Raw genomic sequence first — 142,235 nt, 5'->3', positions numbered from 1 at the left:
AATTTATTTTTATAACAAAATATGTGAAATCTATATAAAAAAAAATTATTCTATTATTTTAAATTAACAAAGTTCACATGTTAATTTTCACAATAGCACATATGAACATATAAGTACTATATTAAGATGATTATATGTGAATATGATTACTTTAATAATAATAATGTTATTTAATAACAATAATGTTATTGTGATGATCAAACTTTTATATTTATTAAATGTTGGTATATATATAAAGAAACATTGGAAAAAAAATTGAAGTTGCCAATTATAATACGAACTAATTTTGAGATGTGCAAAAAACTTATTTAATCCTTTACAATATCTCCTAAGAAAAATACACTAATACTTCAATTTTCTTTAAACAAATCTAACCAAACCTCACTTTGTTATAAAATTCATTTTTCATGCATTATATATGTCTTTCTTTAAGTTATAAAACATTACACTTGCACCTTAATAATTGTAATAGTAAAAAAGAATAGAAAATGTAAATATAATTTAAGAAATTTTCATAAATCTCATTCAAATTTACTTTATTTTCTTATCAAGTTTGTTGAGTTTGACAACTAAAAATGATTTCAAGGGAAAATAAAATAAATAAATAAATAAAATGCTAGCTTTTTGTATAAACATTGCATATAGCTCACATTTTAACTAGCAAAACATTAATGATAAGACCTTTGTAGAGAGATATTTTGAAAGAAAAAAAAAACATTTATTAAGTAGGTGAAGAGCAACAATGATTGGAAACTTTTCAATGAATTGCATTAATATGTATGTCCAACATGTTGGAAAAAAAGTTGGTTTGGAAATTGAAATTTTGGAAGCAAGTTGTTTTCTCCATCAAAGGGATGTGGATGTAGTTAGCTAGGAACATATATCAAGTTACATATAAATATGTCATTTTATTTTTATAATATCAAAGTTATTCATTAACAAATACAAAAAAATTTATTAAATAATAATTAATTTAAAAGATAAAAAAATAATTGGTTATTGTATTAACTAAGTTATATACTAATTTTATAAACTAAAAAATTATTAATATTTGAAATAGTTTTTATTAGTAATAAAAATTTATAAACTAGTTTTTAAATTGATATTTACTAAAAAAAATCATGAAATAGAAACCAATTTTTAGAGACAAAAAATAATTAGTTAGTAGTGACTAAATTAGAAACTATTTTAGAAACTAAAAATATTTTGATTTTTAAATTAGTTTCTATTATTGTTAAATGGTTTCTAAATTGGTGTCTAATTAACAACAAAAGTTTTTGCTACCAAATTTAGAATCTAAATAATTAGTAGCAAAAACATTGGTTGCTAATTAGACACCAATTTATAAACCATTTAACAATAATAGAAACCAAAATTTAATTTTTTTAGTCTCTAAAATGGTCTCTAATTTAGTCACTATAACAACTATTTATTTTTTGTCTCTAAAAATTCGTTTCCATTTCATGATTTTCTTGTAGTGCTAATATTAATTTCTAAAATTTTAGTTACTAATTATTTTATATTATAAATTACTCACTAATTTAATTAAATATTAATTTAGAATGTAAAGTAATTAGTAACTAATACTTTATAGATAGTATTATATATCAATTTAAAAATTATTTTAGATATCAATATTTTTTAATTTATAAAATAATATTTAAATTAATTTATATAATGACTATTTATTTTATTTTTAAATTAATTTTTATTTAATAATTTTTTATAGTGAAACTAAAAAATATAATACTTAGTTTGAGTGACAAATAATTTTAAAACATATTAAAGTATTTAGAGTAATAATTATTTTTAATAAATTGAATATTAATGCATATTATAATTATATATCTATTAATTTTTTAAAAACTTCAAATTAAATTCAATTAGCTAATTTATTAACTATCAACTATAAACTCACCCTTTAGTCAAAAGTTTCTAAATATAGTTTTTCAACGTATAACTAAACTAAAGTATCCCAAAGGTTTTTCGCAATGCGAAGGCTATGAAAGAGAATTATTACACACAAATTTCTCTCTAAGTATTTGCAGAAAAGAAAGTAAAAAACTAATTTTTTAATATAAATTAAAATACTAATTTTAAAAATCATACAATTTTTTTTTACAAATTAATTTATGTTTAAACTTTTAATTTGTATTTTTTTTTTTTTGTCTTCCAGAAATGGATGTTAAAAAAGTTTAACAAATAAACCCCGCATTCAATTTTAGCGTTGTGTAAAATTCACTAAAATGCAACTTTATGCTTACATATACGATAGAGTATCAAAATCAATAATTTTATAACAATTAATAATGCAAGTTTTTTATACCGTTTTTATTCTGTTAAACATTATCATTTTTATTATTGATTTTCTGACCAATAAGAAAGTAATCATAACGAGTAATCGTTATTTTGATAGAAATTGTGATAGGAAATTAGAAAGTTATGATAGAACATGTTTTAATATCTAGTTAATATGAGATTTTTAAGATAATATTATAAAACTTAATAAAAGAAATTATTTGTGTTTGTTTTCTATATATAATTTTTTATAGCTTTAATATATATTTTAGTTATATTTTTTATTTTAATGATTAATTCTTTATTATTTTTTTATGGAAAAAAGTGAAGTCATAATTCATAAACTAACCCCCATTTATTCTTAAAATAGATCTCTTTTATTAAGACATTCATTGTATAGATTGGAAAAACATTAACTCTTACATCCCCTACATGGGCTCAGTTAAGAACAAAGTGAATTTCACCTACTATAACATTAAAATAAAATTTTAATAAAAATAAATTAATAAACAAAAAGTGAAGTACAATCATTATTTTTAAAATACAATTTATTTTTCCTTCAAACTCCTTTAGTAAATTTATTAAAATATTGTTTCTAAAATACAAAAAAAAATAAAAAATTAACTAAACTATAATTTTCTTATTCATATTCATAAGTTTATATGATCAGGGTTATATAAGATTATATATGGTTTTTATGTAAACTACTGTATAAAATATTGTAAAAACAAAGATATATACGAAGAGATATTTGAATTATGTATTTGAAATTTAAAAAAAAAAATCAGATAATATATGATAATTTCAATTAAATGAAAACTAATTTCATAATCACGTTATCAAAAAGTTTTCTTTGTGAATGTTTAAGTTTGTAGGTACAATGTTCTTCATGCAACACTAAATACATATATTCTTTTTGCAAATTTTTTATACATGACATGACTTATCATGCCTAGGTCAAGTAACTTCTTTCCAAACTTGAGTAAAGTATATGATCTAATAAGATTGATTATTTTTACTAGATTGACATTTTAAATTTTATGAGTTGAGCAACTTTATACATGTTTTTCAAGATATTTTTTACTTAGATACTTCATTGTGATATCTTATTGTAAAATACGAAGAGATCAACATCTTCTACCAGCATATAATAAACATTTATAAACATTGAATGTATTCAAACCAACCATATATATCTATTATTTATTTAAGTAAAAGCATATCAATCATAGTGATAAGAAGATGCTATATTTGATTAGACAAAACACTTGTGGCTATAAATATTCTATTTTAATTAATGTGTTTATTTTTATTTATTTGAATATGTTATAATAAATCTTCTACATATGTGTACTATTGTAATGTAATTCTAATGTTAAATTCTATTTTGGCAAATAAGTCAAAGTTAGAAATGATTAGAAGCAACTATGCACCATTAATGGTTCACAATAGGTTAAGAAACTCTCTATGTTTGGATACATGAAAAAAACGATTATATTTATTTTTACATCCTTAGTGAATTTAATATCACATTATACCAATTCCTAAAATATTAAAATATATTTTTACCATGATAATGCAAATACAATAACAAGTATAAATGCATTTATTAAACTAAATATAAAATGCCATTATTTAACAATAAATGTATTTTAATTTATCATCAATAATAATTTTTCAAAATTATTCTAACTTAACATCATAATTTTATTTAATATTCTTCTTCTTCTTTAATTATTAATCATTACATGAAGAAGATATGAAGATAGTGTTACTCTTTAGGTTTATGGTTTTTTTTTTGTTCTTTATAAAAATATAATATTTTTTCTGGTTTTGAGACTTATAATTAAGTTATGGTAAGCTAGAATGTTAATATTAAAAATTTAGATTAGATTATGTTATAAATGGTTAAAATTTGAAGCAAATTAATTTTGTTTATGTATATAAAGTTTTTCAAAGTAAATATTTTTTGAAATTCCTAGCTTTTTTAAGAAAATTTTGTACTTTAAAATATTTGTTCATAAAGTCACCTAAAGTGTTCATTTTGCCATTCACATAAACGAATATGATAGATCAATTATAACCAAAAGAATGTTAACCTTCATGAATGAGGAAATGGAAAGATTGAGCCACTGTCCCAGTAACAAAGTTCATTACACTACATTGCACCTCATAAAACACAGTCCATTTTGAGACAAACTCTGCACCCAAAAGAGTGACGTGGTTTTTTCAATCTCCTACTCATATACATTCGTTATCATACAAACTCCTCAGAACTTTCCCTGAATGGATTTTTTTCTTATCGCATTTCGATTTCAAATTCTTTGAAAAACAAACAAGGAACCTCTTGAACCCAATCCTAACCGGATTTTGTCATCTACATAAGTGATTTTGAGTTTAACTTCACTCTGGCCACCATACTGGACCTTCCATGATCCTACTTTTATTTCAGGTGCTTCAAATATAACTTGAATCCATTCACTATCCAGCGCCTTGAGTTTTCCTGTTTCACATTAGCATGCATCATATCAGCACAGAAGTTTAACAATAAATAAATACTTGGATTTGGATCACAGACTAGAGATAGAAAAAAGTAAACAAATATATTAATCTAAGTCATTCAGTAAACCTCCACTTTTATCCTTGGAATGCAATTGTTCGCTTTAATTCCTAATTTTACATAACTTAGTGCCGGAAGACTCCTCGCTATACAAAGGTACCAGGGATGATTATTGTACACAGTTTTATTTATGCATATGCAAAGAAGATATTTCTAGATTCTAATCCTTTAACAATCAGTCACCAAGGCACAATTTAAGAACTGCGTCAGTACTAGTCCATATTTAGTTTAGTTTCTAAAGTTGTAAAATGTTGGGAAACATTATTCACTTTAGTCCTTAATATCAGCGAAAAAAAATGTAATGGAAGAGGACTAGAATGAAGGTTTCAAAATTTGAGGGACTAAAGTGACTAACACAATTTCTGATAGAGTTTGCTACAAATAGTCTGTTTTAATTTAAATAACACCCTGGTTTGCCCGGAGAGACCTAGTCTTTAGAGTTATTGATTTGTTTTTGAATCGTTTTTGTTTTCTCTTTTCTGTTACCACTAGCTTTTATTTCTGCTAAGTGGGCTGGTTTATGGTTGTAGTGCAAATGTGTATTGATTGGCTGTTTAAGCCAAAACTACACTTAATCAAATTGAGTCATTTCAGTCCAGTTTTTTGCGTTTCTGTTCTAAGTTTTATTTCAGATAAAAGTTCTCAACAATTTCAAGTACCAAACTGGAGATTAACTGCCAAGTCATTCTATTATTTTCTTTTTTTCTTTATTATTGATAAAAACAACTTAAAATCATCCAGTCATTATTTAATCCTTTGGTTTAGGGTTTGAAATTTACAAACTTACAAATTTCAGTTTTGCTATCAATATCTTTTCTAGTTATGATATCAGCAAGTGAAAATTTCACTAATCCTTTAAACAGTTAAATGACATACCCTTCAGAGACACCTCTGCATCCAAAAAGCCTAAAACAGAAAGCGTGACCTTGTTTCTCACTATATCAGGAGCTTCGACAACCTGAACCATTTCCTTTGTGTTGAAGAAAAGACGCCCAATTGCACTCCTATAGCCACCTCCAGGTGATGTTGGCCGTGAACAGTACACCACATCCCAATCTGAATAGCAAACACAAGCAAGAACTGAAACTGATTTAAATCTTGTTGAAAAAAATGTGCATATAGAATGATTAGAGCTTACAAGTGAAAACGTAGCCAGAAATTATTTAGAAAAGAAAAAGTCAAAGGCACCCACTAAGCTTTCTTTGCAAAGGTTAATAAGATTTAGCAAAACAAATAAAAAAAAGGCTGTTAAGGACTTTTAACAGAAACTTAGGGTGAGAAGCATAATAGGATTCACCTCCAAATATTAAAGGGCATTTCACTGGCTCACTCACGCAGTACTTCTGCAGTTCCTGAGCCACTTCAGCCACCTCTTTATGTTCTTCATTCTTCAGTAAAACTCCTCCATCTGTTTGCACAACCTGATCAAAATCTCATAACTCTAATTTTAGTGCTGGAAACAAATTCAAAAATATAAATGGAATGAAAGGAAAATGAGTATTGTAATTTGTAATCAATAACCATATCATTGCTAAAAAACGAGCATAACAAACAAAAAGCAAGAGCCTTAATATCTATATATAGCATAAAACATAGATGAGTTTTTCAATAACTTTCTAGTGTTTCTCCTATAGAAATTGGAACTTCATCTCAAAATTCAATACCGACTTTAAATGTAAATTTTATTGTGTGAAATGTAAACTTTAATGGGAAACACTAAGAGTACCTAAAGGGTTATTATATTAAGTATTATCCATTGGAGATGTCACATTGATAAGTCATATGCCAAATAGTGTATACAATACAAGTGTCATATCATGAAGTAGCTTCTGAAGTTGAGTTAGGTGTATGCGGACAAACTTCTCCATAAATATTTTTAGAAGAGAAGAATAAGAGGAAAACCAAAATTACCTTATGTACAGGTTAAAAAAATAAAATTCAGAGAAATTATATGAAAGAGTTTCCCCAAATGAACTTATATGGAGAAACTTAATTCATTTTCTTTCTTATTTTTCTCTCTTATAAGTGTCTATGGAGAAGCTTATCCAAAGGAACTCTTAAGAATCAAACTCAACTTCTTTTAAGATATTATCAAAGACTATCCTAATAGATAGTGTTAGGTCTAACTAGCAATTGTTATCAAGCCCCATATACTGAGTTAAGGTAAATCCAAATTCCAAAATTGCGATAAAATAAAATTTATGTTTGTTAAATTTGGAATAAATTCGTCTCAAACTGAACAAAACATTATTAGATTCTCTCAAATTTTAAAAAATACATTCTTAATTCCTGGAATCACACGGTGTCAACAAAAATGGTGACTCGAATGTAAAGACGTGTGTTGAAATTTGAGAGATTAATTTTATTTTTCTTCAATATGAACAACTAAGCAAGGATTTATTCCAAATTTCACAATAAACATACTAAGCCTAAAATTCTGTTCGCAGATTGTTTTCATCCGACGAAATTAAACTGATCCTGGATAAACCATTCACACAAAAAAAAATGACTCTACCTTGGAGAGAATAGATGCAACGAGATCGTCAGGGCCTGTTCGCAAGTTCGGATTGGAAACGGAAACCGAAGCGGCGATTCTGAAACCGTTGAAACGGCGATTGAGGAGAGGAAACCGGAGCGTAACGGAATTGTTCGTTGGAGCATTGAGTTTGAACGAAGAAGGAAGGAAGAGAGACGTAGCAGAAGCTGAAGCCGCAGCCATGGCCATCCACTGAGCAGAAGGTGACAGTGACGGAAAAAACGTTGAAGCTTGTATGGATGCGTCGCAGGTGCCACGTGTGATGAAAATCGAGGTAGGTCCCACTGGAAGAAGATTATTGGGCTTTGTGGTGCCACGTAAGCAACTCTTCCGCACCTTATCTTGAGGTTTTGATATGAATAGGATATTAATGAATAAAATATCTCTTGTATTTTGCATGGGGTGTGTTTTTTTTTCAGTGAAAATAAATTTTAATATATGCAAGAAATAAATAAGTATTGTTAACAGAAAAATAAATAAACTATTATTGTTAGAGTGATGATATCTAAAGAATTATTGAAGTTTTTGTTTTTTTTTTTTTGACAGGTTGTTAAGGTTTTATTCGGATTCTTGCCTTCGAGCTACTCCGGTTCTCGGTTTCAGGTGAATGTCAAATGGGAGAGGTATTTGTAGAAGGCATCCCGACGATCAAGTCAGTAAAGAGGCGTTCGGCACTTGGGTAGGTGTAAGTAATAATGATATACCTTGGAATATGTGTTATTTATATTATCTTAATGAACTGACCTCATTAGGTCTACTTTGTGGAATGAATCACACTTATGATTGCATTATCTAATTCTTAATGACAGTTTAACTTCACTAACCTTGTTTTGAACGTTAATGGTTATTGTACCGGTATGGGCGAGGCCGAGTCTACCTGGCCGAGACCTCATAAGACTTGGTCGAGAGGCCGAGACCTTAGAAGGCTTGGCTGAGACAATCAAGACCACTGGAATATGGCCGATGGCCGATCCATGTCATGATGATTTGGCCAACGGCCGACCCCTATTACAGTTAACGCTCAAAGCAATGTCAGTGAAGTTAATCTATCATTAGGAATTAGGTAATGCGACCCTAAGCAGTATCCACCTCGATAAACGGGCCCAACAAGGTAGGCCCATTATAATAATATAAATAGCACGCATTCCAAGGAGTAAGGTATGTCATTTATTACTGTTCACCTACCTGAGAGCTGACCACCCGTTTTACTGACTTGAGCGTCGGAGTGCCTTCGCAGGTACCCCTCTCATTCGGTGATTTACCCGAAGACCGAGTGCCGAGTACCGAAGGATAAGCAGGAGGACGAGAAGAATTCCAGCTAACCATCCAGTCACCTGACCGGCTGAAGGAAATAGCAGAAGACTTCAACAGTTCTCTAGGTCCCATCTCCCTAGCAGGAACACTTATATATGTCGGTCAATCAAACCGTTTGTGGATTTCTCGATCAGCTCGATCAGAAAGAGCAAACCACGTAAACCGAATCACATCAGCATATCGGTCGGCCATGCATGTTAGGACATAAACCGTAAATACTTGAAACTGAGGAATGAAATGAATAAATTTTAGAAAGCTTTGAAAAAGAGGACGGAAAGTGTAAGTGATATGAGAATTGAAACGAAAAGGGAAATTTTAATATATTAATTAAAATCGGAAATTCAATTTGATTAAATAATAATACATTTATAAACTTAAATTACAAGGAAATTGATGCAAAAGTGAAAAGTCAAAATATTAAAGGAAAAAAGCTTAGAATAAGAAAAAATGTTTAATGTGTATAGAAAATAAATTAAATAACTAAATGTATTTTCAGTCCTTAAAATATGAAGTTTCTTTATTAGGCCCGTAAACAAAGTATTATTTTCCTTAAATGATACGTCATGTGCACAATTCTTTTGCTTATTATATTTTCTTTCTTTCTTATTAGAAAATCATATTTGAATAGTGTTTATTGTAGATTTTGCTTCAACGCCTTTGTTAATTATTGAAGTTGGTCTAAACATATATCACTATAAGTACAAAAAAAATGATAAAAATTAATAATAAGTATAAATTTCGTCTATATATTATTTGTGTCTGTTTTTTTATTTGTCACAAATATTATTTATTATAGTAATAAAATAAAAAATAAAATGTTAAAATAATTACATTAAATAATTGAATACATATATTATAAATAATTACTAAAACATTATATAAAAAAATATTTTTCTTATAATAAAAATATAATTACTATAAAATTTATTAAATATTTATAAAGTAATAGTTATTTATCATCAATGGCACACTACTAATTATTAGCATATTAAAATTTGTCTCGATAATAATGCGTTATAAAATTATTCTTAAATATTTAATAGAAAATTTACAAGTACTTATATTTATATTTGATTTTGAAAATAAAATTTCAATTCACAATTGTTCCTCAAAGTCTCTTTCAATTAAAAATTGTCTGACATGTATCAAACCATTTAGAAAAAATAGAAAATAATGGAAATGGCATAATACAATAATAAAATAAAATATTATATAAAAAATAATAATTATGTAAAAAATATATATATAGGTTTTTATATATAGATATAAATATTATGAGTAATCATTAAAAAATATTAAATTTATTCTTCTTTAAATTTTAACATAACCTCTTAATGCGATAATTTTACTCTCACTACATTAAAATTACCATAATATTTGTATCAATAATAATGTGTCACAAATTCATTCTTATATGTTTAATAAAAAAATTACACAGATATATGTACTTATATAAGTGGTAAAAAATATTAAATTTATTTTGTTTTACCGAAATAGCCATAGAAACATCAATCTTATCTTGAAATCTAGTATAATTCCTCTTACGCCATATCATCTAAATAGAAAAAGTTATTACAACAAGCTTAATCAATTTAACCAAAAGATTATCATCAGTCTTAATAAAAGAAAGAAGATCATCCTTATTAGAGAAATGAGAAGTAAGAAAAGTTTGTGGAACTCAACTCCAAATATGCAAAGCATTAGAACATCCAAAAAATAAATGTTGAATGGACTCCTCATGCTTTTCACAAAGCGTACACATAAAACATATATGCAAACCTTTATTCTGAATATGTTGATATGTAGGAAGCAGCCCAAGAAAAACTTTACATAGTACTAGAGTTTTGGAAGGCGAAATATATAAAGACCAAATGAATCCCAACCATAGGGAACTCCTGGTTCCAAGAAAAAAGTCATAGCCTATTTAAGAGTGAAACGACCAGATTCATCTAAAATCCAATTAGGAATATCTTGTTCCTCCCTAACCATGATATGATTAAAAGACAAAGGAATATCTTTATTCATCTATGCATAGCTTTATTCTTTTTATTATGATATTAGTAAATAACATATTCACTTTAATTTAAATTCATCGTTTAAATTCAACATATAAAATTTTAAATTGCCTAAATTATTCTTTTTCTCTATCCCTCCCTCCCTCTAAATGGATGGAAATAAATAGATAGATATATAACATTAAAAAGAAAAAATTATAATTAATAATCAATTATAGAAAACAATAATCAATTATAATCACTATCATCTTCATCAATAATATTATTTTCTTTTGCATCATCACTTTCTTCTTTGTCATTATCGATAACTTCCATAAGTATCATTGGATTTCCATTAGTTGTGGGCTGGACTAAGTTATTTTTATCTAATGAAAACTCATGTTCATTGTCTAACGCATTAGATGTAAAAGAAATTGAGTTAATGTCTTTGTTTTCTTGACATACCCCATTTATAGCTTCCTCTGACATATCATATCAATCTCGATACTTTGTTTTCACTACTAGCCAATTAGGATCTTTGGTGTCTTTAACACAATACACTTATTCCTCAATTTGTGTTTACTATTAATAAGAATAAATCCATATTTTTTATTTATTTTTGTATCTTCTCCCATTAGAATACACATCCCAGTAGTCACATTCAAATAAAATAACATTATTTCCACCAAAGTAATTGAATTGAATTCAATAATATCAATCAAAACACCAAAGTAATATAAATTCCTGTATTTTCATCACCTATCATTAAAACTCCACTATTTTGTTATTTCAAATACATATCTCAATCATTTACATTAAACGTCCAACCATTTATCAATAACTTGTATATCCGAAAACACGTAAATGTAGTTTACAAGCCAAGTAGAATAATGACTCATTATGCTGCCTTCTCTTTTCAAAAGTCCAACATATTTAAAAAGTAATAAGATAAATGTGCTTAAGTTATATAATAATAGTCAAATATATTTAATTGATTCTTACATATTTTTTGAACCATTTTGATATATTTATTCAATATTTTGTGAATTTGCTTTCTCCAAATCTTGTTTATGCAGCTAATCATAGAATACATATAATAAATTATATATAACCACAATAATATAAAATTTAAGAAAATCGCTAACTTAATAAAAGTTAAGATTTCATCACAATTTTAGAGAATATAATTTCTTGTTTGTGTTTTGTTCTACTACATTTAACTCAACATATTTTTTTTTGCATGCAATAGTTTTTCAACTTCTAGAAAAAATTTAAATTTTGATTTATTTAAATGTTGTAGATCACCTTCATAATTTCTTCCATATCTATTTAATCTTGTCTCAGCTCCATCCAAATATCTGGAATAAAAGTGCACACACTTTTGTGCAATATAAGCTTTAGCAATACATCCTTTTGAACTAGCCTCCTTTCTTACATATGATTTAAGTCTACGAAGGTATTTTCCAATTAGATACATCCAATGATATTGTACTGGATCAACAATTTTTGTTTCATCTACCAAGTGAATGAATAAATGGACCATTATGTTAATAAAGCAAGGAGAGAATATTATATATATATATATATATAAATTTTCTGAACATATATATAATAATTTATGGAATGATTTTTTTCTTAGAACAAGCTTTTTTTTTCTCTCATTTGTCTTTTTTTTGGTGGTGCAGTTAGTAATAGAGGGGATATAGGAAGAAAGAAGCAATAAAAAAAGAGTTGGCCCAACATAAAAAGCTTCAAATGAAAGAATAAAATTACCATTCCATAAATGTAAGGTGATTTTTATGTATTTCCACTTGTGATATAGAAAATTTTGAAAGAGTGTTTTCAAAAAATATTCACTCTTATTAAGTTACATTTATTACACTAATCTTATATATTAAACTTTTAAATTTCAAATTTCATTTGATTTAGTAAATAGTCAATTTATTTCCACCATCTCAAATTATTCTTTTTATCTTTATTTAAATACTTAATTTTCTTTACAGTTTACAGCTTTCAATTTACCTTTTTATCATTATTTTTAAATTAATTTTAATAATTAAAAAAAAATAGTGAAAACATTTATCTATTCCGAATTTGAATCATATCTTGTACAATTTTTAAAAAATTAGTTTTTATTCGAGTTTTATCCAGATTTAAATAATTTAACATACTATTTAATATTTTCCCTCTCCTTTTTCGAAATACTCTTCTTTCCCCATTGATTCTTCTCACACTGCATCTCTCTTAACTTCTCAAGACGCATCCATTTTCATTCCAGTTTCCGCCATTTGTGTTTCTCTTCCTTGTGGCCATGGCACTGCATCTCTGTGTCAGTTTCAATTCAACCACTTCCAGTTTTCCTCAAGGTTTTCTCTAATTCGCACGCATGCTTTTCTGCATCGCATTTTTTCCCACAGTTTTAACTTACGCGCAAAATTTTTAGGTCAAAAATGCAAGTACGAAGGTCAATCAGTGGTATGAACTATCTCTCCCTCACAATTCGCGCTTCAATTTCCTAAACCTAACTCCTTTACTTTCGATACGACCATCGATTCACAGTAATTACCAAACAATTTTGTGCCGTTGAAGAAAAAGTCAAACGGTTAGGGTTTACGTTTTATACAGTGAAATAGGTGATGTTTGTATGTTTGTTATGTTCTCATAACTTTTAGAGTTTTACATTGTTAATCTACTTAATAAAGAAATTCATTAAATATGAATCTATATTAGTGAAGAGACACTCTAAATTTGATTAGAGGATAACAATAATAGTGTCTATAGTTTTGCACTGAAGTTTTTGTCCTTTGGTTTATTAGCCTGTGAAGGGATAATCTATCTATTCAGTTCTTGAAACATAATGCTCTCTCCTGAATAGTCCTTAAAGGCTTCTAACTAATAAAATTATATAAGTATGCTCCCCTGGCATTAGAAATTATGTGTCTCCAAGTATTAAAAAATTCTTCAAATTAATCCCCCAGTGTTTGTAAAATGTGATTTAGACTTGAGTAGTAATTGTCCAGGTGGAGCTATGTCGACAACTTCAGTTTCTCATTGGTGTCTTGTCTAGTAGTACTAGAGTGTCTCTAACTTATACTGATTTAAGGAAAAAAAATTTTGTGTATATATTTACTTATTTATTTTGAATTTATAAATTGAGTTTGTGTAGAGAGCACTTCCTATACGTATACTATCAGTGGGGAAGAAGCGATCACCTGGACTTCAACTCATGGTTGATGAGTATGTTGATAAGCTCAGGTACTATTGCAGTGTTGAGGATATTCAAATACGGTCAAATCCACGAAATGCGCGGTAAGTTCAGTTCACCAGAGTTACTTTTGTTTGAGCACAGTTTCATTTTGTCTTGCTTTGGGTGATGAATGTGAGTTCCGAATTAGTATTGTGAATGTGAGTGTATGTATGTATGCAAGATGTACCTGCTAGTTTTAGCAACAAATAGTTGTACAGAGGAATTTTGTTGTGTTTTTGTTGTCTAATAGAAAGGTTTAATGATCTGTTTGCCTTATAGTGACCAAAGGGCTCAGGTCGATGCTGAAGACGAGGCAGTGATGAACCTTATAAGGTCTGATGATTGGGTATAGTCTCCAACATGCATGAATTTGAATTACAGTAGTGAATAATTTGTCGTCCTCATTTGTACTTTTAAGTATGCTCTGTTTTGTGGAAGAGATGAGAAAGTTAGTGCAATGAAGGATTCGTATTGGGCGTTAGAAATAAATATTGTTGCTTGGTGCATGCTTAGAAAGTTATATAGCTTATATGGGTTAAATATAATTATAGTCTTTAAAATTAAAAAAAAACATCACAATTTTAGGGACTAAAAATATATTTAAACTAAGTTGTACTGGTGCGTCCATTTGTTTTGTTGTTTCTCTTAATTGTTTGAATTTTTCTTCTTCTTACCCCACTTTTGAAAAGGCAAATAGATCTCTATTTGAAGCCTTGTTTTGTCCTCGCCAAAGCTGTGTAACGTGATTTGTGGTCTTTCAATGCTCCCTTAGCTCTCTTTGTCTTGTGGTGATGGCATATTTGTGTCTAATTGGGCTATATAAATAGACATTAGTGCCAATTCTGTATCATGTTTTGGTTGCTGACGGTCTTAATGCACATTGTGTTCCTTTTCTTTCCGGGAATATTTTCTACCGGACAGACTACTACACTCACTTTGAACTTAATCCTCTCAATCATTGTATCCATAAAGATTTATGTCATATGTTTGATTGCCAAGATTGACATGGTTCCAATTTTTGCTTTAAATTCTTGCCTGAAAGTCAAAACCCACTTTACTTGCAACTCATTTTTCATCATATTGGCAATGTTTGATTTAACTTATTTTAAAGAAACAATAGCTTATTTTAACTAGCTTTTCGAGAGAGCTTCTGAAAAGTAAGTGTCATCAGATTTCATTTAAACCAAACATGCCAAAGCGAGCCAGTTACAGAATTTTAGATCTTTGTTTTCTCAGAAAGAATTTGATTTTTCTTCCCTCCTAATTTGGTTTTATCTGTCATCTACCTGCACTTATAGGTTGTGATGTTGGATGAACGTGGGCTAGACATAGGATCTGAGCAAATGGCAGAGTTGGTGGGCGATGCAGGAAATACTGTAAGAACATTTTGTATGCTTGCTGGCACTACGATGAAATAAAGCATTATAAGTTATCAATCATGTAACAGATCCTTGATATCCTGTCTACATCGACATTGAATACCTCAATTCTGTTCGTTGTTATAGTAAACTAATACCGTTCATGACCTTGGTTTATTGTGAATTGACTTATCACTAAAACATTTTAGTAGCCACCAGAATTATCATATCCACTTTTGATATATTTTGTAAAGTTGCAGGTCACCAAAGCTTTATACTTTGACTTTTGTCCTGTTACTTGTAAAAAACCATCATCTCTCACGCAGGCCAAAATGGTTTTGTCAGTTTTGAACTCTTGAAGTGTGATTTCTAGTCCTGTAATGCAACGCAAGTTCATATTTGATCTTATTTAGTATTAGATGCTTCTCAAAAGTAGCATCACTAGTTTTAGTGTTTTTACTTTTCCAGTTTACTGCATTGTTTGAATTTCTTTTTCAAGCCAAAGTTGCTTTATATACATTTGTGTGCATGGCGTCTATGTCCATTCTCTTGTGATTTCCATTCATGTTATAGCTCATTTGTTCTTTTTAATATGAATATACCTTTGAGTAAAATTTCATGTTAAATAAAAATAAATTTCATTGATTTCTGCTTTCTCACAGGGTGCTTCACGGATATCTTTTTGTATTGGTGGTCCCTATGGTCATGGAAGAAAAATGAAGGAACGGGCTAACTTATCAATCAAGTTATCTTCACTGGTCTTAAATCACCAAATAGCATTACTTGTACTCATGGAACAGCTTTACAGGTAGCTATAATTTAATCTCTTAATATTATATTCTAAATTTTTAATCTTATAGACTAAAGTTGTAGCACTAGGTCTTCATAATTATCTAATGAATTGATCATATTCATGAGACTATTAGTTGTAAGTGGCTAACATACTTCAATATTTGATTTGTAGGTCTTGGACAATTTTAAAAGGACAAAAGTACCACCATTAGTAGATATCCTTTCTTATTCTTCTTATCTATATGTCTTTTATGACCAATCGAGCTTTCCTCTGAACCTTTTATCTCTTGTCTTCTATTTAACATAATTTCCTTATTTGAATTTTGGGTGAAAAACCGAGTTGTCTTGTTATGCATAGTTGAATTTGATTATATAAGTGTACATATGAAGTGACGTGAAAAATCGTTAGGTGGTTGTTTTTCTTGTTTAACTTGTTCCATTATTAAAGCGGAAGTGTGTTTCTGTTAGAATTATTCTAAATTTTTTATAACATCAAACTTGTCACTGTAGAAGAAATTAATTCTGTTTAAAGCTATCTCATAATTTATTTAGAGATTAAATTGTTCGAATTTGGTTTGAAAGTTGTTCCAAATAGGATATGACATTACTCTTTTTGCAGATGACCTTATCCTATTTGAAAGAAGAAAAAAACTTCTAGAGTAATTGCCAATAATGAGACTTAAATAAAACATTTCATTAGTTTTTTTTATAATTATGTAAACTCTAAATGTAACAAGTTTTACTTATTCATTTATAAAAGGATTCATATAAATCCTCTTTCTGGATGTAAGTTTGAATGCATCTCTATAAGTCTGACAAACAATTTTTTTATTCCCAGACTTTTTTATGGATTGTGGCTCAAGGAAACCATAAATATCAACATTGTCCATGTTGATAATTATCTGATTTATATACTTACATTGTTAATATAAATATTAGTGACATGATTCATGAAACATTATAAAACAGTATATGTTGTTGATGGTCAATCACTTCCGGACCCAATACCAAAATGTTTAACATATAATAATTATCCAATTTAAAACATAATACAGTATATTCCATATGCAATATAATAAAACTAATTATCTATATAAATAATTGCAAACCAAATAATAATTAAAATTATAATTAAAACCTTCAAAAATAAAAAATTAACCTAAAGTGTGAACGGAGTTGTGGCGACAATAGAGACAATGTGGTGACAACAGTGGCAGCAAGAGTGGCGACAACAATGGTGGAAAACACAATGCGACGACGGTGGCAACGAAGAGGAGGAAAATACTAGAGAAGTGGTGTGATGCTCTTACGACGAAGAGGACAAAATAAGAAGCAGTGGGGGTAGTGATAGAGGTGGGGGCAGCTCAGTGGCAGCGACGATGGAAGTTGAGTGACAGCGAAGGTGGAAGCAGAGTTGACAATAATAGTGGAGACAAAGTGAAGCAAGAAAACGTAAAGTACCGCGAACAGAGAGTGAGGCCGCGAGCTAAGAAAATAGGATAAAAACATATATTGCACCGGTTAGTAGTGTAAGATATTTTTTTATTAGCTTAAACTTTTTTTTTACTCTGAAATAACATATAACATCGGTATGTTATATGTATTTTTTAAAACTTTAAAATCTTTTTTGTTAATATAGAAATTACATATAACATTGGTTTTACTATCCAGATGTTACATATAATTCCAAAGATAAAAATTTTAAAAAACATTTTTTCTTTATCTGAGCAAGATATGTTACACTGGTTCTTCTATCTAATTGATGTAATATGTTCCAAATATTTACAAAAATGTCATCACATTTTTGTTTATATCAATTCTTGTTTAATCGACCTAATATTTCATCGTAAAAAGAATTATTTGCACTAGTGTGCTAATAAAAAAATCATTGTGAACAAGAACCACTATCAAAAATATGAAATTGAAAAGAAACAATTTTAATTCTTACACTGAGATTAAAAATAAAATACAAAACTTAATATTATAGAGAAATAATTGTGAACAAGAAACACTATTAAAAAAATATGAAAATGAATAGAAACAATTTTAATTCTTACACTGAGATTAAAAATAAAATAAAAAAGTTAATATCAAAATTCAACTAAAATTAAATCTTGTGTATTTCTTATCTCCTTCACTTTTTCCTTTCTTGTCATGGTTTCACATACTTTCATACTAGTTTTTTTTGTTGTTGACTAGTGATTTAGGTTTATTCATTCAATTGACCTTTAACAATTGAAAAACTGTCTAATGTTTCTTCGATGGGTGGCAAAACAAAATCAATGATTCAATTTTCTTTCATAATGGCATGTGCATTATTTTCACGTTCTTGCATCATTACATTTTCCTAATTTTTAATAAATTTTCATAAATTCCTTATTTTCTTTTCAATAAGACTCTTATCGTTTGAAGTTTTTTTCTATGCACAAACTTACTTACTAAGAATAGTTTATTTACTCTCTCTAGTAAGTATCAATTTTTTTTCTCAATAAAATAACTTATCTTCTCTTTACAATAAAGTATCATTTATTCTCTCTCCACCAAAGAGCAACACATGACATAGAGTATTTCAATAAATTTTTTTCTCATTTCAATGAAAATAAGTTTTCCTTTATAATTCTTTTTTTACTATTAAGACATTTCAATGAAGATTTTTTGTTTAAGAATTTTAATCTCTTTCTCTTTCTATATATATATATTTATTTAATCTTAACTTCAAAAAAATTATTGCTCCGAAAAAATGACTAAAAAAAAACTTTTATTATCTAATAAAGATTGTAATGCAGAATTCACAAATCCAAAAATTAAAAATGAATCAATTTATGTTTGCAAAAAACTTCACAATTTTATGCTATACTTTGAATACTACTTTAGAAGAAAAAAAAGTTGTTCTTGATCTCAATGTTATTCCATATCCAAAATCATATTCTATATCCAATATCATTTTAAAGTCAACTTTTATTTAATTTAAACAAAGAACCACATTATAATGTTGAAAACATTAAAGAGACCAACAACGATATTTGTATGAGTAAGTTTTATACGTTATATCTATTTTAAAATTGTCAAATTTTAATATTAATATTAAATTATTTTAAACTTTCGATTCATTTTATTTATAGGTTAAAAAAATACTTTTTGTTTTGATTCGGGGTTTTTGCCAAGTAAAAAAAATACTTAAGTTTATAAACAGGTACAAATCTTTATCTATGATAAGGTATATCATAAGATTAATATCAACATCTTGACTAAAAAAAAGTACTTTTTTTGACAGAGTCGATTTATTAATATTCCATTCTTTTCTTTAAAGTCTTACATGCATTTTTTTATGCAGTTAATAAAAAATTATATAAGAAAAAGGAAATATTTATTTTGTCAATTTAACATTAAATAGCACTATAAGATGATCATTAAATAAAAATCAATTTTAGAGAAAAGAAATTAGTTGTTATATTGAATAAATTATATAATATTTTAGAGACTAAAAATAATTATTGATATCTAAATTAGTTTCTATTATTGATAAATAGTTTCTAGATTGATATCTAATTAACTATCAATGTTTTAGCTACTAATTATTTAGATTCTAAAGTTGGTAGCTAAAATCTTAAAAGTCAATTAGGTACCAATTTAGAAATTATTTATCAATAATAGAAATTAATTTAGATACCAATAATTTCTTTAGTCTATAAAATAAAATAGTATCTAATTTGGTTAATATATCAATTAATTATTTTTTTGTCTCTAAAATTGGTTTATATTTAATGATTTTCTTGTAGTGTAGGCATAGACATATAAACAAACTTGGAAGTAATAGAAAATAATTCTCATACATTAAGGTACTAATGTTTTATTAGTTTAAATTTATTTATACTTTAGTATCTCCTTTTTTATTTGTAATGCTAGAAAATTATGAATGTAAGACAAGAGCAAGAAAATACTCTTATTATTGTTTATCATGTTCTACTACAAAAAAATATGGATAGAAAATTACAAAAAAGAGTGTAAAATATAGTGACCTCATTATTTGGAAGAAGAGTAAAGGAAAGTAGGATGCATGATATATATGTCTAAAAGAAAGGCAAAAAGTTGTGAATTTAAAGGAATTTAAAAAAAGGTTTTAATATTTATTCAACAAGATAATAATAATAATATTAATACAAAAGATTGGTTCCACATTCATTTGATATGTCAACTAGCAAAGTTGTTGAATTTAAATGTCTTAAAACTTGGATTTAGAATAATTTAGAATCTAAAATAGTTAATAATTAAAAATTTTGATAATTAATGGTAGATACCAATTTAAAAACTACTTTATAGATTTTTATTAATAATAAAAACTATTTTAAGTATCAATAATTTTTTAATTTATAAAAAATATCAAATTTAGTCAATATAATAACTAATTATTATTTATTTTTTAAATTGATTATTATTTAATAATTTTTTTACAGTATAATCTATCATCATAACTAATAAAAAATATTAATATTTTATTAAAAGAGGAAATAAAAAGTGCACGTGTAATAATTTGCTTAAATTATACATGAAACTTGTCCCCTACCATTTAATATATTAGATAGCAAGCCAATTTTTTTATAAATAAAATTAATTTTATATAAATTTCATTCAAAGTCAATTAAAGAGTTTTTCCTACATCCACCGTTACTACTTTCTATTTCAATTCGCCACATGACATCACCCCCACATATCTCGGAGTCATTTATTACAATAGTTTTTTTTTTTCTTCTCTTAAATACGCAAAACAAAATGAAAATTTCTCTATATAACACATTGCCCCTTTAAATAAATTATTAATACATATTTATCAATTAAATATTAATAATATTAATATTTTTATTAATTTAATACTAACCCTTTAAATACACTAAGTTTATTTTAAATATTTATTTTCTAAGAAAAAAGTTTGTAATACTGTGATATATAAATAAATAATTTTCATTGCCATGTAATAAGGTTTTTTTAACTAATTTAAAAGACATTTACTAAGAGATATTAGTAAATATTATTTAGTGAATATGATTCATGGTTGAATGAAAAAATAATGAACTAAATTGAATTTTAAATTTCGTTGCTAAGATGTATTAGTTTATCGGTATTTTGATAGTTTATTTTTGATAATTTACTCTTTTATTGGTTATATCAATTTAAAAGTAAATTTTTGTTAACAATCAAAACTAATTTACATAGTAATAGTTTTTTAATTTATAAAAATATATAACTTAATTAATATGATAATTAATTATTTTTTAATTCTAAAATTAATTATTATTTAATATTTTTTAATGATATACATAATTAATTAAAAATCTAAAAATTTATAATTAATTAAAAATTTAAGAACTACATAAATTCAGAAACCAAAAGTAGTAACAATTAAAAATGAAAAAAAAAACATAAAAAATTATATATTTTCAATCTATATTATTTAACTTTCCATAATAATAATAATAATATCTAACAAAGTAATTAACGGTTGACTGGTAGTAGTAACAGTGATCGTGAAAAAGTGAAGTTTCAACTACTTCACACCTTTCTCCATCACCATGCATCATATCTCTTCAACCTTTTTTTTTAATTCATTTAAAAAAAAAAGCACTAGCGTGATGCAGTGTCATAAAACCATTAGCGGAGCGTGAACTCCAACGCGCGTGGCATCGCGTGCACCAGCAACATTATCTATAAACCAAAACCCCAAAAATTTGAATAACCCTCTCTGCTCTTACTTCTTCTTCCTCCTCTCCCCCACTTCACAACAACATCCTCACCCTCCTACGCGCGCAAGATCTCAACTGTCGAACCTTCTAGAACCCTTCCAGATCTTCATTTTCTTCTCTTCTTCTTCTGCTACCTCATTCTTCCATCTTCTTCTCTTCCGACGAATCACTGTGAGGGATGGGGGACGAGAAAGGTGAGACCAAAGAAGCTAGTGCTGTGAAGGAGAGTACCGAGGACAATGCGGAGAACACGAAGAAACAGAAGAAGGGCTTTTTTTCACGATTGTGGAATGCCTTATTCAGCTCCAACAAAGACGATTTCGAGAAGAGGCTTCAGTGTATCACCAAAGAAGAAAATACTGTTGTTGCCAGAATGAGCAACAGATCTCGCTCTTGGAGGCGAACCTCTCGCCAGCTTATTTTATTCTCCATTCTGTTCGAGGTAATTTTCGTTTCGCTCTGAACTTGCTTGGCCACTGTGGGGAGAGTACGAATAATAGATAGATGGATGTGAGGTTTGAATTGTGGTTGTGGAGTCTCTGGTGACCTTGACGTTGTGAGAAATTGAGGTCGCAATTGCCGTTGCGATGCGGTTTTGGAGGCTTCGGACATTGGTGTTGTGGAGACAAACCTTGATTCTGCGGGAAATTGCCCTTGTGATGTGGAGACTTCAAAACTTGATGTTGTGGAGACTTCAAAGACCTTGACGTTGTTGAAAATAGAGGCTGCAATTGCGTTTTTTAAAGAGTGGAGAATTTAGACTTTGGATATTTGAAGGAATTAAGCATGGGTTTTTTCTTTTCTTTGAAGAAAAGAACAATTTTTATCATAATTTTTTTTAAAGATTTTTGTCGTGAATTTAGTTGTTTGATGAGTTCAAAGGTTGTTTGTGTTTTAGTTTTAGTTTTTTTGTGGACTATGGGTCTATTGGATGATTTTGACTGAATCGGGATTAAAAAAAGTGATTTGTATTTGGGAATGGTCTTAATTATGGGATGCCTAAGTTTTGCATCCAGTAAGATGAGATTCTCCGTGTGGTATTTCAGTACTTGGTTCTCCTTCCTTAATAGCTAACTTTTCAGAGTGGGTTCTCCAAATTTGTTAGTGTTTATCAGTTGGTATTTGAGCTTGTTGTTGGTGTCTCCAAAAGGACTACTTACAGATAGTAGTAAAGTGTTTGACTCTTCGCCTCTAATAGCTAGCTTTTGAGAGTCAGTTCTCCAAATTCTTGGGTGCTTATCACGTGTTTTAGAAGTTAGTTTAGATTTGGTTTGGATGAGGAAGTAGAACCATTTTTGGACTATAAGTGTAGATGTAGTTTGGATTATGCCATAGATTATTTGAAAGGAAATGAACATGAAATAGATCCGAGGTGTATGATAATGCTTTATCTTCTATACAGAATGACAGTGGGTAATTGCCTCAAATTTTAAATTTCTCCACTGACAGTATTCTTAACTTTCCTAGGGTGTATGATTAAATGGATTTTGCTTAAAATTAAAATGGTTTTCAACTTTCAGGTCATTGCTGTAGGTTATGCTATTATGACAACAAGATCAATGGATATGAATTGGAAAATGCGGGCAATCCGAGTTTTGCCAATGTTTCTTTTACCTGCCTTGTCAACTGCTACATATTCAGCATTCGTCAGTTTCACAAGGATGTGTAAGTGTCCAAACTCATATATATCTCATTCTCTTGCATGTAGTTCTTTTTGTTTTGTTTTGTAGAACCATTTATTTATCTGTTCTACTGAATCTGCTGTTGACTTCTAGAACAGTAGAACTTTAATTTAGCGTTCCCATTTTTTTTTTCAAATTTGTGCTCATCAATTGTTCTAGTCCTCCATATATGGTTTATAGTTGGAAGGGTTTTGACTCCATCACTTTAATTAACAACCTCTAAGAGTGAGTGAAAAAAGTGTTATTTAAGTGTTCTGAGAAATGAATGTTTTTTATAAAAAGCAACTGCTCCAGTGTAGTCTTGCAGCAAATGCTCATAAAAATGCTTGATTTTAACATATCTTTACATAGTAGAAGTAGAAGGTCCTCAAGATCATATGCAATCTTTGTACAAATACCGGAAATGAAATTCTGTGCCGAAAAAGTTGAACATGAAGCAACATTCATTATACATTTGGTACCATCATCCATAAGTTGTAATAGCTACTACTGATAACCCCACTGATTTAATTTGTTACATTAGAATCCATTTTAATAGTGCGCTTTTGACTTGAAGCTAGTTTTTAGAGTTTGATATGCCAAGTGCAAATAATGTTAGTTTAAATTTAAATAGAAAATTGTGATTTTATAGGCGATCGCAAGGACCAGAAAATTCTTGATAGGCTTAGAGCTGAAAGGAAAGCAAAAATTGATGAGCTCAAAGAGAAGACAAATTATTACATTACTCAACAACTCATTCAGGTACTTGTTTAAAGTTATTATTGGTACATTGGTTTCAATATTACCTTTGTTGCTTGTCACTCAAATCAGACAATATACTGGGGTTGTTTTCTTTCATGCTTTATTTGGTGCATAAAAGTAGATCTTTAGTGCGTAAGTAAATACTATTTTTTTACTTGGTGTTCACACATCACACCTAATAATGTAGTAAAATCCAGTCAAACAATTTGAATCTGTTACAAGTTATAACTATTGCCACAACACTTGATATCACCAAATAAGAAAATTTGGCCTCCTTTCTTGCACTACCGTGACCAACTGCTGCTGAAACCAACGTGCCATTACCGCTACACAATATCAGATGAGCCTTCAAGAAATATGGCGCCTGAAATTGAGGCTTTTTATGACCCAAACATAATAAAAGCCTAATTAGACAAAAAAATCCCAAAATAAACTCTTATGAAAGATAAGACAAATCTCTAAATTGCAAAAGTAGGACAATTATTTCTAAAAGTAACACATAATTAATAAATATTTTGCACCCTCTTTCAATAATTGCCCATTTTTCATTCTTTCTGATTATCAGTTGAATCTTTCTTTTTGCGTTGTGTATTTTCTCACCAGCAGAATTTTCTTTCACTTTCATATATTTCTACATTTGTCTTAATAAAAATTTATTCATTCCCTTAGTTTATTTTCATTATACAGTTAGCTAACTAGTATATTTTTGGTGTTAATAATATGACTCATGACTAATGTCTATAACTCTTAGTTAGGATTAAGGCAATTGAATCATATACTCCATCAGTGCAAAGAAGGGTATTTTTTTCCCGGAAGTATTGACAGATTATATTTTGCTTGACAACAAACATCTAATAGGTTAGCATCATGCTATCTTGTTACTCATTCAACCGGGTAACAATGACTGTATAAGAGCTAAGCCTCTTTGTACTATCAAGCCATATCCCATTATCTGTAAAAATAGATAAACTTTTACAGATTAAATGTGATCGCGTTCATTATGTTATTTGTTAACATTAAGAAGTTTTTCCTTCGGGAAGTAAACGAATCATGTTATCCATTATGTTATTTGTTAACATTAAGAAGTTTTTCCTTCGGGAAGTAAACGAATCGCATATGAAATGATCAATTAAACACGACTAGAATCCTAGTTTCTTTAGTATATATTCCTGTGCTTTCAAGTTTATTATTAAAAGTCAACTTGATGTATTTGTTGCAAATAATTTAATATTATTCTGTATTATACTTAGCTCTTGTGATCAACAGAGATATGACACGGATCCAGCAGCAAAAGCAGCCGCTGCAACTGTTTTAGCATCTAAGTTGGGTTCAGATTCTGGTTTGAATGTGTATGTGGAGAATGAATCTTCTGGTGCTCCAACTGGGAAGACCAAGGATGTTGAAGTTGTACAGTCAACCGGACTTCGAAATCGCAAGCAAGTGAACTCTAGATCCACTAGTCCAGGGACAAACACAACAAATTATTCTGATCAACAATTAGTTGGTTCTGGGAAAATTAATCAAACTCAAACTCCTGAGCATAATGAGCTTGTAGTTGTTGAACATCTTCCTCAAAGTTCAGCAATGAATGATGGAGGGTGGATTGCTCGAATTGCAGCATTGCTTGTGGGGGAGGATCCCACGCAGTCTTATGCACTCATATGTGGTAATTGCCATATGCACAATGGTAAGTTGACTGCATTTAATGTTCTAGGATTTTTTCATACACATGCACTGACACGCAATACAAAGTAATAGCTAATTTTCATTTTTAAATTATAAAGTGTGTTTTTATCTGCTGAAGGTCTTTCTCGGAAGGAGGATTTCCCATTCATTACCTATTACTGCCCACACTGTCACGCCTTGAACAAACCAAAGCAATCGGATGAACATATATCTTTCCCAAACACCACTAGTTCTCCAAAAGCACATGATGGCGAAGAAGTCCAAAAAGCTGGTGCTTCTGACAGCTTAATCGTAAGTGACAATCCTGTAAAAGCTACCCCTGAGATTGAGGAAGTATCTGACCGGGCTGCTTCAGGGGAAGAAAGCTAGTTAAATGACAAGCCTCATTTGGGAATGGAGTATTTCAATGGCATGTTCTTGCCCTTTGTTTCAGGTCAAGGTCCAACTGTTAAGGTAAATTTTGCAGTTTGTTTCCTCATTGATGTTGTAACAGGAAGAGTTTTGATATATTACTTTGACACTTGCGATTTATAAATTATAATACATAAAGTACATGTCTTGCTTGTCAATTAAGGCAATTTTAGGATTTTGATATAATTTTTTCTTTTCTTTTCTTAGGATACTCATAATTTAAAAATCGGACTGTATCTAAGAAAATTGAAAACAACTTCGCAGTTGGTTTCATCATTGTTGTTGTAACAAGAAGAGTTTAAAACATATTACTTTGAAAATTGTGATTTATAAATTATAGCTCACAAATTACATGTCTTGCCTGAGTTAAGGCAATTTTGTGATTTCCATATATTTTCCATTTTTCTTGGAATAGTTTTATTGATGAAAACAGAAAACAATAAGCATAGAAAGAAGTGAGATTGGACTATTTTTTATAAGAAAATCGATGAAAGGGACCATGTACAAAGGCTAAAAATTGGTTTAGTTTAAAAAAAACTGGATTCCAATCTAATTCATGGTTTGTAACAGTTGATATTATATAGGATTTTCACACGTTATGTTAAACTTGGTAACCGTTGATCAGAGTTCATAAATATTTTAACTATGATACCTATGTTATGACTCATGAAAAAAATAGTTATCTCTTTATTCTTTTCAATTTTAATTTGTTAAGTTTATCTTTAGTTTTACATTATTATTGTTGTTTAATTATTCAAAAAGCATATCACTTTACTGCATTCTCAAATACTATAAACTCGTTGTGTTCATTCTACATTTCTGTTCCTTTTTTATTCTTCTTGATTTTTCAGTACTATTTATTTTAATCTTTTAGAACCATTTTCAACTATTTTGTTTTTCATGTAACTAATAATTCTGCGAGTTTCTTTTACGTCATTTATAATTTACACAATTTTACTTGCATTTTCTTTTAAATGTTCTTCAAAATAACAAAGGATTGTTAAAAATTTTTTTTCTCTTTGGTCAAATGAAGTTTAAATAATAAATATGAATTTTAGTTCTTATGGTAATGAAAGTCATATTTTGATAATAACAAATATCAATTTTGATTCTTTAATTGTTATCTGTCTCGAGAATAACAAAGATTTGGTCTAAATAAAAGAATTTACAATCATCATTCTTTTGATTAAGATGTTTTTTATAAAATTACATTTTACCAAAAATAAATTAGCAATTGTGGTATCCCTATGTTATTTCAAACACTCATTTGGTTAATTTTAAACATGTGATTTTTTTGTGTGTGAGATTGCGTAGTAGTAGAAATGAATCAAAATAATATACGAATCAAAATAATATAGAACCAAATAATAAAATGTAACTAATGTGTAGGAAATATAAAATGGTAAGGAAAATCTATGCTAAGTGAACTTTGTGGATATCAAAGAAATAAGTTAAATCATTGAGAGAGAGAAAGAAGAGTTGTGTACTGAAATAAAAAATTCTTTAAATGAAACAAAACTAATAAAAAGAAAAAGTTAAATTCAGGATTTACGTGATTGAAAATTCAAAATTGATAGTTAAACATTCACACATGACAAAATAAACAACAAATATAAATATCAAAATGAATAAAATTGATTTAATTTGATAAAATTAAATTTATATTTTCTGAAATGCAATACATCATTTTGAATAAAATTGCACAACAAAAGTAAAATGTGTAATTAATGTTGTGATGAGATGAAAAATAACTTACATATTGGAATGAACTTGATGAATGTCGACTAAGTCTAACAATCTAAGAGAAATAATGAAAAATTGTGTAGAAAAAAAAATGTATAATTACTTTATTTGTCTTTATATTAAGGATCAATATTCAATTTAGTATAGTGATTTTTTTTTTTAAAGAAAACAATTTGGTCCCTGTATTTTTTAAAATGTATACAAATTGATCATTTCTAATTTCTGTTAAGTCCCACCTTACAACCTCAAATGTTGCTTATGTGGCAGAGAGGTGAGATTAAGAAATATGACGTGTAAAGATCAGGTGTTGATGTGGCAGTTGAACCATTGAAATTGGTATTGGAACTGGAGAGGAATCGAACCCCTTCAATATCACCTAAACACCACCCATTCACTCCAACAATGGTGTTGTGGTTCCTCTCCCTCCCCCACCCTCGTTGTTGCCACCACCACTGCCCGCCACCACTCCATCACTTCCCAATTTGGCATTTGAACTCTCACATTCTCCCTTCTTCCTTTCCTCGTTCAACTGCTACTCCACCTTTTGTCCGATTTAGAGTTCCATGCTCCAACAAAATAGCCTTGTCGGATTCTCCGATGCCTCCTCTAGACACCGTGGATTGCGTGGGAACGGGACAAGACGTGGAGTGCCTCGTGAACACGAAAAAGACAAAATTGGAGCCACTTTCATCGTCATCGTCGATTCCATGTCTCGCAGAAGCACTGTGGGAATGGACGGTGTTGGTTTCACCATTCTTCTTTTGAGGCACGACCTTGGTGGTGATGAAGGAAGTGCTTCCGAAATGTGGACCGTTCTTCGTTTTCGCTTTTTGTCTCATTCTGACGGGATTTCTTCTCGTGGGTTTCGCGACTTCGAGAGGAAAGTCTATTCCTTTTGGCTTCAACGCTTGGCTTTCCATCACACTATTTGCTCTCGTTGATGCCACTTGCTTTTAGGTCCTTCTTCGCATTTCACTTGCATGTATGTTTTATCTGAATATCAACTGATTGTGACAGGGTTTTCTCGCATAAGGGTTGCAGAGGACTTCAGTTGATTTAGGAAGCGTATGTTGCCACTTAATTTCTTATACAATTTTAATGGTTCAACTGCCACGCACCAAAATTTGTATACATTTTAAAAACATAGAGACCAAATTGATTTTTTAAAAAATCACTATACTAAATTGAATATTGACCCTAAATTTAAGGACGAATAAGGTAATTATAAAAAAAAGTATTCCAAATGAAACAAAACAAAAGATTAAATAAAAGAATAAAAATAAGTTGTTAAGGTTACTTAATAAACTAGTGATGCTTTAGCAATTTAAAATAAAGACGAGTATACAAACAATAATGAGGACAAGAATAAGACAAATATATATATATACATACATACCCATACCTGTTCCTATACCTGAATTTAAAAAAGGAGTATTACTTATATCTACGCTCGTATCTAGTCAATGTAAATATTTATACCAAAATTGTGACGTTCAGACAATATCCATAAAACATTTGCCACTACATTTGCCTTCTTTAGGTGGTAATGTAATTTAAAATCACAATCTTTAAAAAAAATTGCATTCATCTTCTTTGTCTCATATTTAAATTCTTTTTTATCAAATAAGTATCTTAGATTACTAAAAACCTCAAATATACCACCATACACATAATGTCTCCATATTTTGAGTTCAAAATAATAATAGTTAGTTCTAAATCATGAGTTAGATAATTACTCTCATGTGTTCTTAGTTTTCTCGAAACATATGCTACTACTCTTCTAAATCACAAAGTGCCTAGTAAGATTAGGTAATGCCAATATTGGGGAAACAATTAATCTTTTAATGAGTTCCTGAAAACTATTTTCACATTTTTTTGTCCATTCGAAACTTTGACCTTTCTTGGCGAGTTAAGTTAAAGGAGTAACTATTATAGAAAATCCTTCAATGAACCTTTTATAATATCCTGTTAAACCTACAAAACTACGAATTTCAGTTACTATTTTTGGTGGTTCCCACTATAGAACTGCTTCTACTTTGGTTGGACTTGTTGATACTCCTTCTTTGGAAATCACATGTCCAAGAATTTTAGTTTCTCTAACCAAAATTCTCATTTAGAAAGCTTAGCATACAATTGTATATCTCTCAAAATTTGAACAATAGTTTAAAGGTGTTCCTCGTGCTCCTCAATTATTTTAGAATAAATGAGAATGTCATATATAAAAACAACTATAAAATGATAAAAAATGGACGAAAAATCTTGTTCATATAATCCAAGAACCCAGCATAAGCATTGGTTACACCAAAAGACATCACTTGATATTCATAATGACCATACCTAGTCCTAAATGTTACTTTTTTTTGTATGTCTTTTACCTTTGCTCTAATTTGATGGTATCTTGACCTTACATCTATCTTAGGAAACACAAGGATTCCTCTCAATTGATCCATAAAATCATCTATTCTAGGGAGGATATTTATTCTTAATGGTGAATTTATTTAATTGGTGATAATCTACATAGTCTAAAACTTCCATATTTCTTCTTAATTAACAAAACAAGAGCCCCCAATGTGACACACTATGATGAATGAATTGTTTTCCATGTAACTCTTCTAATTGTTTCTTTAGTTTTGCTAATTCAATTCAAAGGGTGACATTTTATATGGTGATATAGAAATTGGTCCAATTTCGGGCATCATATCTATGAAAAATTCATTTTCTCTATTAGGTGACAAACCAAGAATATCATCAGGAAAAAACTTCAGGACAAAAATTGAACAACTTCTATATTTTTCGAACTGACTACCTCTTTCAATTTCATAGAAGACAACAACAACAACAACAACAAATATAATTTAATTTCATTCTTTAAAGGCTCACTTACAAAATTTGGCAGGTAATTTCAAAAGATCCTCAGTATTGGAAAATATTACTGATTTCTCTACATATTTCAGAAGGACTTGATTGGAAAATAACCAATCCATGCCTAAGATTACATATAATTGTGACAAAGATAGACAAATTAAATCTATAAGAAATTTTCTATTATTAATAAATAAAGAACAATTTAGACAAACTTGATTGGTAATCATGGATTTACTTGTGGGAGTCGAAACAACAAACTAGCATATAGAAAGGAAGTTAACTTTAAAATTGTTTTTATCATATTACTTTATTGAATAAAAAGATGATAAAATTATAATAAAAATATCGATGTTAGTGAAATAACATAAATAATATAATTACAAATAAAATGAATAAGTGTGTAACTAAAAATAAAATAAATAAATAAATTAAATCGATTTGTGCAAAACTAAAGATAAAAAAAATAGATCACTATATAAGTGAAGATTAAATAAATAAAATAAAATGAATGAGGTTAGAGACAATTATTAAGAGAAGAAATTAAACAAATATAATGATAATCGTGTTTTTTCCCTTATCTTTAGTATTGTAGTGGTAAATGGTGGTTAGATGTTATTTCTCCCTCTGACTCTTATTCTTTTCATTCCTTTCTTCTTTCTCACCTTTGAAACTTATTATCACGGTAAACTCTAATCTTTAAACCATAAACCCTAAAGTTTCTTATCCCTTCATTTTATTATTATTATTATTATTATTATTATTATTATAAAATCACTACTTTATTATCATTATTATTAAAATTAACACTTATTATTATTTTAAAATTAATATTTGTTATTATTATTATTTTGAAATTAGTGACTCACCCCGTAAGAGGGTGTTTTGGCGTGTTACTGGATTGACCCATCATTTTTTTAATTTTTTCTTTTTATGTAATTTCTTTGTTTTAGATCTATTTACTTGGTTGTAGTAATTGATATTACATTTTGGACAATAAAAATGCAAGAAACAACAATGAAATTAAATCAAACATTAATTCTTCAACAAAAGAAGGTTTAATACATAACAAAATAAAGTAAATATCAATAATATTTCAATGAATCAAATAATTTGTAAAAAAATTAATATAAATAAAGTTTTATATAATACATTGACATCACCAATTTTAATTTTAAAAGCATGAGATGTCTCTTTAATAGTTTAAAAAATAAAGAAGGGCGGACTAACAGACTAGTCTATCATGCACCGTCTTTGACTCGTCGGATTGACGGATTAGACGGTTAGGCCAATGCAAGTTGGCGGACCCGACTCACTTTGTAATCTCTAATTTGAATGAATTAGTATAATTGTAATCAATATATATATATATATATGTTTTAATTATGATAATAAAAAATATTTTAAGCAAAAGGCAATCAAGATTTTTGAATAATATAATTAATGTAATTAGTAATAATAATATATTTAACTTATTGAACATTTTACAAAATCAAACTTCAATCAGAAAATAATGCTAAAAATATCCATAATCCATAATAATATATTTAACCTTTTCTTTTAAAATGAGTACATATTCCTTTTAAAATTACATAAAATTAATTATAATGTTTAAAAATGCCATTAAAATTTTGCTTACAAATTAGTTTTAAAACCTCATATTGCATAACTGTTGAAATCAGTTTTACAATATCATGAATATATATTTGAAATAGTTAATGCAATTTATTCTGATTAGTTAAAAATCATAATGTTAAGAACAATTTTGATGAATTGAAGGTGTAGAATTAAGAAAATTTGATTAAACTCCTCACAGAATTCAACATTGCATTAATTGATATGAAAGTAACGATCTCAAGTTAATGCCAAACCTCTTCGTATACCCGAGGCATGCATAGGAGGGAAAACGCGTGACTCAAAATTGACCCATAAATAAATTCACTCTTTCATGTTACTTGGCCCAACACAAACCATTTCTCCCTTTCTCTCTTTTTTTCACACTCTCACACTCTTCTTCTTCCACCATTCCTTCTCCCTCTGTCAAAGGTAACAAACATTCTACTGCCACAAGAAAAACAGTTATCAACAATTCTTGTTCAAAAACGATTTAAAGATAAATTCATTTTTGTAACTTCTTTTATTGCTCACTTCCTTTGTTATTTTTTCAGTGACTTTTGATCTTCCAGTTCATAGCAGTTCCTCCTTTTCTCCCAGGTAGCGTCACATCCACGTTTTCTGATTTTCTCTGCCTTAGTATAATAATTTCAGGATAATGTTTTTGCGATTGTTGAATAGTGTTGTTGTTATTTTTTTTTTTTTCATATTTCGTTGTGTCTTCGTTTCTGTGTTGATTTTTATTTGGCTGGTTGAAATTTCTAGGGTTCTTTTAATCTGTTTGTGATGTTTATGTAGTTTGATTTTTCTTCTTCTGGTGTGCAATGAATACTGATGATGAAGTGAAGTTAGGATAATGTGTTTGCTTACATACACAAATACAGCCACTGTTTCGTGTAATTTGTTGTTTGTGAAAGTTTGGGTTTGTTCGCTTGTAAATGATAGTTGTTAGGTAAGATGTATTTAATGCGAGTTCGTTGAAAGTGTATTGTATATGAACATTTTCCTGTGATGTAGTTTGAATTTTGAGCTACATCCCTGGCACACTAAAATTTGGTGTTGGATCATGAAATTTTAATAGCAGGACTACCGACATAGATGGAACAAGTTTAACTATCTGTGGATATCGTTTGGTTCAATGTTGAGAGTTCAAATATGGTTGAGGAAATACTGTCTTGATTCATTTCGTTTTCTTTTGACTCAAGGAAATTAGCTACTGCTGTCCTTTTTTCAGGGTTAGATTTTTTTGTTGTGCAATGACTAGACCAACAACTCGAAATAAAAATAAAAGGCAAAGACAGGGGGATGACGATGACACTTCTGAAATATGGAGGTACTACTATGTGAAGTTTTTTGGTTTTTTAGCTTGTGAAACATAATGAGTAGGAAATGGAATGAATTTTTTGGTTTTTTAGCTTGTTTACTTTCCATGTTTTTTGTGTAGGAAAATTCATAAAACAGGTGCATTGACTGAAGATGATATAAGTCAACTGTATAGGATTTGGAAGCCTGTCTGTTCAGGTTGTCGTGTTAATACTAAAGACAACCCAAATTGCTTCTGTGCATTGGTTCCACCTCCAAATGGTACCCGGAAATCTGGCTTATGGCAGAAGATGTCTGACTTCTTTCTTGAAAGTCTTGGCCCTGATCCAACAACAGATCTTCGTGTTTCTGATTCTTCACCTGCAGGTCTGACAAATCTTGGCGCTACATGCTATGCCAACAGTATACTACAGTGCTTGTACATGAATAAATCTTTCCGGCAAGGCATATTTTCTGTAGAACCGGATGTTCTACAGCAGCAACCAGTGTTAGATCAACTGACTCGGCTTTTTGTAAGATTGCATGCTAGTAAAAAGGCTTTCATAGATTCTTCCCCATTTGTTAAAACACTGGAGTTAGACAATGGAGTTCAACAGGATAGCCACGAGTTTCTAACATTGCTTTTGTCATTACTTGAGCATTGTTTGAGCCATTCCAAAATAGCTATGGCAAGAACAATTGTTCAAGATCTTTTCCGAGGGACAGTGTCTCATGTGACGACGTAAGAATCAGTAGTTGTGGGTAACTTGTTGAATACACAATGCTTTTTTCCTACTAATTTTATTTATGTGGGGATGGCTCTGTTGAAGTACAATAGATTTTTCTAAATTGTTGAAATTTTCTGTTATATTTTTTTATCCATCGCTTTCCCATTCCTTAAACATACAGGAAAATGCCCAAAAAACAATTTAGCTTGGGAATGATGTTAATGTTGCAAAATGTGTATTTGATTTTGTTTCCCCTGATAATGTATTTGATGTTACTAAATCATGCTGTCGATTATATTTTTTTCGTACTAATTTGGCTATTACTTTTTTCTCTAAGTACTGTGTGGTATTGATGATATAATTTGTGGTTCATAATCCTTTTCTTGTTGTTGGCCAAAAGGTAAGATGCATTGATATGGACGGAGGACATGGCACTGACACAGACACAGCAGCACAACAAAATTTGATGTGTCCATTTCTATTTTGTAGTGTCTTATTGTTTTGCGTTGAACACATAGTGTTTGGAATGTTTCCAATACTGCCTTTCTTGAAAGTGTCTGTGCTTTATACATCAGAATTGAATCTGGTATTTTGAGATACACTGATCCCAAAAGAATTTCTTATACTACATTCTTATTATATATGTATGTGACCAGTAGTAGCTGTATTTATGACTATTACACATTTCTTAATTTTATCTTTGCTTTGCAGGTGTTCACAATGTGGAAGAGAATCTGAAGCTTCTTCAAAAGTGGAAGACTTCTATGGGTTAGAATTGAATATCAAGGGACTAAAAGATTTAGATGAGAGCCTAGATGATTACCTTGCAATTGAAGAGCTTCATGGAGATAATCAATATTTTTGTGGGTCATGTAAAACAAGAGTTGATGCTACTCGCAGCATCAAGCTGTGTACATTACCTGATGTACTTAATTTTCAACTTAAACGTTATGTCTTCCTTCCACAGGTATTAGGAAAAACTTGAGTTATTATTGGGAGCACTACACAACAAAATGCTGTTTAATTACTGTGTTTAAATACTATGTTTAATTATAGTTCTTTTGTATTGAGTACAAGAGGTAAATAAGTATTACCGAATTAGATTGAGAATGATAGGGAACTTACTAAAAGAATAAATATCCCATTACAGAATTTATAAAACTTAAATTGAAATTGATTTACTTTCAGAAACTGCAGGATATATTTTGAAATTGTTTCTCTGGGTAGTGCTCATGCAAGAGTTTTCCCAAGATAGAGACTGTGTTAATGATTGCATGGCTTTTCTTTCTTTTGGTGTCTACATGTAACAGTGGTTTTTTATACCATTATTCTACCCTGTGTTATTTTTTATCTTCTTCATGCCTGTGGAGTAAATCTTATCCGCAACACTAAATTTCTTTCTGTTAATTTTGTTCTGTATTCTTCTATTTCATTGCCAGAATACAATGAAGAAGAAAATTACTTCTGCATTTTCATTTCCTGCTGAACTTGATATGTGCTGTAGATTGTCTGAGCCGTCTGAGTTTGAATTGATATATGACTTATCAGCTGTACTGATTCACAAAGGCACTGATGTAAATAGTGGTCATTACATTGCCCATATCAAGGATGAAAACACTGGGCAATGGTGGGAATTTGATGATGAGCAGGTTACTAACTTGGGTTGTTCTCCATTTGGAGAAGGAGCTTCATCTTTTACTTCTAAATCTGTTAAGACGGATGCACTTCATTCTAATTGCTCTGAAGCAATGCTAGCTGACTGTAATGGTTTAGATGCCCCTGATTCACAATCTTCACTTGTGGAGACATTTTCATCTGGTGATGCATACATGTTAATGTATCTTAAGCATAGTAAAAATGTTGGTGAAAAAGGGGGCATGGTTTATGGTGCTAACTTTAAAGAATCAGAGGGCAGTGCAGTTACTGCACAAGAGAGCGCTTGTGTCCCTTCTCATCTTTGTGATGAGATTCAAAATTTTAATGCCTCATATCTTGATTCTTGCAAACAGTACAAACATAGGAAAATGTTAGAACTGAATTGTATCAATGAGAGGAGACAGGAAGTGCGATCTATTTTAGCTGAAGCTCCTACCAAACCACAAGAGCAACAGTATTTTTGGATCTGTAGTGACTGGCTTCGACAGTGGGCTGACACCATTATTCCAACGTTAGTGAATGCTTTCTATTGCATCTTTTTACCTTAAACATTTAAGATTTTATTCTGTTTATTTAATTATTTGTAACAAAGTTTATTTCTTTGTGCCTTTAGATCAAGTGTTCCTTCTGCCAATTATTGTGGGTAGGATTATTTCACTTAATGTATAGGTTACTTACATCTTAACTTTAACAGTGCCCTTGACAATACATCTATCCAATGTTCGCATGGGAAAATTCCAGTGTCTAAGGTTGCCTCAATGAAGCGATTATCTTCCAAAGCGTGGGATAAATTATTGACTAAGGTAACCTGGCATATGTTAAGTATTTGATTTCTTTTTTTTAGTCTCCTTGTGCTATTATATCATACATTGATTCTGTTGCTCCTCTAAAATCAATATGAAAACGAAATGTAATTTAGCATGGGAAAGAATACATTGGAAAGTGTTTTTTTGTTTCTCTTTTACACACTGTGATAGCTAATACTGCTTGGAGAGATATAAATTGATTTACCAGAGGGAGTATTTGCAGAAGAAAACTAGTATCCCATAAGTGAGTTACTTCGTAGCATTTGCAGGCTGTTTTCGTCATGAAGTGCCAAGTTTACCTTGTTCTTATTGGCGATGCCAGCAAGGAAACTGTTGTGATGTGTGTCTGAAGGATGACTGGAGGAGAAACACTTTTAATAAATGATAATTTTTGTGAAGTAGGCATTACATTGTACTAAAAATGACAGGAAGTTTAAGCTTCAATTGAGAGATTTAGTAGCTTTTTATTTTTAGTTATGGACTTATGGTTTATTCATATATATCACCTCATATTTTGCCATTGTTGCAAAATAATTATTTACATATTGGCTTGTAAAATTCAGTATGGTGGGGGACCAACTCTTTCTCATGATGACTGCTGTTGGGATTGTATCATTGAAGGGGCACAGAATGTGGTGGCAGCTGACTCCTATCGGGATCAAAGAGAATCGTTGAAGCAGTTTGCGCGGGTTATTCTTGATGGAAATTATGAAGATGGAATGTACTATGTGTCTAAACCATGGTAAGACTGGAATTATTTTTTCCTTCCAGTTCTGTTTCTTTAGAAAGAGGTAAGATGTGGTGTGAATAAGTGTTCTGTTTCATTATTAAATAGTAAAATTTGTCAAGTTTTAGTCTCAGAGAAATCTATCACCTGTTCTGCTCAGTTTTAATTTCCTTGCATTATCTTCCCTTGTCTGTTAGGATATTTCAAAAGTAACAATACCAAAACTTTCATGCTGATGAGTTTAAATTTTAGGCTGCAGCAATGGTTGAAAAGAAAAGTTGATGCTCCATCTGAAGCTGATGCTGGACCAACAACATCCATTACTTGTCCACATGGACAACTTATGCCTGAGGAAGCTGTTGGTGCCAAGCGGTTGCTTGTTCCTGAGGGTTTCTGGCTTTTCTTGTATAAAGATTCCATTTCTGTAAAACCTGATGATCCTCTAGGTTGCCCTGCTTTTCCTGTAGACTCAAGTGAATGTTCCCAATGCCGTGATGAAATATCTAAAGAGGCTTACTTTGAGGACTCTATGAGGTGGTTGTTTTCTGTACATCTTCTATTAAAGTAGAAGCGGCATAGAAAATTTTTAAATGATATATTTTTTCATTATGTAGATTAGTGAAACAAATGCAACGACAAAATCATGAGAAATTATTTGCTGGTAAAAGTATGCCACTTTCTTTGCATGGCAAGTATTTCTTAGTTCCCTCATTGTGGATTTCAAAATGGAGAAATTACATTAATTTGGCTTTCAAGAATTCAGATAAACCTGAAACGTTAGATGGGGTAATTGATTCACTGATGTGTGAAAAGGTACTGTTACCTAACCTTCTTTTGTCATGCTATGCTATGTGCATCTTGCTTTTATCTCGGTTTAGTATACTACTTGCACTTTGTTAAATTTGAGCTGACTTTTTAGTTGTGCAATTATTATGAGAATAGTTACTTTGAAAAGTTATTCTGTCATACATGTTAGGGATCTGGTTGTGGATTTCTTACTCTTTATATTCTCACTGTGATTGGGTCGTCATGTGTATGCCATCTTTAATCCATAGCAATTTCATGATGAATTTTGTTTCCCTTTTTTGTGTCTTCAGCATTCACGTCTGGTTGAGAGGCCTCCTGAACTGATTTATAGACGTGGTGATATAATCTCAAGAGAATCTTCTGTAAGTTGGAATTATTAAAGGAATTTCTACAATGTAGTCAGTCAAGTGACGTGTACATGCAAACCTTTTGTTTTCTAAAATTAAATTTAGTATTTTTGCTATGTTTAAAATCTTTGTCTAAGATATGTTGTTCCCAAATTCAATTTTCTCTCTTTGTTCTTCCATTTTTGCGTATATATGTGACTTAAGTGTGTTTTTCGTCTCAGTTTTATGATTATTCATTTTGTTGATTCTAGGTAGGTGGTTTAACCATCATATATGAGGATGATTGGAATTGCTTCTGTAAAGAATGGAGTGGTATTGAGACCAAAGGAATATCTGCAAGAATTGAGAATGTTAATGATTTAGAAAATGCTTTGAATGGGTCCTGCAAAGAGAAGCCTATATGTGAGGATCAGCTTGATACTTGGGATAAAGTGAATAATGAAAGTGTAAATGGAGCGAATGGACAACTTGTGATGAAGACTTGTCCTGAGGTAATCCAAAAACTGTCACCATCTGTTGTACTTGGCTTGGCTCTGACCCTACTTTTCTTTCTCCTCCTTGGTTTGTTAGTTGTTCACTTCGTTCATTGTTTGCGGTTTTCTAATTGTAAATTGTAATTACAAAAATTCCTTTGTTAAGAGAAACTGAGAAGGCATATGATGAATTCCACATGTTTAGATTACAATGGAACTATATAATATATAGGGGAGAGAATATAATGACAGAATATTCAATTAGCATATTTTAGACTAATAACTTAAATATAATCAATCTAATTGATCCTAATATTATCAATTGATCCGAATTATCACAAGCTACTATCTCAAGGATTCTAACAACCACATTGTGTTCATTTTGTTTCTTATTTTAAAGAGTAGACTTCCATCTTCTATATCTTTTTCCAGATTGAGCATGATATCTCTCCGTTTGACACATATAGAAAACCCCTTAAGTGTTTAAGACTATTATTATATTATATTGTGCGCAGCAGCGACTCAAATACTGTTCAATTGGTTGACAGAAGCTTCCATGTGATATGAACGTGAATTTTACTGAAATTGTTCCCAAAATGTCCACATCTTTGTCTACAAAGACTCCAGTGTTTTCCTTCTCTTCCGCATTTCCAATTGCCCATTAATAAGGACCGTCTCATCTTTGTTCCTTCTGCTTTCCCTAGGGACCGTTCATCTTTGGCCCATTTTCTGCCTTAGCACTTCTGTTGCCTAAATACTCAGTTACTACTTTGGATCTACTCAAAAGGCTATAGCCGTAGTATGAACAAAAAATAATTGTCAAGGGAGCTGTAAGCCAACTTGCTTTGGTACTGTGTAACCCAACTTCATTATGTTGACCCTTTTATCAATTCTAGGAACCTTATCATTAAATAAACAAACCACTAGATAAGACTTGATAATAAACAAAATAAAACCCAATCAGCCAAAGGATCCATCTAACAAATGGAGCTTGTATTATTATGGAATGCTCTACAAAGAATTGCAATACTCCTTGCCAAACAAATTCCCTTGGCCCAAGCACGAGATGAAGACCGAAGGTTGTGTTAGGACATAAATTTGAGTTTTAAATAAATTTTTCTATAAGAATACTCAACCGAGGATGCTCCATAGGATGACACTGGCAGTAGAGAAGGCCTCAATGGAGGAGCTTGATGGCTGGGCACTGAGGTGACATCGTGCTAGAGGCTATGTAGGGAGTGGAAGCTTCCTGTTGTGCAAACTTACTTTTCAAAGATGTGGGTTTTGGGTTTGCTGTTAAGTGAGAGCAATACTTTTAGTTTTTTCACAAAATAAAGATAACCATATTGTCATTTGACAAAAAATTAAATCATTACTTGATGTTGTTTCGTTAAGAGGGGCCAAAGTGATGCAAAAAAATGGAGGGTTATTAGTTATAATGGTTTAGAAGCGGGTGCAAATGTATTTTACTTTCTTTTAAAAACCTGCGCAGGAAATGGTGGAATAAGTTGAACAGACTTGTCAAATAATCTAATATGGTGTTTTCCTGTTGACATACTCACACATCTGTATATATAATAATGAATATGTTAGCTATTTTCAGCACATCCATAACTCTATAACCCTTTGCTTTTGGTTGTAGTGCATGTTTCTGAATGAAAATAATCGTGTCTTCAATAAGCAACTTCCAGATGGGTTTGTGCTACTTCTGAAAATAAAGTTGTACTTGAGTTAATAATTGTCTACTTCGATTTCATTTGGCATGGTCTATGTCACTCCCATGTGTGCTCCCTCTGAGCAATCTACTTATGTTAGAAAGTAGAAACTTCTCTGTTTTGTTTTCATTTGAACTATAATCCCCCTTCTCTCAATATGCAGGTTTGTGAAAGTTGCATTGGAGAAAAGGAGAGCTTTGAGTTAGTGGAGAAACTAAACTATTGCGATAAGGACATTACTGTAATTCTTGTCCATGGAAAGGAGGTACCCAAATCTGTCTTGGATGCTGCAAAGGGCTTTGTTGAAACAGAGAGGAGGGTTTCTAAACGTTCTCGGAAGACTAAAAATGGGAGTTCAATTAGCCTAAAAGTTTCTGCTGCAACATCAATTTACCAGCTGAAAATGATGATATGGGAATCCTTTGGGGCAAGTCAAATTTGTTTTATATTATACGTTTATCGTTACGCTGAAACACTCATCATTTTGTTATGAGTTTTTTGTTTATCTAAAAGCATTGCATATTAAGGCGAACAGAAACTGACTTGGATGTTTAGATAGAAATCAGGCATGGCCTGCTATTCTGAAAATAAAATGGGATGAGAATAACCACTTTCAAATAGTTTTCATGTATATATTGCTGCAGTGAATTTAGTGCTTCATAATGTATTATATTTTATACTTCTGGCAATTGTCCCTGCAGGTTGTCAAAGAAAACCAGATACTACAAAAAGGCAATAGAAGAATTGATGTTGATAACGAATATACTAAGCTTGTAGATGTTAATATATTAGCTGGAGATCATATTATTGTGAGGGACTCTCAGATCCATGAAAATCGAGATATTGCAGGTATGCTATTTGATACTGGTACTTGATCATCTTTGTCTTATGTATACTCTTATAGTCCAGAATAGGTTGCAGGAATCAGGGAGAAATTTGTGCCAAAGATTAGCTCATGGGCCTTGGTTTTGGAAACTATACAGAAGAAAGAATAGGAAGGGAACAGGGGGAAATGTTGAGGTGGCATAGAGAGAATGAAAAAAAGCGAAAAGTTAGCCAGAAATGGTGTTAAGGGGACCATAGTGGAGAGGAGAGGGGGGGTGAGAGGGAGGGTGAGATGGATAGGAAGAACCAAGTTTGTTACATGAGAGAGAATTTATTTTCTCTACAGGATCCTTGCTCTAGGACAGTGGTGAACTTGCTATTGAATTTTCCTGCATCTTTCAATAGCAATTTCATCTTTTGCTTTTATTTTATCCATGAATTGCTGGAATCTCAGGAACCTGCTGTGGTGTTAGCAACCCGTTTGATACAGCGGCGGGAATTAACTTAGGGTGAGGAATTTATCATTAGGAATCAATTTCCAAAGTTCAGGGGAGAAGGCTGATTTTTTTAACAAGAGAGCAATGTTACAGTCCGGAATAGGCTGGAGGGATCGGGGAGAAATTTGTGCGAACAATTAGGTCATGGCCCTGGGGTTTGGAAAGTATACAGAAGAAAGAGTGGGAAGGGAAGTGGGTCTTTCTCTGGGACAGTAGTGTGCTCGCTCCTGTATTTTCCTGCATCTTTCAATAACAATTTCATCTTTTCCTTTCGTTGTCACTTTATTTTTGTTATTTCATAATGATTTTGGGTTCATAATATATACTCATTGTCATATTGTATTTTGCAGATGAGCTTTGTGATGAGGTAATGGAAACGCAGCATACCGAGGCAGGGTTTCGTGGGACACTCCTGACATCAAATTTTTCATCTCAGGTTGTTTAGGAAACACTCAGTTTCGGTGGTATATCTTTATAACATTTATAGGTGTATATATATATATATATATATGTAAGTTCTAAATTGAAAATTTTGAGTGAGAAAAAGAAGAGTGGAGTATGATACAACCATGTAAATTCATCTGGACCTTACACTGCCTTGAATGCAAATTGTGTGTGCGTGAGAGAGCAAATGCTCAAAGGTTCAAGGCATCGCCACTTACATTGTGCAGAGTACATCAATCCATTCTAGTTAATTCAATATCAAATCTGAGGCTAACATTTTGATACTTATTTGGCATTCCTATTCTATTTTAAAGTTCAAATTTTACAAATAAAATAGTTATTTGACAGTTTTAAGTTTCTAAACTGACACTGACTGACCAATGTTCCATCAGCTTTAAGGTTTTTTGTTAAAATATTGTATGGTTATGATGAATTCCTCAAAATCCTTTCCAATCTTTTTTTATCTGCTAAATTATTTTTAATTTTAACAAAATTAAGAGTTGTCTCCTCTCTACTTTTTTTCCTGAAGCGTATTGTCTTCCAGCGTTGCACTTGAAGGAGAATGTTGTTTATGTTGTACAATCTAAAATATAAAATTTATATTTTAGAACTTGTAATTAATTCTAAAATATAAACTTTATATTTTAGAACTTGTAATTAAGAATGTTTTTTTGAAGTATGAGAATCTAAAAATGACCTTTGAGAGATTTTTGTATGATAATGTGCATTATTGGAGTGATGAACACCTTATATAAAGGCACATAAACCTCCTATAATTTGAAACCATATGAAATTTCAACTTTACCCTTTGAACATTGTATTTTGAATTGTTCAATTCAAAATACATATTTTATATTTCACATTATACAATCTGAAATACATATTTTATATACTAGATTTACAATTTGAAGTACATCATTTATGATTTTTTTAATTTTTTTTTGTTATTCTTTGTAAGTTGTTTTAAACAAATACAAATTCTTTAACATTAAATTTTTAGTACAAGTAATTTTTGAGTAATAATATTTACTCAAAGTACTAGCACATAACTTACTAGACATAAACAATGAGAATATGTCATATTAATGATTAAAAATAGTTGTATAACAGTTTCTAATTTAAAAATACAAAATCTAATTACATTTGAAAAATATCTAAGAACTATATCTGTGTCGCTTGTCATGCATAACTCGTGGATATTTGGTGTAAACGACCCTTTCATTTGTGACGCCATAGGCTAATTACAATGCATTTTGGGTTCCGTCTCATGTTAGAGTGCCTTTTGACACTATGTTTATCAAAATGAAGATCTTGTTGTGAGGTTGGTCTTGTCTTATCATGGTCTGAAGTGTGGACGATGAGGATGACGTGTGTGTCTTAGGAAGTATGTACGAATGTGAAGTCAGTGGCACACTGGTAACAGGGTGATCAAAAAATGCAAAATAATACTAACTATTGAACCACCTTTAAATGGGGCAGATGTCAAGGGCTCATACCCATATTGGCATAACAAATGCTCCAACAAATAGTGTTGTGATCAAGTCTTGAGTCTGATATATCCCAATAATTAGGATATTGCCTCAAATGTCCTACTGGGATTATGGTTGTCATATGGAGTCTAGATCATCCCACATCTGTAACATGACGCCTAGGGAAATCTCTTCATATGTGGGATTAATATCTCCCTTTTCGATCCTTGGGAAATGCTCATATAACCACGTTTATTATGTCATTAACAAATGTTATTGATATCTTCAACCAAAAATAAATGTAACATTTTCAAATTATATATATTATTTACTTGTAAAAGCATGACATAACCTCTCAGCTGCTTTGTTGGGCAAAGGAAACTTTCCCCAGTTAGTCAAACATATGGGTGGGTGCAATCGCTTCCCATACATACCTACCACACATCCTCATATTACTAAAAAAGGCAAATATGACACGTTAACAATTGTCACACTTTTAGCTACAATTATTGTGCACCCAACAAAGTACAACAAATAAGTCCGAGTTGTGTACTCCCATCTCAAATGGATGATGCACTCCTCGTACATCTCGCACAACCAACTCAATCTAGTGTGAGCACCACGACACTACCTTAACTCTATTGTGGCATCACCAAACTCCACATAAGAAAAAAAATTGTCCCATTATGGGGAGATGCAATAAAGAAGACACATCATCTAACATGATGGTCATCTTACCCACAGGAAAGTGTTGGTGTCGCAGTTTCACCTTTTCAAAAAGACTGAAATGAGACCTTTATTAGTAGTCTCGTAAATGTTACAGAGTGACAACAACTTGATGTTAAGCATCACAAGCTCAATTTGGGATAAAGGATCCCAAACTTATCTAACTCATCTTTGTGCAAGACCAACTTCAATTTGTCTCAATTCTCACCCTTCAAGAGTCGTGACATGATCAATGTAACTAACTAGCAAGGACATATTAGAAGGGCTGCTATCAAATCCTTATTGCTCATTGTGTTCTCTTGTAGTTGTTGGCAACACCCCATATCAAATGCAAGAGTAATGTAAACATAAGGAATTACAAGTTAATTTCTATCAATCATAAAATTATAATTTGACCGTGTAGGTGTGTGTTTTCAAGCCTTTATCATTAATTAATATACAAATAAGAAGAAAAGGAAAGAAATAAGCTAAATAATATACTAACGTGAAATTCAAAAAATAACTTAATCTTAATAATTTATGGGTTCATCTCCCAACTAATACTCTTGGAACATGATTGTAATATTATTTTATAGCAATTCCTTGTCTTTAACTTCTAACCTCACATTTAGATAAAGAATTCACAATTTTTAAGACAATTAAATACGACATTTAAATATATTAAATTTAAATAATATAATTTTAAATTGTTTTATTTTAAATATTTTGCTTGGATAAACCAATTTAAATTTATTGATTTTTTTTTTCATTTGGATAAAAGACTTCAATTGTCATCAAATACAAAAAATATTTAAATATCAAACAAGTTTTAATAATTAAAAAATAATTGTGGTGTTTTTTAGTTAGTCTTGCTAGATGTTATTGTTAGTTCAAAATTTGTCAATATTTTCTTAATTGATATAGACAAAAAAAAAGTAATCAATGTTAATGTTAATTGAATGATTTTCCAATTAACAATAGAAAAAAAAATTAACAGTTGTTTTTTACAAAGAATAACATTGATATTGATGACAAAAATTAATCATTGTAGACAAACAAGAGAATAAACTTGGTCATATAATGTGAATAAAAAAACTAGTTCACATTTGTCAAAAAATAGTCTTTCAAACGTTGATAGAGAAATGACATGAATTTGAGAATATGAACAAACTTCAAAATCTTACTTTTTAAGTGAAATTTAAAATTTCTAATTTTAAATAATTCAATTACTTATAAAATTATAAAAATTTAATTTATTTTGAAATTTTTTATTAAAAAAACATGTTTTTGTCATAAAACACTTTAAATTATCTACGTAAATAAATAGCTTCTTAAAACTCTCTATCGAAACACACTATAAAAATATTCATAAAATATTGATTTCTCCTTTATTCTACCAATGTTCAAGCATTAAGCATCACATTATAAAAAATTAATACTTCAAGATGTATTCCAAAATTTGGTTATATTAAGTAAATTTAATCAGACCAATCCTAATAATCACTTTCTAGATCTTTCCTTAGGATTTGAATTTATAAATTGCAAATCCTCTCACTGTTCAAGCATTTAGTAATAGAACAAATCAATATATTAAAATATATTCATATCCAGTTAATAAAAAAAATTATTTTACTCAAATCCAATTCTAAACATCACTTCCAATATCTCTCTTTATAATTTAATATTAAAAAAATCAAGATTCAAGACATAAGTATAAAAATTGAGAACAAATTAAATTACCAATATTAAGATAGAAGATTACAAAATATATTATATTCATTTACAATTAGTTAAAGATGCCACATGGTAACTTATATACAAATAAAAATCACTAAAGTAACAACAAAGTCATTTACCAAGTCCTTGCTTCTTGCTTTCATATCCTTGAAACATAAAATTACCAAAGATACCAATCTAATATTATTTTATAATAGAAGAAAAATAACTTTTTTATATAATGAAGATTGAATTTCAAGCAAAATAATTGATTTTTAAGTGAGGTTTTGCTTTGAAGTATTAGAAAAAATTTAGATCAAGATAATCTTTTGCAACAAATACTAAAAGTCTACACAACAAAAAGGACACAATATGTTTCATCCTAACTCTTGAGTTACATCCAATTATCTTTTAAGTGTTAAAAGGTTCCACTATAAACAAGAATGATTGCAAATGAGTACATAATTGTCATTCCTGATGAACATGACTAGAACAAGTCACTCATAACTATCCATCTTAATACCTTGAAACTAAGAACTCAGAGTATTATTTAATGTCACTTCTAGCTATAGATAAACAAGGATGAAGCCTAGGGAATAACTCTTATAGAAAATGGTACAATTAAAACTTTCGTCCGATACAGAGAGTAAAGGACAAAATATTTTTGTCTCCCACTTATAAGAGTACTAATACATAGAGAATATAGACATGAAGAGCTCATTCATGAAGTAAAACAGTAGTTTTGTATTATGATATCTATACATTTGTCTTCATCTTGTATTTATCGATGTTATAAACTAATTTTCATGTTGATTTCTTCATATGATATTGTCTTTCTATCTTAATATACTATGTTACTAGATTTAACTTGATCCTACATGCGTACATAAAATGTCTTATTTCCTTTTATACACGTGTTCAATATGAAATGGGAAACAAATTTGCAAGGCATAATATAAAAAAAATAAAATATATATATAGCTTTATAACATCACGATAAAAACAATTTTTTATTTAAATATATACTTTCTATAATTTATATAAATAAAGTCATTGTAAATATTCATTCAAATATCATGAGTTTATTTATAAAAGGTTTGTGTTGGGAGGATGCATTTGAATGGTAGATTAATCAAGTAATGTGATTACTTATTATTAATCATTATTTCTTAGCAGAAATAGATTAATCATGTTATAATGAATTTCTTATTAATTAAGATGTGTGTGCATTATACTACTTGGTTGTGTTTATGTATAAAATGTTCAATTATTACATGTAGTTGCATTAACATTTTGATAATATATATATATATATATATATTTTATGTATGTGTAAAAAATATCTTCCTAAAAAACAATTAGTTCAATGCTTAGTTATATTTATTATCATTAAATTTTTTCAAAACAAGAACTATCTATTGCTCCTAGATTGTTAGGCATTATATCATCTAAGTTTCAACAAGGCTCTCCATTCAAAATAAGGTAGTCTCTTAGCATTTGTTGGTCACTCAAATGACCTACTAGCTTTGTTCAAAACACTCTTCATGGCTTGAACACAAGATTAAGCAAGAAAATTTTTTTATCATTTTTTTTAATTTAATTTTGGCTCCTTGCTTGAGTGTTTGCTTGGACACTTTACACTACAAGAAAATCATGAAATAGAAATCAATTTTAGAGACCAAAATAGTTAGTTACAATAGTAACTAAATTAGAGACCATTTTAGAAACTAAAAAAAATTGGTTTCTAAATTAGTTTCTATTATTGTTAAATAGTTTCTAAATTGGTATCTAATTAGCAACCAAGATTTTAACTACCAATTATTTAGTTTCTAAATTTGGTCTCTAAAATCTTAGTTGCTAATTAGATACCAATTTAGAAACTATTTAACAATAATAGAAATTAATTTAGAAACCAATTTTTTTATTTAGTTTCTAATTTAGTTACTATTGCAACTAATTATTTTGGTCTCTAAAAATTGGTTTCTATTTCATGATTTTCTTGTAGTGTTACTTATGAGCTATCTATTGCTTCACAATTGACTTTCTCACTAGAGCAAGGTTTTGACAATTAAGAAGGGATTTTCTCATTTTTTTTTCTTGATTTTCTACAAAATTTTGAAGTAACACGTAATATGGAAAATATATTTATTTTTATGTTTTTCATTAATATTAAATTATTAAATATGATAAGTGACGTAATTTTGATACTTAAATTTACTTAAAGTTAACACTTATCCCTTATCCACTAAATGGTTGGTTAAAATAGGTGGAGTAGTATTAAGAGGCATTAGAAAATATAAGATTTCAGGTATATGTAAAATAGGTATTTATTCCTTTGTTTGAGAATGTTTAAATATTGAAGGATTAAAATATAATTTATTGAGCATAAATCAATTGTGTGAGAATGGTACGTATTCAACAAAATAAAGATATATCTATATATTCTCTGTTGATGATGTACCACATATCATAACGATATATGAAATTTATATAATAAATCTAGACAAGCTAAAGGTAATTTAGGAAATAGGAAAGATGATTTTTGAATAAAAAGTTTGGGACATGTCCATTTAAAACATTTTTTTAATGTGTTAAAAAATAAAGAACAAATCGGAATTATGAAAAAAAAGAAAAAGAAAAAAAAAGATATTCAAACATCTATGAAAACACAAATTTGTATCTATCCATCCCAAATTTATATTCAACCAAAAAAGTCAGATAATACTCATTAAAATAAGAAGGATTCATACTATACCATTGATTAATTTGTCATTTCCTGTTACTCATTTTGACATCCCTAGATGACATTCTCTATTAACAACTGAATAACATATTAACAATTAGATGACATACTTGCAGTAAATCAAAATTACTTAGTTTTATAAAGTTAAACGACCAAATATGCAATGAAATTTTTTATAGATTCATAAATTATATAAGCTCAACAAATAAAAATATGACTTAATTAGAAACAAAACTGTTCCAAAACAAGAACAGAACTAGCATGAAATAAAATATAAAACAACCAAAAAGGAATTTCCATTCTCTTCTTTTTTCTGAAAAAACAAACAAAGCCTTAAAAGCTTAAAGAAGATGTGATTCATTCATGAGTGTAGAACATTACAATTTCCCTCATCAGTGGCAGGAAAATTTTAAATCGTGTTCATACTTTATAAAAAAAAAATATATGTATATATAAATAGAAACCAAATATCTAAATCCAACGTTTGTGATTTCGAAAATGGTGGGTAGATCCGAACCATCGATCCCAAGCAGCATCAACTGAACCTTTAGTGCTGCAAAAATTTTACATGTCATCAATTCATACCCTTTTCTTTCACCTTTTGGTTAAGAATATTACAACACATGCTTCCTTTTTACATTAAAATACACAAACAACGCAACATTGGATCCTTAAAAAGAACAAACATCTTACCATAACCAGTTTTTGTTATTTTTTCATTACAATTCAAATTCTATTTCAAAACATGTACAATTCTACATGAGAACACTATTTCAAATACACTTGTTGTTACTGGTTCAACTTTATGAAAATTCACAAATTTTCGGAAAATTTCATAATGATTCATAAAGGTAGTGTTGTGATGAAGATGAATAATTTCTTACCATGGAAGGAGAGGATCTGCAGTAGATTCAACACTTGAAATTAAACTGCAAGACCACAATGGATGAAAAAAGGGTCAATGATGAAAACAAACACTGTATTGTTTATAATACAACATGGTGTTGCTTACTCCTTGCAAACTGTGGAGGATTCACCAATTGTTTCCACCTTTTCCAACTCTTCCTGCATCATCATAACCATCATAGTTCAGTGTCAAATTCTTGTTCCAAGTTAAGATGAACACAAAAAATTATGCAGAATTGTTGAACAGATGAAAAGGGTTGACCTGCAAAATGGTAATTTGGTTACTGAGGTGGGTTAGGGCTGCTTGCAACCTATGTTTCCCAATGAAGCCAGCAGGGAGAGAGGTGGTTCCTGATTGAGGGTGATGAGAGCCCTTTTGTGTCCCTTCTTCTCTATAGTCCTCTGACAATTCTCTTCCATTTTCTGATGCCAATAACTCTGATGAATGCTGTTCATCCATGGCCATATATCAGAGCACTGAGATGTGAAAGACAGAAAAAGAGGGGTATTGGAAGGAAGAAAAAGAAAGGATTTTTTTGGGTCAAATAAGGAGGGAGGGTTGAAAATGGTGGTTGGAGCAAAGGGATTAAATATCCAAATGAAAGATGCAAAAGGGGGTGAGAGGGGACCAAGTGGGGTGGGTCTGATCACAGGTCATATGTGGATTCTCAGAATTAGGTTTATTTAATTGTTGTGAGAAAAAGTGGTGCCACTATTCATACTACATTGGTGGCTTTGTAAGGAAAATATGTATTCTTTTTAATTCTGAGATTGGGACAGTGGACACCACTACAGGCAAATGCCATGTGTGGAGGAAAGAAAACAATGCCACAACTCTTTCTTTTTTTCATCTCTTTTGTCAACTCAATTGCTTATTCACTTTGGAATTTCTCTATTCACTCAACTTTCTTCTATTACATCTCCCACTCATCCTATGAAAATGTTAACATTACTCAAACTGAAATGAAAATGGGTCAATAGTGCATAAGCATGATGCCTTACATAGGAAATTGAACCACAAAATATAAGCAACTTCTTACTAATTAGCTTAGCAAATACATGATGCCTCGATAGTCCATAAACTTACTACATGTTGTTATTTAAATGATCATGTCCTTGATAATGTTCATCCCATTCCCACTTTTCATTTTCTTCAAATATAACATCTTTTCATTAAGTTATTAACAACATTTACATAAACAATGGAATAAATACCTAAATTAGTCCTAGAGAGATGAATTGGTTTATAGCCTACTTTTAATATAAATTATTATTATATTTTTTAGTTTTCTTTTTAAAAAATTAATTTTTTTGTCCTACTAGTATAAATTAAATTTTATTCTTATAAAGAATATGACAAACAATTATTATAATTGAAATTAAGGATGTTACATAGATATTACTATGATTTATACTTGAATTTTGTAGTTTTATTTTTTTTAAAATATGCTTATGACTTCTCAATTGGTCTACAAGCAATTTTTTTAGGTAAACTGATATTTTTCTTGTAGTTGAGGTTACAAGTGAAATGTAGTGTCCTCCTTTATTTTGGTAAATTATATTTTTTTTTACTTTATATTGATAAATTGGATTTTTTTAATCTCGTGTACAAAGTTCATGTCTTCTTCTACACATAAATTATTATCTTCAAATCGATACAACTCATCACATCATCTGATATTTGAAAAAAACTAATGTTATATATAATAATGATGATGATTTCATAGTAAATATGACTTTTAACAACATTTAAAATAGGTTTTTAACGATAGTATAATTGTTTTTAACACAAAACATTGTAAAAAAATAGGGATTTAATAAAGGTTTAGAATGATTGTTGTACATCCACTTGCAATGAAAGTTCTCATTGTCCATAACTTTATAAATGTGAGGATCAATGATGATTCTTGGTGCAATTCTTATTATATGATTTTCATTTTATTTTTATGTTTTACTCATAAACCACAAGATTAGAGCAAATATTGTTGTTAAAAAAAAATTATATGTAAGTTAATTTTGTATGCTTCTTTAACCTACATTCAATCAAAGCCGTACAAACCATTCACATGTATAATTAATTTATTATTTATCCTACTTCACATCACTAATCTAACACCATTTTAAATCAATATGTAATTTACATAAATGCATAATTAAAGTCCAAAATCATTGTAGATAAATATATCAATTACTAAAATAATAAATAATGTGTTAAAACATAATTATTATAAGAATTAAACTACTTCTTCATCTACCCTAAAGTGTTATAAATATTTACAAATATTTTTTTAATGTGCTTTTAATGTAGTTCAGTGCTTATGAGTCTAATAATTATCGCTCATTGAAATAATTAATGTAATTGTAGATTGATGAATATTAATGTATTACTTAATCTTAACCTCTAATAATGTCAGCTTTGCAAAATGATTGTTATTCATTTCATTATGTGGTAACTACACTCGACTTTCGATTTGTCTATTACACTTCAACTCAAAATAAACATAACTAAATAAACTAATTGACATGAAAAAATTGAATAAACATTGTGATTAAAATACCTTCAATTGCACCCAAAGCTTATGTGATATTACAATTGGTCTATTGCTCTATTTGTTAGACCTGAAGTAGGCATTAAAAACATAAGAACATTGGTTAGAGTACATCATATTGTGTAAGTTTATTGTAATAAACATAAGAAATTGAATTTCTTACCAATATGCTATTTATTTGAAGTAAGTAAGGAGCTTCTTTTGCAAGGAGAAAAACAAAAAACGATATGATCTTACAATGATATAACCAATAGTTGTCAATGATGTCTATATTAAAAAGTAGTTATTGCAAGATTGAAAAAGTCACATAGAAATGTAAAGAACACTAGACACACCACTAAATGTAGTACATAAAGCTAAGGAAAAATTAAAGATATGTGAAAAGATAAGTATGATGTATTTTATAAACCCATTCTTGGTGAACACATACATGAATAAAACACAATGATTACACAAAATTTGCAAATACATACAACTAAGACATAATTTGATAAAATAGTTGCTAAAGAGTAAAAAAGTTTCTATTGATTGTATCACGTCAGAAAAAGATCTAACAGATCCTCTCCGATGAAACCCATATATAAAAACATGATTTGTGAAATATCAAAGGGAATCATACTCAAGCCAATGGAAACCCAACCTTTGTGATTGGAAATCCCATGAATAAGGTTCATATGAGTAAAAACATGTCCCTTGTTAATTCTGCTAGCACTAAAAAAAATTTAAATTAATTTTGTCCCTTCTTATGGTGAGTCAAAGTGTTAGGTATTACATCACTAAAAGGATAGCTTTGTAGTTAAATTCTATGTGGTATAAAAAAAATTTAACTTCTAACAAAGTTTTTAATGATTTTAACATCCCTTATGTGTGGTGTGTGATATATACACTTGATGAAAACACCTATATGAGTGTTCAGTGTGGTAATTTCTATAAGATTTTGGCAAGATCTTTAGAACATTTATAAATATTAGGCATGTGCATGACCTAGTAAGCATAACACAATGATAACAGTAAGGATTGTGGGAGTGATTATTGTGATTGATTAATAGCTAATTTTAATTCATATAATTTGTTACACCTACTACATTGTGTGTTAAATTTTTCAATCTAGGAATAGTTCATATAACTACACCAGCTTTGATACATTACAACTCATATGAGACCCAAGTTTCTTTTTTCTTTCTTCTTTCATCTTGTATCCTTTTGCAATGTATGGGGGAATTGTTTTAATTTTGTGTATTTCAAAAGGCACAAAAATCCAACATTGCCTTGTTCATTCTCTTTCAAAGGGTTTTATAAATAGATTTTATAATAGTAATATATAACCACTAGTAACCTATAATTGAGTTATGGTCTGATTTATGTGTCTTAAATATTATACTAAATGAATAGTTACTAGTCTGAATGTATCTAGTTGTAAGTAATTGAGAATATGTACATGAGTTCCCCCAACTCAAAATCCAAGCTCAAGATCTTAGAAGATTTACAGTGGATCAATTTGAAGGATGAACAACGAGCTCTGTTTGGACCGTTTGAATTTAGCATAGGTCGACCCTTAATTTGATTTCAAGTAATGTTTTTTAATTATATCCAATGATCATTTTTAATTATAGTACTTGACCGTTTAGTCCAAGTTTGATATACCTTTGTCGATGTTTGTGTTTGAACTAGGATTGTTTTGGTTCATGTTTGATATAGCCTTGTCGATGTCATGTTTGAACTCAGATACGTACTTGACCATTTTGGTTTGAGTTTGCAAAAAATTCAATTGAAGACATTACTCAAAATCATAATAAGGATGTCATTTTCATAGTAGTTTTAATTGGAATTTTTTTTATATAACTTACATCCGATAACACAATATCATATCAATGTTAACAACACATAAGACACCATAATTGTTATTTTCATGCGTAAAGATTTTGTCATATTTTAATATGTTCAAATGAGATTGCTTAATAAAATGTTCTAGCACATTTATAGTGTGTGCCATAAACTTATTCAAGTTAAAATAATATTTGAATAAAACCACCCCTGAACATGAAACATAATTAAAAATTGAAATTAACAAAACGAAGTTTGATTGATGATAAATATGTGATGTTGTAAGAGACATTTTAGTTGTTTGGTATTTACATGCACATGCAAAATACTTAAATGTTGACTTTAGAATTTTTTAGCCAATGACACTAGGAAAATAGATCTTACACATTTAACATGCACCAACTACAAACACATAAGTAGATGGAAAAGATATATAGATAGATAGATAATGAGAGAGAAGTAATGGCACATGACCGGTTACGAATAAAACAAAGCAGTCGTTCAGTGGTTTGATGTGATGGATTGTCTTCTCATCAAAACCATAAATCTTGTGGTCCAGGAAAAGTTTTACGTGAGCCCACATAGTGGACGCCAAATATTCTTACCGAAAATGAATTAGGAGAGTTCTGAGGTGGAAAAGAGAAAACTTCTCCGTGGACCGAACTTTTATTTTTGTAAAAGAGATCTGAATGATGTCCAAGGATAGACACCTTTTATTTTTCCCACCAAGATCAAATATTAACCTACAATATACATCAAACAAACATAATATAAGTTTATTTATTAAAAGAAATTTGAAACAAAAGAAAACACAACATAAATAAGGCCTATTATTATATTTGTATGCGATTTTAAAGAAAGAAGTAAAGCCCTTTTTCAAAAAAAAAATTGTTCACTTTGTGTTGTTCATTGCCTAAGTTAGACAACAACATCACAAAATGTTGTTTTTGAGATTTTTGTGAAGAAGAATTGGCATTATATAATTTAAAAAGAAGAGTTCAAAGTATTGCAATCCCCTTTAAGAATTCTTTCTCAGTTGTGTTTGTAGGAGGTATCATAAGAGACTCTTCTTCTTCTTCTTTTTAAATCACACCTTCAATTGCCTTTTCTGGGGAGGAAAAATTTATATTTGGTTTAGCTTTAGACACAAATGTTTCTACAAGCATATTCTCGCATGATTTTCTACGGAAGGTAAAATGTTATCAATGTCTGATTCAACTCCAGACAAATATTTTTCTATAATTTCCTTTGCTATTATTTATCTTCCTTATGTGATATATATCTAGAGAAGTTACCCTCCCCTTAAACTTGCTCCTTTAATAGAATCTTTTAAGATAATATTCTTTAAAGGTAATGCTTCTCTTAAATTGTTATTCTACCCTAACACATAATTAAATCAAGTCATCCAAGTTTTGAAAGTAATTAAAAGAAAAAAAAAATTCAATCTTATGACAAATTTCAAAGTTTAACCTCATAACTTTTCCTTAACATCAACCTCAAGCTAACAAATGCTCAAAAGGTATGAATTTCCATTTTAAACAATGTCATCATTTTGTAATATTTTGTAATATTGATGTTGGTATTACGGTAAATTTGCTTTGCAAAATAAATAGACAATTTTTGTAAGTTCATATTCGGTTCATAATGTTTCTGCATAAACAATTAGGTCTGTGAGTCTGCCAAACTTTTCTAAAATAAAACTATTTTTATAAATTTTATGATTTTTCCATTTCATTTTGTTAAACTAAATCTATCCCACTAAAATATGCCAACATTTTTTATTTGTATTTTTATTTTTAAATCATGTATAATAAATAAATTACGTTAAACGAGTAAGACATTAATTGGTGAGTAAAAATATTTTTACGTGAAATTAACAACATAATGATAATATAAGTTCTAGAAGATTTTAAGAATGTTTGAGAAGTTTTAGGGTATTTATACTTTGGTTAGATTTGAGATGAATTCGAAGGTGAATGAAAATTGTAGTTATTTGGATTAAGGAAGAAATGATGAGAAATAAAAAAAAAATTATCAAGATTTGTAAGTGACGTGATTGATAAAATAAATTTTTTAAATAGATAAAGTATAAAATAAAAAATTTATTCTTATATAATTAAATAAAAGTAAAAGTATGATTAAATAAGTTTATGTATAAATAAATTAAAATTTATGTTTTACTTGACACATATTTTTGTATAAATAAATACTTAAACTCTAAATCATATACCTTATACCCTAAATAAATTCTTAAATTATTTAAAATTTTAAATAAATATAAGTTCAAAATTTATTTAATGTTCTATATAAATAAAAATATAAAATAAAATATTTTTTTAAATAAATACAAAATTAAAATTATTTAATATCTTACGTAAATAAAAATATAAAATAAATAAAATTATTAAATTATTAAAATCCTAAATAAATATAAATCTAAATTATTTAAATAAAACATGAAATAAATAAAGTTTTTAAATTATTTAAAATTCTAAATAAATTTAAATTTAAATTATTTAATATCATGTTTAAAAAATCTAAAATAAATAAAAAATTTAAATTATTCAAAATTCAAAATATATACAAATCTTATTTAATATATTATTTAAATAAAAATAAAAAAAAATAAAAAATTTAAATCATTCAAAATTTTAACTAAATACAATTTTTTTTTTAATTTCGTATTTAAATTTTTTTAAAATAAATAAAATGTCTAAATTATTTATAATTCTAAAAAAAAGTATAAATTCTAAATTATTTAATGATAAAGTCTTTATTATTTTAGTTACAACCTAAGACGATAAGACAGCGTTTGGCACAGCGCGGAGGTTAGGTTTGAAGGAAAAGGAAGTTCCGGAATGAGAGTGAAGAGAAGTAGTGAATAGTGTGTTCTCAAATCACAAAAATGGCGATGCTTTGCAAGGTTTCATCTTCACTCTTTCTTTCAGTCTCCCTCAAACCTAAACTCCTCAACCCCACCAATGCCTTTCTGCTTTCTCGTTCAACCGCCACCACCTCAAAGCAGAAGACACAGAACGCAAAACCAGGGTTGGCCAAGGAGAAGCGCAGAACCCGTTCCGACAAACACTTCAACCCAAACGCTATGATTGACCTTTGTAATGTTAACGACGCCGACACCAAGTTCTCTCACATTCCGGTCATGCTGGGCGAAGTCATGGACGTCTTCTCCGCCGTTTCCTTAACCTCCTTCGTCGATTGCACCCTCGGCGCTGCCGGTCACTCCACCGCCGTTAGTACTTTTTTATTTGTTAACTTATAGAGACTCCCTCCCATCAATCTCGCCAACATCAGATTTTTTAACTTGTAAATAAACTGATTTTAGTTCATGGAGAAACTTATTTCTTCTTTATTCTTTTTCTGATTTTCATATGTTAATGTTAATGTTGTAGATCCTATTAGGACATTTCATATTATATACTAGGACAGTATATAGTTGGGATTCACCTTATAAGCCACCGGCTTTATAACTCAACATAGTCTTGAGTTAGACTTAATTACGCTTTGAGTTAGACTTAATTACGCTTCTTAATATGATATCAGAATTTAGAATCTTAGCAAGAGTTCATTTGAGCTTATCAGTCAATCTGCTTTCGAACCAAACCATGCATAAATATATAGTCTCATGCACGAGTTATCAGTCTATCAGCAATCAACCGTCTCAGCGTCAGGGAAATGTGTTGGAAATCAAGGACATTTCATAGTGATGCAAACCTCACCTTATAAGTTGGTTGAATTAAGCTTAAAGTTCACCACTTAATAGTTAAGTCAACTTCTTAATAGTTAAAGTGTTTGTAGAAAAAGTTATCCAAGGATAGGTAGACCTTCTCAATTTGTTTTTGTTCTTGTACATGTAAAACAATTTTTCGTTTGGTCACTAGTACTAGCAATTTGTTTTCGTTTGTACATGTAGTAGTAATAGTATTCTTAATTTGACCCCTACAAGTGTAGGACATTCTTAGTTTGGTTCCTAAATTAAAGGATCAAATTAAAAAGGTTTCACTGGGATAGAAACCAAGTTAAGTATGCACACTCAAATTCATGTATTAGGGGTGATGATGGCAAGAACCAAGTCCGTAATGATTTTACAAATATAAATGTATTGGGACAACTGTAATAAGTTAGACTTAAAGTACGCTTCTTAATATGATATCAAAATTTAGATTCTTAGCAAGAGTTCATTTGAGTTTATCAGTCAATCCGCTATCGAGCCGGACCACGCATAAATATATAGTCTCACGCAAGAGTTATCAGTCTATCGGCAGTATCAGCGTCAGGGAAATGTGTTAGAGATCTCACATTAAGAACATTTCATAGTATTTAAGTGGATGCAATCATGCAAACCTCACCTTATAAGTTGGTTCCTAAATTAAAGGATCAAATTAAAAAGGTTTCATTGGGATAGAAACCAAGTTAAGTATGTACACTCAAATTCATGTGTATTAGGGGTGATGATGGCAAGAACCAAGTCCGAAATGATTTTACAAATATAAATGTATTGGGACAACTGTAATAAGTTTTTTAAGTGTAAATTGATTGGTTCTAGTGACTGAATAAATAATTCGTTGTAGGGACTAACTTAAATGTTTCACCTTCTTGAAATTTGTGGAATTTTCAATTTTCATTTATGCATGTTGTTGAAGGGCTGAGAAATGGAATAAAATGAAATGAAACAGGTGATCAGGGGTCATCCTGAGATGAAGTTTTTCGTGGGGATGGATGTGGACTCTGTGGCACATGACATTGCCCAGCCACGCCTTGATGCCGTTTTAAGTAGTGATGTCAAAGCTTTTACCGTTTTGAGGAATTTTAGAGATGTCAAGTCTGTGCTTAGAGAATTCACTGACTTGAACATGGGTGTTGATGGCATCTTAATGGACTTGGGAATGTCATCTATGCAGGTTTGTTCTACAACTACATATTTGATGTACTTATTGATAAGCATGTCAAAAAATGAGAAGTTAAAATGAAATAAAATTTCTCCTATAGACTAAAATCAGTTTATGTATAAGTTAATTCATATAAGTTCCCTTATTTAGGATACGTTTCAATAAACTTTTCCAAAAACACTTATAGAAGAAGAAAATGGGAATGAAAGATGAAATAAGTTTTTCTGTAAGCTAAAATTATCTTTAAGAACTTAGTTTTAGATTATGCATAAACTAATTTTAACATGTAAGAAATTTATTTCATTGTATGTGTTTCTGGATAAGTTTCTCCAAAACATACCCTTAGTTTCTCCGAAATTGTTATTTTAACTTACGTATACACTAATTTTTAGTTTATAGAAGAAGATTATTTCATTTATTTTCTAAATGTCTGTTGAGAAGTTTATCCAAAGAGGATCATCATATCCTTCATTAACTTACCTGCACGCTTGTGTTTCATCTATTGTGGTTTCAAATTGCAGTTCACTCATTGTAATTGCCAAGACCTCTGTACTTGGATTTGTGCCTGAGTAATTTTTGGATCTCAGACTTCTTGGTGCATTTGGATAAACAACTTAATTAAGCTTTTATAGAATAAATGTTTAGAATCATTTTAGCATTGTTTTATTTTATTTTTTTAAGCAAAGAAGAAATAAGGTTTAGTTGTTTTAAAGTTAAGTTACGAAAGTATAAACTGTCTTTATAAACTCTCCTAAAGCATTTACCGGAGTGCTTATGTCATCACTCCAAAGAAGATTTAAATAAGCTATTCCAAATGAACTAGTGCTGATTTTTTTTTATGTATTTTTGGTTTTAGGTAGACAATCCTGCGAGAGGATTCAGTGTGCTTGGTGATGGACCCCTTGATATGCGGATGGATCCTCAGGTATAGTTTCTCAGGCATTTTGTATCTCTGAAATTTAAGCTCTTTTGATGAAGAATGGGATCGATAGATATGGTGGCAAGCAGCTGTTTGTTTTTATATTGCATCACATGTAACGTTGCTGACATAATAGTTGCAACATTCAAAGTTGCTGGGATGGCATCAAATATATGTTGTTTAATGTTGTCTGTTTATTTTCTTTGTACTCTCTTCGCTTAGTTAAGATGGTTCAATCCAAGTTTCTATTTCTAAACGGTTTGGCTTCTCTAAAGAAAGGGATGCATATGTTCCAAGTATGGAGTTACAGCCAAGTGATTTTTCAATCAATGGCAGCGGTTGTAACAAAGTACCGCCGCATATGCACCAAGTCATGGAGTTGTTAAAATTCATTATGTTATGTGTTAATCAACGATTGTAAGTCTACACTTCTCCCTCTAAAGTGTCCCTCTTTCTTTAAAGGAGTAAAATTTGTTTCTAAAATACCTTTTGTAGAAGTTTAGATATATGATTTGTACTACCAAACTAAGTCATCTGTCTAAACAATGCTGGAAACTCGTTTGATGGCTTTCTTTAATCCTTCTTGTTGACAAAATGTGCATATTTCCTCTTTTACCACACCGTAATACTTTTTGTTGTTTTTGGTAATCAAGGCAAAAAAGTTTCTCATGTAATTATACCCAGTTGACCGTTTGCTGATGAGTAATACATACTTTTTCTTTGCTATTGAACTGATGCACAGGCCTATGACAGGCAAGTCTTAAAGCAGAGGACGTATTAAATTCCTGGCCAGATTCTGAAGTGGGCCGTATCCTAAGAGAATATGGAGAAGAAAGCAATTGGCGAACCCTGCAAAAGAAAATTGTCAATGCCCGATTAAATGGTGGGTTTCACTCGACCACTGATTTGCTAGATCTTATTAGACGTGTGACTCCTCCAATGAAAGGTAGTTCCTTCTCCAGTGTTTTTTCTTTGACTATAAGCATCACTTCTCGTGCATGCCATTAATTAATTATCACATATCATATGCTATGAAGCTTAAACAAGCCTCTTAAATGGTGTGTTTGTGTTGGATACACATATTGGACACTGACACGCGTACGACATGTATAGGTGAAGTGTATAATTCAAAACATACTTTTTGAGTCTCCGACAATTCTAGCACAATTCTAACACAATTTTAAAAAAGACAAATACAGTAATCTTCTAGAATCTCAAACTTATTGTATAAGTTTCTATTATGATTATAGAAATAAGGAACAAATCCTTCTGAACTAGACATGTGAAACATCTTTCTACCACAGAAAAAATTCAGTCATATTTGTTCACATAAATCTTAATTGTCAATTTATATAATTCATAATGATATAATATATAAATCCGTGACCCGTATCCTATATTTTGGAAATTACGCGTCAAAGTGTCTGTGTCAATGTTTGTGCTTGATAGATCATATGTTCCCGTTATGTTTTCTACAATATCATTCCTGATCTTCATGTTTGCAAGAGAATTATAACATAATTTTTCACTCTTACATTTTTTGTTTCATTAGAAGGTGTGAACTGTAATTAATTATCCATGTTCAAACTTCAATTACACTGTAATAGGTGGAAGACAAGGTTGGATAAAGACAGCAACCCGGGTTTTTCAAGCTCTTAGAATTGCTGTTAATGATGAACTGAAGACACTTGAGGATTCCCTCTATTCTTGTTTTGATTGCCTGGCACCGAGGGGTAGACTTGCTGTAATATCTTTTCATAGTCTAGAAGACAGAATTGTGAAGCAGACATTTCTTAATATAATCAAAGGGGGCGAAGATGGTGAAGAAAGAGAGAGTCTCAACAGTTATTTGAGGGAGACTAGTGATGAAATCAAAGAAAAAGAAGCTTGGATAAAGCAAGTAATACATGGCTCAAATGGAACAATTCTCACAAAAAGACCAATCACACCATCAGGAGAAGAAGAAAAATTGAACCGCCGAAGTAGAAGTGCAAAGCTCAGAGTTATTCAGAAGCACTGAAATATAAAACATTGCAAACTGTGTTCTGGTGTAGAGCCCTTAAAACCATTTGTATTCATAGGGTAGCATATCTTTAACCTGGGTGTTCTGCATATTCATCTTCAGAAAGAAAGAAAAAAAATGGTTCTATATTTACAACTTTTCATTAAGAGAAAAAGTGGTCAAAAGCAACTTGCAAATTACCTGATACCTGTTTTACTTGAGAAATTTCTAGCAAATTGCAATCTGGAGATTTGGATTTTAGTACTTCATCCACTTCTTGCATATTTCATCCACCTCAACTGTTAATTGTAATTGTAGCAGAAAGTGTCATGAGTTTACTTGATGTTCATGAAGTGTTTGGTTTAATAGAAAGAGTTATAGCATGTTTGAGGCCAATATTGGATAAAAAGAATGGAAAAATATTAAAGTAATTTACAAAAAACTTTCAAAGTTGAAGTGGGGTGATTTGTAACTTCAAATCCATTGATAACAAAATTTGGAGAATTATTTTCAACAAATATGTGGGATTAAGGAAAATATTTAGCAAAAAGAAAAACACAATTGATTTTTCCTTCTCATTTTTCATTTGAATAAATCGTTCATTGATTTTTTTTTTAAGAGAAATCAGTCACTGGTTTAAATAAATATTAATTTAATGTTTTGTATATACTAAAATATTTTATCATTCTTATAATATCAATATTTTTTATTACCAACTTCTAAACATCATGGTTAAATTAACAATGTTTTTCGATGTATTAAATTTTACTTCTCGTTTTGTTTGACATCTAGAGTCACATAAAAGTGTAAAAATGATTCATTGTAATATTTAATTGTAGATGTTAACTTCTATGAAGAGTTTTACTCACCAAATAACTTGCTTAAATGTATGGCGAAAATTTTTTAAGGACTTATTTGTATGAAAAAAATTATCCAAAGGCCTATAAGTTACTACTACTTCAATCTTTTATAGAACAAATTGAGTATTTATTCAAAAAAGAGTTATAATTTCATAAAATAAACTCAAATATGCATACGTTTCAAATATTTTAAATAATAACTAAAATCATACGTTTTAGGCATACATTATTAAATATTCTAATTACTACTTTAGACATATTTATTAAATATATCTAATATTTAAGAACATTTTTTCATATAATAGTTAATAGTACAAATTATGTATATATAAAAAAAATATTATTGTCTATTATATAACATTAAGCATGGTTGAAATTGGAAGTAATTTGTGTCTTAAAAAATAAAGTGACCTTGAAGTGGTGAATGATTAAAGGGGATGTTTATTTATTAGTATTTGAATGATTAGCGATTATGTTTATTAATTTCGAATATATTTTAATTTTTTACAAATATATTTTGTGTGTATTGAGAGATTTTTAGTTTCATCTATCAGATTTAATATAAGAATTTGTCTGGTAGTGCTCCAAATTTGAAATGCCTATATATGATATGCTTTATATAGAATAAGTAAAAACAATAATTGTATTGAATTTTAAATTGTTTGATTAAACAATTTGGAAAGATTGATATTTTTTAGTAGTTTATTTTCTTCACTTATGCATTCATCATCAAACTTAATATCATATAAATAAGAGAATAATAAGTTTTCTAATTTGTTTATTTTATAGCTTCAAGTTATACATGACACAAACTATCATTCATCTTTCTCTCATGCAATCAAATTTTTATATGAACCTCTAAATAAATATGAACTTTTAAAAACTATATAAACCAAATAAAGAAAATAAAAAACCATAAATAACTTGACACATTTCAAATGAGTTTCAATCACACTCACATCCAAAAGAACTGCAAGTCAAACTCAAGACTCGAATAATAAATATCTTCAACTCTCAAGTTTCATCCCTAAACATTTCCCACCATTATCTGTGCCATGTTCATCTGTGCCACCAATTATCATCCAGGAATTGAAAGTAAATAGAAGTATATTACTGGAGTTACTGAGCATATTATGTACTAAACCCTTCAAACATCATGTATAAAAATTCAAAACTGAATGTGAACATTTTTCCTACTTGAAAGAAACAAATACAGTTTACATTTAGAAGGTAGAAGTTATATAGTACACTTCAACAAACAAATATTCAATAAATAAGGAGATGTCACAACTTCATTTCTTGGCCAAATTCTTCAATAGTTTTTGTAGCTAGAGTCAGAACATCTACAAAAGCACTGAATGATGCCCGCAGAAATCTGGCTTCTGTTGCCTCAAAGTGCCTGAATAAGATTACACATTCAGCGTGCCCTTTAAGCTAAATTAACTAATGAAAGTAGTAAATGAATCCTTTTAGGTAAAAGAGACCAACATGAATGACTAACATATTGCAGATGATATTTAAAATTGTAGTCATGTCAAAATGTCTTCATGAAAAAATTGCAATTAACACAAACATGATGCACATAGGTATCTATAGATAGCAGCATTTCATACACAAATTTAATGGCTAAAAATTAATTGCAATAAAAAACTTCACTTGAGTTACCAAAATTAAGTATTTTATATCTAATTAACTCTTAATAACATGATAACATTAATTGCTTTTAACCAGCAAATGAAGCAATACTAAACTCACCATAAACTCATTTACAAAAACATTCAACTATTAATACTGAAGAGCATACTCACACTGACAGCTTTCCATCTGACACTGACATGCCTCTTTTTACTTTATCAGGTTGCAACTGCAAAAGGCACATAATTATATAAAAACTAGTTGAAAATAATTGGTAAAACATTGGAAAGATCATGTCTTAAGACAGTTACCTCTTTGTCAACTGCTAAGGCAGTATACACAATGGAAGCGTTCTCTTCAGATCCAAAATCCATTTCCATGTCACTGTAATTGTCATTCCGTTTTTAATGACAAGTTTGTCAGTATTTCAGTACACAAGGAAATCTCAGAATTTTCATAGCAAGTTTTTCTCGTGGCAGTGAATCTTTTAAATTCATGAAATTTACACGTAATTAATGTGCATATATTCACTAGATCTGATGATTCTTGAAAACAAAAAAATTTACCATAAATATTTAACAGATTAGTTCATAAACTTGAGATTTTGATTGCATTTTGCTTACTAAGTTCAAGACATTTACACACAATTAATGTACATATATTCACTAGATCAGATGATTCTTAAAAACAAAACATTTTACCGTAAATATTAAGTGATTAGTTCATAAACTTGAGATTTTGGTTGTATCTGGCTTACTAAGTTCTGGTCTAAACAGGACTTGGACCAATTATTTGATTCAGGCAGCGCAAAGCATAAGGAAGCTTTATGATTTGGGTAATTCACTCCAAAAGGCAAGCAAAGGGAATAAGGAAGGGAAACTTCTTATGCTGACTAGATAGACTGGTTAGGAAGGTAACATGAATATAAGGATATGAGTGTATCACAAGCATGACTGACTAAAATCAATTTGCTGACAGTAGTTTTCTCTGAGAAGCCTAGGGCTCTGATTATCTTTTGTTAGAAATTCGGCTCGGTGCCCTTCTGGAATAGAATAACACTCACACTAGTTCTTGTTCCTGGTAACTTACACAGACCTAAATCTATAATTTCATTAGTAGCCCAAGAATTAGGAGGATACACAATGAAATCAAATGCAACAGCTACCAAAATAGAAACTAAGAAATGCCAATCACCTGAGAAATTTAAAAACAACTCAGAGCATTCAATTATTATATTATAATCTAAAATGTCCAGACATGACTGCACAAAAAACTCAAAAATTGTAAGTCTGAAAGTATCAAACGTTTTGTCAACAATGAATTACATCTTTCCTAATATGTTAGTACGGAATTTAAAGTTGTCGGGCAGGAAGGCTTTCCAATCTTTAAATACTTTCTTTTCCCAATATTATGAATCAGCCATAAATTTCTCCTCTAAAAACCTGCCCACATAACTGTTTGAATCTGTATTTGCCCCCTAAATAATGTTACTCTCAAAATATGAACCATTAAATAAAATTGAATTAGAACTTAAGTTCAATGAATAACGAAAATATTTAGTGAAATATCTACCTTTCATTTCATCTAAGAACAAGCTTCAAATTGCATGTAGTATTTCATTTTACATCTCATACCTGTATAATTATATGTACATTACCTACTTAAAATCAACTTTTGCTCCATTTTCACTGGCTATTGCTCATGGAAAAGACACTATCAAAACAGTGATAGAGGGATTATAGACCTCCTATTTTTACAACGTTATTAAGAATAATACAAGTTCAAGCCTAGCAAGGAGAGAGGTAATCTTGCTCTGAAACACTAGAAAGGAAGAGAGAGGAGACTTGCTGAGGGAATTTTACTATTTCTTCTTTGGTTTTGTTACTCAAAAAGGATTCCATAATTTGATTTGTCTGTTCCAAATGTTCTATCCCAGTTCCAATTGTAGCTCATGCGACAAGCATACAAAATTCCAGGATCAAGGTCTATGAATGCCAATTGTAACATACCATAACTATAAGGAAAATTAATGAGGGAATGATATTGTTATGGGCTTCTATTAACTGATCCGCAAGCCAATGTATATGAATTCAAATATGTATTCAGAAGTAAAAAGTGTAATTAGATCGTGCTCCCCTCTCCCAAATCCAGGTTACAGGTCCCAAAAATTCCCTCTCTAACATACCACACATTATTCTAATAGTCCCTTCGCAGTAACTCACGAGCCATATGACGCTCACAGCCAACTAGGTCAGTTACATGACTCGCGTCCTCTCCCTCTCTCTCAATTCTGGTTAGGTACATTTGCATATACTTCCTTTTCTTGTCCACCTGGGTGATCTTGGTATTTGTGTACCTTGGACCATAACAGAAAACAAATAATGTATTCAACCAGAAAGCAGCTTCAAGCAAGCAGAGCAGACAATTAACCCAAGAGCAGAGAACAACAAAATGTAGCCAAAAGATGCCATAAATGTGTAGCCTGCCTGAAAGTAACCACAAAGAGACCAAGAAAGGCCACGAGACAGATAACGGTGCTGCAAACAGAAGCATGGAGGGTGGCAGTGGACCCCACATGTTGAACCACGTAATAAAGAATAATAACTTTTGAAGCTTTTAATCATCTATTTGCATTATAGCTTGAAAAGTAACGGACAGGTATCAATTTGATCTTTATTGAAAGCTTTAACAAAAGGGTATTTGAAACACAAATTACATAAGTTTCAAATTTTGGTTTCATCATGCACTCATACTTTTACAGTTAAAGAATGCAAGAGAAATTTCAAGTGTTTTTTCCTACATAGTTCCTTGTTACTACAAGCTTCTGTCCTAGGTGCTCTCCAACTTTTATCTTCTTACTAAGTCAATATAATAATTCCTATTAATCTCTCAGCAAGCAAAACATGATAATAAAACTCACTATAAAAATTAATCCATACATATCTAGACTAAATTTCTTTTATGCAGGAAATATATTATATTTGGGCAGCAACATAAAGTCTGATCTGGAAACCATTGCCAATATGTGATACATCTCTAATTTCAAATCCTCACAATGAACTTGTCACCCAAGAAGATAAACATTGCAAACATATTTCTAAAATTGCCATCCAAAACTCTATTCTGTTACTATAGCATCTAAATATCCTGCTGGCAGAAATAGAAGTATACATATACACTAGGTTGTCCTTTTACTTGCCCACATCAAGATTTTCAACCATGAGTTTGTAATGGTAAAGCGTCAAGCCATGACAAAAAAAGGTTTCTAAGAAGTAAATACCGTCTGTAATAGTTCAGAAGCACGACTAAAGTAATCAATTTCTACTCAGACAAATACCATCTCACTACTACAAAACAAGATCAATATAAAAACAGCTCCAAAACTCAAAACAAAGGCATAAAACATTATCTGTACAAATTTTAAATAAGAGTTTTCAAGGAAAAACATGGTATATATAGATCCATTTGGACAAACGTCAACATAAACACTTGTAAGAGATGAAAATAAGAAAGTAAAAAAAAACTTTTATAAACTAAAACTAGCTTGTACATAAGCTATATTGTTGAAGTTCTCTCATTAATTATTTGAAAGTTGGTTTTTAACTTGTGCAAAAGCTAATTTTAACTCTTTTTCTCCATTTTTTTCTTCTCTTATAAGTGCTTCTCCTGTATAGCTCTTGTATTTCCTAAATCGAAGAGGGATTATTTGGATGAGATACAGGACAAGACGTGCTAGCTAGCAACACAGAGTAATATTATTGCTTAAAATTGATTGAAAGTTACAAAATCTAAGAGTAAATAGCTAAATTAAAGATAAGGCCCAGGAAAATTTATGATATGTCAATGGTAAAATTGGGTTTCTAGCTTTTCTCCCCACCGGACAGAAGGGTATCAAATCAACAAAATGCAATTTAGAAACCAAATTCAAAATTTGAACAAATATCATCAAGAAGAAATAAAATTCAGTTCTGAATTCTCAATATCAAGAGAAATACACATGCCAAGTCATCATTTGCAGAATGGAAAACCGTGGCTAATTAAAAAATTGGTAGAAAAGTTTAGAAAGAGAGAAACCAGGAGAATTCCCATTGCGGTTGGGAATGTGGTGTGGTGGAAGCCATGTGTGACCCTTCAAAGCGTGGAGTGGCTCTGACTGCAAAGGAAGCGGAAACAGAGTGGCGGAAACAGAGTGGAACAGGATTCTGAAATAGGGTTTCTTTACTAAGGCACAAGGAGGGAAAAGAAAACACACATAAAATGACTTTTTCTTTTGATTTTTTTATAATGTCCACTTTTTTATAATAAAAGGTAGAAAAACAAAAAATAAATTTTATCAGAATTATTAAAATAAAAAATACTTATTAAATTTTCAAACTAGAAATATTTTTATTAAAAATAATTATAAAATAAATAACTTTTATAATTTTATTATATATAATTTTTTATTGTAAGTAGTTAATTGAGTTTTAAAAAAAAGTTATAAACCTAAACCCTAATAATTACATGTAATAATAAGAATCATTGATATATTAATAGTTATAGATTTTATTTCTTAGGAAAAAAAAGGGAATATTATTAATTATAAACTAACTTTAACTTTGACATTTTTTCCCTCAAATGTTTTAAAATAGGAAAATAAAGGATAAAAGGATTTATGCCTTTTTCTAAATAAAATTCACAAAAATAAATAAATAAAACATCTCACAATAAAATATTACTATGTACTAAAATTATTTTTATATCATTTTATGAATATAATAAATGCATAACTTATATTTTTTCCAGTTGAACTTCTCAAATTATTAAACATAATTTTTATTTTGATATTGTTAAGTCTTTAGAAAGACTTATCAAATGATTAAGTATAACTTGGATTTTCATATTTCTAAGACACTACTTAGATTTCTCATAGCATCCAAATAACTTGGAGGTACATCAAGACAAATCACAAGAACTCACATTATTATAACTTACATGTACCTCGAAACAAAGAATAAATTATCAAATCACAATATATCATTCATATACATAATTTACCATCACATATCTAAAAATATATATTAAGCATCTATAAACACAAGCTTTATTTATAGAAATCATCACTCTATCTCTTAAATTTTTGTTGTCATCTCTAGTATTAGATGAATTTATCATCTCTTAAAGAAATATTTGAATCAAATATTCGACTAAGAAGCATATGTCAACATCAACAATCTTTTGAAAAATGAGCTAAAGCTACTATGCTTCACCACCCATTCCCTCGTGCACGTACAATCTATTATAGAAAAGACTATTTGGTCTGTACAGTTATGCGCTTTACACAATGTCAAGTAAAAACATTTTGACCAAGGATTGATAAGTACTTATAGTTATCAAGATGTTGGTTCAAGAGGAAAAACACATCTAATGCATGCATCGAACACATTTAATGCATCATCTATATTCAATTTGATTAGACGAAAGAAAAACCTTCGTATAAGCTGAACTTGCACAACAACCAGAAAAGGATTTATAACAACTCTTTTCTTCAACGCTTATTTTAAAGTCATCCTTCAAGAAGAATAAGAACATGAACCTGAGCTAGAATTTGTGAAGTTTTAAAATGTTGCTGAAATTTTGTTGTACTCTGGAAAGCTTTATAAGAACATTATATGTTCATTAGCAAACTAGTAAAATGTTTACACTGTGTATACGTCTAAGATGTCACCCTCTCTAATGAGCAAACTTTTGTGATATTTTAGATCTGTCTTAGTCAAGAGTGATTGTGTTTAAAAAAAAACAAACTCGATGGACTAGTCAAGAGTGGTAACGTTCCAAATTCAAAGAATACTCACGGGTTAGCCTGAGTGACTACATTCTAAAAGAATACTCAATGGATTAATGAGGAGTAACACTACAATTTGAAAGAATACATGTTTTGTAACATGCAGTAGTAGTTTGCATAGTGAAACTCAATCCGTTAATAAAACTAGACGTAGTCTGCACTGTTAGACAATCTAATATAAAATTTTGAGTAAAATTTTCTTTTCCTAATCTTGTTAAAATTTCATATTAGTAAACATGTATTAACTTAAGAAGGAGAAATTTTTAAACTAAGTTTTTGAAGGTCTTCTCCAAATTAAATAAAATTTACACTCATAAAAATTATATTATGAGTAGCTAATTGAGATTACAAGGTTTAGGTAACTAACAGTAATACTCAGGATCATTACAACACAATTACCAATTGATAAAAACAAATTATACATTTTTTACCTAATTCTTTTTAACCAATTTTAGTAAAATGTAACACTTGGATTAACCACAAATAGAATTGTGTTGTATGAACACCTATTGCCTAAAGGGATAAGCTCCATCACATTCTTATACACTTTTCAATATCAAATAACCAATTAACTAATCCATAACCATTTGTAGACCTTTCCAATAAAGGATACAAGAGGGTCACTTAGCATTCATATTCTCATTTTTTGTTCACAAAAGATTGACATGAGAGTGGAAAAGGAGAAATTTAATTGCTTCTTTACAATATTGAAGTTTTTTAAAAAAAAAAACAAGGTAAAGAGGAAGGAAATGTTATAACATGCTTTTTTTTCACACTTCAAAATTATGTCCTCCATGCACTCTTAAATTTAATTACTATTTTAGTTTTAATATATTTTTGTGAACTTTAGCACCTTGAACTCTTAGTTGTTTGCTAGCTTAGAAATCAACAACTCACCATATGATTTTTTTTTTGTTATAACTTTAATTCTCCATCATGTATCAACTTAGTTGTAATGAAATGAATGCATTTTCATTTTTAATGCATAAATTTTTGTCTCTTAAGTATTATAATGTTAGATGATTTATCTTTGAATATGCTTTCATGAATTTTATTTTATTGTATATGGCAATGCTTTCATGAATATTTTGAGAAAAATATTGATAAAAATATAAAAAAACAAATTAATTTGATTATATTATAAAATAATTTATTATTTTATTTTATTTTATTTTTTTAAAAAAATTATTATGTTAAACATCACTATGAAACTTGATATATAGATTAGGCTAATACCTCATGTTTCAACAATCATCTACCACCACATGAAAAAATATTATTAAGAAAAGTGAAATACAAGCAAATACGAAGATATTAGACCAAAACCCATAAGATAATTTATTACTTCATGATTCTAAGATCTATTTTAATTCATGGTATTGTAAACAATAATTATTATAAGTGAATGATTGATTATTTTAAGTGAATAATCAATTATTTTGGCTGAGTTTAAACACGAATTTAATTGATTAGTTTTAAGCAACAAGTTTTAAAACTTTTTAATTAATTATATAATCTATTTTATAGTTGATTAGAAACTCTGGATTATAAAATTAATTAAATTATTATACATGCATGTATTGTTATAAGTGTTCTAAATTATTGATGAATGATAGAATAATTCATAGAGTAATTAAGGTTGTAAAAGAAATAATCCTACCAAACACAACAAACATCAACCTACTGACCAATTTTCTATAAAAACTTTTTTTTTTTTAATTTAAGGGCTATTTACAAGCTTCTCCGCACACACATTATGATAAATGGTATAGTTGAATTTAGTAACAAAAAATATGATGTCAAAGTAAAGGTGCAACAAAAAAAAACTCTAACTACCAAGAAGTCTTTTTAATAATTATTTTTAATTTAATATAACTTCAAATATTTTAAAAAAAATTCTATAAAAAAATATAATTACTTACTATTCACGCAAAAATTGAATTTAAATTCATAAATATAATTTTTACCATTTTTATATAAAAATCGCTATATTTATTACTCATAAATTTTAATTAATAAATAAAAAATAATAATTAATGAATAATAATTTTTAATTAATAATAATTAAAATTATAGTTTTAATGTATTTATAACGTTATTTGTAAATGTAATATATTATTTATAATATTTTACCACTAATAGTAAATTTATAAATTTATTGAAAAATTAAATTAATGATAATAGTCCTTTACAAAAAAAAATTAATAATAATAAAGTTATTAATTTATTATTTCTAATATAAAATTAATATAATAAATATTACTTTTTTATTACTAATTTAATTATTAAAATAAAATATAATACTAATATTTTACATTTATCAGTTTTCTAACATAAAATAAATTTAATAAATAATATTATTATTATTGTTATTTTGAATTTTATTTAAACTAACAATGATTAATTTATTATTTTAATACATAAAACTTTTTAAATCATATAAATTAATTTGTTTTAATACTCTATATAATATTTTCAAATGAATATTTTTATTATTTTTTAAAACAGTTTTTTTTTTAAATCAGTTGAATTGAACTTCCATTTTTATCTGTTTTCTTACCACCCTCTTAATTATTCACATCTAGAGTTGTCTTCTCTAGCATTTTTACTTTTAAGAAAAACAGGTCAAGTTTTTCACAATAACAAAATATATGTTTCATTCTATTCACTCCTCTATAAGTAATATGACATAGAAAATGGTTAGGACTTAGGTTAAACAACAATATAATAACTTAAGAAAGCCACACCCAAAAAATTTAGTGTGAATCAGAAAATATTTATAATTTATTGTAACTTTATATGGAATGCAATGTTCATGGTAAGTTATTTATAATTCACTGTAAAGTCTTTTAGAAGTAATATTAGAAAATATATTTTAAGTCAAATATTCACAAATTTTACATTTTGTAATGAATTGCAGAAAGTTAAACTCATCTTGAAATAGTGTCTCCCAATTAAGAAAGATTTTATTTTCTATTAAAATTTTATATATATTTACAAAGTTCTTTGCAGCATTATTATAGTACAACTTCAATACATTTTCACAACAAATAAATAATATAATTGTTATATTACAGATAACCCCAGAAGCCTTTAAAGACTAAAAACATTTCAAAAGGAAGCAAAAAGATCCATATCTATCACAAGGTAGCCCTGAAGGATTAAAGGATAGATTTATAGAAAAGGAATCCAAATTATAAACAACTATGTGTTTCTGCAGTAATGCTTAATCACAGAACAACCATTTAAAGTATGTACATTCAATATTTCATGTGAATTGTTCAGAATGATATATTAAAAGGAAACTGCAGAAGTAGCAGTTCAACATTTATTTCCACTTAGTAGTAGAGTTCAGGAACTCCCCTTCAATCCTGAATCAGCATCATAATAGTTATCAGAGGAGGCTGTGCCATATTCACCCTTGTCAACACCGCTGTCTTCTTCCTCAAAGAAGTCCTCGCGAGCATTGCCTGCTAACATAAGGGCAATCAACCACAGGAGAGATGAATCAAGGGACAGAAAGGCACCACCTCCAAGGAGACCAGTCTTGGCTGTAGGGCATTCATATTTGACATCATTGTGTACATTTCGTGTCAGGTGAAGTTGTTCAGTGATTGTTGGCCATAACAGCAAAGCTGCAGCTAATCCAGCGGTGAACCTAGGTAGATACACCATTGCATAGAAGAAAAGTCATTTATGAAAAGATGAGAACAATATATAGATTAGAATGTCATAGTTATCTCCTTTTGCAGTAACATTAATCAAAATTCAAAACCACAAATTGGTAGGCTCCAATATTTCCTGTGATGATTTGTTCATGGAATGCATGGTATTCCCAACATCAAGTGTAACTAACTAATGTCATTATGGTCAACAAAACCATCTTTTGCAAGGATTTTACAGTGGTGATTTACTACTCTTAGTTCATCCATTACCATTCTACATTTAGCATGTCCACAAAATAGGTGTATTCTTCTTGGACCAACACACAAGTGTGTTGTTAATTGACCAAATGCAAGCTCATTTTAGATGTTACATTGAATGAATCACAAAGTAATGGAAATAAATAGGCTGAAAAATCTATGGCACACAAAATAAGCATGTTAAAATAGCTACTCCTTTTCACACTGAAGAATAAGATCCAGAAATGTAATCTCAAACAACACCCCAAGAATGAACTAGTACAATCAGCAGTATCTATCTTTGAATCTTCCATTTCCATGAACGTTGTAGAAACAATAAAAAATTATTTATATCATGCATTATAATTTAATACGTGAAGATTTAATCATGAGAATTGATAAGGAAGAAGTACTTACAAAGAAATGTTGAAGAACACTGTGAAAGTGGTGTGTTTAAACAGAACCCCTTGTGGGATTGACTTTCCTTTGTAAGGGTAAAACAAAGACAGATACCCTACCACAGTGGATGCAACAAGAAATGCTACAGAAAGATACCCCAATACAACAGTTCGATCCGCCGGGTACTTGCAGGTGACAGAGACACCATCCAAACCAGTCACAGGTATTCCAGCAGCTGGCTGCAATGAAATAAGAAAAGAATCACTGGTCAATACAGAAAAAAAAAATAGTGAATTAACAACAAGCTTCAGAAAGAAATCACATTGAACCTACAAAGAACAATCACCCTTCACACAAGGGACACAATACGTCAGAATTGTGCATCATGTGTTATAAATCCATTAGATTACCTCATATATGAAATGCACTTGAGAAGCCAAAAACATAATGGTTTTTAGTGATGCAAAAAAAAAAACCTCCAAACTGTTTGTGCTCAGTTCCAAAAATATGTCTAGCCCCTTTCTAAAACATGTGTTTTACAGATTTCAAATTTACATTCCTATTTAATAAATGCTTGTTAATGTATGTATTATTAACCTTGAACATCAATAGTTTTAGAACAGTGTTAACAATTTGCAAAGAAATTTAGGAGTTCTTTGGTTTGTAAACAAATTTTCCATCTCCATTTGTTGTTTTTATTGTCTGAAAATAGTTTTCTTTTTCAATTTGCTAAGTTTTAGAGAACTTGTTTGATTTTACTACTTTTCTTTCATTTTCAACTTTTACCCAAAACCCATTGTCAACTGTTCTGATGTCAGCGATGGAAAACAATAAGAAAATGTGAGACCCGATTGTTCATGATACTAACACAATGAAAAGAAACAAAAAATAAAAACATTATTTATTTTCAAATTTTGACCTTTTCTACGAAAAGGTATTCAGATAAAATCTTTCCCACTTCTTAACCAAACATATTTTCTGCTTTGTTTTCCATTTTCTTTGAAAAATAAAATGAAAAATACTCAAAGTAAACCGACATATAATTCTACATGCACTCCTAGTGTTATTCTTCCATCAGAGTTGAAGTTTTATCCTAGTAACACATGTTACCTTCAAAGCAAATCTATATTTCCCAGGTTATTGGAATGAAACATAAATGCTAAGGGTGAAACTGCAATCCTGCTAGGAGATCAACACCAAAAGCAACTAAACAACTAAATCTGAATCTTATCTAAACAATTTTCCTACATCAACTGGGTATGTAATTGTAATTATGGATTAGAAATTAAGGTTTTATAAGTGCCCCAACCTGCAGTTAGGACCAGATCAAAATTTTCTGCAATATTAAGGTCTTAGACTCCACAATCTTAGAAAAACAATACTTGAACAACTAAAACAATCATTTGACAAATTATATTATAATAATAGAATGATGAAGTCATATTTTATGCTTAAATATACCTTTTCCATCTAAAATCTTGCTAAAAATTCTTATAAATTACTCTTTAAGATTTAAGATGTTTGAATCGTTACCTTCTTGTTTTCAGCAACAACTCCCAAAATGAAGGACACCACGCCCAACACAGATACGATCAGAGACATCTGTTTCATAGTGGCAGCCATCGTATCCCTGCAAGAACCCAATTCAAACGTAATTCAGACAAACACAAACAGAGAAATCTATGAATAAACAATGAAAAAGGGAATTCGAAAGAACGCGCCTTTTGCAAATATCTTCACAAAAACTAAAACTTTGACAAATTCCCTCTGGTTTCGCACCTTTGGGTGGAGAAAACGCGTATAAATGGAGAAAGATACAAACAAGGAGCCAAACTTTCGGTTACAAACAGAAGTCAACAAGACTTTGAAGATTAATCGAATTTGGATCACATTTTGGGTAAATTCATCTTCTCTTTCTACATTTCTTTTTCAATTCTATCAAGAACAAGAATGGTAGTAACTAATTACAGCTGTTGATGTTGGTTAGATAGAATCATGTGTTGTTTTACCCTCTTTTTGTTTTTTCATTAAAACAACAATTATTTAATGTGGAAATTATTTAATATGTTGAATCTTTCTGTTTTAATTTTGTCCAAATTTGGTTCAAGAAATTATTAATTATAATTATTCATACTAGGTATGCCTCTATGGCATGTCTACTATAATCTATAACCATTAATAATAATTTACATTTATAACTATTAATAAATGGAATATTTTCTATAATCATTTTATAAATAACTTAACTGATTGTAACCTACATAATCTAATACCAATTTTACCTTTATTAATAATTTTATTTTATTATTTTATCTTTTAAATTTATAACTATTTTTTAAAATTTAATTAACTGTTAACAATAAAAAGTTACTTATGATAAATTATAAAAATTACATATTTTATAATTATATTTTGTAAATATATTTTTTATAAATTTAATAATATTTTTTAATAATTATGATAATAATTATTTTTTGTTATCATAAAACAAATTGGACCTATGTGCACAAAATTAGTCAAAACATATTATTTAAATTATACAAAAATTTATAAATAAAAAAATAGTTAATTTTTTTTTCATTAACTTTTATAATATTATAATTATATAATAATAATAATACTTATAAATTTCCATCAAAATACATGAGAGCTTTTATATAAAAATTCTATCAAAATAAAAAAATTATAATAAAATATATATAAAAAATAAGTTATAAAAATAATAATATTATTATAATTTTATAAGTAATTTTTTTATAATGAAAATTAGTAATTTTTTAAATTATATTATATTCACTTTTTTTAATTAAATTTCAGTATCACTTTTCTTAGATAACAATTATGAAATGATACTTAATCTTTTAATTTTTTGTGTTTGATCTTTCGTGAAAAAAAAATTACAAACTAAGTGTTGTTTGATTATCATCATCATTTGTTGAATTTAGTAAAAACCTAATTCTTGAAAAAACTATTTTACCAAGAGAAAGATTTAATTTTCTTATACTCAATTTCACTAGTTGTTGATGGGAGAAGTGTATTTTATTTCTTACTTTAAAAATAAATGATATTTTTTTTAATAAAAATATAAAATCACGTTGAGGAACATTTGTCCACAAGAGAACATGCCTAATCAACATCACAATACTCAAAGATTTAAATATTCTCTCTATCTTTCTAATGAAAACATTATTATCTTGAAGTCCATTTTAAGTATCTTGGAATACAAATGATAACATTCCAATGATCAATTTACATTAAGTGACTCAGAACACTAACTTTAAAAGACAATTTGGTTTAGTAATGATAAGATAAATAAATTTTCCAACCAAATTTGTATATATTTATGGATCAGATAAAGTTTTACCCTGCCCTTAATTTATGATTTGGATATTTAAGACTATCCATTAGTTTATAGTCAACCATACATGTCTCTTTTGAGATCTTTAAAACATATTTTCTTTAAGAAATTATAGCACATTCCTTTGATTAGGTTACTTTAATGCTCAAAAAGTGCTTGAAATTCTAGCAGCATCAATAATTATATAATCAACATATACTATTTAGTACACACGTTTTTTCCATAAGGTATGACAATACAAAATTAGATATTTGTTGTGTTTTGGCCAAAAGGTTTGAACAATATGACTAAACTTTCAAAATAAAGTACATGGAGATTATTTGAGAATATAGAGAGTAACATAATTTACAGCCACACTAGACTCTCTCTAAACAACAAGGAGATTGCTTCATGTAGACTTCTTCCTCTATATCACCATGAAGAAAAACATTTTTAATATCCAATTCTTGAAGATATCAATGGCAAATGATTGGCATGGTAAAGGAAAAGATAAACACTAGTCATTTTTGTCATTGGGGATAAAGTATAGTTATAATCGAGTCCATAGATATGATTGTATCTTTTGGCCACCAATCAAGCTTAAAAACTATCAACTCCACCATTTGGTCAAACTTTAATGGCATAGACCAGAAGAGAACCAATCATTCTTTCTAGATGGAAAAGGAACTAACAACATGTATCGTTGTATTCAAGAGCTTGAATTTCTAAATCTTGGCTTGTCGTAATCCAATATGATAAAATGTTTTTGTCATATTTTTAGGAATAATAATAGAATATATAAAAGAAGTAAAAGAAAAATATAAAGGAGACAACTTGTGTTAGCTAACAAAATTATAAATAGGACGAAGATTATGAATAGAGTAAGTACTTTTACAAATTACAATGAGTCAACTCAATTCATCATTACTAGTAATCGTGTCTTGAGTGATGATTGAGAATGACCTGATAAAGAGGATTCATTTTTTTAAGCATCCAACTAGTCATTTAGTTCCTATATTGATAATAAAAGGTAATGATGATGGTTCAAGTAGATTTTGCATATTTTGGGTGTCAAAAGCATAAGGACAAAATGAATATCTTATATAGAAAGAGAGAATAAAGGAGTTGGTTTAGAAAAAGTAACATTAACGAACATATAATACCTATTGGTTTCAGGAGAGTAATATCGATATCCTTTTAGAATGTTAGAATATCCTAAGAAGACACATTTGATGACTCTAGTTTAGAGTTTATCTAAACTTTGAGATGCTATGAATAAAGCACACAACCAAAAACAATGGGATAAATATGAAAGAGGGTTCCTTTGGAAATATAATGGAGTCAAGAACTTTATTGTCAAGTAAAGGAGAAGATACTCCATTAATGAGAAAAAAATTAGTTCGGGTAACATCACCACAATGATAAACATGTATATTTGCATTAAGCATAATAAATGAGCAGTTTCAACAAACTTATGTTTTCCTTTACGTTATAACATTTTGTTGAGGAGGTGTGTGAGGGTAAGTAGACACATGTAAACTGTCATGTAAGATTAAGAAGAAATCAAAGGAAAAATATTTGTTGACATTATCACTTCGTAAAACTTAGATTACTTTAATATCTGGTTTTTGATTTTATTAAGAAAAGACATAAAGACACAAAAGTTTGTAACTATTTTTCAATAGATAAATCCAAGTACATATACAATATTTATCACTAAAGTAACAAAATATATAAAACTAAAAGGCACGTGCGACTTGACTCCCAAATATCATAGTTGATGATATATAAAAAAGGAGAGTTCCGTCTCGGTTCACAATGTCTAAAAAAACAAGATTTAACAAGCTTTCCTGATTGACATGGTTCACATTCTAAAGCTTGAAACTTATTAAGTTAATGAATTATCTTATTTAATTTTATTTTAACAAGTGAGGATAACCTAAGCATTCATGTAAAAGTTCAAGACATGTAAAAGTTTAAGAGATGGAAATGTAAAATAAGACACATTCAAGCCTCTAGATTCACATCCTTCACCAATCGACTAACATGTAACACGTTCTTGTATATCAAAAGAATTAAAATCGAAGGTTATTATACAATTCAATGATTTGGTTAATTGATTTACAAAAATGAGATTCAATGAATAAACAATAACAATGATTAAGTTAGAACTGATAAATTAAAAAACATTGAAAGTATTTTTTTTTAAATATTATAATCACAATCCATTCAAATCACCCATCAACACTCACACAATATTTGACATTATGAACTAAAAAATTTATAAAATTAAAATTGATTAAATTTTTATTTGCAGACTAGAAATAAAAATTCACCTAGAGGAAGATTGGGTCTACTCAACTAAGAAGGGTTTCTTCTCACATCCCCATATTTTATAACTTCACTTTCATTATTTTTTTAAATGACAATTTTACCCCTTTAAAATGATATATATATATATATTTTAAGATATATAATACATCTTAAAATAAGTTTTTTAGAATGATTTTTTTAAAATAAATTTCTCAAAACACATGGAATGCATTATAGAGTGAGCTTTTTGGAACAAATTTTCCAGAATATAAATGATAACTTATGAACAAACTTTTCAGAACAACTCTACACAGTGAGACAATACATTAGGAAGGATATTTTAGTCTTTTTCTCTTAGTATGGGTGCAGTTAGTAATTATAGAGGAAACAAAAGCCTTAACAGGTGCAGAAGGGAAAGAAAATGGGCCGGATCATTTGGGAGTGTTTGTGACCCATTAGGGTTTAGGTGGCGCTCCCATATGCGTCCTTTATAAATTCAAAACCCTCTTTCTTAAACCCTAATTATCAACCTTCAGTAGCATTTCTACTGCTTGCGTTGAACATCACTTGTCACCGTTTGCAACCTCTGCTCTCTAAGATGGCTCCTCCCAGAGGTGATGATAAACTTTTTAGTGTTTGTTAGGAACAATATGGGTTTTTTTTTTCTTCTGGGCTTTCAAACGGTGTATTATATGCACTTCACATCGGAACTTTATGATATGGTCATTGCTGACAGATTCCTTGTTATGGTTGTTGTTGTTGTTCGTTTATTTTACATTTGAACTTTATGTCATGCTCTTCCTGAATCATAATATTTTCTCTCCTGTTTTGTGGCGTATGTTAATTTTTCTGTTTTTGATGAGAATATTATGATTATTGCTTAGGCACTTGGCATTAGAACTTTATGTTATTTCTTTGGTAACAGATTATTCTGCACCCGCCCCTCTGCATGGTTTTTTATTTCTTTGTAGTTTTAGTAATTTATTTAATTGATAGAAGAATGTAGCAGTGGTAACATTCTTTTTGTTTGACTTTGTGCAGGTCGTGGTGGTGGAAGTTACAGTGGTGGTGGTGGAAGTTTTAGTGGTGGTGGTGGTAGTGGAGGTTTCAGGGGTGGTAGGGGTGACAGAGGTAGAGGAAGGGGCGGCGGAGGTAGAGGAGGAGACAGGGGTACGCCTTTTAAAGCCAGAGGTGGTGGGAGAGGAGGCAGGGGAGGTGGCCGTGGAGGAGGCAGAGGTGGTGGCCGTGGTGGAGGAATGAAGGGAGGGAGTAGGGTCGTGGTTCAACCACATAGACATGAGGGTATTTTTATTGCCAAGGGTAAAGAAGATGCCCTTGTCACTAAGAATCTTGTTCCCGGTGAAGCTGTTTACAATGAGAAAAGGATTACTGTTCAGGTTATTTTCTTTCTGCAGCACCCTGTTTTTTGAACTAGTAGATGAAGGATAGAATGTAATTCTCATTTTCATTTTTGCAGAACGAAGATAGTTCCAAAGTTGAGTACAGAATTTGGAATCCTTTCCGCTCGAAGTTGGCTGCTGCTATCCTTGGTGGAGTTGATAACATATGGATTGTAAGTTTTTTCATTCATTACCTTCGCTCTGATTTGATTATTTGCTTCTATTCATTATCCTAACATTTTTCTTCTATCTACTTGTGTCTTCTGCCTTGTACCTCGTAAAGAAACCTGGTGCTAGAGTCCTTTACTTAGGAGCTGCTTCTGGTACAACTGTTTCTCATGTTTCTGATATTGTTGGCCCAGTAAGTATATTTTTAAATTGCACAATCTTAGATTTGTGTCGAAAAATTAGAATGGCTGATTAAATGGTGCTATTCTTTGTATATATAGACAGGAGTTGTCTATGCAGTTGAATTTTCTCATAGAAGTGGACGTGATTTGGTCAATATGGCAAAGAAGCGTACTAATGTTATACCCATTATTGAAGATGCTAGACATCCAGCAAAGTACAGGATGTTAGTTGGTATGGTTGATGTCATATTTTCTGATGTTGCCCAGCCTGATCAGGTGTGGTTTAAATATCTTAATCATTCCTCTTGAGTGGCTTCAGCATCACATTTACTGTCTAAATATACTATTGCAAAACTGTGATTTACTTCAATCTCTTGTGTCATGTGATTATTGTTTGTTTGTTTATATTCATTTACTCTTCTGTTTGGTTGGCAAACACTTGCATTGCTCTGTATCTTTTTCTTGTTTCTACACTTTTACATTTGTCAAACTTATATTAATTTTGTATCTTACAATTTGCAACTTGTTTTAATATTTTAATTGAATATTGTTTTTCAATTGGAACAATCATTGTATCTGACAAGTTACTGGGATTCCCCTTCAAGCCATTGTGTTTGAAGCAGATCCGGCTTTCAGATGCACATTGATTTCGGGTGTTTTCATGTTGTTTTATAATGAACTCTATTCTTTATGTAGACAGCCTCATTGATTTAAATTTTATTTTGCTTGTTTGTGTACCCGTTTTGAATCCTTAGGTACTGATTTTGTTTTTAATTCAGTTTTAATTTGTGAGTTTGATTAGTGTATTACTCAGCTTGTGTCAGGTCATTTTTTCTTACGAGATAATATGTGCATATGACGAGTTACTCGGATTCCCCTTCAAGACATCATGGATGATGCATACCCGAGTTTCTGATGCACTTCAATTTGTTTATATATATATATTATTTTTGTTTTTTTAAACCAACAGTTTTCGACTTTTATTTAGTTGCATTTCCTCTATTCTGTATCAAGGAATACTGTTTACTTTTTTTTTTTGATGAATGTGGTATTGCATATGCATTTTTCAGTTTAGTTGTTATTTTTCTTTGATTTTTTATTTATGGATTCTTTACTTTTTTACCTGTGCTAGAAATGGAAGAAAAAATCTCCCTTAATAGCTTGAAACTTTTATTTAGCTTTTGCATATGCCTTGTTATGATTTTTTTGTGACCATTTCAGGCCAGGATTTTGGGGCTCAATGCTTCATATTATCTCAAAACGGGAGGTCATTTTGTTATTTCAATCAAGGTATGTTTCGTTCACTATATTAGGTTGTCTGGTCCATAAGGGGAGAACAAGTTAAAAAGTGTGATCCAAGATTCTCACAAACTGATGCTGTTTTATTAACTTGGGTTTTTCATATCACATATACAAGAAATTTGTGGGTGTGTAAAGGGGCTCATCCTATAATTAGAATACTGGAACTATATAGGTTTTCGTGATTAGGTTATATCAATGTTCTTGGGCATTCTTTATCGTTAACTGGTAGATGACTTGTTTCTTGTTAATTTGTTTTAATCGTGCTCACTTGCTAAATCACCCTTATTTGTATGTTAGGCTAACTGCATAGACTCTACCGTTCCTGCGGAGGCTGTGTTTGAAAGCGAAGTGAACAAGTTGAAGGCAGATCAATTCAAGCCATTCGAGCAAGTCACCCTTGAACCATTTGAGAGGGACCATGCTTGTGTTGTTGGTGGATACAGAATGCCCAAGAAGAAGAAAGATACTGCGTAGATACTGTCAGTAGCCAGTAGACGTGTACCAATCTCATTTCATGAGACTTTTGTTAATTTTGTCTTAAAAATCTGTGTCTTTCAAACAGCTCTATTTTCACCGGAACTCTTTGTACCTTTAATAGTGAAGTATTAATCAAGTTGTATGCAGACAATATTTGCTGTTCAATTATTTTCTTGTCCTATTGAGATGCTAAATTATAAAACCAATTCCGAATATAGGTCATTCTGTAGTGTTAATAATTTATGATTTTACTGTCACTCCATCTCGGTCACCTTATTGAGAAGTAACGTGGCTAGAACTCCTCAAAATTCGTTGGTATTATTAAGATTTTAGAATGTCAAAACTGATCCAGTTTGAACCTGGGCCAAGTCCAACTAAATAATTTATGGCCAAAGAGTATTTTATTTCAATGATTGGTTCGTAATCATTGTATGTGCCAATTGTATATTGTTTGAAATCGATACCTAGAATGGTTGTTTGATAGTTAAAACAACCATCTATTGGATGGCTTTATCTATAGTGAAACAAAATAAAAGTTGGTATTGTGATTTTAATAAAGATTATGTAAACAAAATAAAAGTAAGGGCGTTTATTGTATTGGGTAGGCCTAATAACCTATCATAAATGGTCCGACCAAGCTGCTGAAAAATGACGAAAGGAAGAAATTTGAAGCAAATGATGTAATAGCTTTAGTTGAGGCTTGGAAACAATGAAGCTATACTCATAAATGAAAGCAAAGAAATAAATCCACCATAGAAAACATTTAAGAGAGGCAAGATCACAAATAACCACATTGTTTCACACTTTGAGTTGAACAAAAACCTTAATGGGGTCCATTCGTTTTGGAATATAATATCCATGCACGTTTCCAAGTGTGTCGTTTCATGGGATACAAGTACAATTATCTTCAATATAATGCTCATCAATCTGGAATTTGTTCACATTTGGTGTTCACATTTGGAATATGTTCACCAATTTTTTACTTTCCCACTACATATTTACTACCACTTTTCGTATCCACCAATATAGCAATGTAAATATCAAACAAGCAAACTAGCCTACGCCTAAAACTCGATCTTCCAAGCTACATACATTAGAATTTGAAAAGCAACTAAAAAATTTGATGTGCATTAAATGCACCCTTATGACTATTGTGGAGAGAGAGAGAAAAATCCTCACAATATATAAAATACTCTAAACATCCAAATCATGACTCACCAACTATAGACGTTGCTACCCACACCTCTCTTGGGCATACCAATGCCATCTCACTTCATAAAAGACACTTGCTTTACACACTTATACAACCAACCACATTCCATTTTAATATAACTATAAATACATAGGTAGATACAAAGTAAAAGAAAACTTCATATACTTCATATAGTTTTCTTAAACAAGGTTTTAGGTTTACATATTGTGGACAAGAAAACATGGTTGAATAAAATACTCCACTCAACATCAATGGGAGCATAACTGAAATATACAACTTATTAAATCAAACTCTCAACAAAGGGGCAAATATTTATTTATGTAGATAAGAAAAAGAGGCAAAGGATTATGACATTAGGAGGAAAAAAAGAGAGAGGAATGGATAATATAGATTATGAGCAGAAGCCGAAAAGATTGACCACAAGCATTTTACCAGCCATAAAATCATAAACCTTTCATTTGATTAATATGTCAATTTTGAGATTAACTCTACCCAAGAACACGTAAAAATCTAAACTAGAAAAAGATAAACTACATTTAAACTAGTTCGAAAAACAAGACAACATAGAAAACAGGTATGACTATTTAATAACCTATAAGTATCCAAAAATTTAAACTTCAAAAAGAGACCAGAGAGACCATATGTATTAAAGATCATCGGACCTTAAAAATACATATATGACAATTAATTAGATATCAATTTATACACTATTTATTAATAATAGAAACTAATTTATATATTAATAATTTTTTTAATATATAAATTAGTATATAATTTAATCAACATATAAACTAATTATTTTTTGTCTATAAATTTAGTTTCTTTATAATGATTTTCTTATAGTGTTACTTGTACAAACTTTTAATGAAATGAAGCTTCCCACATGCATCCTGACTTTGAAACTTCTCATTTCATAATACAACCAAAAAGGTATACTATCTTTTGTGTAGTTATCAACCTAGAATTCCTTTTCTATTGTAACTATTCCCAATGTTTGTCCTAAATAGTTCAACAAGGTACACCTTAAGCTACACAACCACCAACTTATCCCTCCCAAAAAGTTTTACATAAAGCTTTATCAAGACTCCACCCAACCATCAATGCCTAATGGCTAATATTAAGATCATAACTATCCCACTCTAGTAGGCTTTTGTGCTTGTGTAGGGATGCACTCTAACATTACTATCTGCCCCAAAAGACACTTTATCCTCAAAGTGGAGCCTTGGGGTCAGCTGGGCTGTTGGAGAGTAATTAAACTGGGGTTGAACCAATTGAGGATTTATTTTGCTGTGTGGTGGAGTGTCTTTGTAGTGACACGACGGTGCAACGGGAAGTTGGGTCGCGAGAAGCATTTTGGGCTGGTTATGGTGGATAGGTTGCTAGGGTTAGAAGGGGGGCACCGCTTGCACATTAAGGTTAGGAGTGGAAGGAGGCTCTTGGGACGCGTTTTCGTTGGGTTTGACATTGGGATTGTGCGCAAACTGTGAGTGGGGCACGTGGCACACTGACATTGGCTCCATTATGAGGTGTGTTTAGAGAGTTATGAGTTGTGTAAGGAGGCTTTTGGGTGAACGCATTTTCGCTGGGCTCGAGGCATTGGGAGTGTGTTGTGAGTGGGACACGTGGTGCGATGGCATTGGCTTCATTGTGCGGTGTGTTTAGAGAGTTATGACTTGTGTTTTGGGATAAGTTAAGTGTTGGTGGAGAGAGGGAGTTAATGGTTATTTTAGAAAAAGGTAGATAACTTTTGAGTGACCTTTTGAATGGTCTGAGGAGCGATACATGGAAGATGGGGTGGGCGCGAGTTGACTCTGATAGTTGGAGTTCGTACGCGACGACGCCGACGCAACAAAGGACCTTGTATGGGCCTAGAAAATGCAGGCCCAACTTTTGGTTTGAACGTCGATCCAATGAGTGCTGCTGGTAGGGTTGGAGGCGTACCAACACCCATTCGCCGGGGTCGAATCTATAGTCGACACGATAACAATTTTCTTGGTCACACATTCACTTGCGTATGCGTTGCAAGTTCTCCTTGAGTTCGTGGAGGATGATGGTATGGTGTGACAGTATCTCGGGATTGGTTGCACTTGCGTTTGGGGAGTGCAACATGTCAATGATAGTGGGTGGCGGCCGACCGTACATAGCATGGAACGAGGAGGTTCCTATAGTCGAATGGTGGATGGTATTGTGTCATAGTTATGCCAAATGAAGATATTGATACCACTTGCTAGGTTGGGTTCCTACGAAACATCTCAGGTAAGCTTCTAATCCGCGGTTAAGCACTTCTTGGCCATCAGTTTGTGGATGGTATGACGAACTGAACTTTAATATGGTTCTTCGTGTTTTGAGTATACCAAAAAGTACTGACGATCAAAAGGTCTTTGTCTAATATAATGGTTCTTAGTAGTCCATGGAGGCAACATATCTCAATTGGAAAACCTTTGGTTAGTTGTTGGGTTGTGAAGGGTGTGGGAAATGCTATGAAATGCGCATACTTTATGAGTCAGTCACAGATGACCCAAATGACCGAGTGGTCGACTGAAACGGGTAAGTTAGTAATAAAATCCATTGATATATCTTCTCATACTAGTTTTGGAATTGGTAATTTTTGGAGTAATCCCTAGATTTTGGTTGGCATGTATTTGTTTTTTTGACATGTGGAGCAGTCTTGAACGAAACGGTGGATGTCTCTAGTCCATTTCGGCCAATAGAATGAGGGAGCAATGCGCTTCAGTGTGGGTTTGATGCTGAAGTGGCCGTCGAAAGGGGAAACATGGAATTCGTGCATGATGTGATAACGAAAACTATTTGCTGCTGGCACAAAATTTGGTGGTGAAAAAATAATAACCCTTGGCTTGTGGAGAAAAGGCTTGGGTTCTATTGACTGCCTTTGCATGCTTGAACTACTTCCTGGCATTTTGTGGACTAAAAAAATTGTTGGATTTCTTGAACTAGCTATGGGATGGGAGATGATAATGCTAGCAGAGTATGGGTGAATGGTCTTGACCTTGTCGTGAAAGAGCATTAGCCACGGCATTTTCCTTTCCAGGTCTGTACACAATTTGAAAGTCATATTCCTGTAAATTAGCTTGTTCATTTCTGTTGCTTGGGGGTTTGTATGGTTTGGGAAAGAAGGGTATTTCAACTCTTGATGTTTGGAGTTTGAGGTTCATCTTTTTGCTGAAGAAGGTAAGCAGATGTCCTATTTTGCTGAGGATTGCCCCCACTACCACGACTGAGGCATCTATTTCCACCATGAAGGGGAGCTTGAAGTCTGGAAGGTGTAGGGTAGACACTTGTGATGTATGTAGTTTTAAATTTTCAAATACTTGCTCTACGATCCCAAACCATGTAAATTTGTGGTGTTGTAATAAGTCGATGAGGGGAGCGGCGAGAGTGATCATGGTTGAGGCCAATTATGCATGACATTGACTTTCTCTAGGTCTGGGTTGACTCCCTGAGCAGAAATTATGTGACCTAGGTAACTTACTTTCGCGGTTGCAAAACTGCATTTGGTAAGCTTAACAAAGAATTTTTGATTGTAGTGCTTGCAATATAGTTTTTAAATGAGCAATATGATCCTGCAATGTCAGGTTGCAAATCAAAATATCATAAAAAAAAACTAAGACAAATTGGCGGAGGTATGGTATGAGAAGATCATTCATTGCTGCTTGAAAAGTAGAAAGAGCATTAGTTAAACCAAATGACATGAATAAGAATTCGTAGTGGCCAACAATAGTGCGAAAAACTGTATTTTGAGTGTCGCTTGGAACGAGTAGGATTTGATGGTACCCTGAATGTAAGTCTATTTTAGTTAAAACAGTAGTTGAGCCTAACTTGTCTAGCAATTCATCAATGGTAGAAATGGGAAAGTGGTTACAAATGGTGGTTGCATTAAGGGCTCTGTAATCAACATAAAAGTGCCATGTTCCATCTTTTTTTATTAATAGCATCGATGAAGAAAAAGGGCTAGTATTGGGTTTAATAATACCCTATTGCAACATCTCGGTAATGAGTTTAGTAATAACTTCTTTGTTGTGATGCGAATATCGGTAGGGTTTCACTTTGATAGGTGAGATATGAGGTAACAATGGAATATGGTGGTCATAGAGTCTTTGTGGAGGTAACCCATTTGAAAGATACTTGGTATTCTTGGAGAAGCGATTAGATGGGTGTAAGAAGATTGTATAACGGGGATGAGGGGTTATGTATTTCGATGTTTAAGGATTTAGGTGACATGGGTTGAGGTTTCACAGATAAAAGGTGTAAGGAACCAATAAAGTTGTTGGATAGGTATTGGCAAAATTGGTGGTAAGTAGTAGCTGGTGGGGTGGATGAAGTATGAACTTGTAATCTGATTTGGTGGTTGTTGTGTGTAAACGCTCTGCAGGAACCAGTCAATGCCTAAAACAACATCTACTCCTTCAATGGGGAGAAGGTAAAAGAGAATAATGAATGTGGATTCCGGAGAGATATGTCCACTAATGGGCAAATACCTTGACACTTAATGAAAGCGCCATTTTCCACCATTATATGGGCATGTTTAAATGGTGGGCAAGAGGTTGGAGAATGTTGTGAGAGTTGCCTGAGTCGATTAAAACGATAATTGAGAAGTTATGAATTAAATTGATGAATTTGAGAGTTTTGGGTGAAATGGTTCCTATGAGGACTTGGGGGTGAAAGTGGATAATGTTCGTGTAATTATGAGAGAGGGGAATATCCTCCATGGGTTCAACTGTGGGTCATCCAAAAGTAGTAAAAAAACGAGATGAAGTGCATTCAGTTGTAGCATAAACCCAAGGCTCGTCTTTGTTGCATTGGAGACGAGGATAAACGTTTGATGGGTATAGGAGCTGATGTTGGGGTAAATGTATTGGGTTTGGGTGTGTTTGCTATTAATGAGGTAGTGGCAGGATGGTGGTGGGAATGTAAGGGATAACGATTTTGTTTAGGTTTTGAATCTCTAATTTTATCTTCAATAAGCTTAGCTAGACCTATGACTTGGGCTATAAAATATGAGTTTAATATGGTTAACTCTCTGCATATTTCAATATGCAAATTGAAAATGAAGCAGTTAAGTATAGTCTCGGGAGAAAGACCCACAACAAAGTTGCTAAAACCGACCTTGCTACCTGGTGATTGATATATGTTGATGGGTCAAAACAGAGCTCCAAAGCCCATGTGAATGATTGCCAATCAGTTAGTAGGTTGTTATTATGCAACCATTTAAACCAAGAAAGAGCTTCTCCCTGCATATGAAATCCAACCATGGGTAGATGTTGGTCAAACGGTATTTGGTAGAAGGAGAAATATTGATCTGCTTGAAAGAGCCAATCCAGTGGATTGTTGCCATCAAAGAAGGGCAGGTTGAATGTTGGTGGTCTTGGGGAAGGGGTTGGGGGGTGATGATGCTAGGAGTGAGATTGATTTGAATGAGGGTTGATTTGGTGGTTGAAGGGTGAGAGCTTATTCTTGGAATGCAAAAGGAACGCTATTCAGGAGGGAAGTTAAATTAGAATGAAGGTGATCATTCCTTGCCTCTAGTGTAGATTGTCGACTCATGTTGACCTCTATTTGGTTGAATCATTGTGAGGCGTTCCTGAATGTTGTTTAAGACCTCTTCTAGGGCTTTTGATGGTGGTTTGGGAAAGCAATGAAAACACCAATTTGTTAGGCTTTTGTTACTACTAATACTAAAACTAGGGTTACTAAAATTTTCTTTGCGTTCATTTTGTACTGATAGTCCCTTTTAAGGTTCATAAGGGAGTCGTGGGCCTTACAACTTTTAAAGAAAAACATCTTAAACTGTAAATAAAAACATAATTATAGCAGACATTCAAAATGTTTTATGGACCTATCCTATTATAAAATCTTTCATCCAAATGGGTTGTTTCTTGACCTTGTGCTTGTGTAGGGACACACCCTAAAACTCTCTAACCCATTCTTCTATCAACCTTTAACCCATTCTTCTATCAACCTTTAAGTATTGTTGTTTGTCCCTTCTAAATGAATTCTCCTTTTAACCTTACCTAACTTATGAGTCAATGTAACACTTTGCTTACTTGTGTAACCTGCAAATAGTATCTTATTAAATGAATGATTTACCTTCCTAATCACCACCTCTCCCTTGCTAGTCATAGCCTCAGATTGATCTGCCACATCACAAATTGATTATTTTGTTATATAAAACTCATTCTACACTTAAATATACCAAACTTAAACTTTGCCTTCTTAATAAATATAATTGAAAATCAAATAAACTTAGCTAAAGTGTACATGAGTATTGATATGGTTGTTGTGAAAGAAGAATTTTAGAGAATTGATGAAAGTTCAATTCATGAATTCAATGGGTTGCAGAAGTAGGCCACACAATTCAATTCATTATTGGTGTGGCTCAATAAGGCATGTAGTACTGTGCTGTCTATTTTCGTGTTGTTCGAAAGAGAAAACTATTTCTAGCTACATAATTCATTTGTTTGGAGCTTAATAATGTAACTATGGGACCCAACGTTTTCAAATTATTAATCTACAAAGTTGCATGCTAATTAGGGTTGCATGCACATGGATATTATTTTTTCAAAAGATTTTGGACACAAATAAATATTATTGGGATCTTAGGAAATAAAATTGATATCAACCACTGAATTATTTATCAGAGAAAGAAAAGTAAATACATTTAAAAGATGAAAAAGGATAAAACGTGTTTAGTTTGATAAAATTATGATTGATAAGTTATATATTTAGAAAAGAAGATATTTAAATCGAAGTAAAGAAGATGAAAGTAGAAAATAGACTTATAATTAGAGATTTGATGTTGTTTTTTAGATTGCAAAAAAATAAAATAAAAAAATACAGTGTACTCTATAGGTCCAAATAACATTTATGTAATTTACACCTTCATATATATATATATTATGGCATGATTTATGGTATCAAAATATTACTTTATATTATTTTACTTATTTATTTATTGAATTTTTAACTGTCTTTGTTATTTTTAAATTAAGTTATTTTCATAGAGTAGTGTGTTTAATTTTTATAATATTCATGTTTTATCCTTATAATTTTTCAATATTATCATTTCAATTTGATTATTTATTTCTCTCAATCCCACAAATTATGTTTAGATTTTGTTTTTATGTTTATTTCAAAAATCAAATTTCTGATAACATAAACTGTAAATTCTTTTTCTCATAATATGTTTTCTTCTATTTAAATTGCTTGCTTTCTATATGTTTAAGTTGTTTTATATAATATTTTCATTCCATTCAAATTGAAATTTTTTTGTTTAAACAAAAAAAATCTATAATTTTATTTATTTTTATTTAATTACCTAAATATTTTTTCATAAAAAATAAAATAAAAATATTTAATAAATAAATTACATAGTTTATTAGTTAAATTATTATTATAGAATATTAGAATGATAATATAATCTCAGTAATGTGATAAAAAATATTGTATGAGTATATTTATTAAAAGAATATATTAAATACTTAATTTATGATTGTTTGAATAATGTAAATGTGTATTGAAAGATTTTTTTTAACATTGAGATATGAAAACAGTTAAGAAGTGGGAGACTTATAAATTACTATGGACTATTTCAAAGCAAAGGCATGAAGGCAGGATAAATACCTTGACTAATGTGCAATCAGCTAGGTAATACAGTGAGTTCAATTTCCCACGTTTTTTGGCTGAGCCGTATCTTGCTGGGTGGGACCGAGAGCAGGAAAGGACGGGGGGCAACCATGCATGGTACTTCTCGACCGTGTCTCCGAGGGACAGTTGAACGAGCGACTCAATGTTAAAAAAAATCTAGCTGATTAAACATATCAATATGGATGGAAATCAAAAAGTAAAACAGTTCCACCTCATTAAACAACTCGAGAGGGAACAACCAACAAATGAGAAGAAGAGCCCCGCTACCGCTACTAAGTCCGCTCATGACCTGAAGATTGCAGGTTCGAATCCTGTCCCCGCCTAATCATCTGAGGCCGTAGTCACGAATTTATTTTCGTTTGTTTCCCTTTCCCCTGAAGCAGGAACTCAGAGTAACTATGTTAAGGGCCTGATCGTGGACGGGTTCATCGATGCTGGGAACAAGACTGGCTAAGAGCTGATCTGCTAGAACGAGTGCGGTCATACAGTCTTTCTTGCCCCCCAAGGGCAGAAGGGGAGTAGGAGAGCCTTCCTAGGATCTGTTTTCATTGTGGCTTAAACGGGCCTGGGCTTTTTCGAGTTGTTCAATGGCCTCTTCCTGTAATTCTTCTGAGTTTTGAACCGAAGGATTCACAGCTGGGATTGGGAACATCCACGCAGCGACTTCGGTTCGCCAGTTCAGGCTCAACTCCTCGCTTTACGTTAGCGGACCTACACTACAGGTCGGGCCGGGGCTCTGCGCTCTTTACTAGATAAGATGAAAGAACTCTAATTATTTTTAGGTGATGAATTTTATAATTTAATCTAATTGATCTTTCTTTATTAAATTGGATTAATTATAACATTACAAACTTATTAAAAATTTAACTTTAACTATTGCATGTAATTAATCTTAAAACGGTAATTCTTTTCTCTTCTCTTTTTCTATTGTTTCTTCAACCAAATATATAATTTATAACACCTCTTATGCACATCTATTTAAACATGTTTATAGAGATTGTGAATCATAATTATATATATTTTTTTAAATTTGAACACATTAAATTATAAGTGAAAAAATATTAAAAATTAAATTTTATATCAAAGAAAATTTATGAAAATGTCTTAAAAATAATATAGTATAATGCTATCACCTAAATAAAAATAAAAATCATATTATAACTATATGGTGAGGAAATGATATCATCCAATGAGATTGATTTGGAATTTGGATGAGTTCACGAGCAACATACTTTTTTGTTTGGATAAGCCAAACACGACACTAAAACAACCAAGCATTCGACAACTTTCCAGAGAAGGGAGACAAATTCCTTAAAGCCTTCAACATTAAGATTGTCATTGCACAACCCTTGTCTAATTAATTAATCTTACTAAAATAATTTATTTTTTAAATCAAAATAAGATATAACTTAATTAGAAGAGTACTATAAAATAGATTAAAAAAATAATATTTTATAAAACTTTAATAATTATAATTAAGGAAAAGTAGAATCTGGACGTTAAAAAAATGGAAAACGTATTTGTTTATGATAAAACAAATCAAATTAGTTTCCTTATTCCAAGAGTTATATTTTCTTATAAATCATTTTAAATTAGTAAAATTATAATTTTAAAATATTATATTTTAACTCTTAATTTAAATATTAGAGTAAATAATTTATTCTGATATATAAGAAAAAGAACATGCTACGCTCAAGATATTGAGACAATCATGAGAGAATGTTGTGCAATAAACAAAGTCTAAATTAAAATTATTTTAAGTACTTTTTTTATTTTTTACTTCTATATAAATAGAATAGTTGAGACCTAAAATGACACTTATTTGTTTGTTTGTTTCAGTAGAAAAATAATAGGTTATTATTATTATAAATTCAAACCTTTTAATAACATGTAAAGTGAGAAGCCACTTCAGATTTTGTGTAGTTTTATCAACAAAGTGGGGTCTCAGTTTGCTGAGCATGCTTGGCTCTTCACCCAAAGAAAAAAAAATTCTTTTTTTACCATAAAACTTCTCTCTCATAATTTCATAAGGCCACTTTCTCTCTCTACTCATTCATTCTTCACTTTCTCTCTTCACTCATCTGTGGAAATACAAAGAGATCTGTTCTTAGCTATTTTGCTTGGCTTTTGAAGGTTTCAACTTTGTTACTTTCTGTTTATTTCCATCCGGGACCTTCACTTTCTCACTTTCCATAGTTGTGTGATCTTGCTTTTGTGTCACCCATTCACCCTTTATGTTTTAACTAAACTTTTCTTATCTGTTGATGGGTGTTGTTGAACTGTTATTCAGATTCTGCTATTTTCAGCATGCAAGCTTTGGATTTCCATGACTGTTGGCAGAATCAATCAACAAACTTGTTGAAACCCGGGAATAACAAAACTAGTTTTAGGGTTCTGATTTGACATACTCTTACAAAGTAGTATATATTTGATTTTTGTATTGGAGGTGGTTCTGGTTATCTTGGTCAGTTTTTATGGAGTTGATGGGGTGTGGAAGGTTTAGGGGGTGCCTTGTTCTTGTGTTATGTATTGTACTGTTGGTGGGTCTAGTGAGTGGGATTGGTGTTAATTGGGGCACACAATTAACACACCCTTTGCCATCCTCCACTATGGTGAAAATGCTGAAGGACAATGGTATTCAGAAAGTTAAGCTTTTTGATGCTGACCCTGATATTTTAAATGCTCTAAAGAAGTCTGGGATTCAGGTAATGGTTGGTATACCAAATGAAATGCTCTACACATTGGCCAACAGTATGCAAGCGGCTGAAAGATGGGTTTCCAAGAATGTTTCAGCATATGTCTCATCTGGGGGAGTGGACATCAGGTAATTTGCCCCTTACTCTCTATTGACTGGTTTATGTTGAGTTCAACCATTGCATTATGCAGCTCACAACTTTGAGCATGGATGCATGTAATTTATTCGGCAATGTAATTCGACAGCTCATGTTGTGCAGGACTTTTTTAAGCAGAGTTTGGAGGTTATGTTAAGGTCTGTGTTATCTGATTTAACGGTTTAGAGAAGTAATGATGTAGAGCAATTATAGAAGAAATCATTGCAAAGAAACTTTCTAAAGATGGAAATTACTTGTTTTTCCTTCACATTTAGTGAAACACCAGGCAGAATTTCTTTCCAATGTCTTTGGCATCATTAAAAGTAGAATTTATGTGATTTTGTTTAATAGAATTGACTTGGTTTGATTAAGAATCCCATTCTAGTTTATTTGATTTAGAAATCAAATCTGATAAAGTTTGATGATTTTCTATATGGACAAAAAGTAAAAAGGAATAATGAGTTCTTTGAGTTGTTATGTATTCTCTGCTTTCATGAATGGCGTTCTGTCAATATGTGTTCAAGAATGGCATGTCCATGTCGGTGTTCAAGAATGGCATACCCATGTTGGTGTTCAAGAATAGCATGCCCATGTTCGTTTACAAATGAATAGATCATGCTATTTAAAACTATGGAGTTGGTGTTCAACTATCATTTTGTAACATAATCTTCACATAAATGGTTCATCTATATTTATGTGAGTCAATGTAAGATAAGTGGTTGTTGTTCTTTGGCCCATATTATCCAACATGAAAACTTTCATGCATATTCTACTGAACAGGATTTTATGGTCAGTCCACTGCCTTTTAGTATCTCTGATGAATTTGCCAGTCCTAGATGAGTAAAGTGTGCATGTTATCTTCCTTCATAGGTGTACTACCAATGATCCTGCTTTTCTTGAGACTACTCTTGTTTTTACTTGAGGTGCCGTTGTTTGCGTGTACTGAATTAATTATAGTTGTGCAAGAGTAATTCAGTAAATTCGTGTCCCCTAATATTAGACCATACGAAAGGTTTGATGAAATGAGGGCATAAAAGTAAATCATGGTTTATGAAATATATGATTATTTGTTGCAATTGTAAAATTAAATGGTTGCAATGTCTTCAAAATTTTGTTAGAGCTCAAGTGTAGTAAGATCTCATATGGTGTTAAGATTGAAATATTTTGCCTTCTGAAGGACAAGAATCAAGGAAATCTGTGACTTCCACTTCAGAAATGATTATTTCCTTAATTGTTGAATTATTCACTATTGATATGTCACTGCTGCAATTCCTACTTTTTCTCAAACAATATTTCTTGTAATTTTTTCAAGGTATGTTGCAGTGGGAAATGAACCTTTCTTGTCAACTTACAATGGTTCATTCGAAGCCACAACACTTCCAGCTCTTCAAAATATCCAAGCAGCTCTTGTGAAAGCCAGTTTAGGCAACCAGGTTAAAGTCACTGTCCCTCTAAATGCTGATGTGTATCAGAGTGCACAAGTACCCTCTGATGGTGACTTCAGGCAAGACATCCATGATCTCATGGTGCAGATTGTCAAGTTCTTGAGCCAGAACAATGCTCCGTTTACCGTGAACATCTATCCTTTCATCAGTCTCTATGCAGATCCCAATTTTCCTGTTGATTATGCCTTTTTCAATGGCTTTCAGTCCCCCATAAATGACAATGGTAGAATCTATGACAATGTCTTTGATGCCAACCATGATACTCTAGTATGGGCGCTGCAGAAAAATGGTTTTGGAAACATGCCTATAGTTGTAGGAGAAGTTGGGTGGCCTACAGATGGAGATAGAAATGCAAACCTTCAATATGCTCAAAGGTTTAACCAAGGCTTCATGTCGCGCTACATGGCCGGAAAGGGGACACCAATGAGGCCTGGTCCTATGGATGCTTACTTGTTCAGTCTCCTAGATGAAGATTTCAAGAGCATTCAGCCAGGTAATTTTGAAAGACATTGGGGGTTGTTTTACTATGATGGACAACCCAAGTACCAGCTTAACATAGGATCAAGAACCAATGGCTTAGTAGGAGCAAATGGGATAGCATATCTGGGCAAAAAGTGGTGCATTTTGAAACCCTCAGCAAACCTCAATGATGACCAAGTGGCACCTAGTGTGTCTTTTGCTTGTCAAAATGCAGATTGTACAAGTCTTGGATATCAAACTTCATGTGGTAATTTAGATGTTCGTGGTAACATCTCTTTTGCATTCAATAGCTATTACCAAGTGAATGACCAGATTGACAGTGCATGCAAATTCCCTGGCCTTTCTGTTGTCACTGACAAAGATCCTTCCACTGGAGATTGCAAATTCAAAATCATGATCCAGACAGATTCTGCTGGCCTGCATGGGAATGGGAGAATTTGGCATCTCAGAATACTACTCTTGGCATTTTTGTTTTTCACTCTTCTGTGACCTTAAAAGATTCTTGGTTTTTATTTTTATTTTTATTTTTGGAGGTGTAGACAGTACTTCATTTTTCATATTCAACATGTGTGTTGGAGCTAACATATGAAAAACTTGTTGAAGATCACAGAAACTTCTTTGCAGTGTTTAATAGTTGGCAACATTTGTTTTAAAGTCACTTTTGGTACATCTAAGCTATTGTTTTGGGATGAGATTCTCTATAATAGAATTTTTGGTTTGGTTGTTATTCAACTTTTTCTAAAATATATTAGGTGGGTTGCCAAACTAAGTTTTTCTATTATAATAGATGGGATAAAAATTTATTAATATATTTTGATTTATTGAAAATTTAGTTAATATTTTATGTATTTAATAAAAAATCATTTATAAAAAATTATGGGCTATTTTGTACCCTTATATAATGTTAGGCAGTGGAATATACTTTGTTTGATGCATTCTCATAATTTCTCTCTCTACATACCCCAATTTGTTGAAAGTATCCGACCTAGTTGCAAGGTTAAGTCTGTAAGGTGTATTTTGCAAAGCATGTCAAATAATAAAGGAGATATAGGATTGGCTTAACAATTATTTTGAATTATTTTCAATTCAATGCTTTTACGTATAATTATTCAAATGCAAACTCAATAATCTTAAATACTATATTATCAAATAATTAGACACATAAATTGATTAATTGAACATAAACATACACTAACTTCACTTTCAATCCATTCATCAAATCTCATTTCAATTCATATATCAATTTCTTCACTTTCAACCCATTCATCAAATCTCATTTCAATCCATATACCAATTTCATATATAGATAAATACTTCTAATTATATACAATTAATATATCTCAAATATAGCATACCATCTTAAAATATGATAAATTTGCTTGGTGGATTTAAATAAGAAATTAGTTCATTGCTTTTGGGTTAAGATCTGTTGGACAAATTATGCAGAAATAGCTAAAACAACAAATTTCACAATATCTCAAACAACATAACAAATGTAAATTTAATACTTTCAAAAATTTTAATCAATTGGAACGTTCAACAATAAACAACATATTAATTTCAAGCAATTTGTTGAAGGTCAGATGCCCTAAAAACTCAATCAAACACAATTTGATATGCACAAAAATAATCTCACATCACATTTGTTGTAGGAGTTTACACTCTCTTGGTCTTATTTATTTATTATTTATCCTAGGGATTACAATTATAAAATACAATACTAAAAACGACAAAATATATGTTTTTATGTTGTACAATACTTAATCAGATAAAAACTATATCACAAATCATCTCAAACTCAAAAGTTTACATTGACCATATTCATATTTTCAAATCTTCTCCTACCTTTATATATCTCTCAATTTCATCATCACAAAATACACAAAGATATCCAGGGACCTAATGAAACATCACCATATCAATCAAAACACAAATAAAAAGATAAATTAGTTGAGAGAATAACATTTCTCTATTGACAGACAGAGTTGGCAAAACTATAAGATATTCACATATTAAGTTGAAGAATTAAGGATACGTAGATTTTAGAGTAAAAAAAAACTTCCTCTTAATCGAATTCTAATTAGTTAAAAATGCTTCATTCTTAGTTACTTCCTAGCTACTAAGACCTATTTGTGAAAAAGATAAGTAAGAAATGGTTCCAGAAGTTCCAAGAGATGAATCAAAGAAGAAAAAGAAAAGGACCACGGGTCCTTTACAACCAAGGTGCAACTTTATGTTACGTTATGGCTTGCCTTTTCATAAAATTTAGTAACACAAGTTAAATATTTGCTTTATGTATTGCATGTTACTTTATATTTCTGTTTTAGTTTGATAAGTAAATAAATTCATAAGAGACTGACACTTTTATTTGAGAAGCAAGTCAGTCAGTTACTACTTCTACTTGAAGCAAGTCTATTTAGTTATTGATCATTATATCACTTAATTTATCAGTATGTTTTTTCTCTTTCAATAACTATAAATGTAAATGTTACATTTCTTGCTTTCAGCTCAAAATATTCCAACACATCCTATTTTCCCTTCTTCCCAATTTTATTTTTTCTACCACAGTTCCAACAATTGGTATCAAGAACCCTTGTAGAATGGATTTTGAAGCAAATCTTTCCCAAACTACTCTTTCTATAATTGGGAAAACCACCTTTGAGCAGTAAAAATGGAGTCTTACCTGCAGGCATTTGCTCTCTGGGAAGTTGTGGAAAAGGATTAGGAAATACTTCCGCTGCTGCATAATCCTACCATGGGCTAAATCAAAACTAACAAGGATAGAAAAACAAGGAAGGCAAAAGCAAAGATGTGTCTTTTTTGTTGGTGTTTCTAGGATCATCTTCACAAGAATCATGACTTTCAAATCAGCAAAAAAATTTGGGATTTTCTGAAGGAGAGATATGCTGGAAATCAAAGAACACAAAACATGTTGGTGCTTAATTTAGTGAGGGAATTTGAGTTGCAAAGGATGAAATTTTTTGAGACAATCAAGAAATACTAAAACAATTATTGGCTATTGTAAATCAAGAGGAGGAAGACCAACTGTTTGTGGCCACTTGTTTGCGGCAAGTGCAACCAAATGGGACAAGAAACTGTGATTTTCCACAACAAAAATCACCATGGTGAAGGGGCTTAGATTGTTAATCAAGAGGAAGAAGCCTTTGTGGTCACTTGTTTCTTTAGCCGTTAATCAAGTGAAAGTTGATTGATTGGTAGTGGTGCGCCAATCACATGACCTTTGACAAGGCACTCTTCAAGATTTAAGGGCAACCAATGTTACCAAAGTCAGAATTGGCAATGGTGATTATATATCAATTTCAGGAAATGCGATACTAATCATAAGTTGTGCTGACACAACTTATTTCTGATGTTCTTTTTTTTCATGAAATTGACCAAAATTTATTAGGTGTTGGTCAACTTACTGAACTAGGATTTTAAAGTTGTTATTAAAGATAAATATTGATTGATTAAAAATGCAGCCAATCAAGATATCTTCAAGGTGAAAATAAAGGGAAAAGTTTTGCTCTAGACCCATTTGAGGAGGAGCAAACAATTTTCTCACTCAAGTAATATCTCGCCAAAATTTGGAACAAGAGGCTTGAGTATTATCACCATCAAATCAAGGTTTGCTACAGTTAAGCGAGAAAAGGTTGACACTTGATATCCCTAAGCTTGAGGATCAAATTTAAGATTGCCAAGCCTGACAATTTAGCAAGCAAAAGAAAAAACATTTTCCAAAGGCAAGAAGTTGCAATTGATTCGCACAGAAGTTGTAAGACCTCAAGGAACACCTTCATTGAAAGGAAACAACTCAATCCTTGTCTTGTGAAGATAGTCAAGAGATGACGATGGTGTTTAAGGGGGAAATCTCAGTTTAGCGTCCTTCTTTCTTGGAATGCAGTTCAACCAAGGACATCATGAAGTTTTCATTTGTCAAAAGAAAATGGAGGAGATTTTGAAAAAATTTACACTTGAAGAACATAAAGAAATGAGCACTACTTACTGTGATTCAAAAGGAAAAACTTTGTAAGAAATATGGGACAAAGAAGATATATCATACATATTTTAGAAGCATGATTGGTTGCATGATGAATCTTACAGTCACTCATCCTGATATCCTAAATTACATAAGCATTTTGTATTGGTTTATGCATTTCACAAATGAAAAGACATGCAATTTTGGCCTTAAGTACAAGAAGATTGAAAATTTCAACACTAACTATTTGATGAATTGTGATGGTTCTATCAAGTTTGTTTGTGTCCCTTGCAACCAAACAGTTATTTTCATCTCATCTCACATATCTATTCCATTATTTAACTGGACAAACAGTTAAACCCAAAACAAATTTACAGTTTAAAAAGAAAATCAATAAGAAAAACCATGTAAGTTCTACAGAATTATAAATTATTTTAGAGGTACAAAAATCTCACTACAATAAGATCCATTCTGAGAATTAGGTGAGTGCAAGAGGCACCAGAAAAAAAAAAAGGCCGTACTGTATATTCAAAAGTTGGAAATCTTTGGTGATACTTTTATGTATTCGATTTCAAGGCTGTACAAGTATGGCTTGAAAGCATAATCATAACTCAACTTCTGTGTCTATTCATTTACATCTTCGAACTTGAAAATTAACATTGCTAAGACCACCTACATACCGTACAAGTGTCGAACTTAATTCATGATATCATGTAGTAAGTAGTAACCAGTAAGTGCTGCAATCACTTTAGGTGTTCAAGAGCAATGAGGAAAGAAAATTTAATGTCGACAATGATGTACCATATGAGTGAAATTATGTTACTTTGCCATTCATTCCAAGCTTCCGAATGTAGTCTCTAGATCTTATGTCAGCCTGCACTTTCAAACAGAGGTGTAAAGAACTGGATACTTTTGATTTCCAATAACTGGAATACAACCAGTGATTTATTGGTTCTTTTATGAACAAAATGTTTCTAGCAGAAGATCTATGATGAAAAGCATAGCCAAGTAAATTATCTAATCAAAGTGTTAAGCAGCAAATGGGGAATTGGTAAATTAGTCTAGCTATAACAAGCATCTGCCACCATGAACTTTTTTAATAAATTATTAATAAACGAGATACAGAAACATTTAATGCATTGCCAACATAATAATTGTGAGAGAAGATTGAGTTCAACCAAGTGCAGGAGAACAAGAAGTGCATCCCAAGATGAAAAAAATATACTATATCTTGGGGCTATAACATATAAGCTGCAAATTTCAAGTAAATCCTAAAGTAGAAAGTGGTCTATTACAATAAGCCAACAACAAATTCCATAAAAGAGTCAATAATAGCTTTATAGAAGATAAATGATTAAAAGCAAAAGGCAGAAATAATTCCTTTACAGGTCTGGTTCGTGTATTCTATCTTTAATTTCATTGTGACAAGAGAAGTATGTATTATACATCTATTTAAGATTAAGCAGGCATCAAATGCTTTCAAATGGAAGATAGTTTCACCTGTCTAATTGGCTCAGGCACACGAAACTTGCAGGTCTTTTGAACTATCGTAATGGCAGTCTGAAGTGATATCATGTGACCAATTGATATAAATATTGGCTTTATGGATCCCTGTGTAGATCTCATGGCCTGGACACAAGTGTAGCAAGAAAATAAAAAGTTAGAGCTTGGACTTAACAGCTTTTGTAAGTTATAAAACACAGTTGGAGTTAGCAGTTTTTGTAAGTTATGCATGATAACATGTAACAAATTGCTCTTCGTGAGTATGATAAAGCCTTTTGAAATGGCATATGATTATCAGCACATCCTTATTATAAAAAATAATGATAAGTAGGGTACCATTAGTTCAAGTTCTTACCACTCCCCATATACGCCCAGAATCACCCACCAAATTAATAAAATCTTTTGAAGAGTTTTCTTCAGCTCCAAGAAGTTTTCTCACTGTTGAATGAGTAAGACCATCCACATGATGCAACTGGAACATATACAGCTAAAGAATTCAGGAACTTATTCAGTATTTCTTGTTCTTAACTATAAAAAATAACTACAGAATCTATGAATAAATAGAGAAGCAAGTCAAAATCTATTGAAGGGTAATCGGTACAGGGACGCATGAGATGAGAGATCAGTAAGTGATACAGTTAGCAAGCCAAAAATAACTAACATTCTTTCCAATCCCAATTGTTGGGAGATTGGTCTCAACTCCAATATGACAGGCCAGCCCAAAACCTGCAAAAGTTAAAGGCTTAGAAAATTTCTCTGTTGAACACAGGTGGCAAACCAAAATTTACATGTTATATTAAATAAATTACAACATATTCATCAGAAGAACTTAAAATGACTTCAACTTTCTCAGAAGATAGTTCCAACTAACATTGGAAGTTGAGTCATAAAAGTTCTTTGGCTGGGATGGATATAAAGTGTAGCCAGAAATGGTTCGTCAATGGGAGTGTTTTTATTGTGAGTGAAGTCTAGCACTTACTGGCTTTTGCCAGATTTCAGTTATACCAACATCAATTGCTATTCAATGTTACAAATTGATCAAATATTAAAACAACAGCCAACCATTATATTAAGTATGGAAAATGATTGGTTCAATACTCTTTAGTTTAACATAACAGACCAGTAAAATATAAGAAAATATTCCTCACATGAAAGCTGTTAGATTTCTATTTCCGACAAAAACTTAATGAAAAGAGTACCTTTGTAAATATCATATTCATAAAAGCTAATAAATTCTTCTAAATGACATTTTTAAGAAAAGGAAAAAACTATTGAATAAAAAAATCTTGTGCACGACTCTTATATCGGGAATGCATAATATTCGTTTGTAAAATGTACTTGCCTCTGGGATGAAGTATTCCATTTCCATCAACCATTAACAGCTGTCAACAACCATCAAATAACCTATTCAGGTGATGAAACTTAGGTACAAAAACATCATAGATTGCTATAAAACTCCAAAATAATTACCAATCTGTTAAAGTTCTGCATATCTGAGTTTTTAGTGCAGCTAATAAGATTGGCACCAGCAATGTGAGTACTGAGTAAAATAAAACGAGCAAGTTTCAAAAGGTACCAAATTCATATGTATTTTTCTTGATGTAATAAACATTACCTGAGGGTAGAAAGGATTATCACTCCTTTTCATTTTCTCTAGAAGCTGTTGAAGAACTGGGGCCTAAAATTATAGGAGCAATCAATATAATAGCTGAAACAGACATTTTGGAAACTAGTAAAACAACAAAGAAGCCCTTTCTCACGAGGTAGAGTGGACTACATAATGTTCTATTGTAAATCATGTATATAGTTAAATTATAAACTTCTGGATCTTTCTCAATTGTTTCTCCTATAATTTTCTCAGTCTCCCTATGTCTCTAAGAAGCCAAGCTACCTACCTGCTATCTGATTTAATCTCCTTACTGAGAAAATTCTACTGGTCTCCCTCATGCATGCCCAAGAACACCAATGGAGAATCTATCTTCTTTCTACCATAAATACAACCCCAACCTTTTTCCTTCTAATGCATTTATTTTCTGGTAAACAAAATTTAGAGAGGGAGACGGTGCTCAAATCTAAGATAGGAGAATCTCCAAGCTCAAAGAGGAGCCTACATTTACCTCATTCCATAAAGATAAGTGGGGTTCAAATCTGCAACATGCCAAATTCGAGACTCTATCTTATTCAAAGAGGTTCTGATGCATTTATTTGTGATCTTATCTTGCCTAGACATAACAAAAGTCACAAACCTCCTTAAAAATAGTAAAAACCAGCATTTAAAGAGGTTCAAATGGATTTATGGGGTTTGGACTAATAACCTTGTACAAACTAGTCAAACCCTCCACCACTAACCTGACCCCATTGGGTTCAATTCAATCTCATCTACATATAGCATCATGACTCATCATAAAATAAAATAAAAAACAAATTTTTTGGTCATATTTCAAAATCATCAAATAGAAAGAAAAGAAAAAGAACCTCTCTAAATGCAAGGAAGCCAGGCACATAAGGGACTTGAAGAGTGACAAAAGAGAAGTCCTGATACAGAAGTTGGAGAGTGTGGAAGTCCAACACCACAAGGGTGCCACATGCCTTTGATGGATCATCCTTTGAAAAGCTAATGTCAACCCCACCAACGTATCTCAATTCTTCTCCCTTCTCATAACCAGGTTCACCTTGTGAGGCGCCTTTGGTGGATAATTTCCATGAGAAACTGTCCTCTGTGATCAGCTTTTCCCTGAGAATGTCTTGTGTTCTGAAAAACGTGATAGATGTTAAAGATTGAAAGAAAGAGAACAGAAAAGTTTGAATTGTGGGGATGTAGAATTGAGGAGACGTAACGTTATCCAAGTGTGGTGATCTTGCCATGACTCTTGCGACTGTGATGGTTCTTCCGGTGGTTCTTCCATTGCTTCAATTCAGAGCAAAACAAAAGCCAGAGCTATTGGATGTTACTTCCTGCACCCCTACATTTTTCTTACTGCATTCTTAAACTCACCACCCTCTTGTTTCTTCTCTACAATTTCATGGACACTGTTGAGAGCAAATAGGGAGGGTGAGATTCTTTTCCTTTATTCATGATTTTAGTACGTTTTTGGTGGAGTAATACACATTACATTCTATTAGGTAGGGTACAAAATTCCATAACCTATTACCAGAAACCAGAAAGAAAATTCCATAATCATTTCGGAATATCTTTTTTAAAATATATTTTTTAAATTCTGGATTTATCATTTTGGGGAAGTTAGTTAAAAAATGTGTTTCAACATGGAATGGTTTTTTTTTTTTTTTTTTTTTCTATTCTATAAGCTTCTTTTTTTAAGGAACATTTCTATTGCAGAACTATCCAAAACTTTCAAGGGTAATTTGGGTATTTTGAAAATGTAAGGGTGCAAGAAGAAACACTATCCCACTCGTATGTACATCGCCTCACCCTCATGTTGGGTTGGATACCTCTAGGCCCAAAAGTGGCTCAAAGACTTTCAAGTCCAGTAATCTATCTTTTTTTAGATAAATTTTTGTAAGGGATTGTTTTTGAAAGTAATTTTTTACATGATTTTTTTTTTCTTTAGATTTCCATAAGTTATTTCTTAATAAAGAAACTTTTGAATTGTATAATTCAGGAATGTCTTTTAGATTACATAATACACAAGTCATTTTTTTGACATCCGTATAATTCAAAAGTACCTTCCGAATTACACAATCTGAAATTTTTTTTATGCAAAAAATGACTTTCATATTGTACTATTCAAAAATACTTTTTTCCTTGAGTCCATCCATAACAAAACACATAAAAAAGGGTATGACAATGACAAAGGGTGGCAACATCAAATGGACATTTTGGTCTTTTAACCACCTTATAGGGTGCCATGAAAACTATGGGGATGTAGAAAGAAATCATCAGGTTTTTTAAAAGCTCACGGATGGGAGTCCATATGATGTTCACACAAAATTTATCTTCATTTAAAGAAATAAGTGTATTCAATCGTGTAGAAATGTACAGAGAGATTATACTTACATAGTATAAGTGATGGTAGGAAAATTAGTTATAGATTAATTATAACTAATAGGAAAAAAAATTAAATTATTTAGATAAAGAGGTATGCTACTTGGTCTCTACAAAAAGTTGGAAGCAACTTCATAATACTAGCTTAAAGCTTTTCAGAATCGTGTGACACTCAATGTCTAGGTGTTTGGTCCAATCATAAAAAACAAGATTAGAAACGAAATGGATTATAAAAGCAGTTTTAGAACAATGAACATTGACATCTTTGAGAAGATAAAGAATTCATTGGAGTTCACTAGTTATAGATATAAAGACATTATGTTCTGCTTTAGAAAAGGACCTTGACAAATATAAGAGAATGGTCAACGAAGAAAGAATGACAAAGAGAGAACATCTTGTCAATGAACAATTTTTAAAATCTACATCAGTATAGCCCTATAAGGTTATAGCAGAAGATATTGAGAAGAAAAATCCATGTCTAGAAGCACGTTTCAAGTACCAAATAACTCTCCAAGTTGCTTGTAAATGATGATCCATAAGAGCATTCAAGAATTGACTTGGTTGAGCCACCACAAATGTAATTTCAGGCCTTTTAGTGGTGAGGTGTAAAAGTCTACCAATAAGTTTGTGATAGCCAACAATGTCATGATATAATTGTCTTGTGTCAAAGGTTAATTTAAATGGAATCCATGGGAGTAGAGTGAGACCTACAACCAATGAACTTGGTATAAAATAAGAGGTCCATGTAGTATTTTCTTTAACTTAGGGAGATATCACTACGGGACTGGGAAATTTCCAAGCCCAAGAAAAACTCCAAATCCCCAAGATCTTTGATGCCAAACTTGGAATGAAGATGATTCTTTACGAAAGAAAACTCATTTAGATCATTGTCAACCAAGAGAACATCATCAACATAGATAGTTAAAGATGTGAATAAGGCATAATTAAATTTAACAAACAAAGGAAAATCTACATGTGCTTGTGTGTAGCTAAATAGAGCAAGTGTGGAACTTAGTTTCTCAAACCATTTCTACTTGCTTGCTTAAGCCAATATACGAATTTAACAAGTTTGTAGACCTAATTCGATTTACAAACAATGATCCCTATATGAATTTCCATATAAACATCTTTCTTGAGTTCACCATGTATGAAGGCACTATCCATATAAACTTAATGTAAATGCTAACAATAAACATTTTCCAAGGCAAGGATCATTTCATTGGTAGACATCTTAGCCATAGGTGAGAAACTATAGAAAAAAACAATCCATTTCAACCTAATTGTATCCTTTAGCAACCAACATGACCTTATATCTAGTTATGCTCCCATCAACATGTTTTTATGAGTTTGTAAGCCCATTTATAACCAATAGGCTTGATCCTAGGTGATGGAAATCTATTTAAGAGACTGCAGTTAAGAATAAAAAGGTCACTGGATTAGAGAATTGATAAAGAGTTTACCAAGAGTTTGAAAAGATTAATCTTGAGCTCTTGGAGCGTTAAGAATTCGAGACCTCTATCTATAAAAATTGTACAAAGTAGTTAAGGAATTTGTTTTAGACCAAGTAACATAGAATTTTGAGCTTTGGGCCTTATATCCAAAATCCATACTAGACGTCCACTTATGAAGCTTGCAAGACTCCAAAAATGTGCCACAATAGGCGCTACATGTGAAGCACCAAGTAGGCGCCACTTTGCCTTGTTCTTAAAGCCTTTTTTGCCACTTATCCACTTCTCACTAGAGAGTATTTTGAAGCTTGGGCTGCAAGCTATCCTTTCCACATGTCATTGTATGAATGGAAAAGATTATAAAGTTTGCTCCACAAGTTACTAGTGCCACATGTCATTGTGTGAGTGTGGAGAATTTTAAAAGCTTGTGACGCAAGTTTAAGTGTCTAAAGCACTATAAGTAAGAGTGTTTTCTTATGTAATTTTCAACTTGGAATAAGAAATGTTATGCTGCCAAAATCATTGGTGCCTCTTCTTGTTCTTAAGCTCTTTCTAGAATAATCTTCTTACTAAACTCTTATAGAATTCCTTATAAGTGTTGGCCTAACCTTACTAGGAATTCAAACCCCAAATTCCATCTCCCAACCATTATCAATACTTCATTTCTCCATGATTTATGCTGCATCTCCTACTCCATTCATGATAAACAAATTCAAAATAACTTGAAGAAACTACTAGGCGCATGCAATGAAGCTAGAATTGCATCACCATGTGAAATTTCAACAATATGCCAAGTGTCATTTTGTATAAAGCATTGAGTTCATGGTTCAGAGCTTGAATCCATTACGGGTTAGTACAAACATCTTTGTAGTGTTGAGGTTTTGTTTTAAAAGAAAGGGATATGGTATAGGATTTTAGATGAGGTTACAATTTGTGAAAGAGAAATAAGTGTGAATAGAGTGATTAGATGAACACTTGGCTTGTAAAGTTGGGCAATGGTAATCAAGCAAATGGGAAAGGTTTACTGATTCTAGTGGATTTGGGATGTAAGGGAGGCATTGGTGTGGGATAATGATAATTAATGGTGGGAAAATTGGAACTATAATGAGCATTAAGAATAGGAAATATTTGCACTTGTGGATATTAGGTTTTGAAAATGGTCCCCAAATATCAAGATGTAAGGGAAAGGAGAAGATGATTTATTGTTACTTAAAGGGGAAAAATCTTTTTTTCCTAGAGGCATGACACGAATCACAAACAACACTTTTAGTGAAAGAAATGTAAGGTTAAACTTACAACAATTTCTAACCTCGATAATTGGATAAATGTCCTAACTTATAGTGGAATAATGCATTATCAAGAATTACAAAAACATTACTTGTTGGAATAATTGACTCTAGAAGGGGGAGTTGAATAAAGCCTTGAACACTCTTCATAGAGAACCATACTAGACCACCAATTGGACAAACAACACAACATTGTATTGGTTCACTTAAATACACAAACTACATTTAGTTCACCCCTGAGAAAACTACTAAAAAGGTTCCACTAATAAAGTAAATTAATTACAACAAGGATGTTAACCACTCCTGGTTATAACAAGTACACAAATCACTCCTGGTTATCCGCTACACAACCCACTATTGATTATATTGTTTTAAACTCCCTCCTAAGATTAAGACCTCTCACAGAAAAGAATAAGAACAACTCTCACAGAGAGAACATCTTTAGATGACTAGGTTTACTTCACATATGAAAAATTATAATGGTTTCACACACCCACAAATAACATTTAACATTAGTTAAACATTAGAAGATAGAAATAATTTAATGTAGTATTTTTGTTATACAAGCCTCTTCAGATGACCGTTGCAACAACCTTTTTGCTAATGTTTGATTTAAGTTTGATCTTTGTCATCAACATGGAATCTTCTATGTTTTCCTTGACATATGCTTGATTAAAAATTTAATATAAAAATTCTTGATATAGTTTCTTTATTGCGCTCCTGACTTTGCTTGATAAGTAAAAAATTCAAAAACAATTTGCATATATAACATTGAATTATTGTTAAATACGTATCACATAATATATTATTTCTATTTAAGATTATTTCATGACTTTTTTGTAAGAAAATCCTTCCATACTTGGATTTTAATGTTTGAAGATATAACTGAATATTTAAAACAATTGTCATATAATATATTAGGAAAACATTTTGCTATTACGACTTGTTTATATAGGACAAAGTTTAAGCAAATATAAACATATAAAAGAAAATTAGATTGCATGTCATTGAAACTAGTAGTACCATTGGATGGTCTAGTTGTCCTTCAGCTAACATAACACACATTAGATTGTTTAAATAACAAATGCATGTATATGCATATATTTTCAGTCCAGGTATTTGTTATAAGAAAAACTCTCTTAAAGAGTCTACTAGGATTAGAAAATCTGGATGGGCTACATAGGTTAGATCGTCTGGATGGGCTACAAATGTTAGATCGTCTAGGGTCTCAACATTACTCATAAAATTGAACACAATGATGGAAACGTGTAGCTAGTACAAATCATTCTTAGCCTCAATTGAACCAATCAACTTCTATGAGATTTTGTCTTTCATAACATAGGTGCTACTATGAAAAACCAACTCGCAAGCATGTTGATAAACTAATTTGTGCAGTGAAATAAAATTGAATGTGAACTTTGGCAGATATAACACATCTTTTAATACAAGATTTGGAAGATTTTCACAAAAACTTAGTACTCACTAATCAATTTGTTACCATTTGGCAAGTGAATATTCAAAGATATAATGTGTTTTAAAGTTTTAAAAACTCCTTACTAAAATTGCACACTTCATAGGCCTCCCTCCATGTACTTTGCTACAGATCCAGTGAACCACTTTGCAGTGTAACACACATAGTCATGGAAACCCCAAAACTTTCACCTTTAGCCTTTATTTGTATCTATGAAGATACTGTTTACGCGGATTAAAAGGTGAAGAATTTTTGTGTTTGATTCCACTGATTTGCAACGATTTGCAATGAAAGAAAAGCGGGGAATGGGAAAAAACGTTCCCTTCTGCAATGCCAAGAAACAATAAGAAAGACATGTGACTTTTTTTAATTACAATTTTATCCTCCTCTACAACATAAAAAAACTGTCCAAATATATAATATAATATAAATAAAATAGTATTAAATATTAACTAAATTTATATTATTAAAATATTTAATAATATTATTAATATAAATAAAATAATTATTTATAATAAAAACTAAATTTATATAATAATATTATAATTTAATAAAATATAAATATAAAATAATAGTATTTGTTATATCTAGATATATTATGGATTAATTTTGTTTTAATATATTAAAATTTATTGTGTTTCTATTTTGTATGATTTTTACAATTATAAATATTACAATTTTTTTATTTAAAAAGAAAAATTAACTAAAATTTATACAAAATTATATTTTATTTTATTTTTTAATTAGTAAGATAAGGGTAAATTTGTAAATATATATTTTTAACATTTTAAAAAAATTAAAATATCTTTCAAATCTATCATATCACTCACAAACTCCAATAAACTTTCCCTACAAATCCATCTTATATACTTTAATCCAAACAACCTCACTTTCTTCACACTTTCATCTTAAATCACTTCAAATTCACACCCTCAAATCCTCACTCTAATCCAAACAAAGCCTTAGTGACTTTATTTTTCTTAGTTCCTTTCGAATGAGCTATTAAAAGCATATGTCACATAGTTAAACAACAACATCGTTTATCACTCATAAATGGATGGCTAAATAGAGACTATAAATCGTAGTTTGGAAACCTACCTTAGATGTTTCACCATTAACCAACAATGAACATGGTTCCACCTTCTCTATTGGGTCAAGTAATAATACACTATTAGTCACCACTCTACCCTTAGAATGTCACCCTTCCAAATTGTCTATGATATTCCTCTCTCAAGTTTTGCCACTAAGTACTTCAATAGCTTCGAGACACCCTTTGTTGTACCCATTAGAGGATGCACAACCAAGCTAATCAACATCACATTGCCATCACATTCACCTCTTAAGACCAATCTCTAGACTTAATGATGACCTCCTTTCTTCCTTAATTTGCATGTCTAGCATATTGACCAATATTCTTCTCAATTTGGTTTTTAATTTTAGTGTGCAAGTCTTTCACAAATTTCGGTTTTTCAAAACATCCTTAAACAACATAAAGTCAAAGTTAGGAAGAGGAATAAGGTCAAGAGGTCTTAATGGAAAAAAAATCATATATAACCTCAAAATGAGAATGGAAAGTTGTGGTGTTGACCCCTCTATTATATCTTTGATTTTCAAAAATCATATATCTCAATAGTTGAGACAAAGTTCTATTCACCACTTTTGTTTTATCATTAATTTGAGGATACCAAGTAGTAGAAAATATAGATTTAATTATGAATTTTTCCCATAAGGTCCTCCAAAAGCTACTTAAGAACTTTGAATATCTATTAGATACTATGCTTTTAAAAAGCTCAGGCAAACGAAGAACTTTGTTGAAGAAGAGATTTGTAATATGGCTTGTATCATCAAATTTGTGACATGGAATAAAATGGATCATTCTTGAAAATTTATTCACAACCACAAACATACATCACCAATTGTTTTTCACTAGGCAAAAAATTATACCTAATAGTCTGTAACGCTCAAAGTTATGAAAATAAAACACTCATTTACTCTTTAAAAGCTTTCGGCTTTCAAGAGAAGAAAATAAGTGAAAAATTATTCTTTATTTAATTTAATTGTCCATCAAAACAATACGTGAAATTTAAATACATTTATTTTTTTAGAATAATTAAAAACGAAAACATCACATGTTATATAAACCATAAGACTTGAAAATCTTATACTTATTATAAAATTTTAATCCAATTTAACATACATTGTAATAAATTTTTAAAGAAAATTAAAGATACCAAAAACTTGAATGAATAATTTCACTACAAGAAAATCATTAAATAAAAATTAAATTTGGAGGCCAAAATAATTAGTCACTATATTGACTAAATTAGAAACTATTTCATAAAAAAAAATTATTGGTATCTAAAATAGTTTCTATTATTAATAAAAATTTATAAAGTCGTTTCTAAATTGGTATCTAACTATTAGCTACCAAGGTTTTAGCTATTAAATACTTATGTTATAGATTAGTCTCTATTAGCCTTTTAGAGACTAATTTAGAATCTAAAATATTACTAGCTAAAACTTTTCTAACAAATTTAAATACCAATTTAGAAATAATTTTATAATATTTTATTAATAATAGAAATCACATTAGATTTAGGGTTTAGGGTTTAGTAATGTTATAGATTAGTCTCTATTAGCCTTTTAGAGACTAATTTAGAATCTAAAATATTACTAGCTAAAACTTTTCTAACAAATTTAAATACCAATTTAGAAATAATTTTATAATATTTTATTAATAATAGAAATCACATTAGATATCAATATTTTTTAGTCTCTAAACTATGTATTTAATTTAGTCAATATAGTAACTAATTATTTTTTGTTTTTAAAGAAAACTTGCTACCAAATTTAGAATCTAAATATTTAGTAGTTAAAATCTTGGTAACTAATTAGATACCAATTTAGAAACTATTTATCAATAATAGAAATTAATTTAGAAACCAATAATTTTTTAGTTTTTAAAATGATCTCTAATTTTGTCACTATAACAACTAATTATTTTTTATCTCTAAAATTAAATTCTATTTAATGATTTTCTTGTAATAATATATACTTTTAATACTTTGGGTCATCCTAAAATATTAAAAAAAGTTTACAATTCAAAAATATAGTCAATACAAACTAAAACAATAAATACATTAATGATGAAAAATAATTAAAGAGTATTTTAAAAATAAAAATGTCTCACTAATAAATATCTCTCATCAATAGACAAGTTTAATACTATTAACTACATGGTGAATTAATATTTTGAATTAATTCAAGATAAATTCTTGAAGAAAGACTAGAAAAATTAATTTCTTAATATTAATTGAAAGGTATGTGAGAAGAGAATTGAATGCTTTTCCTTTTAACTCAAAAATTGGAACAGCACATGAGTAAAGAGTGCAAAAACGAATTAAAGATATATGAAAAATGAAAAGAATAAAGTAAGTGCTAAGAAACTTTTGTTGACTAATTGACGAACACGAAAGTAAAAAGAAAGGAGAGAGATAAAAGAAAGCAAAGTGAATCTCTCAAGCCACTCATTTAATAACACGTGCACAACTCACTCCCTAAAGCCAACATAAAAAACACAACAAAATTTTTAAATATCGTGGTCGGTTAACCGCAATGCCATGCCCCACCACACAATAAAAGTAAAACAAACCTTATTCTCTCCTTCAACAAACTTATTCTTTAATATTTTTTAATTCAATATATTTTTTTCTAAAATTTATTTTTCTGATTCTATACTGGTATGGACTGACCGGTCATTGCTACAACTTGATCTTTTTGACTAAGCTGACCGAGACCTGCGCGACCGTGCAGACCGACAATCCATTAACGCTCAAATCAAGGTCAGTAAAAATAAACCACCATTAAAAACTATGTAATGCGCTCCTAAGTATGATACATTTCAGCCAATAAGGTAAATCTATTAAAATAATAGAAATAACACACATTCTAAGAACAAAGGTATGTCATTATCACTGTACACCCCTTAGTGTCTAATACCTTTTTTTGCTGACTTGAATGTCGGAGTGCCTTCTACAGGTACCTCTTCCATTTGACATTCATCCGAGAATGAGAGACCGAGATCTGAAGGAGTAGCATCGAGGTCAGAAGGCTCGTAGTGAAGCTCTAGCAACCTGCCCAAAGGAAGGAAGAAGATAAAATCATTCAATAGTTCTATAGGTCCATCTCCCTAACGAACAAATTCAAATTTTAAACTTCTACAATATTTGTATTAAGTAATTATTAAAATGAGGGATTGTGATTTTTTTTATTTAGTAAATTAAATTTTTAATATAGAACCGGATATGTTAAAATATTTTATTGGAATAATATTATAATATAATTTATAGAAGCTTTTTGTGTGATTTAGTGATAGAGGTAGAGAAAGAAAGAAAATAATTCAAAAAATGAGGAGACCATCCAATGCTATTTCCCATTTATTTTTATTTTACCTATTTATTATTTATTTTATATTTTGTTTTCTCATCAAACACTTTTAAATTTTATTTCTCTTTTCTTTACAAACGGTCTTATACAAGCCTAGACGACAAAAAATGAGAAAAATATATGCAAAATTAAAAATGTGCTTGTATAGAGAAATTGGTGGTTTTAAATGTAACAACTAAATGAGTAATTTTTTTAATTTGAAAGAAAGAAAAATACTTTCAGTGTAAAAGAATCTTGATGTGTGAGCCGTTGATGGTTGTGATGGTTTTTGGATGGTACAGGTGGACGGTGTGTGTTGATTGTGTGTATGAGTACAAAGTCATAAAAAGCTGGGTCACACAGAAAACGACAACATAGACAGAGCACCTTAAAGACACGAAAACAAAAGTTGAACCCCTGGTTAGCCCTTGGTAAAGCAGTTAACCATGGTTAGGTTAACTTTGTTCCTTCAATGTCTGGTTTCGTGCATGCTCGGCAACTGGTTAATTTAACATCTCAACCATATTAATAATAACAATAATAATAGCAGTAATAGTAAAGTAAATTTATTATAACAAATAAAAATATCATAATCATTTTTTAAAATAAAAATTATTATATTTTGTAATTGCTGTATAAAACCTTGAAAGACTAATAAAAACACAAAAAAAGTTATATCCAATTTCAACATGAAATAGAAGTATTTTGATATTTTTATTTATTTCCTTTAAATATATACTTCACACATACTTAATTGGTTTTTTTTATTCAACTATTTAAAATTTAATCTAGATTTAATTTTAGTCACTTTTCTATTCTAAGCTGTCCATTTTATTTTAACTATAAATCAAAATTTCAATAGTTTTTAAAATTAATACTACTTGCAGTTTAATTCGTTTATTCAAATAAAAATAATTAACACATTTAACGATTAGTTACTGTAAATTATAATATTATATAAAAATTATGTATTTTGGGTTTAAAATGTATATTATATTATTATTATTACATTCAACTGATTTTGCAACTAGAGCGTTTCAAAGGGTTGGTGAAAGAAAAATTTGATATTATTTTAGTATTATTGATGGTGATAAATAACTCATACTCGAAATAGTTAAAAAATGTTTATTTTAGTAAATAAGTTATATTATATATTAGTAGTAGTGTTTGTTTAATGAATGAGAGTTTATTAATTATTTAATGAATGAATTAATTGCAATTCCCAATGTAACGTACAGAAAATATTTTGGCATCTAAAAATGGGATAGGAAAGTAATTTAAACTTGGTGCCATTTAAGAACAGAGAGAAGTACTTTTTACTTTTTTGTATCTGAAATGTAAGAAGGAGTGTGCTTTTGGGGTTACGTGGCACCAAAATGGGTAAACATTTGTCACAATCGAAGTGAAAGTAGCAATTTTGTGTGTGACACGGCACACAAAGTAACGCGCAAAGAGAGAGAAAGAGTGTGTGTGATAGTACAGATACACAGTACTCTGCTCTGCATTACACAAGTTTCACACAAACTTTCTCATTTTATTACCGCATTTGGAGTTCTTCTCTCTGCACCATTATCTCCCTGAAGGTTCTAGAGCATATAGAGAGAAAACCCAGGTGGGGTTCTTCTTCCATTGTTGATTTCTGGCTTCTCTTTACTCTTTTTTTATGTTTGAATTTTCTGGGTTCTTTATGTGGTACTGTGGATCCCTTTTGTTGTTATTGGTTGCACTGGTTTGTTTTTTTTTGAGGTTTAATGTTGGTTGTACTATGTGGGGTTCTACTGTAGTTTAATGTTTTTGTGGTTTTTATTTATTTTTTCTATCACTCTTTTCTCTGAAATGAATGAGCATAAGAAGGGTTTGGAGCGGCTCTAAAAAGGTACTTCTTTTATTTTTCACCTTTTGCATTTGGGGTTGATGCATTGAAGTGGATTTTTTTTTTCTGTGATTGCATGACTTTGCCTTTTGTTTTCATCTGTGTGACATGCAATCAAATTGTAAATGTTTTCTCGGATGAAAATGGGTGTGTTTGGTTAGATTGGTTGAAATTAAACTGTCTCTGGGTTTTGGAGATTGAATTTTTTTTCAATCTGTGATGTGATGAAATCTGTATTGGTTTCAGTTGGTTTTCTGAGATAATGCTGAGGAAGAGAACCAGGTCAATCCAGAAAGATCAACACCAGGTCTGCAAGATGACAATCTCTGAAGCCAATTTTGAGTCTCATGCTTTGGGGAGCAATGCCAAAAGCAACTCAATTTTCAATGCCCCTCTTCTGTTTGTGGGTATGGGTCCTAAGGGCTTATTGGATTCTGATTCAGTTAAGAGCCCCACTTCCCCACTAGATGTTTCATTCTTTTCAAATCTAAGTAACCCCTTTAGAACCCCAAGTTCATTGTCCAATGAGGGACAACAAAGGAGCTGGGACTGTGCCAAAGTAGGTCTAAGTATTATAGATTCTTTGGAAGAATGTTCTAAGTTCTCTCAAAAAATTCTCCAAGCCTCAGAGAGCAAGAAGACTACTCTCTGTCCCCAAATAATTACTAAAGCCCCAAATTGTAAACCCTATATGGACATGGAGTCTGCTTATGCTTCTAAGTCCTTACCCAAAGGTTCTTGCAGGATCCATTGTGCTCAAAATGGTTACATCTTCCCCAAGGATGAGTCCACTGTTCTTTTTGAGATTGGAGAGGCCCCACCACAACATGAGTCCTTTGAGAAAGCTGTGTCTGTTTCATTGGACTCTTGCAGTCCAATTAGAAATCTGTCTGGTTTAACTTGTCCCAACATTGATTCTGACCCTGAGAATCTTGCTTTGAAACATAAGTGCTGTCCTCCTCATTTTATTGGAGGAAGCCATGATAACACACAAATTTTGCTACCTGCTGCATTAAATTCAAACCCTGTGGCTGCAGTATCTTCTAATGAATTTATTAAGTCTCTATCAGCTAGTGAGATTGAACTCTCCGAGGATTACACCTGTGTGATATCCCACGGTCCTAATCCTAAAACAACTCATATTTTCTGTGACTGCATTTTGGAAACTCATGCAACTGATTTTAAAAGACATAACAAGAATGGAGAGGAGGGAAAAGAATTGTCTCTTTTCAGTGTTAACAGCATGTATGCTCCAAACCACTTTCCTTCTTCTGAAGACTTCTTAAGTTTCTGTCACCATTGTAACAAGAAGTTGGAAGAGGGGAAAGACATTTACATCTATAGGTAGATTAACACTATTGCAACTCTTTTATTTTGAATTGAAGTTCCCCATGATAGACAGAATGACTCTAATATTGACTTCCTTTAATATCCTGCAGAGGTGAAAAAGCATTTTGTAGTTTGAGCTGCAGGGCAATAGAGATCATGATTGATGAGGAGCTAGAGAAATCTGATTCTGATTCATCACCCGAAAATTCTCCTAAGATGAGAATTTGAAGGAAACTTTTTTGAAACAAACATCCCAACAGCTACATAGAGGCTATTCTATGAGTCCAAGGCAATCAATCATCTGTTCTAAAAGAGCTGTTTCTGTTTGCATCAATTGCCAGCCATGGATGATTGTTTTGTACATCATTAAGATTGCTATTAGTTTTCATTTTGATGGTCTCGTGCATCTAGCCTCTCCACAACTACTAGATTTGGTTTTCATTATAGCTACATACATGTGATATGACATTATATTGATAGTTTTGTAACATAATTTTTCATACAAAAAAAAAATCAAGGGAATAAGCCCATTTTTCTTGGCTTACCCCTTGTTGAAGTTGCTTTGAGATATCTATATTATGTAAAAGATCAGTGTATGTCAGTCCAAACAAGTTTTTGAACTTGAAGGCTATACAACTATTGTAGGTCATATGAAACTACTTTCTTTGTTTTGGATTGATAATCATAAAATTGATTGGTTTGAACTTTTTTATGAGTCTGTACTGACTCAACAGTAACAACATCCTTACATTTACCAGTCTTGAGCATGATTTCATTTAAATGTGTTGTAAATTGTAAGCATGGAATCCTCTAGTCAGGAATACTATTTCTTGTCTGGGATTTTGAATATTTTATTCATGATATTACTGTATTTATTTATTCAAGTTAAGACCTTATTATTCATACTTTTGTAATGTTTCTCAACTTACTTCTTGTTTGTTGGGATATTGATAAATAAATATGTATGTTGCAATATTTGACTTTGGACTTTAGTTTATCATTTGATTTTGTAAGTTTAGAATGCAAATTTAGATGTGTTTAAATTAAATGGTCACAAATTAACATTTGAATTTATTTCTTATTTAAAGAGCTTTAAACTAACATTTGAAAGTGTTTTTTATTGGGAAAATGGGAGAACTTGCTTTTAGAAGACAAAGTAAATGAAGGTTTTTACAAGTTCTTCTTTTGTCCACAATGTAAATTTTTAATATAAAAACTAAACAGACTTTTCTCATTACACAAACTAAATATCAATATTTTTAATTTTAAAAGACTAAATAAATATAATTTAAAATTTAAAAACTGAAAATATACCTAAAGTTGGGTGTGAATATATTAATTTGTTGAAACACCATTTTCGTTAAACCTTAAGTAGTATACTGTGGTAGTACCTTGCATGCAACTGTACTGTGAAAAGACCTAAATATCACTGTTCTGAGGTCCAATGTATCAGAACATTACCAAAGCAAGTTGTCCTACGCAAGATTGTAAAGGTAGTGCATTCTCAACACTTCTGTTATATATTATCTATCAGTAAAATGTTTCTTCTTTTTAGCTCCTCACGAGACTTCTCACACTGTGGTAAAACAAAAAAAATACCAATTTATCAAATTTTTGAAAAAATATGACAAATGTTTTTCGTTTGAAGTAGGTAATTGAAAAAAATGATCTGCAAATACAATTACTACTAGGACATATTTAAGAATGACAAAAAAAAATAAAAATCATTGTATCACTTTTAATTATATCACATGAATAAGTTTTTAATAAATTTTATGAGAATTAATTATAACCATGGATTTACATATTGAATTTGACTCATACCAAAAGAATGACACCACCTTCCTCCGCTGAAACATTCACCATTAACTTCGTGTTGTTTATCATTAATTTTATTAAAAATTTAAAATAATTTTTAATGTATTAAAAACAAAAAATTATATTCAATTTTTTTTATTATATTACGCTATTCTTTAATTATATATAATAATAAAATACTTTATAAAAATCTATTCAACCATACTTTATAATAATTAAATCCTATACTTCATATAGGATTTAACCATTTCTGAAAATAAATAAAAAATCTGTCCATTTTCAAAATTTTCGTTTTAAATTATACTACAAAGGAAAAAAAAAAAGTTCCACTTACACATATGTACATTTCTTAACGTTATTCATCTAATTCATTTACATATTGAAAAATAATCTCTCATAAAAAAAAGAAATGGAGTATGATTCATCTTATAAATCTCCATACATTGAAAAATAACCTCGAAGGTACATACATTTGCCTTTAATACATAAAAATTATGTGATTTTAAAATTTTATTTTGATGTATATAATATATAGTTATCAAAGAAACTAACCCTAGATACTTTTGTCTGATGACGTTGAAATAGGAATAATGAATAAACCTAACTACACTTAAGTAAATCATTCAATAATCAAATCTTCAAAACACACCAGACAAGACTTTCCAATGAATGAAGAATAAGAATGCACTTGTCAATATAAGATATCAACGACGAAGTCGAAAGGGAATTCTTTTTTATCTTCTATTAATGTGCTTTTCAATACCATTACTTGTGTCTCATACCTAAAATCTAAAAGAGTAGATAATAAAATTTGGATGCTTGCAGTGCATACAGAACTGAACCAATTTAAAAGAATATTATTATAGTAATAACAAAGCTTTACTTTGAGTATGTTTTGCCCTCATAAGATAAATTATTTTAAATTAATGTATAAAATTACAAGAGATAGAAGAAAGTGATATTAAATTAGAATTTTCCATGAGACTGTATTTTATAACAAATATAATATATTTTTGATAAAAAAAATTGAAGGTATGCGCCGGTTAAAAAATTTCTAGATCCATTGACCAACCATGTAAAATAATTTTGCAGATTACTCAACTACAATCATCATCATCATATATGATTAGTTTGCCAATTTTTATAATAATTATTTTAAAAATTATACGATGGCTTTGAATGATAAATGCATCTCCATTGTAAGACACTCTTAGTTTACGCAATTTTTATTATATCATACTAAGATCATGAATAATTCTTCGAAAAAAATCAAAGAAACACATAAAGTAGTTAAAACTTTAAACTCACCTTATTACTCTTTTACATATTTAATTAAAATAAATATGAAACTATAAATTATAAATTAAATTAAATTTAGTATTGATCTGCTAAAAAATATAGTTAATACATTAATTTACTCCACAATACAAATATTGGATTTAGCACGAAATTGGTACCGTTGAGTGGCTTTTCCGTAATGCCTTTACGAATCACCACAATATCAGGATAACTCCTGTGAATGCGTTTGATGAAACCAATGTATAATATCGTCGCCACTTGCTCAGCCTCATGTTTGTCGTGTATTGTAGGACCTGCAGTTCAGGCACTTTTGACCCACAAAATGGAACTGAACGTGAGAAGTTTTACCACAGTCATTACAAAGAATCCAAACCTGTGGAGAGAAACAACATTAGGCCGTCTGATATTTGATTGGGCATGCCACAAAAATACATGCAGATTGCAGAACGAAAAGATAAAAGCTTAAAAATCTAGGGCAACCACAAAATATATCGAAGGTGTAGGTTATTGTGTAATTAGTATGTATAACATGTAATATCCACAATCATCGTAGTTAAAATAGGAGCACTGACCATTTTATGTTGATAAGGTTCAGGCATTGGTGTAGCAGCAATCTCTAGGTCAAATTTCTCCCAAACCTTTGACATATCACAGACTGACGCCGAGCAGAGAGGGCAGGCATACCTGGTATATAGAATCAAAGTTAAGTAACAGGATAGTTTTTCAGATAAATATGGAGAATACGGAGGTGAGAAACTTGGTACTCACCGGAAATGCTCCCTCATTTCATTCAGGCAGCTCTTATGGATTGTATGTCCGCATGGCATAACAGTGACATCATTTCTTGATTCAAATAAATACTGCAATCATCAAATTTGGTGTGATCGAATCAGCCTCCAGCAATTAAAAGAGCTGTCAGAGTGATATTTTTAAATTACAAAAGCTCTAAGAGAATTTACTTCAAAACAAACAGGGCAATCATGATGCATTGCTCTTTCTACACAAGGGTGACTGTTTTTCAGCAGAGTCGAGTAGCAACAACCTGTACAGATAATTTCAAAATGTAATGACCAAACATGTATATTTTAAAATAAATGAATCGCTACTGTACTTATTAAAACGCATTGGAATGATGTAGGAAAAAAAATTAAAAAAAGCACTTACCACACTTGTAGCAATGGAAGAAATTTTCGCTTCCTCCAGTTCTGTATTAAGTGAAAAGATATCCAAATCAATCAGTCTGAATTTTGATACAAATCCTAGTCAATCTTAAAAGGCATAACATATAAAGCTTCAAGATATCCTAAAAAGTGATATTTTAAGTCCAACGCAAAAAAGAAAGAAGGCAAAAGTTGGACAATCATATGAACATATGTATTTGGGTGGCTGCTAGACTTAGTTAAGGTGGCCAAGTAAGAAAAAATATTACTGGGTAGCTCAACTAACATTTTGAAAAACTGGATCGAGAAAAAAGGAGGAGTCCCCTTCCAATGCATTACCATCCCTGCCTAAAATGCAGAGACGTTGATCTCTTAGATAAAGTTACTAGATAACAATTCATACCTGCAAATTCCACAGCCACTGCAATGGTACTGCTGCTTAGATATCTGCAGCAGATTAAAAAAACAAGTTAAAAACATAATACGAATTGAGAGTTTACTTTAAATTAAACTTTAAGTGAAGTGTCCATGATAAAGAGAGTTTACTTCTTTTTTATGTTTTTATATTAAATGAGCTCTTTTATGTATCTAGTAACTAGTAATTTAGGTTTTTAATTTAAATTTAAGAATTAAATTTCATAATTAGTGTTTTTCTATATTTTTAAAAATAATATTTAGGTGTTTATAATTTTAAAATGTAGTAAGGCTTTTTTAGACGATAGATTTTGAATAATTTTTTTGTAACTTAAGTTAAATTAAGTTTCGTTAATTGGAAGATGAAATAAAAATTGAAATTAATTATGAAAGTCTCGGCATGTATTATGCATGAAAACTTCATCTACTTAAAAACAATTACAAAAACACCGAAGTGATAAAGATGATAACTTCTTAGTTAAAGAAAAATTAAAAACCAAAGTCATCATTTGGGTGATGACTTCTCCTAATGAAGTTACCTTAACCCATTTTTGAATGTTTTTTCAAAAATTACTCAAATCCATAAACAAAGGGAAAATAAATCATTGTTTCGGTGCAAAAATCAATTAACTCCTCTCTCCCCTAAACTGATTAACAATCCTTTCTCCATATTAATAAATAATGAATAATAATAAGAAGAAGAAACAATATTAATAGTAAAACTACATTGCTAAGATAATAATATGGTCATTAGTTCCAGGATTATTTACTTACATGATCATCAAAAAGCTTGCATGTTCCACAGAAGTACTTGCCCATACAAACACCACAATTTATACAGTTCTGCTGAACCTGGAAGCAGTTAAAATCAGTAGAATAAGAAATTAGCAATGCAGATTGTAAATGATGAAATGTAAGTTCAAAGTGTTTTTTTGTTGAATAAAATAAGACAGAAGTAATTTCAATAAAGCAGCTTATTGTCCAGTGTTGGGTCAATATCTTTATAAACTCACGAGAATCCTGTTATGCACACATGCAGTGGAATTTTCTATTTATTTGGCGATAAAAAATTGTAAACCAAAATAAGAATCAAGCAGAAAGACATTAAAGAATTTCTGAACTCACCTCTTGTTCTGTCCCACAAAGTGAACAAATCACCTGCGTATGTCAATTATTTCATTAGGATTGAGGAATTCCTTGATCACCATGAAATAACAAAGTCAGGATATGAAAAACAAAATTATTAATATTCCAATTCCTAAATGAAATAGCCATACCTGTTTGACTTGGTGCCGGGGAATGTCATGTCTATCCTTCTGATCAATGTTGATATCATTCTGCGGAAAACATGTTAATAAAGTAAGTTCCTGAAAAGTAAAAAGTAATGCTACAACATAAGAATGAAACACAATCAGACCACTCCTTGATCATTACAAGTCACAATTCATGAGTCACGCTTTCCCTTTCCCTATAGCACATTGAGGCCCCCCTACAAGGGAGGTGAGTCATTACATTAAAACAGCAGAAGGCTGAAAACATTTATACTTGCTTTTCCTAATTTAAGCAACTCAGATAACAACTACTCAAATTAGTTCGGCGAGCCTTGTCTCCATGGGAAAGGAGGCAGGGGGTATATAGAGAGAAGGAGGTCACCATGAATAAAAGACCAAAATAAATGGAATGGAAGACAAAATTAAGTTATAATACTCTGGACTGGACAGTGCTCTACTTATACTTTACTTTAAAAGCAATCAAAGAATGACAGTGGCAATAATCAAAAGAAGCATTCAATAAAATTGGGTACAAATACACACGAAAACTACTGAGCTGTTCTAGTTACGAAGACCACCATATATTAAATAAAACTATCATAAAAAACTACCTTAGAGGAACTTACTTACTTTTGCTTCATTGTGACAATGGCGGCAATCAAAAATCTCATTACAACAGGGGGACCTGATTCGGCATCTTCTCCGGTAATGTTGACAACTGCACAGAAAGCATAACCTTAACAAAAAACAGGAAAAACACTTACAGAGTGGAGAAGAGTTTGCGAACAGGAAATTACCCATACTCCATATATCCCTTATCTCGCAATTCATTGATATTTTTGGGGTCTGTTGATTGACATGATTCTTCTCCATGCAAGTCTTCTGCATTTGATTCTGGAGGGTACATTTCCTTCTCAGTCATGTCTTTAATGTCATTGCAGTCGAATTGCAGAGGCTCAGAGCGCATTACTGCCACCTCTCCCATGGTAGTGGTTACCTTCAAATAAGATTACCAACTATCTAGAAGCACGAAGTAAGCTTAAGGACCTGCATGTAGGAATACATTTAGAAATAATCCTAAAACTTCTAAAGGCATATTTAGTCAACCCCATCAAGCCAGGTAAACACCCATGCATCGTTGCTTTCCTCTATACCACGGGAGACCAATTGAAATCAGCATCAACAAAATTGATTAATGCAACTCCAATCAGCACTACTCCAAGAGGGAAGACATCAAAACTATTGTTTACTAAGAATTCCACATATAACTAACTACAAGGTAGCACTGGGGTACTTGACAGCCTCCAGCAGTAAAATAGAAACCAGTAGCATTGAATGAATGGTCACTTGAATCCTTGAACTTCTCCCAGAACCAAATCCAACTATACTGGACAACATCAATAGACACTCCAACCTATGTTGAAAGCAATAAATCACTCAATTAAATGAATCCCTCATAATATAAATACAGTATATCTGTTAGTTTTATTGTCCATGAAGGACAGGCCTACCTTAAATTGCAGTTCTGCATTGACTCCTCCAAGAACTGAAACTTACCAAAAGGAAACACTCAAAAACTGTATATATCTTCTGCACCTTGATAGATTCCTTTGGTTCAAATTACAATCCTTATCTTGGTTAACTAGGCACTCACTGCCAAAATAGGGCATCGAGACCACTCCAGGGTCTTAAGTTATTGATATTCATAAACAAAATAGCACGAGAGCAGCAAGATATTCTCTTCTACCAACCAAGACACAACAAAGGCTGGAAGAAAAAAAGGAGGAAGAATTTGTACAGATAGTAGTAACTAGTAATCACATTCTGCCGCAATGGAAATAGCATTAGGCCAGCCTTTTCAATGATCCTAAACTGGCACGGAAACAAATGGATAGGTCCTGGGAATAAGGCAAAAGGATATCCCCACTCCCACGCATTAGAAGCTTTAACAACTTCAAAATTGGCTCCAAGCTCCAAAGCTTTTGCCCACAGTAGACGGAGATCATAGACAAATAATGAAAGGTGGCAATGCAGATATATACTTATTGGGTCATATTTCTCTTTAAAAGTCTAGTCGTATCGTACCCATGCATAACCAGGGGTTGAAATATAAACGAATCAGAATCATAACCAGTTCCCGGTTGTCGAATTGAACACTATTTTTTAATACACTATAGAAAATGGACTATTGACAGAGTTTAGTTTAAGCTCCTCCAACAATTCCACTTAATAATACGAAGATATGGATCGTCATACATAACTGAACCATAAAGAACAATCGTAATCATAATTTTAATGAGAAAATCCAAAAATTAACAAGGACCACGGGAAAGGAACAACTATGCAAGGCACAGATCATTCCGTACTCAACCGAATCGTTACACCAACGTTTGAATCCAGGCCATTTTCTGACTTAACTATGATAATTCAACCTCTTGAACCCCAAGTAGATTGTCCAATAACAACAGCAATTTTCTTGCCGGAAACCCAACGTTTTCTCAAATTCCATCAAACCAAACAAAACCTTGAAATTCACGGGGCATTCAATTGTGCAGCTACATACAACTAGAGAAAAATCTTCTAAACGCAGACAACACAAACAAAATTGCACAGAATTCTAACACCAGATAACGTACCAACGGAAACGACTATCTTCGCCTACAAAACGGCAACGAAATTCACAAAAAAAAAAACACAGCCACGCTAACGAACAGAGCAAAAAGAAATCGCAGTTATTGTTACTAAAATTATTCACAGACTATCACAGAAATTAAACTAACGGCATTCTCATAAGAACAACGAACTTTCAACTCGACGGCGACGTGATCGGCGATTAGGTTGGTTTATCCGTAGCTCCGATTCTAATCTTCTGCGAAATTCTTTTTTCTTCGGAGTGCGTAGGGGAACGAAACGACGTCGAATTTATAGGCTCGTGCGTGGTGAGGTTCTGCGTTCGGGTTCGAGAGGCTTCGAAACTGACTGAAAGATTTGATCGCGGTGACAGCTTCACTTTCGTCTTTTTGTTCTGGAAAATATCTCGCCATTAATATCCAATGATGTGGCGCCACGTAGCGCCCTGCATTCCGTGTATATCTTCCCATGTTAGAATAATATTAATATTAGAATTAAATTAAGTAAGTATGGAACACGAAGAAGGGATATGGATAAACCCACTAAACATGAATTTTTTAAATTTTGATGATAAAATTTACCTATAAAGTATAATAAAACAAGATCATTAGTCAAAATACATAGTCTAAATATAAGATTTTAAATCGTGTCTATTAAAGAAATAATAAAACGTGTCATAGCCTTAATCACTCAAAAATACATTATTAACAAAATTGCACAGATTGTAAATATTTTCCTAACTCTAGGAATCTTATATGATTAATCTTATAAAATGTTGAGAGGTAAAAATACTTTAAATACATTTTATTCTTTTAATTTATGCATGAATCTTTTAAGAGTAAAATTAGAATTCTAAAATTAACAGTAACTCAATGGTAATTGATACTAACGAAATCATTTTAATATATTTGAGTCAAAAAATAAAACAAAATTGACTACATACTATAAGAATCAAACTGATGAGAGTAAAAAAATGTAAATAAATAATTATAATAAAACGAAGAAATATATCTTCCTATAATCATAAATCCAAACTAAAATATTCAAATAATGTTATTTTTGTTTTTAACTGAGTTAGGAAAATTCACCACTTTTACATAATAATACGTCACAATGAATAATATTTAAAACATTAATTATCATTTATGAAATAGTATAGGTACTGGTAGGTTTGTAGGACCGAACATAAGAGTCAATACTTGGTCATTAATATGATCATTATGAAACTGATTAATGATCTATAATTTATTAATATATTTTTATTAAATCCATTAACGAGAAATAACCTATAATAATTATATAAATAAATACAAATCTCAAATGATCAGATATGAAATCATTTAAGTGTCGAGTACGGTAGTCTGACTTGATTGTCGGAGTACATTTCGCAAGTACTATCCAAGTTCGAAGTTTAAGGAGAGGAGGAGTGGAAGAACGAGAGTACGTTCGAGAAGAAGAAGGAAGGAGGTACAGACCAACCGAAAAGTGATTTAAATTATTCTCTTAATTTCAACCCGTTCGAGAAGAGTATAATTACACAATAACTAAAATCTACATCATTATTATAATATGTATTGAACACTTAGTTAAACATTGAAGTAACTTTTATAAATTTTTGACTAAAAATGGAAACCTGTGTATTAAGAGTAAATGAGAAAGAAAGTGAAACATAACAGAAAAAAAATCAATTTTTGAGCCCGTTACTATCTCAGTCACTATTAATTTTTGTTTATAAAGAAAACATGTCACAATATTTAAAAAAAATCTATTACAAAACTATGGAACTTCAATTTTTATAGATAAAAAAGTCATTTAAAAGATTGGATGAGTTATATTATTACAAAACTATTATTACAGATGCTAATAACAAAAATATTATTACAAAAGTTTAACATTAATTAGAAATTAAAGTTAATGGAAGTGATTTTTTCTCAAAATAAACCCATCTTAAAAAAAAAATACCCAAATAAAATCATTCTTACTCACTCTAATACTCAGACTGATTTATTTTTTAAGTTGAGAATTTGGCTTCTAAAGATCGAATGAGAGTTCAATTATCAATGTAAATTTGATTGGTTTTTTCAATTTATTTAAAAAAAAAAATAACGAAAAAGGAAAAATATCTCGAAAAAGTGTTCACAGTTTAGAATTTGACTTGGGAATTGAAGTAGAAATAAATTTATTTTGATAATTATTTCATAATTGATTACTTTGAAAAAAATGTAGTGAAAGTTTTCATACATCTTTTATGTCCCAAAAATATTAACATTCTTAATAATTGAGATCAACAATAGTTTATATTAATTTTTCTTTTAACTTAGTAATAAGTCTCTTAAAGACAAAAATGATTACATAATCTCCTAACTAACATTATGTGAAATAAAAATAGCGTCTTAGTGAATCTATATTCTTTTATTCTTTATATTTTCTTCTTCTTTCAATATTTCTCTTTTTCTCTCTCTGTTGTTTTATTTTATGTTAAGTTTCAATACTATAATATTAAATATAAAATCAAGTTCAATAATTGCTCAAGATATAATAGTTTACGTGTTAGGGACATAAATTCGACGTCGTTTCATTCCCCTTCGCATCTCGAAGAAAAAAGAATTTCGCAGAAGATTCGAATCGGAGCTACGAATAAACCAACCTAATCGCCGATCACGTCGCCGTCGAGTTGAAAGTTCGTTGTTGTTATGAGAATGCCGTTAGTTTAATTTCTGTCAAAATCTGTGAATAATTTTAATAACAATAACTGCGATTTCTTTTTGCTCTGTTAGCAAGCGTAGCTGTGTTTTTTTTTTTTTTTGTTGTTGTAAATTTCGTTTGTTTCCGTTGGTGCTCCGTTTTACGTTGTCTGGTGTTAGAATTCTGTGCAATTTTTAGTTCTACATGTTTGTTTGAATTCTGTACAATTTTGTTTGTTTTGTCTGCGTTTAGAAGATTTTTCTTTAGTTGTACGTAGCTGCACAATTGGATGCCCTGTGAATTTCAAGGTTTTGTTTGGTTTGATGGAATTTGAGAAAACGTTGGGTTTCGGGCAAGAAGATTGCTGTTGTTATCGGACGATCTACTTGGGGTTCAATAGGTTGAATTATCATAGTTAAGTCAGAAAAAAAGCCTTGATTCAAACGTTGGAGTAACTAACGATACGGTTGAGTTCAAAATGAACTGTGCCTTGAGTAGTTCTTCCTTTCCCATGGTCTTGTTAATTTTTGGATTTTCCAGTTAAAATTATGATTATGTTCTTTATGGTTCAGTTATATATGACGATCCATATCTTGGTATTATTATATGTGGAATTGTTGGAGGAGCTTAAACTAAACTCGGTCAATAGTCCATTTTCTATAGTGTATTAGAAATCAGTGTTCAATTGGACAAACCGTGAACTGGTTTTGATTATGATTTGTTTATATTTCAACCCCTGGTTATGCATGGGTACGATACGACTAGACTTTTAAAGCGAAATATGACCCAATAAGTATATATCTGCATTGCCACCTTTCATTATTTGTCTATGTTCTCCGTGCCTGTTTAGGAACATTGAAAAAGCTGGCCTAATGCTATTTCCATTGCGGCGGAATGTGATTACTTGTTACTACTATCTGTACAAATTCTTCCTCCCTTTTTCTTCCAGCCTTTGTTTATGAATATCAATAACCTAGTCCCTGGCGTAGTCTTGATGCTCTTTATTGGCAGTGAGTGCGTAGTCCACTGTCAAGTTACCTAGCTAACGAAGGTAAGGATTGTAATTTGATCCAGAGGAATCTATCAAGGTGCAGAAGATATACAGTTTTTGTGTATTTCCTTTTGTTAAGTTTCGGTTCTCAGAGGAGTCGATGCAGAACTGCAATTTAAGGTAGGCCTGTCCTTCATGAACAACCAACATATAAGTATATTTATATCATAAGGGATTCATTTGATTGAGTGATTATTGCTTTCAACATAGGTTGGAGTGTTTATTGATGTTGTCCAGTATAGTTGGATTTGGTACTGGGAGAACTTCCACGATCCAAGTGACCATTCAATGCTGTTGGTTTCTATTTACTGCTGGAGGCTGTCAAGGACCCCAGTGCTACCTTGTAGTTATATGTGGAACTCTTTATGTATACAATAGTTTTGATGTGTTCTCCTCTATGAGTAGTGTTGATTGGAGCTGCATTTATCGATTTTGTTGATGCTGATTTCAATTGGTCTGCCTCAGTATAGAAGAAAGCAATGATGCATTGGTGTTTACCTGGCTTGATGGGGTGACTAAATATGCCTTTAGAAGTTTTAGGATTATTTCTAAATGTGTACCTACATGCAGGTCCTTAAGCTTACTTCCTGATTCTAGATAGTTGGTAATCTTATTTGAAGGTAACCACTACCATGGGAGAGGTGAAAGTAATGCACTCTGAGTGTCTGCAGTTCGAGTGCTGTGATGTTAAACATGTGACTGAGAAGGAAGTGTACCCTCCTAAATCAAATGCAGAAGACTTGCCTGGAGAAGACACTAAGCACTAGTGCAGCTGTTTTTGTTTCATTGTTTGTCATTTATAGTTTTAGTTGTTGACTTTCTTATGCTTATGAATCTATAATTATGAATTTATGCTTGATTATGTATTTGATGTTTGTTGCAATGGTTTAATTTGTTTCTCCCTTTAATACTATGTTGGATGCATATATAAAAATGTACATACATATATAAATTGATTTTTTAAATCTTATACAATCATAAGTTACAAGAGTTACAATTTCATGCTTTACGATTCTGTGATTACTATTGGGTCAGAATAGAATCTTGAGTTTGACTACCTTGGTCACAGGAGAGAACAGAACTTGGGTTAATATTATTTGTCTAAATATGCCTCAGGATGGCCCTAAACTAGTGTCGTTTTTTGCCCCTGGTGAATTTATCCCTTGAGTTTACTTGGGCCCACACAAAACCTAGTTTGGTTGCAAGTTAAACAGATTGAGGGCTTCAAACCTGTGAACTCATCTAACTGTACGAGTTCACAAGTGAGGTTAACAACCATGTTTGAAACCCTGTTTCTCCATTTAGATGATAATATTTTGAGGTTGTTTTTATTTAAGTTCAACGCTATCTTTGATTTGTCGGGTGGTGATGCTGAATTCTTTTCCATGTTATCTTTGATTATGGAATGGCTATCATGGGGAAGTCTTCTTCTGAACAAATTCTTTCTGTAATTTATTTGAATGTAGGTCTTAATTCTCTTTGTTGTAACTTATATTTGTTGTAGGTTTGCCTTTGGCTAAATTTTTGTTTTCACTTTTAAGTTATTTTTTTTGTTTTCTCTTTTGGGACTCTTATTGTTCATTGTCCAATCATCATTCTAGCTACTATCCTAAATAAGTTATTAAAACATGGATTCATGCATCTCTTCTACAAGGGCGTAATGAATATAATGTGTGTTCACTCTTTTATTTCTTAAGTCTTGTATCCATATCCTGATTGGTATCGGATATAACAATCTGTTCAGTAATATTACTATGGTGCTTGTCTTAACAGTTTTATATGTTTTATTTACTTGTTTCCTTTTAGTTGGTGGTAGAGAGGGAACTTATTGTTTCACTCACAATGAGTTAATGACTTTGTATTCAAATGGTGAGAGCGTAAAGTAATAAAATGGAATCAAGTCTATTTTAATTAATGACAACCTAACAATTATTTTCTTAATCTATTTTTTTTTCCTTAATTTCAAAACATGGGTGTTGATTTCGAAATCAATTCAATTCTATTATGTGTTTTTTAAATCAAGTCATTTTACATTTTAATGTTTTCAAATATTTCCTAATGTTTTTAGTTATGGATGAGCAATTCATACTTAGAGTTCCACCGAATGTGGCAGAGCGGATAGAGCGCCTTTTGAATGAAACTGATCCTTCTTCATCTGAAGACAAGTCATTAGATTTGTCATTTAATGAAGATGGAAGAAGTGGTACGTTTATGATTGGGAATGAACACTTCCCAGCTTCTTTATTGGACCTTCCTTGTGTTGTTGAATCCTACAAGACATATGATGATAACTCTTTGATTAAGGCTGCTGATATTGGTCAGGTCAGTTGTACACCATTATTCAAACAATTCATTCATTCCTAATCACATTTTTTATTCATATAATATAACTTAATAATTGTGTATCTTATTGTTTCATGACTCCAACTAACAGATGATTATGGTTCGGGAATCTGGGGATGCTGCTCCAGATGTAATTGAGTACAGGCATGGCCTCACCCCTCCCATGAGAGATGCTCGCAAGCGTAGATTTCGCAGGGAGCCTGATCTTAATGTATTGTATTCACTAACATGACAGACATTAACATACCTCCCTTCCTCCATATATGTATATGTGTGTATGTGTGCGTGTCTATATATATATGATCTCATCGTAACATCTTATTTTAATGTTTCATTTTCCAGCCTGAGCTTGTATCTCGAGTTGAGAAAGATCTCCTCAAAATCATGGCTGGAGGAACAGCCGAAAATCTTGATATCCTTAAACGTCTTTGTTGTCTCAAACAGCAAATGAGTGATGTTTTCATTTTTTAATCTTTAAATTCAATCTTTGATTGTGCTTTGAATGTTTTTATTAAAAAAATGCATAGTTATTGACATTATTATTGCTTATTTCTTGCCACCCTTTTACTTATTGTTTTCATCACTTATTGACACGGGTTCATGGGATAACTAGAGTCTCTGTTTGTATCAATGACAAAATCTCGTTTGTTGCCTTCTTGGTAGTGGAAACAATATTCACTTTGGTTATTTCCTTGACTGAGATTCACATGCAGAAGCCGCCGAACAAGAAGTGGAGGAGAATGCCCGAGGTTCTAATAAAAAACCTGCACCTAAGCCTGCACCAAAACATGATGTTCCAGAGAATCTTACAAATGCAGGGGAGCCGGACAGGAGTGATTCTGAGGAATCTGATGACTCAGTCTAACCGAAATCAACTACCACATAATATTTATATTTCAATGATGAATGAAAGCCTGTACAGTATAATTGCTGCAGTTAAATTTGAATTCCGTCCACCCTTAGAATCAACTGTAGTGAATTTTCCGTTGTCGGTGTTTGTATACACTTCTGTATATTGATCAAATGGTGCATTTTCGTGTTATCTTTTACAAATCTTGCATTTTTCTGCTCACAGTTTTCTTCTGTATGACAACTGTTATAGTCTCATTCAGTTTTCTAACAAAAGCTAAGTTTCCTTTAATGTAATACAAGGTCCATTGAATCCATTTTTTAATATTCTGATCTTCACAAATTAAGAAGGGAGAATTTTGATTTAGACTGCAGAATGTAAAGGAAAGTACAATGCAAGATAAAATGTGCACCAAACCGTTTAACAAGACAATCGTGTGATGGTTTGTCTACTGATACCAAAATTCAAAATTGTAAATGACTTGAAAGTAAATGGTAAAATGTAAAGTAATAAAATTCAGATTATAAACTGAAAATATTAACGCAATGAATAGAAACTGAAAGTGCATTAAAGAAAATTACAACAAAACGTGCAGTAGATGTAGAACGTAAGGAACATTAAAATGTTAAGAAGACTATAAAACTGTAATGGTATGAATGAGAAACTAAGAGAAACTAGCGCAAAAGAAATTTTGTAAGAGAAACTAAGTATTAGATAATAGATGACCATCGTTTGTTATTTCGTCGTCTGATAGTTATACAGCAAAGAGAATATGAAATATAAAGCGTCTGATGGAATAAAAGTATCTTAGAAACAGTAAAATAAATTGAAACAAACTAAGTATAACTGTTGAACATTTTAGTTAACAATCGCAAATTTGAACGTCTAATTGTTCTACTTAAACAGAAAGAAGAATAATATAAGTGAAAGCGTGAAAAGTAGATTGCAAAAGAGAATGTAAATGACTGAAATTATTAAACTGCGAGAATGATAAATGGCTGAAAAACATAAAACATAAAGGGCGAAAAGATAAATCGCAGAGAATGTAAATTGTAGAAAAGTAAAAACTATGAATGTAAAATAGGGTATGAAAAATGTAAATGACATTGAATTAAAATGTAATTGAAATGAAAAACTTGTAAACTAAAATTCTAAAGTGCACAAATGTAAATAAAAAGAACTAAAACGAATTGAAAAAAAAATTCAAACGAAAATCATGGTTAATAATCTTCATCTTCAATTTGCAAGAAACTCAAATATAGAATCCTTGTTACTTAATAAAACACAATAATCGGTTTGCACATTCTTAAAAAACTACTTTCAATTGAAAATAGAGTTCTCAAAAAGATTTTTGAAGAAGAAAAACATTAGTGGAAAAAACTAAAACTCCTTCCTACTGCACTTTCTATTTCTTTATGTCTCTAATATCTTCTGTTTATAGAGTTTCTACTTTGAAATGAGTTTCAAATTTAACTATCAACAACCCTTGATTCCCAGTTATATTCTTAATTAACTTTTGTACTTTTTTCCTTTCTAGGTGTTGTTGATCGTTTAACGTAAGTCAATGCTTTTCGTTGACCTTCTAATGTAGTTTTCCAACAGGTTTTGATCAATTAAGCTTCCAGTCTCCAAGCTCCCTTTTTAATAGCTTCGTTCATGCTTCTTAACTCAATTTCAACTCCAAGTCAGCTCTGAAAAAGGTCAAACATTACACCAGACGAATCAAGAAAAATATAAACTACAAATACAAGATCCAATAATAAAGTTCATGAATTAAAGATTTAAGCTTTAAGCACAAAATGACAATATCAATATCAAAGATGAATAAAAATTCATATATAATTACCACCAGTATACATCAAAATTTGAACAGATTTTTCCCAATCTCAAAGGAAAGAATTAGTCACTCATGGTGGTCATTACATGTACAAAAGCTAAAGAAAAAAATTCAGAACATTTCTCCTTGACGACTGTCTCTTTTAGGGTTTCCTTCCTTTGGTTCCCCTTCCGGGTCACACCTTTCTCTCTCTGCCTTATGCCCTTATTTAACCTAATTGGGTTTAGGCTAAGTAACATCTCGCTCAAGCGAGAAATAAAAACACAAAATCCTTATTTTCTGGAGCAAACTTTAATCCTTTACTCTATCTTTCCTTAAATCTTTGAAAATAGCATAAATTTGAGATTAAATAATTTCATTAATCAACATAACTTCAAAATATATTATTAGATTCAAATTTCTCAAATTAAGGTTGAATTATAACGTTATCAACAATTAAAATCCATAAGTGCATATCTTTTTTCTTTTTTTTTTGCATAAAATCACACTAAATTATGACACTTATCATAATTGATAAGTCTAAAAAGATCGAGACATGAAGATTGAGATTTACTTCAAAGGAGAAAACATTATAGCACTCTCCCAAAAGCTCATTAGAGACCCTGGGTCTGAATGGCTTAAAAGCAAAAATTGACGAAGTTCCTCTAAGCTCGAGCAGATTCTAATTGGTGGATTGTTAGATGGATGTGGAAGCAATTCAGAAACGAAGTGTTTAGGTATATTTTAGTAGTTGGAAGGTGTTTATTGAGACAGGTTTGACTAACTCTTACAGAAAATGTCTAAGAAGAAAGCTAAAGAAGGGAGACTATCCTAGAGGACTTCAACAACAAGTGAGCTGCAATTTCTACATAAATTCTCTACCCATTCAAAGTTAATTTTACAAAGAGTATAGACTTATATTTATAAGAGAGAAGGTCAGGAGAAAGAAAGGGGAATTCAAATATGAATTCCTAGGAAAAGTGGCGTGAAGAGTGGGTCAAGTGCCACTTGTCCATTCATGCTTTCCATAATTATGCACATGTGCAAAATTTGAAAGTTTATCCTCCCCTCTTCCCTTGTGTGATCGACCTAGGTTCTCTTGGGCTTGATGGAGCTCAATTGAAATCCTATCTAGGTAATCCTAACCCTAAAATAACTTTAATATACTATAATCTCAAATAACATAGACTACTTGGCCCAATTACAAGCATGTTTATTTCTACTATGTACAAAAGATTACACAAACACACACTAGAGATGGTCTCTTCATAGATCGTATTGGACCCACTAAGGTTATTGGAAACTTAATTCTTCATTCATGCTCTTAGTCAGGGCTTTGAGTCTTCTGTCTCTTTATTCTTTGAGTGTTGTGGCTGGATGATTACATTATCCCTTTCCTCTTAAGAAGTATATGTCCTCATATTTGTATGATTCTCAATGACATCATTATTTTTGGTGGTAATGTTTCTTTCCTCCCTCTAAGGTCAAATACCATTCTGCAATAAACATCAAACAAAAGCAAATCAAATTGTATATTTACAAACATCCTTAAAAGGAAGAGTTCCTCAAAGGTATAATAAAGGGAAAATTGACTTCTAATGTCCATGCACCTTTTATCAAAAGAAATTCATATGTAAATGATATTAAAAGTGTTTTATTGATTTTTAACTTGATTTTCTTTATCTTATGTTGTTTTCATATTTTATTGACATGATTTTCTTCTTTGGAAAGCTGAACACAATGTTTACCTAAGGTAGAAGGATCTATGTTTTGAAGGGTTTCCACCAAAGATATTTCTTTCTTTTCAACCCTTCTTTTTCTTCCTTTTTTCTTCAAATTTTTATTTTAACTTGTCTTCTTTATGCTCTATCATCCTCAACTTTTATCCTAGGACTGCAAAATTATATTCTCTCTCAGTCTTTTTCTTTTCATTTTCTATTTATAGCTTGGTTTTTACATCACTTAAAAACGTGATAAAGAATGAAGTACAAATTAAGTCATACTTATATAACCATTGCCTAAATAAAGTAAAGACAACAATTCTACAAGTGTGGTTTAAAGACTACCAAAGACAATGTTTGTAAAATCATTGTTTATTTATACCATATTTTTTTAAGTATTGGCTTTAAAATGTGTGGGCTAAACAATAAAATTGTGACCTAAAAGTGATCACAAACATTTAAATGTAGCCTAAACGTGAAAACGACGACATTTTTACAAATGTTGCTTATAAATCACTGTAGACCATATGTTTCGGGACATGGATGTTTAAACCACAATTTTGGTGTGTGATTGTTTAAAAAAAAAATAAATCACATTGAAAAAATGTGGCCTAAAATAATACAAATGTGACATTTAGTTGTGACCATTTTAAATCATATTTAATTAATGTTACATTTAATATAGGAAAGGATGGTTAAAACATGATTATTTTAGCTAGTTCTAAAATCAAAATCAAAATTATTATTATTATTATTTTTGTTAATAATAATAGAAAATATTATTATTATTAATAATAAAAATATTATTATTACTAAATAATAATATTATTAATAATAATATTATTTAATAAAAATATTTATAACAACCATAATATTAATAATTATAACCATAATCCTAATAAGATGATATTTTTCTCATAGTCCTATAGAAAGTTTCACTTTTTTACTTAATGATTCGTAATCCAATGAAATTTGTAAGATTTTGGATGAAAAAAAAGTAAAGTTGAACATTTGAACCAATCTAGTACTACATTGGAGAGTATGCAGCTGGATTTCAATGGAATTCGGCAGAACAAAAAGTCCTTTCTCTATTTTAGTTTTGGTTTAATACAATGACTTCGCCTAGTTGTGGCAATATCTTCAAGTTTAGTTTAGCATTTTCAAATTTGTTTTACATATTTTTTTTTTTTAATTTTGTATAAGAATTAGAACATCTCTAAAATAATAAGTCGTTTTAATTTAATTTTTTTTTATAAAAAATAACCTAGTACACTGCAATAATTAATTGTAGCATAAGATATATTAGAAATTTGGCCTTTTGGGATTAGTTTGTTTGGGAATGAATCTTCATACAAGAATAAGTTCCCCAATACAAACAATTTCTTGCTGCAATCCCAAGAATTCGATTTATCATTGTGTTATGTAAAAGTGGACTTACTAAAATCATGATGGTAATAAAGAATTATTTCAAACCTATTTGGAGAACTGTATTTAAAGAATGTCAGAAACTTTGGAGGAAAAAAAAAATAAAAGAATGAAAATTTATGAAATAGAGTTATCTGAGAGAATGATTCTAAATACATGTAAAATTTTAAGAATCTTTCTCCAGATAATATTTGTTAAAGTGAAATAAATTTACTTGAAATTTAAATAAAGTATGAGATATGAAATACAACTAAATGAGAAGACTTAAGATACCATGTATTTTGAGGAAATAATACATCTTGAGACATATGATTTGAAGAAGTATATCTCAAAATTTACTCAATAAAGTTACGAGAAGTTTTACTTTTGAAATTTTAATTGTCATGTGAGCATTATAAATATTTCACCATGAATGTAAAATAGTCACTTATGTAATAAAACTGGACTTAAGTTGTCTCTTTCCTTTTCTCTTTAATCTTTTACGTATTTTATAACCTATTTTGTTAATACTTTATCACAAAAATTCAATACATTAAATAAATTTTTCATTATAAAACATAAAAAAAGTTAAAATATGTGTATTATTAGAAATCAAATTGTTTATGTTAACATAAATTTAATAATTATTTGTTAAAATCTGAATTTTTATGAATTTAAAAAATATTTATCTAAGAATCAATAAAAAATAAAATTATAAATATCATTATGTATGAATTATGAGTTGACAGTTTGTAAAATTAAAAATTATCATAATCTTCTTGTATTTTAGTTTTGGTGATAGGTTTAGAATTTTGAGCTGTTCCATAGTTTTAATGCCCCACTTGGATTAAAAGCCATTAACATCTTATAGTTTAAAGTGTTTAGAAAGAGAAACTAGGAAACAACATAATGAGCCTATTAAACTAGTTGTTATACAGTTTTGCTTGACTTAATTAAATTAGGGTAAGTATGATCCTTCTCTCTAGTTGTATGTTCACACTTTTTGGTAAATGATTTTCTAAAACACTTATAAAAATCTGTGTTTCTTAAAAAATAACACACATTATGTAATACATGTATTTTGTGTTTCTAAAATTTGACACATTAGACATTTTATGCAATGCATGTATTTTGTGTTTCTTTAAGAACTGACACACATTATACATTTTATGTAATACATGTATTTTGTGTTTTTAAAAATTAACACATATTAGACATTTTATGCAATGCAGGTATTCTGTGTAGATATATATAAATGGAAGGTTGGAGTAAAATTTTGACAACCCAACTTTATCCTAAACCTTTCTAAGAGTTGAGGTGAGACTTCTCACATTTTTATTAGAATGAGAGAAAATTACGTGAAGCATCTAACTAATTTTTTTTTTTTTTTTTACTACCATACTCGGACACCTATTAATATCTATTAATATCAGAAAGTGATATGGTTTCTCTTTCAAAAATTAATTAATCGTGTAAGGTTAGTATTAAAATACTAAATTCATCTTAGTCAAAAAAAATTATTTTAGTCAAAAGTTTAAGAAAAATTAGGTTTAGTGGGAAAGGTTAGTGATAAATATATAATTTTTTACTATTGTCTTATATATTTGTGATATTGTAATATTGTCACTATTACATAAAATTATTAGTGAAAATTATTTTTCTCACCATAGAATTTAGTTTTAATGATATTTAAAATTGTTGTCACAAGTATAATAGTGACAAGAGTACTAGTGACAATTTTATTGTCACAAGGTATTAATAGTGACATATTTATAATATTTAGTGATGAATATTTATATCACTACAATTAATTTTTATTGTAGTGAAGAAAATTTTTATTGTAGTGAAGAAATGTATGTTTTATCAAATAGCTGATATTTGACAAAAATTCAAAAAAAGATATGTTTCAATTAGAAGAGTGGAGGGTTATGAAATGATATGGTTGATGTTGGTAAAGAGAAGAAAGATGAAACCAAGATAGAAGGGTCTATAAGCAAAAACTGCATATTGAAATACAAAATACGAAAAAAAAAACAGAATACAGAATAAAAAATCCCTTGTACATAGGCAGACACTAATGAATTATTTTACATGCTTAACAATGTTGAGAGACAAATGGGAAAGTTTTTCTAACCTTCTATTTGAGACTCCACCACCATAAATGAGCTAGCAACAGTTGCGTTGCCATGGTGAAATCTGGCCAGCTGAAATATGAAAGTCAATCACTCATTTAGTAGAGGAAGATGTTGCTACCAAAGTTATTGTACTTACAGTAGAAGCAACTAGATTTTGTACTTGTAACTTGGTATATTTTTGGATATG

At 30.6% G+C, this 142,235-nt stretch overlaps 14 protein-coding genes, 1 long non-coding RNA gene and 2 other non-coding genes across 43 annotated transcripts; 11 read left to right on the top strand and 6 right to left on the bottom strand.

Annotated features, from left to right (window-relative positions):
* Positions 1–4,431: 4,431 nt before the first annotated feature.
* LOC137813394 (Plastid-lipid associated protein PAP / fibrillin family protein) lies at positions 4,432–7,836 on the bottom strand. Its single transcript, XM_068615601.2, has 4 exons — positions 7,434–7,836; positions 6,216–6,339; positions 5,795–5,974; positions 4,432–4,801 (listed from the first exon to the last, which is right to left on the bottom strand). Exons 1-4 carry the CDS (start codon positions 7,641–7,643, stop codon positions 4,614–4,616), a joined length of 702 nt encoding a protein of 233 aa, XP_068471702.1. The 5' UTR covers positions 7,644–7,836; the 3' UTR covers positions 4,432–4,613.
* Positions 7,837–12,950: 5,114 nt separating this feature from the next.
* LOC137813393 (methyltransferase) lies at positions 12,951–16,632 on the top strand. Of its 4 annotated transcripts, none has more exons than XR_016519191.1 (7): positions 12,951–13,128; positions 13,206–13,237; positions 13,929–14,071; positions 14,289–14,342; positions 15,308–15,385; positions 16,030–16,175; positions 16,332–16,612. XR_016519191.1 is itself a non-coding variant. In XM_068615600.2 (7 exons), exons 1-7 carry the CDS (start codon positions 13,074–13,076, stop codon positions 16,369–16,371), a joined length of 561 nt encoding a protein of 186 aa, XP_068471701.2. In that variant the 5' UTR covers positions 12,952–13,073; the 3' UTR covers positions 16,372–16,632. The 4 variants fall into 4 exon arrangements, 3 of the variants coding, with proteins under 3 accessions (XP_068471701.2, XP_090155721.1, XP_090155720.1); XM_068615600.2 differs by having other exon boundaries at positions 12,952–13,128; positions 14,289–14,355; positions 16,332–16,632; XM_090299595.1 differs by lacking the exon at positions 13,206–13,237 and having other exon boundaries at positions 12,964–13,128; positions 14,289–14,355; positions 16,332–16,632.
* A 5,101-nt stretch (positions 16,633–21,733) lies between these two features.
* LOC137813392 (uncharacterized protein At2g24330) lies at positions 21,734–26,575 on the top strand. 2 transcript variants are annotated; one of them, XM_068615599.2, is made up of 5 exons: positions 21,734–22,339; positions 23,418–23,562; positions 24,211–24,320; positions 25,587–26,007; positions 26,125–26,575. In XM_068615599.2, the coding sequence occupies exons 1-5, from the start codon at positions 22,076–22,078 to the stop codon at positions 26,373–26,375; spliced, it is 1,191 nt and encodes a 396-aa protein (XP_068471700.2). In that variant the 5' UTR covers positions 21,734–22,075; the 3' UTR covers positions 26,376–26,575. The 2 variants fall into 2 exon arrangements, with proteins under 2 accessions (XP_068471700.2, XP_090155715.1); XM_090299589.1 differs by having other exon boundaries at positions 25,571–26,007.
* Positions 26,576–32,930: 6,355 nt separating this feature from the next.
* LOC137813391 (ubiquitin carboxyl-terminal hydrolase 26) lies at positions 32,931–43,239 on the top strand. Of its 3 annotated transcripts, none has more exons than XR_016519186.1 (15): positions 32,931–33,068; positions 33,191–33,236; positions 33,871–33,969; positions 34,081–34,680; positions 35,378–35,633; positions 36,106–36,833; positions 37,017–37,125; positions 37,750–37,870; positions 38,108–38,389; positions 38,470–38,668; positions 38,953–39,024; positions 39,261–39,500; positions 41,361–41,624; positions 41,899–42,046; positions 42,870–43,239. XR_016519186.1 is itself a non-coding variant. In XM_068615598.2 (15 exons), exons 3-15 carry the CDS (start codon positions 33,893–33,895, stop codon positions 42,962–42,964), a joined length of 3,249 nt encoding a protein of 1,082 aa, XP_068471699.2. In that variant the 5' UTR covers positions 32,931–33,068; positions 33,191–33,236; positions 33,871–33,892; the 3' UTR covers positions 42,965–43,239. The 3 variants fall into 3 exon arrangements, 1 of the variants encoding a protein (XP_068471699.2); XR_016519185.1 differs by having other exon boundaries at positions 37,692–37,870; positions 39,265–39,500; XM_068615598.2 differs by having other exon boundaries at positions 37,692–37,870.
* Positions 43,240–49,929: 6,690 nt separating this feature from the next.
* Positions 49,930–51,213, bottom strand: LOC137813390 (guanine nucleotide-binding protein subunit gamma 2). The gene is made up of 4 exons (XM_068615597.2): positions 50,765–51,213; positions 50,609–50,661; positions 50,481–50,525; positions 49,930–50,149 (listed from the first exon to the last, which is right to left on the bottom strand). The coding sequence occupies exons 1-4, from the start codon at positions 50,966–50,968 to the stop codon at positions 50,068–50,070; spliced, it is 384 nt and encodes a 127-aa protein (XP_068471698.1). The 5' UTR covers positions 50,969–51,213; the 3' UTR covers positions 49,930–50,067.
* A 6,437-nt stretch (positions 51,214–57,650) lies between these two features.
* Positions 57,651–63,099, top strand: LOC137813389 (mraW methylase family protein). 4 transcript variants are annotated; one of them, XR_016519182.1, is made up of 5 exons: positions 57,651–58,125; positions 59,570–59,794; positions 60,639–60,707; positions 61,444–61,647; positions 62,309–63,099. XR_016519182.1 is itself a non-coding variant. In XM_068615596.2 (5 exons), exons 1-5 carry the CDS (start codon positions 57,781–57,783, stop codon positions 62,719–62,721), a joined length of 1,245 nt encoding a protein of 414 aa, XP_068471697.1. In that variant the 5' UTR covers positions 57,651–57,780; the 3' UTR covers positions 62,722–63,099. The 4 variants fall into 4 exon arrangements, 2 of the variants coding, with proteins under 2 accessions (XP_068471697.1, XP_068471696.1); XR_016519181.1 differs by having other exon boundaries at positions 59,570–59,798; positions 60,643–60,707; XM_068615596.2 differs by having other exon boundaries at positions 61,455–61,647.
* Positions 63,100–64,708: 1,609 nt separating this feature from the next.
* LOC137813388 (transcription factor) lies at positions 64,709–69,467 on the bottom strand. The gene is made up of 4 exons (XM_068615593.1): positions 69,273–69,467; positions 65,510–65,582; positions 65,372–65,427; positions 64,709–64,962 (listed from the first exon to the last, which is right to left on the bottom strand). The coding sequence occupies exons 1-4, from the start codon at positions 69,317–69,319 to the stop codon at positions 64,848–64,850; spliced, it is 291 nt and encodes a 96-aa protein (XP_068471694.1). The 5' UTR covers positions 69,320–69,467; the 3' UTR covers positions 64,709–64,847.
* Positions 69,468–74,176: 4,709 nt separating this feature from the next.
* On the bottom strand, positions 74,177–77,320 carry LOC137813387 (keratin-associated protein (DUF1218)). 2 transcript variants are annotated; one of them, XM_068615592.2, is made up of 4 exons: positions 77,045–77,320; positions 76,857–76,953; positions 75,342–75,562; positions 74,177–74,680 (listed from the first exon to the last, which is right to left on the bottom strand). In XM_068615592.2, the coding sequence occupies exons 2-4, from the start codon at positions 76,944–76,946 to the stop codon at positions 74,374–74,376; spliced, it is 618 nt and encodes a 205-aa protein (XP_068471693.1). In that variant the 5' UTR covers positions 76,947–76,953; positions 77,045–77,320; the 3' UTR covers positions 74,177–74,373. The 2 variants fall into 2 exon arrangements, with proteins under 2 accessions (XP_068471693.1, XP_090155700.1); XM_090299574.1 differs by having other exon boundaries at positions 77,103–77,304.
* Positions 77,321–81,463: 4,143 nt separating this feature from the next.
* LOC137813386 (rRNA 2'-O-methyltransferase fibrillarin 1) lies at positions 81,464–84,667 on the top strand. The gene is made up of 7 exons (XM_068615591.2): positions 81,464–81,587; positions 82,015–82,370; positions 82,451–82,546; positions 82,657–82,734; positions 82,823–82,999; positions 83,945–84,013; positions 84,323–84,667. Exons 1-7 carry the CDS (start codon positions 81,572–81,574, stop codon positions 84,497–84,499), a joined length of 969 nt encoding a protein of 322 aa, XP_068471692.2. The 5' UTR covers positions 81,464–81,571; the 3' UTR covers positions 84,500–84,667.
* LOC137816753 (small nucleolar RNA snoR60) lies at positions 83,294–83,364 on the top strand. Its single transcript, XR_011081867.2, has one exon. It is a non-coding gene; the product is annotated as a small nucleolar RNA snoR60 (small nucleolar RNA).
* On the top strand, positions 83,573–83,643 carry LOC137816752 (small nucleolar RNA snoR60). The gene has a single exon (XR_011081866.2). It is a non-coding gene; the product is annotated as a small nucleolar RNA snoR60 (small nucleolar RNA).
* A 1,999-nt stretch (positions 84,668–86,666) lies between the features above and the next one.
* LOC150029489 (uncharacterized) lies at positions 86,667–91,016 on the top strand. Of its 3 annotated transcripts, none has more exons than XR_016519164.1 (3): positions 86,667–88,262; positions 88,382–88,764; positions 88,902–91,016. It is a non-coding gene; the product is annotated as an uncharacterized LOC150029489 (long non-coding RNA). The 3 variants fall into 3 exon arrangements; XR_016519162.1 differs by having other exon boundaries at positions 86,679–87,971; positions 88,120–88,262; positions 88,382–91,016; XR_016519165.1 differs by having other exon boundaries at positions 86,681–88,262; positions 88,905–91,016.
* Positions 91,017–95,271: 4,255 nt separating this feature from the next.
* On the top strand, positions 95,272–98,787 carry LOC137813385 (glucan endo-1,3-beta-glucosidase 5). Of its 2 annotated transcripts, XM_068615590.2 has the most exons (3): positions 95,272–95,510; positions 95,668–96,201; positions 97,521–98,787. In XM_068615590.2, exons 2-3 carry the CDS (start codon positions 95,852–95,854, stop codon positions 98,620–98,622), a joined length of 1,452 nt encoding a protein of 483 aa, XP_068471691.1. In that variant the 5' UTR covers positions 95,272–95,510; positions 95,668–95,851; the 3' UTR covers positions 98,623–98,787. The 2 variants fall into 2 exon arrangements, with proteins under 2 accessions (XP_068471691.1, XP_090155677.1); XM_090299551.1 differs by having other exon boundaries at positions 95,380–96,201; positions 96,332–98,787.
* A 3,830-nt stretch (positions 98,788–102,617) lies between these two features.
* Positions 102,618–106,711, bottom strand: LOC137813384 (endonuclease V family protein). Of its 5 annotated transcripts, none has more exons than XM_090299561.1 (9): positions 106,454–106,685; positions 106,091–106,367; positions 105,231–105,293; positions 105,086–105,155; positions 104,958–104,997; positions 104,277–104,341; positions 103,971–104,087; positions 103,613–103,741; positions 102,618–102,986 (listed from the first exon to the last, which is right to left on the bottom strand). In XM_090299561.1, exons 4-9 carry the CDS (start codon positions 105,104–105,106, stop codon positions 102,927–102,929), a joined length of 432 nt encoding a protein of 143 aa, XP_090155687.1. In that variant the 5' UTR covers positions 105,107–105,155; positions 105,231–105,293; positions 106,091–106,367; positions 106,454–106,685; the 3' UTR covers positions 102,618–102,926. The 5 variants fall into 5 exon arrangements, with proteins under 5 accessions (XP_090155687.1, XP_090155690.1, XP_068471689.1 ...); XM_090299564.1 differs by having other exon boundaries at positions 105,086–105,125; positions 106,454–106,616; XM_068615588.2 differs by lacking the exon at positions 105,086–105,155 and having other exon boundaries at positions 106,454–106,711.
* A 10,863-nt stretch (positions 106,712–117,574) lies between these two features.
* On the top strand, positions 117,575–120,425 carry LOC137813382 (FCS-Like Zinc finger 10). Of its 2 annotated transcripts, none has more exons than XM_068615586.2 (3): positions 117,575–117,860; positions 118,368–119,465; positions 119,561–120,425. In XM_068615586.2, the coding sequence occupies exons 2-3, from the start codon at positions 118,384–118,386 to the stop codon at positions 119,676–119,678; spliced, it is 1,200 nt and encodes a 399-aa protein (XP_068471687.2). In that variant the 5' UTR covers positions 117,575–117,860; positions 118,368–118,383; the 3' UTR covers positions 119,679–120,425. The 2 variants fall into 2 exon arrangements, with proteins under 2 accessions (XP_068471687.2, XP_068471688.2); XM_068615587.2 differs by having other exon boundaries at positions 117,691–118,124.
* Positions 120,426–122,624: 2,199 nt separating this feature from the next.
* LOC137813379 (putative E3 ubiquitin-protein ligase RZFP34) lies at positions 122,625–128,451 on the bottom strand. 6 transcript variants are annotated; one of them, XM_068615582.2, is made up of 12 exons: positions 128,217–128,451; positions 126,210–126,459; positions 126,043–126,130; positions 125,419–125,478; positions 125,267–125,299; positions 124,916–124,993; positions 124,131–124,174; positions 123,732–123,772; positions 123,527–123,609; positions 123,336–123,427; positions 123,140–123,251; positions 122,625–122,940 (listed from the first exon to the last, which is right to left on the bottom strand). In XM_068615582.2, the coding sequence occupies exons 2-12, from the start codon at positions 126,395–126,397 to the stop codon at positions 122,836–122,838; spliced, it is 924 nt and encodes a 307-aa protein (XP_068471683.2). In that variant the 5' UTR covers positions 126,398–126,459; positions 128,217–128,451; the 3' UTR covers positions 122,625–122,835. The 6 variants fall into 6 exon arrangements, with proteins under 6 accessions (XP_068471683.2, XP_068471686.2, XP_068471682.2 ...); XM_068615585.2 differs by having other exon boundaries at positions 126,924–128,430; XM_068615581.2 differs by having other exon boundaries at positions 126,210–126,826; positions 126,924–128,429.
* A 2,133-nt stretch (positions 128,452–130,584) lies between these two features.
* LOC137813377 (transcription initiation factor TFIID subunit 7) lies at positions 130,585–135,175 on the top strand. Of its 4 annotated transcripts, none has more exons than XM_068615578.1 (5): positions 130,585–130,723; positions 133,848–134,101; positions 134,214–134,333; positions 134,465–134,536; positions 134,832–135,175. In XM_068615578.1, the coding sequence occupies exons 2-5, from the start codon at positions 133,850–133,852 to the stop codon at positions 134,985–134,987; spliced, it is 600 nt and encodes a 199-aa protein (XP_068471679.1). In that variant the 5' UTR covers positions 130,585–130,723; positions 133,848–133,849; the 3' UTR covers positions 134,988–135,175. The 4 variants fall into 4 exon arrangements, with proteins under 4 accessions (XP_068471679.1, XP_068471680.1, XP_090155655.1 ...); XM_068615579.1 differs by having other exon boundaries at positions 130,596–130,747; XM_090299529.1 differs by lacking the exon at positions 130,585–130,723 and adding an exon at positions 130,850–131,899.
* The last annotated feature ends 7,060 nt before the right edge of the window (positions 135,176–142,235 follow it).

Source organism: Phaseolus vulgaris, chromosome 1 (assembly GCF_051622355.1).
Source record: "Phaseolus vulgaris cultivar YP4 chromosome 1, ASM5162235v1, whole genome shotgun sequence".
Taxonomy (NCBI): Eukaryota; Viridiplantae; Streptophyta; class Magnoliopsida; order Fabales; family Fabaceae; genus Phaseolus; species Phaseolus vulgaris.
The sequence above is the reverse complement of the archived record's forward strand: the minus strand, read 5'-3'. Positions and strand labels throughout refer to the sequence as shown.

Coding starts and splice junctions, on each gene's coding strand:
- LOC137813382 (XM_068615586.2), top strand. CDS start 118,384: ATGCTGAGGAAGAGAACCAGGTCAATCCAGAAAGATCAACACCAGGTC. Junction 119,466..119,560: donor AAAGACATTTACATCTATAG/GTAGATTAACAC, acceptor AATATCCTGCAG/AGGTGAAAAAGCATTTTGTA.
- LOC137813394 (XM_068615601.2), bottom strand. CDS start 7,643: ATGGCCATGGCTGCGGCTTCAGCTTCTGCTACGTCTCTCTTCCTTCCT. Junction 6,340..7,433: donor TTGCATCTATTCTCTCCAAG/GTAGAGTCATTT, acceptor GATTTTGATCAG/GTTGTGCAAACAGATGGAGG. Junction 5,975..6,215: donor ATGCCCTTTAATATTTGGAG/GTGAATCCTATT, acceptor TTTGCTATTCAG/ATTGGGATGTGGTGTACTGT.
- LOC137813385 (XM_068615590.2), top strand. CDS start 95,852: ATGGAGTTGATGGGGTGTGGAAGGTTTAGGGGGTGCCTTGTTCTTGTG. Junction 96,202..97,520: donor TCTGGGGGAGTGGACATCAG/GTAATTTGCCCC, acceptor AATTTTTTCAAG/GTATGTTGCAGTGGGAAATG.
- LOC137813389 (XM_068615596.2), top strand. CDS start 57,781: ATGGCGATGCTTTGCAAGGTTTCATCTTCACTCTTTCTTTCAGTCTCC. Junction 59,795..60,638: donor TGGGAATGTCATCTATGCAG/GTTTGTTCTACA, acceptor TTTTGGTTTTAG/GTAGACAATCCTGCGAGAGG. Junction 60,708..61,454: donor ATATGCGGATGGATCCTCAG/GTATAGTTTCTC, acceptor GGCCTATGACAG/GCAAGTCTTAAAGCAGAGGA.
- LOC137813393 (XM_068615600.2), top strand. CDS start 13,074: ATGGCACTGCATCTCTGTGTCAGTTTCAATTCAACCACTTCCAGTTTT. Junction 15,386..16,029: donor TGGGCGATGCAGGAAATACT/GTAAGAACATTT, acceptor GCTTTCTCACAG/GGTGCTTCACGGATATCTTT. Junction 16,176..16,331: donor CTCATGGAACAGCTTTACAG/GTAGCTATAATT, acceptor TTTGATTTGTAG/GTCTTGGACAATTTTAAAAG.
- LOC137813392 (XM_068615599.2), top strand. CDS start 22,076: ATGGGGGACGAGAAAGGTGAGACCAAAGAAGCTAGTGCTGTGAAGGAG. Junction 24,321..25,586: donor TTACTCAACAACTCATTCAG/GTACTTGTTTAA, acceptor TGTGATCAACAG/AGATATGACACGGATCCAGC. Junction 26,008..26,124: donor TAATTGCCATATGCACAATG/GTAAGTTGACTG, acceptor TATCTGCTGAAG/GTCTTTCTCGGAAGGAGGAT.
- LOC137813388 (XM_068615593.1), bottom strand. CDS start 69,319: ATGGCTTCCACCACACCACATTCCCAACCGCAATGGGAATTCTCCTG. Junction 65,583..69,272: donor CCGCAATGGGAATTCTCCTG/GTTTCTCTCTTT, acceptor TGACAATTACAG/TGACATGGAAATGGATTTTG. Junction 64,963..65,371: donor TCAGATGGAAAGCTGTCAGT/GTGAGTATGCTC, acceptor AATCTTATTCAG/GCACTTTGAGGCAACAGAAG.
- LOC137813386 (XM_068615591.2), top strand. Junction 82,735..82,822: donor TTTCTGATATTGTTGGCCCA/GTAAGTATATTT, acceptor TTGTATATATAG/ACAGGAGTTGTCTATGCAGT. Junction 84,014..84,322: donor ATTTTGTTATTTCAATCAAG/GTATGTTTCGTT, acceptor TTTGTATGTTAG/GCTAACTGCATAGACTCTAC.
- LOC137813377 (XM_068615575.2), top strand. CDS start 133,784: ATGTGTTTTTTAAATCAAGTCATTTTACATTTTAATGTTTTCAAATAT. Junction 134,102..134,213: donor AGGCTGCTGATATTGGTCAG/GTCAGTTGTACA, acceptor TCCAACTAACAG/ATGATTATGGTTCGGGAATC. Junction 134,537..134,831: donor GAACAGCCGAAAATCTTGAT/ATCCTTAAACGT, acceptor TGAGATTCACAT/GCAGAAGCCGCCGAACAAGA.
- LOC137813391 (XM_068615598.2), top strand. CDS start 33,893: ATGACTAGACCAACAACTCGAAATAAAAATAAAAGGCAAAGACAGGGG. Junction 39,025..39,260: donor TAATCTCAAGAGAATCTTCT/GTAAGTTGGAAT, acceptor TGTTGATTCTAG/GTAGGTGGTTTAACCATCAT. Junction 42,047..42,869: donor TGAAAATCGAGATATTGCAG/GTATGCTATTTG, acceptor TGTATTTTGCAG/ATGAGCTTTGTGATGAGGTA.
- LOC137813387 (XM_068615592.2), bottom strand. CDS start 76,946: ATGGCTGCCACTATGAAACAGATGTCTCTGATCGTATCTGTGTTGGGC. Junction 75,563..76,856: donor TTGTTGCTGAAAACAAGAAG/GTAACGATTCAA, acceptor ATTTCATTGCAG/CCAGCTGCTGGAATACCTGT. Junction 74,681..75,341: donor GTGTTCTTCAACATTTCTTT/GTAAGTACTTCT, acceptor GTATCTACCTAG/GTTCACCGCTGGATTAGCTG.
- LOC137813379 (XM_068615582.2), bottom strand. CDS start 126,397: ATGGGAGAGGTGGCAGTAATGCGCTCTGAGCCTCTGCAATTCGACTGC. Junction 124,175..124,915: donor GCAAGCTTTTTGATGATCAT/GTAAGTAAATAA, acceptor AATCTGCTGCAG/ATATCTAAGCAGCAGTACCA. Junction 123,428..123,526: donor ATTGCCCTGTTTGTTTTGAA/GTAAATTCTCTT, acceptor TGATGATTGCAG/TATTTATTTGAATCAAGAAA.
- LOC137813384 (XM_068615588.2), bottom strand. CDS start 106,521: ATGGAAGAACCACCGGAAGAACCATCACAGTCGCAAGAGTCATGGCAA. Junction 104,998..105,230: donor ATAATCCTTTCTACCCTCAG/GTAATGTTTATT, acceptor GGTTGTTGACAG/CTGTTAATGGTTGATGGAAA. Junction 103,742..103,970: donor CTGGGCGTATATGGGGAGTG/GTAAGAACTTGA, acceptor ACTTGTGTCCAG/GCCATGAGATCTACACAGGG.
- LOC137813390 (XM_068615597.2), bottom strand. CDS start 50,968: ATGGCCATGGATGAACAGCATTCATCAGAGTTATTGGCATCAGAAAAT. Junction 50,662..50,764: donor ACCAAATTACCATTTTGCAG/GTCAACCCTTTT, acceptor ATGATGATGCAG/GAAGAGTTGGAAAAGGTGGA. Junction 50,526..50,608: donor TCCTCCACAGTTTGCAAGGA/GTAAGCAACACC, acceptor GTGGTCTTGCAG/TTTAATTTCAAGTGTTGAAT.